The 137,999-nt window shown below is 37.9% G+C and overlaps 5 protein-coding genes across 5 annotated transcripts; 2 read left to right on the top strand and 3 right to left on the bottom strand.

Moving 5' to 3' along the window:
• Positions 1–27,244: 27,244 nt before the first annotated feature.
• Positions 27,245–38,726, top strand: LOC145775198 (histone-lysine N-methyltransferase SETDB1-B-like). Its single transcript, XM_082586441.1, has 24 exons — positions 27,245–27,386; positions 27,712–27,765; positions 27,881–27,985; positions 28,908–29,042; positions 29,462–29,534; positions 29,933–30,105; positions 30,532–30,664; positions 31,065–31,224; positions 31,470–31,551; positions 31,732–31,878; positions 32,341–32,425; positions 32,610–32,663; positions 33,148–33,328; positions 33,694–33,739; positions 33,823–33,953; positions 34,304–34,593; positions 34,946–35,225; positions 35,780–35,946; positions 36,306–36,474; positions 36,854–36,908; positions 37,029–37,071; positions 37,299–37,430; positions 37,602–37,938; positions 38,317–38,726. Exons 2-24 carry the CDS (start codon positions 27,715–27,717, stop codon positions 38,432–38,434), a joined length of 3,147 nt encoding a protein of 1,048 aa, XP_082442567.1. The 5' UTR covers positions 27,245–27,386; positions 27,712–27,714; the 3' UTR covers positions 38,435–38,726.
• Positions 38,727–49,107: 10,381 nt separating this feature from the next.
• LOC145775830 (nuclear pore complex protein Nup205-like) lies at positions 49,108–71,872 on the top strand. The gene is made up of 41 exons (XM_082587208.1): positions 49,108–51,138; positions 51,574–51,733; positions 51,896–52,040; positions 53,294–53,453; positions 54,349–54,580; positions 54,757–54,838; positions 55,285–55,465; positions 55,768–55,866; positions 55,952–56,194; positions 56,786–56,936; positions 57,229–57,377; positions 58,283–58,369; positions 58,726–58,933; positions 59,541–59,652; positions 59,842–60,139; positions 60,533–60,661; positions 60,797–60,918; positions 61,105–61,298; positions 61,682–61,824; positions 62,294–62,466; positions 62,675–62,736; positions 62,886–63,001; positions 63,680–63,871; positions 64,117–64,227; positions 65,286–65,372; positions 65,695–65,841; positions 66,167–66,312; positions 66,395–66,455; positions 66,831–66,957; positions 67,107–67,238; positions 67,637–67,757; positions 68,253–68,464; positions 68,925–69,011; positions 69,204–69,310; positions 69,673–69,807; positions 69,950–70,045; positions 70,193–70,331; positions 70,775–70,920; positions 71,171–71,263; positions 71,388–71,553; positions 71,589–71,872. Exons 1-41 carry the CDS (start codon positions 50,992–50,994, stop codon positions 71,810–71,812), a joined length of 5,922 nt encoding a protein of 1,973 aa, XP_082443334.1. The 5' UTR covers positions 49,108–50,991; the 3' UTR covers positions 71,813–71,872.
• Positions 71,814–81,277, bottom strand: LOC145775831 (arylsulfatase B-like). The gene is made up of 8 exons (XM_082587209.1): positions 80,960–81,277; positions 78,915–79,004; positions 78,466–78,652; positions 77,832–78,028; positions 74,878–75,085; positions 74,228–74,365; positions 73,640–73,924; positions 71,814–72,632 (listed from the first exon to the last, which is right to left on the bottom strand). Exons 1-8 carry the CDS (start codon positions 81,224–81,226, stop codon positions 72,313–72,315), a joined length of 1,692 nt encoding a protein of 563 aa, XP_082443335.1. The 5' UTR covers positions 81,227–81,277; the 3' UTR covers positions 71,814–72,312.
• Positions 81,278–86,367: 5,090 nt separating this feature from the next.
• LOC145775616 (repressor of RNA polymerase III transcription MAF1 homolog) lies at positions 86,368–98,385 on the bottom strand. Its single transcript, XM_082586939.1, has 3 exons — positions 98,251–98,385; positions 91,122–91,808; positions 86,368–89,312 (listed from the first exon to the last, which is right to left on the bottom strand). The coding sequence occupies exons 2-3, from the start codon at positions 91,565–91,567 to the stop codon at positions 89,009–89,011; spliced, it is 750 nt and encodes a 249-aa protein (XP_082443065.1). The 5' UTR covers positions 91,568–91,808; positions 98,251–98,385; the 3' UTR covers positions 86,368–89,008.
• A 12,371-nt stretch (positions 98,386–110,756) lies between these two features.
• LOC145775664 (nuclear receptor subfamily 2 group F member 1-B-like) lies at positions 110,757–131,054 on the bottom strand. Its single transcript, XM_082586997.1, has 6 exons — positions 131,004–131,054; positions 130,809–130,927; positions 129,663–130,118; positions 126,066–126,267; positions 119,515–120,042; positions 110,757–113,353 (listed from the first exon to the last, which is right to left on the bottom strand). Exons 3-6 carry the CDS (start codon positions 130,011–130,013, stop codon positions 113,076–113,078), a joined length of 1,359 nt encoding a protein of 452 aa, XP_082443123.1. The 5' UTR covers positions 130,014–130,118; positions 130,809–130,927; positions 131,004–131,054; the 3' UTR covers positions 110,757–113,075.
• Between the last annotated feature and the right edge of the window lie 6,945 nt (positions 131,055–137,999).

The following is a 137,999-nucleotide window of genomic DNA, read 5'->3' as shown; positions in this document are numbered from 1 at the left end:
CAATTGTGACGTCACAAAGTATGGTAGATACCACTCAAATCCTTTTACGTTTTCTGCTTCACCAGCACGCTCAATATAGCCATTAGATTTAAGATCCTTCATGGTTCATTCATAGCTTGTCACGCCAGTGTCGGAGCCAGGTAAGAGCATTGTTTATGATGTTTTTGAGGTCGTTGTCATCACATGAAGGGCTAAGGGGGCAGTTGGTGAGGATGTGCTTCATCGTCTGATTGTCTAGGCCGCAATCACACGTTGGGTCAGGAGTCATCTTCCATCGGAAAAGATTGCTTTTATTTCAGTAAGGAAATCACGAAGTTCAGGTTGTTTTAAAGCCTTCTTCCTTAAAACAGCAGCTCTATCTGACGCCAACACAAAATTGTTAGGTAAATCAATATCTTCCTTCAACGGTACAGGTATCTCAAATCGACCATCTTTCAACTCAATATTCGGTTCAACAAGTTCTCTAGCCAAAATGTCATTGCGAGACAATTTACAGGTTTCATTTTGCAAGGTCAAATCCTGAATGACTTTGTTCAGGTCTGCTATTTCCATATCACGAGACTCAATTTTACGCTGAAAGCCAGAGATGACATCCGACTCTGAAGACGTCTGCACTCTGCACACATTAGCAACGCTTTCATCTAAGGGTGACTTACCAGCAGAGGTGGGCAGTAGCGCGCTACTTTTGTAGTGGCGCTACTAGCGGAGCTACTTTTTCGGTAAAAGTAGCGGTAGCGGCGCTACTTTTTAGTTGGAGTAGCGGCTGTAGTAGCGGCGCTATTTTTTTCCAAAGTAGCGGTAGCGGGAGAAGCGCTACTTTTTTTCAGTCGCACTCCCGCTACCCGCTAATTTTTAATTTAAAGTGAAAAAAATACTCGTTTTTTTGCCAACACTGGCGTGGTCAAGCAGCTATAATCGGTTTGGTTGCAAAGTTTCGGTCTTTTGGGAATCTCGCTTTCTGGTGTGGAGCTGCGATCAAGGTATGAAATTGATAATGTTCATTTTAATTTTGATAATAGCCGAAGTAAAGTTATATTGTATATTATATGGTTTATAGAATATAGACTATATACATGCAATGAGCATTGCCTTATCAGTCATCAGTCACCTATGCTAAGATGTTCAAAAATAAGGTTTTATCATATTGGTTAAAGTAGGTTAAAACTGTTGACAAATGGTTAGCTAAGATATTTGTTGCTGATAAAATTTTCTTACATGATGGTGGACTGGAGACTGGAGTGTGTTTGTCGGAAGTTGCAACTTCCTGTCTTAATCCACGGTAAGTCTTCACTTACTTTCTAACAAAACACATCCCTGACAAAACGTTTCTTACTTTCAGCCATTCAATTTTCATCAGCCCTGCTTACAACTTAGAAGTTACAACATAGTTTATCTTATTTCTAAACAGTTTATTTTTTTCTAGCTGACGTCAACTTCTTCGGCAAATATCTCCGTGTGATGAAGCCTATCTGCCAGGCTTTAGACATTCTCCAGGGCGAGTCCAAGGCGTATTACGGAGTCTTGCTTCCGACCATTACAATTTTCACGAAGAAGTTGACCGAGATCAGTGATCTTGTGACCTGTGAGGAGTTGAGAGTGATCCTTGAAGTTGAAGGGGTGAAGAAACGATTCAACGAGTGCTTCAACGATATGAAATGCGTTATGGCATCATGTCTACATCCCTCCTTCAAGACTTCGTGGCTACAATATCTGCACTACCTTTCCACGGATGATGCTGACGCACTGCGAGAAAAAGTCAAGACAGATGTAATTCGACTGTTGCGGGAGACATCAAGCCAGGTTAATACCGAGAAGAGTGACACCAACACCAGTCACGACTCCAAGGATGAATTTTTTGGTGTGTTGGCGCCATCCCGTGAAACGTCTGTGCAGAAGGAAACAGCAATTGTGGACGCCTTTTTTTCGAACAGGAGCAAGTCATTGAGCTTTTCGAATACCGAGTTAAACATGTGTTCATTAAATACAACACCCCCATTCCTTCCAGTGCTGCGGTGGAAAGACTTTTTCTGTTGGAAAAGATGTGCTTAAGCCAAAGCGGGCAGGACTTAATGACTCTTGTTTTGAAATGCTCGTGTTTTTGAAAGATGCGTAGTCAACCAGGGCTACTTTGAACACTTTTTGCACTTATTTGCTTGTATTTTTACGCGTTTTTAAGTTAGACAGCTCAGATTTAGCCAAAATTGGAGCTGTGTGTGGACGCTCAAAGAGGTGTAAGCAATTTTTGAACAAGTAAAATTTTGGGGCTTTTCCCGCCAAATTTGTGGGTGTTCAAAGTTAGGGTCGGGGTATCCTAACTTTGAACACTCACTTGTTATGCATATTTTAGGCCATAATTGAGCAGTTTGTTCAATCTTATATGTCACATAGCATTATTTTGAACTAGTTGTTTCATTTAAAAAAAGTTTCATGATGAAACAACTGCTAACAAAGTCAATAACAAGCCCCCCAACCCTCTCCTAGCAAAATTTTCAAATTTCTCCCGGACGACCCATGATATATGATACGGTATTGATGAATATTAAACTGAAGAGGATCATGAAGCAAAACTGCACGTAATCATGCAGCAATAATTACTACTTTTCTTGCAAGGTTTAATAAATTACAAAAAAAAATGGCATTAAATTTAATCACATGAAAAAGCAGTTGTATACAGCGACCAAAACACCAGTCCACTCAATGGTAAATGTACAGCGTGTAAAAAGTGTGAACTGGAATGACAACAAACACAACAGTTCATGCCATGTTGGTCACAGCGGTAAACCATAATCTCTTCGTGGGAAAATTGTAACATAAAGTTCCCGGATCCGTTCGTCTGTATGTAATGACCGAAAAAGAAACACTCCTCGAAACGTCTATTCAAAAAGTGTATTCTTGTAAAATTAGCCCGCGGCTATCGAAAATGGAACGCAACACCGTACGCCTCTAAAACTGTCACTACAGAACAGATTACTTGGATAAAAGACGGAAAATTTGTCCAGCTAGCAAGCACCAAGCAAACAGTTAAACTTGCGACTGACTTCCAACAAACAATTTTACGAATGACTAGAATAATTTGCGATATCTCAAATGCACGTAGACAGTAACTGTGACGCAATAATGAAAGACAATTATGAAGTCATTCAAACAGGTGTTCAAGCGGCTAATGCAATATTTCATCAGGTCTTACGACCGATGGTGCAATATTTGGACATTTTCTAGCAATTTCCATGACGTAAGATGCCAGCTAGGTTAAGTAGACCATAACAGTTTTATATGACGTTTGATTTGGTGAATAATTGTCGGGAACATAGCGGCCCCTAGTTATGACAGTCTGACATGGCATAACTAAAAAAGAATTGACGACAATTGTGAGCCAATGAATAAAAACACACGATACACAAATTGTTTGAATCACTCACTTTTAAGTTAATACGTAAATACAAAGGGCATGCAAAGAATGAACAACAATACGGGATAATACACGACGATACATGAAATTGGTACCATAGGTACATGCTAAAATGACGCTATATACAATGATTGCGATAATAACCGACTGTTCTGGGCTCAGACAAGTGTCGGCCACCGCAGACAAAACCAGGCTCAAACCCTAACACTTAGGTGTTCTTTACGGGGGCGAGGCACGAAATATCCCGCAACACGTAGTCTACTTTCACTTTCCCCGTACTCTCATCATAGTTGCAGATGGCAACTTTAGCTCTACGAACCACAGGCTTCCCTTTCCTAATTTGTGGGACCACCTCATGCACCCTTCCAAGTTGATACTTCCCACGTTTACCAATGTCTTGGAGAGAACCGACCACTACAAGTTGACCAGGCTCCAAATTCTCGGCCATTTTTAACCATTTTTTCTGGCCCTGAAGCCCTGGCAAGTAAAAATCGATCCATTTACTCCAAAACTGCCGAGAAAGTGACAAATTGAACCGATAATCCCTTCTTAGTTGGTCACGATCATGTGGTTGCCCAACAGCACAGTATGGGTCTAAGTATGGGGTCAAAAGTGAGGCAGGGGTGATGACAGTAAAATCCCTAGGGTCGTCACTCAAAGGTACCAAAGGGCGTTCGTTCACGATCCGAACGGCACTGCCTGTGTACGTAAGCAGTTCAATAAAATTGGGCTTACGTATTGAAGAGTCCAAAATGTGAAAAAAGTACTTGGTCATATCGGCCACGAAACCAAATCTACTCAGCCGAAATCTAGCCAAGAGATCTGCCAGAGGGTTTAACAAGTCAGGACCCGAAAACATTACATCATTACCGCAAGTTCCTCGAAATTCAGACTTGCCATCGTAAACAATACGCTTTTTTAATTGTGACGTCACAAAGTATGGTAAATACCATTCAAATCCTTTTACATTTTCTGCTCCACCAGCACGCTCAATATAGCCATTAGATTTAAGATCCTTCATGGTGTCAGTAAGGAAATCACGAAGTTCAGGTTGTTTTAAAGCCTTCTTCCTTAAAGCAGCAGCTCTATCTGACGCCAACACAAAATTGTTAGGTAAATCAATATCTTCCTTCAACGGTACAGGTATCTCAAATCGACCATCTTTCAACTCAATATTCGGTTCAACAAGTTCTCTAGCCAAATTATCATTGCGAGACAATTCACAGGTTTCATTTTGCAAGGTCAAATCCTGAATGACTTTATCCAGGTCTGCTATTTCCATATCACGAGACTCAATTTTACGCTGAAAGCCATAGATGACATCCGACTCTGAAGACGTCTGCACTCTGCACACATTAGCAACGCTTTTATCTAAGGGTGACTTACCACCACAAGCCAACCAATCGAGAGGAGTGAGCAAAGCATGCGGTTCACTACGATTTTCACCAACACGCTCCTCTTTGGCCCACATCAAATAAGCGTTGTCTTTGCCAATCAGTACATCTACAGTACTACAATCATTCAAATGAAACATATTCACGTCATGAAAATGACGGAAACCACTTAAATCCTGCTTGTGCAGTAAAGTTTTAACATCGTCAGCCCAAGCTGGGTTAACCACCGAAGTTATATCACAAAACAGTTCATCTGTCTCTAACGACTGGATGTTGAGTTTAACAAGGTTAGCACAAGTAGGTTTCTGACCAGCCAGAGTGTCCATTTTAAACGACGCTTTATCATACGGTTTAACGCCAAGTTCGCACACCAAATCACTCGAAACAAACGTTAACTGCGAACCAGGATCATGCTGACAATACACCAACTTTGATTTGCCAGTTATTGGATTCAAAACACGAGCAGCAGTAACGCGGTTAAAAGCTGCTTTAACATTTCCAATCTTAACATTACGCACAGGAACTCTGGCACGAGCATCATCTTTCCCAACCGAATCCAGAGAATTACGTGACGTCACATAAAAATCATGCAGAAGAAAAATAGTGTTTCCTATCGTTGTTAGGGACACACTTACGACAGTTGTTTGCATGAACACAATCCCTAACCATATGCTGGCGCAAACAATTCAAGCATTTGCCAGCTTTCACAATGACATCTCTCCGATCTTTAGGTGTCAAGCGCAAAAATTCTTTACAATTAGACAAAAAATGATATTCAACTTGACCACGTGACGAACAATAAAAACATGCCGGTATGTCTCTACGTCTGGCCACACCACCGCGCGGTGCGCCAACAGCAGTCGAGTACTGCAAACTCCCTGAAATCACATTATCATGGGGTTTTACCGACGTCTGCCTAACCGGACATGAAGGCAATTTTCCTTTGCCAGACTTTTTAAAATGCTGCGACTCACCAGAATCGCCCATTAGCATAATGCTAAAATCAGTCGACTTGCGCGTTTCCTCCCGTACTACAAATTGAAACAAACTCTGAAAAGTAGGCTCATCAGTGCCACCATACTGATCACCTAAAAAGTCAAGATAACGCTGCTTAGCGTCAAACGGGAGTCGCTTAGCCAAATCCAAAACAAAACGTTCTTCCAATTTGTCACGCTGACCATAAGCTTGCGCGTAAAGCAGACACTGCGACAATTCATCTTTGAACTCTTTCAGATCACTGGAAGAGGTCGAAGTTAATTTGCTACCATAGCGGTACTTCCTAATTTCCGGTTCGGCGAAAAGACCTCCACGAACTCCAAAACGTTGAGACAAGCGAGCTAACGACATTTCTATCCTGTCTTCCTCTGACAAGCCAGGAGTGTCAGAAACCAAATTAGCAATCGTTTGCGCAGCTGTCCTAACACAAGCTGCTTGTAACAAAGTCAAACGAGTCCCCTTAAAGGGCGAAGCTGCCATTAAGGCCGTAACACGATTTTTAAAGAAGATAAATGGCATATTATTACCATCGTAACCAATCAAGGCCGCCTTAGCGAAAAACGTCCTACTATTTTGGTATTCAAAAAAGCAATCCTGTTGTTGAGAACTCGATTTAGCGGGAGAAGACAAGCTATATCCCTTAAGGGGCTGAGTGGGCTCAGTCACATGCACAGCCCGATCACGATCCTCAAAAACGTTAGAATCAGGAGACGCGTTACGCCTCTCACAATCACCCAAATTACGTGTAGCTGGGCGATCAAAAACTAGCGGCGCAGAAAACTTTGAAGGGGGCAAGACATTACTGCTATCAGCGGCCCCGTGACCTGTACGCTCTGGGGGAAGAGTTCGACTAAAATTCGCGGGCTTTGGTTTTAGATCCTTCGGAAGATCCTTAGCTGCGGCCCCGAGACCTCCTGAAACAGTTTGAAAACGTGTGGATTGTACTGGTCCACTTACAGATTGAACAGGCGTCTGGAAAAGGTTAGGTAAATTAAACTGCGAATGATGTTCACTTCTGGAATGCCTAGAAGATCCCTTCTTAGAGCTACGCCGGGAGCCCACCTCTGATCGATATTCAGTTAAAGCTACCTCCTTACGTTGTTCAGCCCTCAACTGGGCGTCTTTGAGTGCGAACTCAGCAGCTCTCGCTTCGGCCGCCGCTCTCGCGGCAGCCTCAGCTCGTATGGCCTCAGCTCTGGCGGCGGCCTCAGCAGCTCTCGCTTCGGCCTCAGCAGCTCTCGCTTCGGCCTCAGCTCTCGCGGTGGCCTCAGCAGCTCTCGCTTCGGCCTCGGCTTGTATCTGGAGCTCCTCTCGTCTTAGCTGCAGGTTAATTTGTGCAACTATCCGTGACGAGCTCTCAGACATCCCAGTGCTTACATTTGAAGTGCTATCCTCAGGATGTATGTCAGCGTCCAACATATCTGAGAACTCTCTTACTTTTTCTTCGTAGTTCAGGCCCTTAGGGGCAAAAATGAGCATCTTTAGGCTAAACGTGTTACACGTTGTTTTTTTGCATTTTTTTGTAGTTGATAAATCTAACTTCAATTTTAGTGGGTGCCGCAACTGTTTGGGTCACGTGATCACCCCCAAATCGGGGATTCCCCCCAAGTCAATTTTGAGCTCTTTTCACGGCATTTTTATGCAATTAGATACGTTATTTTTTTACATTTGGACTGACTTCCACTACAAAATACACGAGATAAAAATCACACAAAATTATGTTATTAATGACGTCATTGTGACGTCATGTATTAATTTTTTGCTTGTTTTTTTCTTATTGTAGTCGCTTGTTTGTTGTTGGTGTTACTTTTTTGGTTACAATAAGTTACCAATGGTTTTTCAACTGATTTGATTAGTATTGAGTGTCAGTACTAACATATTCAAAATCTTAAGGAATCCAACTTCCGGAAAGTGGTTATTTTCAAGATAGCTTACAAGATGGCCGCCAAACCATTGAACAAAACAGTAAATTGACCATAACTCGATCATCATATGACCAAAACATGTAGTTTTGGTGTCTATATCTAGGTTTTTATACTCTGTGAAGTCAATGAGACTATTCTCAGAATTGTTGAATTATCTGATAGCCTATAAATTCAATATGGCCATCCAAGATGGCCGCCAAACCATTAAAATAACAGTAAATTGACCATAACTCGATCATCCTATGACCAAAACATGTAGTTTTGGTGTCTATATCTAGGTTTTTATACCCTGTAAAGTCAATGAATCCATTCTCAGAATTATTAATTCATCTGATAGCCTATAAATTCAATATGGCAATCCAAGATGGCCGCTAAACCATTAAAATAACATATTAAATTGACCATAACTAGGTCATCATATGACCAAAACATGTAGTTTTGGTGTCTATATTTAGGTTTTTATACCCTGTGAAGTCAATGAGACTATTCTCAGAATTGTTGAATTATCTGATAGCCTATAAATTCAGTATGGCAAACCAAGACGGCCGCCAAACCATTAAAATAACAGTAAATTGACCATAATTAGGTTATCATATGACCAAAACGTGTAGTTTTGGTGTATCTAGGTTTTTATACCTTGTGAAGTCAATGAGACCATTCTCAGAATTGTTAAATTATCTGATAGCCTATAAATTCAATATGGCAAACCAAGATGGCCGCCAAACCATTAAAATAACAGTAAATTGACCATAACTAGGTTATCATATGACCAAAACGTGTAGTTTTGGTGTATCTAGGCCTTTACATGGCCACCTGAAGATGCGGCCTGATTTGTCACATTTTGCAGATTTTGATTAGGCTACAGCTACTGCTAGTGCTTGACTGACATGTTTTGAGATTTTTTTACTTTTTGCGGTTTCATAATGACAAAAAAATTCTTTGTTGCCTTGAGGAAGCAATAGCAAATGAGAAAAAGTAAGTTGGAAAACGTAAAATCAGACTGTTATTGAAAATTAACAGTCTGACTAAAATTTACAAAATCAAATTTTCTTTGTTTTTTAACATGTGAGGATGTTAAAACCTATTGTGTCATCTGGGGAAAAGAATAAAGAAAGCGTAAAAATGTAATTTTTAGAAAAATTTATTTAAACGTTCGCCCAAAGTTAGAAAAACCTGGAAATTTCTGCAAAATGTGACAAATCAGGCCGTATCTTTAGGTGACCATGGTTTTTATACCTTGTGAAGTCAATGAGACCATTCTCAGAATTGTTAAATTATCTGATGGCCTATAAATTCAATATGGCAATCCAAGATGGCTGCCAAAACAATTAAAAATGTACAATAACAATGTATTGTTTATTAATAAACCCGGTAAATTTCTATAGCCTATATATTTGGGTTAACTGAGCAGGCATAAAGAGCTCATACGATGTGGTCATGTAGACTCTTGACATAATCAGCGCAAAAAAAGCAAATGGATCAAGTATTACTAATGCTCATCGCTGTCACTCTCGATGTCATCGTCTGTAATTATGTGATTGCTGTATGGACACATGAACCAGTTTGGCATGGTCCACATCCAGCATGGTATGGTAGCACATATCTCCGGCAACTACAGTGAGGTGAACACGATTCGCAATTGCAGTGATCATTTTCAGTAGGTTGTCCGGGGCAGCTTTCATGTCCGTCATGATTGGAACCATCTGATTATTGTCTACTTTCCATCCCCAGTCTAGAGCATCCATACCATCGTCAGTAGCCTACCCATCCTGACCATAATCTGGTAGTAAACTCTGAGGCAGTGGAATTTGGTAAAGGATGATGTAGGTGGCAAAAGTTCAGGGTGAACAAAGGATTTGGCTGTTTTAATTTTCTTGACCAATGTATTGTATCGCTGTGTTTCTAGGTTACTACTGCCATCGTTGCCAAACATAACGGTCATAGCTTTGTTTCCAAGATCTTTAATGATGTGATCTGTCTGATTTGGGAGAATAAAGCATTTTGCACATTCTTTGATTAATATTGGTTGACTTTTCACTAGTTTCTTGAAAGCGTCTTCTTCCCGATACCAAATATCCTTGACGTTGAATCACAACTGGTGAATGAAGAGAAGCTGTAAGCATAATTATGTCTGGTCCGATGATTGCTTTAAGTTTGTTGATGTCGTGTATCTTGGTTGCGTAAGCCTTTTCGGAGCGGAAGTAGAGGTCTTTAATGTCTGGGTCAGTGTCAGCATAGCGTAGTATCAATATTAAAAGGTCCGTGTCTTCACCAATTAAAGTCGTACTATGTCGATGAGGGCTGTCCATCTGCCGTCTTGACGATGTCAACAGCTGCATCACCTGGAGCGTTCATCACATTGCAGCTTCTATTCCTCAGTTGAGCAGAAATTAATCCTTCCTTGTTGGAAGCTCGAGGCAAGAACTGCTCCTTCTTTCCAATGAACTGGGTGTCTACAGTAAAGTGAACAACCGGGTGGGCGTTCATGCCGCGTCTTTGATGGGTATTGTCTTTGATAGACGGACCACCATATCCATCAAAGACCACCGTTGCTAAGCGACAATGACAAATGGTAAAATCTGCATACGACTGTGCAATAGACCCATAACTGTCTCCAGTTTCCATGGCACTCGATGCAACAAGAACCCTCCATCAAGGACGTAGTGATCGGTTTTCGAGGCAGATTCTTTCACTACTTTATAATCGGTTGACATCACACTGCTGGCATGTTCTGTGATGGCAGTAGCTATTTGAGGCTTATCTTCTGCAAGAAACAGGTTCTGGATGTTACGTGGCTGTCACAAGTAATACTCGTCTTCCTCTCAACTGGTCTGAGTTTTTGGGAAATGACAGCAACACAACTGCGTTATATCAACTGGTTCAACAAGCTGTGATAACTTCAGTCGATCCAAACTTGTTTACGATTGTTGTAACATCGTTAGAACAGCTCTTAACAATCAAACATTGGACATGTCTGAGGTTTCCCCATGTGATCACGAAGAGGCAGACACCCGTATGTTTCTCCATGTGAAACATGGAAAATCTGATGCCATAGTCAAAACAGTAGATACTGATGTGGTAATTATTGAAGTTTCGTGTTTTGACAAGTTAGAAATCTGTAAACTATGGGTTGAATTTGGAGTGGGAGAAAAAAACTCGCTTCACTCCAATCCATGATATTGTTTCATCTTCACCTCAATCTCCGATGATTTGCGCTTCTTTACCTTTGTTTTATGCTATCACAATCTGTGATACTGTCTCATCTTTGGAAAAAAAGGCTTGGGACTGTTGGATGCTTAATCTTACCGCAATGTGTGGCTTATTTAACTCTCTGAATTTCTCAAGCTCACCTAGTTCTATAAATGACATACAAAAGTATGTCATAGCTCTTTATGGCAATGGTCCTACTATCACGGATGTAGACGAATGCCGTTATATGATGTTTACTAATGGTTGCACTATTGAAAAGCTGCCACCAACGTCAGCTGCTCTGATGCAACATACACGCAGAGCGATACATCAAGCTGAAATATGGAAATCAAGCTTCGTAAATGTTCAGCAACTACCTTCTCCTTTAGCTTGGGGTTGGAAACATAATGATGCAAATTAGCTTGTTCCGTTTTGTCAGTCTACTTGTGGCTCTCGATGTTCCTGTAAGAAAAAATTCATAAAATGCACAAGTCTTTGTTCATGCGAGTACGAAACATGCAATTCGACCACAAAATATCCAATCCTCTCTGATTTCGTTTCATCTTCAATCCACATTGACGTTTCATCTCCATTCCACACTGATCATTCAAGAAATGCTTTTGACTTTCTAAACTCTATCTTGTAACTTGAAAAAACTTGTCGTACACGAATTTTTTAACATCAAATTACGTATGGTAGGAATTTAACATCGAAAACCGCTAGTTTTTCGTCTTGAATTAACAGTGTTAAGACTCTGACATTGCATCATCTGGGGTCGTGTATTAATTTGATTTGGAGATCATAATTAGGCCTACATATTATTTTAAAGTGACATGACCAAAAGGAAAATTCACCCCTGGTAGCTGCTCTTCTGGTTATTCCCTTGATGACGTCGTTATTGCGTCATACTGTACTGGAATTATTGTTATTGCTTGCAATTGTAAAATTTTAAGCATTTGCAAAACTTATAATGAGAGTATTTGATCGCTTTTTTCGGAATAAACTTACCTTTGGTTCCTGAATTTGAAGTTGTCTAGTTTTAATAATGTAATGATGACGTCATAAAAGATGCAATCATGACGAAACTACTTTTAGGAATTGTGAAATGGTTTTAGTAACCGGTACTCCAACTAATACCAACAGCAAACGACCAAAATAGGTTAAAAAAGCAAAAAAATATATGTGATGACGTCACAATGACGTCATCAATCAAATTATTTTGTGTTTATTTTGTCTCATTTATTTGTATGCGCTTTTTAAGTTAAAATATACAAAAATCAAATATGTAATTGCACAAAAATGACGTAAAAAGAGCTGAAACGTGATTTCTGGGAAAATCCCCGATTTGGGGGTGATCACGTGACCCAAAAAATTGCGGCACCCACTAAAATCAAAGTTGGGTTGATCAACTGCAAAAATATGCAAAAAAACAACGTGTAACACGTTTAGCCTAAAGATTCCCCTAAGGGCCTGAACTATTCGAAGTTATTTTTTAACGAGTTAAATTCGGGATCTACCCTATCACGAAGTTCTGCCAAGATTGCAGAGTTAAAAATTTTAGTCAAAAGAGCATGGAAATGCCGTAAATCCTTTTCCAAAGTAGAGAACTTAGATCTAAAAATTAACAGTTCCTGCTTATCACTCAAAGAACCCAGGGCTAGAGAAAGTTCCCCAATTTGAGTCAAAACATCCCTTCTAAGATACCGGGCCTCTCGAACTGACTTAGCCTCATCGTTACTGGGTCCCTCCCCAGAATGGCCTGCCCGACCGCAAAGAACATCATCAGGCTTAAACTCAGTCGAGTCTACGGCGGTCGAGTCCCTGTCGCCACCGAGTGTAGACATACGGTATTAAATGTTGGGGCTAAATTTAACAATTAAAAAAAATTAAGTTACACAAACACACAAAATTAAGTTATAAAAAACTTAACTGCAAAGACCGTAAAAATACAAAAAAGAATTTAAATGCACAATACCGTAGTTGTAGGGGTATATAAAGTCCTAAAGTTCCACACAACTTGGATGGATTCGTTCACTTGAATCTTCAAGCACAGATCGATTGTCTTTAATCTTTTTTCTTCAAATGAATGTCAATGTTGTTTTTTCTTCAGAACCAACAAGAAACGCCTTTAATTTTTAACTTGAAGTTCTTCAGTACCAACTGAGAAGAAATGTCTTTAATTTTCTTTTGCTTCTGTAGACTACCAACCAACAAGATCTTCTTTTATTATTTCTTTGCTTCAGTACCAAACACTAGACAGAGCCACGTCTTTTATTATTTATGTGCTTCTAGTGCTTCTTGGCCTACCAGCTAACAACAACGTCTTTTATTTTTTATGGTCACAGCGGTAAACCATAATCTCTTCGTGGGAAAATTGTAACATAAAGTTCCCGGATCCGTTCGTCTGTATGTAATGACCGAAAAAGAAACACTCCTCGAAACGTCTATTCAAAAAATGTATTTCTGTAAAATTAGCCCGCGACTATCGAAAATGGAACGCAACACCGTACGCCTCTAAAACTGTCACTACAGAACAGATTACTTGGATAAAAGACGGAAAATTTGTCCAGCTAGCAAGCACCAAGCAAACAGTTAAACTTGCGACTGACTTCCAACAAACAATTTTACGAATGACTAGAATAATTTGCGATATCTCAAATGCACGTAGACAGTAACTGTGACGCAATAATGAAAGACAATTATGAAGTCATTCAAACAGGTGTTCAAGCGGCTAATGCAATATTTCATCAGGTCTTACGACCGATGGTGCAATATTTGGACATTTTCTAGCAATTTCCATGACGTAAGATGCCAGCTAGGTTAAGTAGACCATAACGGTTTTATATGACGTTTGATTTGGTGAATAATTGTCGGGAACACATGTGCATGGGAAACATGGCGCAAACAAACAGTGGAAGGTGAGCTGGAGCCATTGTTGGTCATATAGGCGAGCCGTCACTGTCAACAAATAAATCCTATCAGCACCAGTTATATGCATGTCAGCAGAATTTATATTCCCCATTCACTTTCAAGATCAGGCACCCTGAAGTAGCCACGCTTATTGATGCTTACAAGCTTACAGCGTTTAACTATTTTGTCCCATTGATAGTCAATTTTGTCGACGCAGTCTGGCCATCGCCAACTTTTACTACATTTTGACAAAGTGGAAACTTTTGCCCCCTCCCCATCTACTTCCGTCACCCTACCAGCCAACACTGTTCAACACTGTTCAAATAGTCGCAAGCCATCATTCTGATGTCAATGAGGGTGAAAGGAAAACCCCACTTTCCAACAAGTTTGATATGCTCCACAAATGCATTCTCTTCATTTTGACTAAAAACTGTAGGATGTCCTGAAGCTCCTGTATGCTTGCTATGCATTTTATGACTCAGAGTACCCAATGGAATATTGTACATTTTACTTGCTTTCCTCATAGACATAGCTTTAGTTTTGACTTTCTCCAAAGCTGTTGCCAATGTTTTATCAGAGTAGGCTTTATATCTCCGTGAGCCTAGAGTTTTCTTGTAAGTATAGACCATGGTTTATGGAGTATGCTTATCAATAATTCAAGTAAATATAGCCAATAAATTAATGTATCTGTATGCTGAACGAAAAATTAATTAAATTCTCATGTAAATGATACTATAGAACCAAAAAACTGGCTAGGCACATCAGAATTGTTCCATGGCATACCTCAATGCAACAACATGTTAGGGCTACTTTGAACATCGCTAAATCACAGTAGTGTAGTCCAAAGAAAATGCGCGGGCTACTTTGAACACTGTTCAAAGTTAGGCAACCTAAACTAAAAAAGTGATGCGATCCAGAACTTTCGTAATTACAAGCGATATGCTCAACACAAATCCAGTTTTCGAATTATCCTCGATATACTAATAATATTGAAATTATTTACTAAAATTACTGGGTCAAAAGCTCTTTTATTTCCCAAGATCGGTATAAAAATTTCCAGCCTACCTAAAACTGTTAGCTGTCTGCAAAAATTACAAATTTCCAAAAAATAGTCTCGAAGCAGTCTTTACTGTCGACAATACCATTATTTTTACATTTTCAGAAAGGACCATTCCTAAAGGTCATTTGATGAAGTTTTCGGTGAAATGCAATTTAAAATGTGCCTTTCACAGGCCTTAATACAATGGGTAGTCGGATTTTTAAATCAGTGTTCAAAGTTAGGCTACCGTTCAAAGTAGCCCTGCTTGACGACAATAAATTTCCCTTAGAATGTGTTTTCTATAACGACGTTAAAATGACAGTGTAAACGAATGATAACATTCGTTTTCAAGGTCATTTTTGCGTCACTAGGGACTTGAAGAGTGTTTCCTAGTGTCATTTTAGACAAAAGTAGCGGAAAAAGTAGCGGAAAAAGTAGCGGTAGCGCGCGCTACTTTGGTCCGAGTAGCGGTAGCGGGTAGCGCGCTACTTTTGTAAATTGGTAGCGGGTAGCGGTAGCGCGCGCTATTTTGGGCGAAGTAGCGGTAGCGGGTAGCGCGCTACTTTAAAAGTAGCGGGTGCCCACCTCTGGATATCAGATGGTGCTTTGTCAATGTCTGTGTCTAATGGCGAAGAGAATATACCAAACAAATAATCATGAGATTTGAAGTCCTTGAAGAGCCAAAAATTAATACCACAATTTTTCAAATTTAGGTTTCTTCTCAGGATGCATTCCATAGTCTCTCAAAGTTGGAAATTGGAAAAGATTTCCTGTCTGTAGGCTATGTGAGCTTTCCAAAGTCGTAATTTGTTCTTAAAGCCTTTTATGTGACCATACATTTTTACGTTCCAAATAATTAAACACAATGGATTAGCGGTGGCCGCTGAGAGATTTCTAAAATTTTTAACAGAAGGTGCGAAATCTATAATAATCCACTCCACAATGAATTGTTCACACGTACTAAACTAAATTGTAAACACGTTTCGCGGGCCGCACGCAATTCAAAATTGGCACATCTTTGCGGGCTGCACAATTTTTCTTCGCGGGCCGCATTTGGCCCGCGGGCCGCACGTTGCACACCCCTGTTTTAGAACAATTCTAATGACCTGAAACGTGACGTCAGAGACTAATGGTCTCTGGCTCTACAATGTTCCTCTACTTCAGTAGTTCAGTTCACATACATAAATAGTCTGGCAACACTGGTTAATTTCATCTCTTTCCCGCCGAATCAGACTACCAAAATAAACGCCATTGCATGTTTTTATTTTCGTAAATATGGTACTTCAACTTATTTAAGTTTCTTGAATTGTGATGTTAACTCCTAAAAGAGGGTCAGACGAATGCATCGAAAAGGTTGCACTATATGCATTGTGCAGCTTTTTCTCGCTATTTTCAAAGTTTGTACCACCAATCAACTCAACGCATTTTATCAGTTTACGTTTTGCATAGGCTATAAGTATAATCTTTGGTTTTGCCATCTATGTTAATAATGTTGCTAACATGAATTTACATATTGTTAAAGTATACTCATGAATTCATGTACTTTATGCTTGATGAACAAGGGAACTATAGTCTCATAGGCTATGTTCGTCTTATGTAGTAGGGCTACCATACCTTATGTCCTCTTTTTTCAAGAAAAATGAATTGTTCTCCGAGGACACTCAGAAATGTTCAAATGTCCTCTTTTTTTGGTATTTTGAGTTTTCTTGCTTAAATTTTCAACAGTAGGCCTATTTTATTGTTGTGCAAATTTTCGGCGATGGCTTATATGTGTTTTCCCAAACAATTTTCTGCACCAATGTAATATTCAAAGATAATTTAAAAAATTAGCGTAGCCTATCTTGTTGATTCGTTGTTGTAAACAATCAGACGTCTACTGAATTGTAACATATCAAACACCATTGTTTCGCGGTTATCGGAAATTTGTGACTTGAAATTTGGAATTTTATACGGTAGTATATAAGGAAATTAGTGACAAAATAAGAAATTTGAGAAATCAAAAAATAAATGAGTGGACTGTGTACTTTGTAGGCCAGGGCTACTCAACTGGCGGACCGCGGTCCGAATCCGGATTTTCTAGGTGTTGATGGTGGACCTTCTAGGTGTTGATGGTGGACCTTGGGCTTCTGGAAGAATAACCTCATTGCCACGTTTCAGAGCCTTTTTAAACAGATTTCTACTAAGAGGAAAACAATTTTCTGTACTTATCTTAGCCATTTTTCTGTACTTAGCTTAGCCATCAAGACCCCTGAACAGTGAACACTTTGTCACAAATTCAAATCGAGATACATTTTACCTAAAAAAATGGTTCGGTAGCCTACTGGCACTGATAGTTTAATGTTCGTGGTTGTGTATGAAATAATTTATTGGTAAAAATCTGAAGTGGTAAAAGGATAGACCCTCGGCCCCAAAGGCTCACACGAAGAAGAAGAAGAAATAATTTATTCACCAGACCGCTAAAAACATTCAACTTGTCGAACCGGACCTTTGTTAACATTAGTTGAGTACCGGTAACCCTAGTGTAGGCTAAATCACGAGGAAATACAATTTTGTAATTTCAAAGCTCATTCTTTCTCACTGAAAAAGTTAAGGCATTGCTACTTGGAGGTGGTGCCACTTTTTGCGGACTTGTTATAATATGAAAGCTTTTTGTTGCCTTGAGGAAGCAGTCAAAAATGAGAAAACTATATTAAAAAACGTTCAAGCAGGCTGTTAAAAAGTCTTTGTAAGCAAGTCCTGTTACCAGTCAGACTGAAATCTTATAGGTTAAATTGTCTTAGTTTTTCCAACTCTTGTGATGTTGAAACTCGTTGTAGTGCTTTTTGCAGGTTCTGTTTTGTTTATATTCGGCTAGCTAGGCTATACGATGGTTAGTCCATGCACAGCTATCAATTGCAAAACTGGCTACCGATCTTATAAGAAAGATCCCACAGTGAGCTTACACTCCTTCCCTCTCAAGAATGCAAAGCTCTTAGAAATTTGGATGAAGAAACTTGCCAGAGAAGACTTTCAGCCGACTAGATTTTCTAAGCTTTGCTCACTACATTTTAAAGCAGACGATTTTATTGTGACTGTTATCAATAAAAAAAACAAGCAAGGAGACAATTGTAAGCAAATTCGTAGGCGTTTGAAACCAAATGCAATACCTTCTGTTTTTAATAATGTTGGTAAAAGTGGGATCAAACATAAAAAAAGTACCAGCACTGCTTTGTAACAATGTTTTTGTTCATTTCATTGTCTATAAAGGATAATGAGTAGATGTTTTGTAAAGTATCACTTTATTCTTTAATGTAATTGTTTAGAATGGGATTTTTTTTATAATTTGATTCGTTGCTAAATTTTGTAAAAATTTTTTTTTAAAGGTCTTAAAACTGTGCATCTTATAAGTTAAAATGCTAGGCTATAAAGGCAAAAAAGTCTCTAGTGATCCAAACATATAATAATAACATATGAGATGTTGCAAAGCAAAATACTTATTCATCTTTCAATTATATACACCAGTAAACAAACTAATAAAGATAATGACTATATTGAAGTTGACAGTTGGTCCAAACATTGACAAATTTTCTGCTTCGAAAACTTATTCCAAAATTAATGAGTTGTTAATGAAATGATTGTAACTTTACCCAGTTGATAAAATACACAATTACAAATAACTTTCATATGTTTTTATTTGAATAAGCTTAACTGAAGATGATTTAGCTGCTAGCTGATCGAAATCGATTTTTAGCTGTTTATGATTAAACTGACTCGTGTGAAAAAAATTGTTTGTATTACGAGACGTGTAACCGAGTCATTCATATCAAGCATTGTTGTGGGTTTGACACCTGTCAGAAAATATTTTCATTTTCCTGAACTTAACACCTGTCAGAAGATATTTTCATTTTCTTGAACTTACACCTGTCAGAAGATATTTTCATTTTCTTAAACTTTCATGCTGTGTTGTTTATTCACCCACCCACCTTATTCTACAAGATAATGTACAATTTCGATATTACGGTATTATTAAGTTTGGATCAGATATTGCTAAGCTATTTCAATAAAATCCTTAAAAAAGAAATTAGTTTAGACCAGTGGTTCCCAACCGGGGAGGAATTCCTCCCTAGGGAGGAATTTCATGAGTTCAGGGGAGGAATTTCAGTTTTTGCCGTTCGTGTGCAAGAGCTACATTTAATAAGTTAATAGCTGTTTATTTGCTAATAAATTTCATACAAATATTACCCTAAAAGTGTTTCCAGAAAGCGCTATAATCCATTATTTTAGTGTAATTTTGCAAAAATTTTCCGGGAGAGCATGCCCCCGGGCCCCCCTAGAATACGCGTGCCTTCGGCACGCTCTAACCTCCCACCAGTTTTATTGCTTCCCTTGCTCAACCGACCAGGGTACGCCACTGCACATGAGGTAGCGATGTCTTTAATCAAACACTTTGTTGTTCTCTTCGATCCATCAAATATTTGGCCCCCCCAAAAAAACATTTCTGGCTACGCCACTGGCCAACACGCCACTAAAAAACCTTCACATACCTTGGGTTCCGCTTGCGCAGAATGAGGATGATCGACACGATGGTTTTGATAAGCCAAACCAAAAACTGGCATATCTGGTAATTTTTATAGACCGCCGGCTGTGCGGTCCCTGATTCCGTTTTTACTTCCGATCGGAATGAGGAAAGAGTCTTAGAACCCTAACATAATGGTGTCTATTACAATCTGGGGGAATTCTAGAGAAACCATTTTAGTTAAAATTCTAGGGTTTCTAAAATTTAAGACTCCCTTTTTTGTTTTTAGTAATATGGGGAGGAATGAATAGTTCCAAAATAGGCAAAGGGAGGAACGCAACAAAAAAGGTTGGGAACCACTGGTTTAGACCATTTTTGTTGCAAAATTAATACGGATGCAACCTAGTTCGTACCCTGAACAGTTTGTACCCTCAGTTCGTACCCTGAAAAGATCAAGAGAAAAAATTAAAAAAGTCGAAGTTGCTGATCGCAGTTTCCGCAAACAAACGGAAATTCTTAGGATCATTACCGGAAATTTTACAATGTTTGCGGAAAATCCAATCAACCCTAACCCAAGCCTTAAAGCAGCCGGCGGCCATGGCCGCTAAGTAGTGCTTGAATGAAAGCCTGTGCTACCTCCTCCGTCGGCCAAGTTTGGCCGCCGGTTACTTCTAGCCAATTATTTAATTTCGCGATAGAATGATCGTGGATTAAATGTCGAAAATATGTAGCATCAAAGAGTGACGCAGAATTAGGTCAGCGCATCATAGTCACTACTGTTGTATTGAATACATCCAGCTGCGATCACCAGCGCTGTAAGTCTTGATTGCAATTCCCGATGTTTATTTTAACAAAGTGTTAATCCGAAGTGCTAATTTACATCGGCTGGCAATATTGTCGTTTTTATATTGATTTAATGTTGTCGGACATTGAATCGTTGTTAAAAAGGAGAACTATGTCAGTTGACATCCCTGTGTAAAACACGTGTCTTCATAGTTGAGAACGCTGTGGGTTAGTGACTTCACAGTTTACACCCTCAATGGTGACATCATAACGGAATAAAGGGTCAGGTTTTGTGAAAGGCGGTAGGCTATGCAGTTGAAACAATTTACTGAGCTGCGAGCAGTTAAAACAATTTAGGGTCGTTAGATGGTCCCGCAATACCGGATTACAATCTCGATAAAGCATTTAATGCGTGGTACAACGATTCTATTGCAGGACGTCGCCCAGACTTCAACAACCGCTAAGTTTCATTTACTTGTGCTATCGTTATTGTATTTTGGCCTCCAAGCACGCAGATTTGGCCGCTGAAAAGGAGCTCTCGGTAGGCCACGATGGCTGCCGAAAAAAACACGAGTTTTAAGGCCTGCTTAACTCTTTTAAAATGTTTGTGGAAACTGCGATCAGTGACTTCGGCAAACTCTTAGGATCATTACTGCAAATTTTAAAATGTTTGCAGAAACTGCGGAAAAATGGTTCTATTTTTTTTCTCTCTATCTTTTCAGTTTGTTTGTTTGAGAAACTCCGATCAGCGACTTCGGCTTTGTTGTATTTTTTTCTCTCAATCTTTTCAGTTTGTTTGTTTGCGGAAACTCCGATCAGCGACTTTGGCTATTTTTAATTTTTTCTTTTCGATCTTTTCCTAACTCTAACCGTTTTAAAATGTTTGCTGAAACTGCGATCAGCGACTTCGGCAAACTCTTAGGATCATTACCGGAAATTTTAAAATGCTTGCGGAAAAACGGAAACTCCGATCATCGACTTCGGCTTTGTTCTATTTTTTTCTCTCGATCCTTTCAGTTTGTTTGTGGAAACTGCGTTTTTCTCTCAATCTTTTCAGGGGGAAAATTTTTAAATGTTTGCGGAAACTGCGATCAGCGACTTAGACTTTTTTAATTTTTTCTTTCGATCTTTTCAGGGTACAAACTGTTCAGGGTACAAACTAGGTTGCACCCATTAATACACAATAATACAGGCTACATAAGTATATATTTTGTAACAACACATTTTGTAAAGTTCTTGGTAAACAACCATCCAAGACTAAGTTTAAAATTTCAACAAATCTTTTCATAGATTTATTGTTTTCATTTTGTTTTACAGGCTGTTGGCCTTTCAAACTTAGTAATAGGTCTGTTGTATATCATGGTTTTTACTTGTGTTGCCTTCAATTGTACAACTGGTTATAAAAAATATAAAAAAGATCCAAATGTGAGTTTGCATAAATTTCCATTCTATGATGAGAAGCTGTTAGAAATTTGGATAAAGAGTCTTGGCAGAGAGAACTTTCAGCCCAATAAGAATTCCAAGCTTTGTTCACTGCATTTTAAAGCAGAAGATTTTGTGGCGACTTTATCAAGAAGAAAAAATGGACAGTCCCTCGAGAGAATTCACAGACGACGCTTGAAACCTAATGCAATACCTTCCATTTTTAACCACTTTACTAAGAGTAGCACTAAACACTAAAAAAGCACTTTGTAACGCAGGTGCTGATTTGTAAATATTGCAAAAATGTCGTATCATAGTCTGATGTAAGTGGCTTAAAAATATTGGATGAGTTACATAAAGCACCGATCACACTAATGTTATTATCTTAGGCAACCCATGATAATTCTGCCACACTTACTTTTTTAACTTTTAAACATTTATCTAAAAAAAAATTTTGCTACATTTTAATTTGTGTTACAATTGGAGTTATATATATATACTTTTGTAACTTACATTGAATCTGAAAGTTAAATATAAAGAATACATATAAATTATTTGTTTAATGAGTGACGATTGGTAAGCATGCAGAATAGAGTGTAAATTAGTGGATGTGTAATTATGTATTAATTATGTAAAGGCAATTACATCGTTTTAACGTCACCAGACGTTGAAATCGTGTACAAAAGGAAGCTTTTGCTGACCAGGTATAGGTTGTACCCAAGAAACATTTACATAAACCATTCGATTTGTTCAAAGAACCCAATTAGCCTAACAGTTCGTGTTTACATTGATTTAATGTCTGAATATTGAATAATATTCAATCGTTGAATTTACAGAAGACGTCGTTGGATTTTTAAAAAATTGCCGAATAGGGAACTCGCCGAATAGTAGCAGACCGTCAAATGCCATGGTCTGCTACTATTTGTAGAACCTGTTATGGAGAAATCTCAATTCGGAGACAGCCTTTTTCAGAAAAAGCCTTGTTCAGAGAATTGTAAAATCTCACTGTGGCATTTGTTTATTCAAAAGAATTAGCTTATAGTAACGATTGATTAAATAAAGATTCAGCGATAGTGGTTAATTAACCGGAATGGCCCGTTTCGGTGAGTCCGATTCGGTGAGTCCGATCCCTTAACGGGGAATTTTTTCAATTTTTTTTTTAATTATTGGGTACCATAGCCTAATTATGATATCATTGCCGTTTTAGGGTTAGGAGTTAAGGTTAGGGGTTAGAAGTTAGGAACTCACCGAATCAGACTCACCGAGTAGTAGCAGACCCTAATTAACAATAGTGGTTTATCAAATGAAGTCTCAGCTAATTCGCTAGAAAACGCGAAAAAAAGTCATAAAAATTTGCGAAAAAAGAACACAAAATAACGTCTACAGCTCCAGGCCCATGTTGGTGTTTATGAAATGCTGATCGACATGATCACTCGTCAGTCGGGATCTCAGCTTCGTGACGGTTAGGCCAGCATTTAAAAACAATCGCTTCGCTGGAGCCGAGGTCGCTGGGATCCCAAACACTTCAAGTTCATTTTCACTGCCACGACATTTCCCTGCAGAGTGCAGAGGTTTCGACTCGAAAGCGACATCGAGTATGTTTGCAAGCGCATAAAGCTAAACGCACGCTCCGTCTACGTAGTAAATTATGTTGTTTTTGGGTGCATTCAACATCTGATGACACTAAATCGACGCAAAATGGTATATTTTTGCTATGTCCCAGGCAGCAAAATCAGTCATTTTTACATTGATTCAACATCTGCAGACATTAAATCAATGTAAAAATGACAGATTTTGTTGTCTGGTGTTGGATTGTAGCATCGCAACTCGTTCTAGTGATTATTTATCGCGAAGCTGTTGCGGTTTGCATTCAAAAAGTGTTTTCCTGCTGCCGATCGCTAGTTCATCTATTGTTTTATGTATCAATACAGCATAAAAAGTTGTCCCCACACAGAATAATGCGTGGGGCCCTGGCCCCCATGCAGGCTCGTAGCCAGCCGGCAGCCAGGGGGGCCTCTCCCCCTGAAAAAAAATTTGCTCCCCCCCCTTGACAAAATCTCAACATTCTCGAGCAACATCTACAATTATAATGATTTTGCCCATTTAAATTTTTTCGGCCCCCCTTAAAAAGTTGCCCCTCCCTTGCTCTGCGGTCTGGCTACGGCCCTGTTCCACGGCTTAGGCACCTATGGATTCGGTAAAAAATGGATAAAACTGCGACAAAGCTCAGCCTACACTTTCTGCTATTGCACAACCTAGCTATCTTCATTCTTGAGAGAAATTTGTGAAATTTGGCATTAAAAATGCCAACCTGGCATCCCTGGTGCAGGACTGGCTGTTGGACCCGCGAGAGCGTGTGATAGTCACGTGATCGACGATGCGCATGCGTCAAAGTCTTTTTTCACCTGCAAAATGCGACAAGACAGATTTCGCGCCACTCGCGTTACTTTCAACCGCGTTCAGCCGAAAGGGCAACTATAATTTCGAATACGTCCGATACATCATCATCATAATCCATCGTCGGTTTGTTCCCCACTAGTGGGGGTGGCCGATTGTTTCCGCGCAGCAATTGTCTTAATCCCTTTTCTCCATTTCACCCTGTCCCTTGCATCTTCCTCCTTCAGTCCGACTTTTTTAAACTCATCCTTCACTTGTTGTTTCCACGTTCTTCTTGGACGACCGCGTTTCCTCTTCCCATCCACCTTTAGATCTAGTGCCTTTCTAAGAAAACTTCCTTCCTTCCTCCTTATCACATGTCCATACCATCTTACTCCATTTGCCCTTGCCAGTTGGTCTATGGTCTCTCTCATCTCTAGCATATCCAACAATTCTTCAGTCCTTTTTTCCCTTCTCGTTTTCACCCCACACATTGCTCTCACCATTGACCTTTCCGTTCTTCTCAGGATTGCCAGTTCACTCTCTCTCAATACCCATGTCTCGCTATCATATAGCATTGCAGGCCGCACACAGCTCCGATATACTTTTCCTTTCATCTGTAGTGAAAATTTTCTGCCATGCAACATTTCCCCACATTCCCTGAACTTTGCCCAGCCCAATCTTGCCCTTGTTGTCACCGCTGCTTCACATCCATTATGACATCCACATCCGATACGAAAAACGAATTTCGAATATCATCTTAATCGAAATCGAAAATCGAAATTGAACACCCCTAGTCTCAGCAAAAATGTCTCAACTAAAGTTGCTAGATATCGCTATAGCCTATACCTGCGTCCTGCAACCTAATTTACATCTACCTCACTGAAACAATAACTTTCTCATTGACATGGGTATGGGAAGGTAAACACAAAAACCGCCTACCCTAATAATCCCTACAAATTCTCTAAATAGACAGAAGCCATCGTTGGATTTAAGCATTCACCGAATGTGTTTTCTCCACAAAAGACTGTCTTTGAATTGGGATTTCTCTGAATCGGGCTCTCCGAAACCGGCCATTCGGCAAATGTCATACTGGTAACTTCTGATAAAAACCCATTGCTGTTCATGACATGACTGGCCTGGATATTGTGTTTGCTATACTGTATGTATAGTGTATATCAGTGGTTCTCAACCGGGGGCCGCGGACCCCAAGGGGTCTGCGAAGCGATTTCAGTGGGTCCGTAAAAGTTTTCGAGTTTACAAAATGATTGATAAATTACAAAAATTGGTTGGTTGTGCTTTGTTTGTGTATTTACCATGATTTTCAAACTGTAGCCTACTTCCCAACGAACTGGTGCGATGTTCTTTAAAAGTTCAAAGGTTTGGTTTCTTAACTAAAAAAATACTTTATAAATGAATTAATTTTTTAATAAGGCTATATTCAACTTAATGCTTTTGAGACAACGGTCTATTGATCAATGATTAACTTAGAAATGCAAACGTTAGTGAGCAGTCTATCACCACTCACAGTTTTGCAATGACAAAGACTAACGAATTAATCTGGATTAGAAATGAAAAAAGGGAGAAATTGTTTGTAACGGTCACAAAATTCTATTGATTTTTGATAAAATTTATAGAAAAACATCAAATCAACATATAGATTAAGCTACTGATTTTTGATGCTGTGTGCCAACATAAAGCTCATAAAATAATTTTGTCAATGTCATCAATCGTCATAAGTGCATCGCGAGTTCAGCAAATTCTTCTAAGTGTGTCGTTTGGAAACTTATGAAACATTTGATTTCATTGTAGGAGAAGTGATATAGCCTACCAAAACTTCAGATAAAATTTTTTTAAAGGTCCGCGACCGCTTTGAAGGTACCAAAAGGGGTCTGCCAAAACAAAAAGGTTGAGAACCACTGGTGTATACTGTATATATTATAGCCTACATCACATGTATTGCTTTGTACAGGTTCATTTTTGTATATACTGCATTACATGGTTAACTAATAATCATGGTTAGTATGAGGTTGATATCCTTTACAACATTTCCAAGTCTTTTTGCAGCGTCATATTCGACGATCACTATTGAAACTATGCCATTCTTGGCTCTATCTATGTCAATCTATAGCCACTGAGAAAAAAATAGAAGCATTTCTGTTGTCTTGAGTTTTACATCATTTTTCAGATGCTAATGCTTAGACCTCATGTCAGCAAACAAATTGCCTTTAACTCCTGTTGGTAGAAATCGTAGGCTATCTGCTTTATCATCAACGAAAGTTCGTTCTGCATTTAAATCTCCTTGCTGTTCTCCAAACCTTGAAGATTTGCCCTCTGGTGGTGAAGCTGTAAGATCTCCTACCACTCCTAAGCCGTTAGCTCGAAAACGGCGGTCAGCACTAGCAAGTTCTTTTGAATCCCCATTAAAGTGCAAGATTGTTAAATCCGAATTGTCATCTAGTGACATTTGCAAACTTGAGGAACACATTAAGTTGCAAGTACGTACTACGTACTGTATTAAACTAAATCACATTTTAACTTGCTGTGTAAAAAGTTACAGATTTTATTTTTTTAATATTTGGTTTGCTTAATTAAAGTTCAAGAATCAAAGATACAGTACATTGACTGGTATGAACGGTGGTCAAAGGCTTTATGGCATTAATCAATGTGATACTGTATACCGTACTGCTAACGGTTCATGGCATTATGACGCTGCTTTAATGATACCAACTTGAATGACTTGTCCTATGCCAGCATAGCCAAATGATGTGAAGCTGTAATAACTTCTTACTCGAATACCATTGCTGTTGTGGCATAATGGGATACATGAATACTCTTAATTTGTTTTGGATTTGTAAAGCTGAAAGTTTTTAAATTACTTTTGTCTTTGAATTTAATTTTTTAGCGTCTTCATAAACATATACCGTATATTACTAAGTTTGGCCAATATGCATGCTGGGCAAGTTGCTGTAACAGGTTCCAATAACAATATTGTTAACGTAATTGTTTCAAAAAAAAATGTTATGTCATTCCTTTTCAAGTATTCAGTACATGAGTACAGTACATTGTATAGTGAATTATATAGTATACACTGCAACAGGTATGTGAAGTGTGCACTTGCAAAGGGTATTTATTTTGATGATGTTAAATAGTATTTAAAATGTATTGCGTTGTGTCTCTATTGCAGTCAAACTCGTTGTGAACAAGCCTGATATTTAAGGTGTTAAAATTTCTTTTTTAAACGTTATTAGGAGGAGGAAATATTGCAGCTCAAAAGTGAAGGTTTAAATGAAGACGATTTGCAAATTTATATTGAAAAATTGCATGAATACAATGAAATAAAGGATACCGCTCAGATTGTGATTGGCCGATTAGCTATTCAACTGCAAACCACAGCTCGAGAGTTGCATTTAAAGTTTGGCTTGACTGCCGAGGATTAACATTGAAAGTAAGTAAATATAATTTTTTTGTTGCCATATTTTAGGTCATCATTTTACTGCTCTTCTAAACATTCGTTGGTCAAGTTAATACAGTACATTAGATTTGAATAAGACACAACTAGAAATGTGATTTTTGCGCCAGTGTGTCTTTCAAAACTTTGAATGCTCGTCAAAGTATGGTACCGTACTATTAAAGGTATTTATGTTTGTCAATTATTAGTTACCGCCGTTTTATGAAGTATTTCAGTATATATTTTATAAAGCTGTGTGATATTGAACTGAGGATTTCTTCAAACTCGAAAACTGGCGTGTTTACAACACTTTATATTTCAGAGAATGGCTGATACTCCTATGATGGATATTCCGGGATCAGATTTGACTAGCATGGTATGGTTCAGTTGACAGTTTGTTTAATTTACACCTGTTTTACCTTTTATTCCAAGGTAAATATCTCTGTGTCTGTTATTTACTTGTGTTGCAATGATTGATGCATTATTTGTAGATTGATACTTTAGTCGCTAAAGAACTGGACAAAACAGACTTAAATATTGTGACCAGATGCTGCAAAGACTTGTCAAAAAAATTTGATGATAACGTCATCCGCAGGGTAAGCTAGATTTTTTGTTGTCTGTAGGCTATAGGGGTCTGCTACTATTCGGTGAGTCCGATTCGGTGAGTTCCTAACCTCTAACCCCTAATCCCAAACCCCTAACCCTAAAACGGCAATGATAATTAGGCTACGGTACCCGATAATTTAAAAAAAATTGAAAAAATTCCCCGTTAAGGGATCGGACTCACCGAAACGGGCCATTCCGGGCTATAGTATATGATCTAGCAAAGTTTTTTAGTGTTTATTCAATATTCGATAAGGAATTCAATATTGGTTCACAAACTACATCTTCACAGGGCAAGATATATTCAATGGGAAATAGATTTTGTATTTTTTAGTCCTCCATGCGGTGCTGGTTCGGCTCTCAGGGTGTGCACTTGAGAAACACATTTCAGGATTGCTTTTCATTCAGCGGCATGTAGTGGATGGATAACTAAGTGTCGCTAAACATTTTAATTCCAGCAACAACATTTCAACAATTGGAAACTTCACTCTGCCAGTATTGGTAACTCCCCCTGCGTCAAAAACCTCTACAAGTATGCAAAACTACCAGGAATAACCTATCAGAGGCTTTGTCAGTTCGACGATAAAGGTTTAAACCCAGCCTACTGTACCTCACACCTATTCAACCACGCTACAATTTCTTGATCCCAAACACAGCTGTTTATTCTTGATTGGTGTCGAACCAACGTGATTGGTGTCAAACCCTTTCAATCTTTTGATAAAATTCTCCCTATGCAATTCTCTGATGTATATCTGTTGATTCTTCCGTGCAAGCTTTTTTGCATGAACTTGAAATAATGATTGATACATCTATATTATTTTGTCGTAATGTTTGAGTAATACTACCGTTGTCCTTTCACCAATTATAGTATCAGCAAATAGTAAGTTTTCTACTAAGCCTTGTTTATTTACAAAGTTGCCAGAAATGCAAGAGATTTTCAAGCAACTTGATGAAGATGTGACGAAAATGGAAATAGAATCTGCTGAGTTTAATGAAGAATTAGCAAAGTTTTCCTTTGATGAAACACCGAATGATTATTCTTCTTTAGAGGTGGTTTTCTTTTCTTATCACTCGGTTTATATGGTTCATTGTTAATTTTTTGTTAATATAATAGTGTTCCATCGAAACTAATCTTACTATTTGGAATAGTTCTTGTAAATACTTCGTATTTGATATGTGTTGCTCTCCAATCTCCATGCTCTGCGCGTACAATTTCAGCACAGCTGTATAGAGGTACAGGTACAGTCGAGTAAACCATCAACTTAAATCTATTCTCTCAACGAAAGACTGAGTGCTTAGCAAGACCAAAACTCAGCACTGCCATTTTTATGAGGTCTTTAGTTTATTTACCTGATTACGTGTAGAACTCGCTTTTACCTGCTTAAAAGTTTGAAGGATTTGCATTTGGTTATGCTTTTGAGTGATTTTTAATTATAAAAACAATCAGTTACGCTATGTTGGGTTTCTAGAAACCTGAAACTTCGATTTTGAAACCTCGACACAGCCAAAGGCAACAGCAGCAACAAGAACAAACTTATGGAGGTGTGGTTCTTTACGTTTTGATCACTTGGTTGTCGACAAATGATTATTTGTCCCTTAAAAACTATTTCCATATGAATATCGATAAATCCTTGTTTTTGCAGGATTTGTAACATCTTTTTCTTATGTTTCTTTAATATCATACAGGTTAGCAATTAGTTATACAATATACAGCGTCACTGCGTCAGCTTATAAAAAAAACTGTGCTGATATGTGCTTGGCAGTTGGCTGATGATTTTGTCAGAACTTTCGGTATAAATTTAGCTAGGTAGTGGTCAAGATGTTATTCAGCAAGAATGTACTGTATGTATGATATTACTTTTCCATCACTTGACTTACTAAATTCACTGTCAAAGCCCGGAAAGTACAATCCTGTTCTTAGTATTATTTATCCCCCATAGCTACGACGGAGTCGCGGAAATTAGAAGAAATGAGGCAATATGTCGGTAACGGTAGAATCCAAGAAGGTGCTCTCCATGTCGGTTTGGCCGTCTTGGGAAAAGGAAAGAAAGAAGAATGGCAAACTGGAGAAATAATTGAAATTCAGAAACATCAGGGCAAATTCAAATACAAGGTGAAAACTGCTCGTATACCAATAATGCATCTCTAATACGAATCTTTTTAGCATATCAACACGTTGATTAAATTTATTTGGTTATGGCAAGCTTACAATCTTTGTTTTTTGGTCCTTGTGATCAGCTCGCATCACGCCAACTGTTACATCACCTTCTTTGATGTATGCATTCCGGCTGTTACTGTGCTTCCCAACCGTTTTTTAGTCACAGACTTCCATCAAGGCTGTGGATCTTTAAACTTTAAAAAAGGAACTCTCAGTCAGTGGAAGTTTAGTAAAATTACCCGTAAATAGACGAATTGCAGCGCCTAAAATTAGAGTTTTTCGATTCTAAAATCAACACATTTACGGACCCCCTAAAAACTTTTCACACTCTCCTTGCTGGGAACCACTCATCTATTGGCTATTGTTGTCATTCGTTTCTAGGTCTTGTTCAACAAGTCAAGACAGAGGAGTTTACTCTACGCTCATCAACTTGCCTGTCTGGAGACTCCTCAACTTTTTCGTCTTGGCCAGATTGGTACCGGCTCCCGAGTTGCTGCCGTTTATAACAAAGAAGGTTAGACAAATTAGTTTACCTAAAACACATGAATTGATTTCGTCAGTTCGATTTTGTGTTAATGTTATCTCCAGGCTTTGGGTGGTTTCATTTTTCGATCCGCCACGCTTGACAGTGTTTTTCAATTATTCCGAGTCGGCAGATCATCTCGCCAGTTCATGGCCAGTCGTGAAACCTCAGTGTTCCAAACTAATAAAAAAGCAATAGCAAATTAAAATTCAGCACGACTGACTAAAATGAATAGTTTTTATCAGCTGCCACGAGTCATGAAATTTAACAAGCCTCAAGAAAGTATGCAACGTAAGCAATTTTGGACCCCTATCTTTTTCAGTACAATCTACAGTACGTACGTTGTAATTTCATTGTATTTCTAATCTTAAGCTTCATTTTCAAATCTCAGGTTTATTTTCTGGTGTGGTTGCGGAAGGGGCCGATCGAAAAACGAACAAAGGTCGTTTCCTTATCTTTTTCGATGATGGTTATGCTTTGTACTGTGCTGTGGAGGAAGTGTTTCTTGTCTATGGAAATATCAAGGACGTTTGGAATGATATCTCATACGAGTACGCAATCGATGCATGCACAATTATTATCACCGGGTTACTCTTTAAACAAATCAATGTATTTTTTTCACAGCTTAATCGTGACACTACGTTTAGAAATGATTTTACACCACAATTACAATCAAAATTAATTTTGATATCTTTCGTTTCTCAACGAATTGCTACTTTTTTACTTCAAATTAGTTATTTGATTAAAAGTTAGTGATTTATAATTCTGAGTATAGAACAGTTTATATTTTCTTCAGGGCTACTTCCAAGTACATAAAGGATTACCTTTCAACTCCAGAACGGCAGATGCTTAGCTTGAAAGAAGGGCAGACTTTGAAGGTAAATTAACAACAGACTATTTCGGATTGCATGCTGTTTTGTCATGTCGAATTTAACTACTTTGGCTTGTCATTGGCTGCGTTTTTTTTTGTCCATCTTGACTTCAAAAGGATGCAAATCTGCTTTGCTTTACGTATCATATAAGAACTCGTGCAGGATAACAAAGTTCACTTCTTTCAGGTCGAATTTAATGGCGAGTGGCATCGAGGCCGCGTTATCCTGGTCGACTGTAGTTTGGTGGAGATTTTGTATTTGTCTGACAACAGCAGAGAGTTGGTGTACCGGGGCTCTATGAGGCTGCAGCCTTTGTTTCAGCAACAACGAACGGTGAGCTTTTTCAAAGTTTTCTTGCTACTAACTTTTGATGTCTGTTTTGGTTCAATGGCATTTTTGAAATGGAATAACATCTGCTGTAAGAGTAAACCAACTGTTGTGCTAATACTTAATAGAGTTAAATAGAATTATCCAGCTTTTAATAACTCGTCAACAAAAAGGCACCAAATGTTTTATAATTATCGATTCGTTCTTCGATTAATGCCATGCGATTTGAGTCCACCATGTTAAAGAGAATGTGTCTTTGTGCCAAGTGAGAAGTGACAAGCTACTTTTAACAACTTAACTAACTTATCGACAGTGCATAGCTTGAAAGAGACGTTTCATCCGAGATAGGATGTTAGTACAGTACCAAGAAAGATGGTATCATTGTTGACAACCTAAAGTATAATATGCAACCTGTTTCTGTTCTACTGTAATCTTGGTTGTACATTTTTTTGCTTCGTTTTCTTGCAGAAGCCGCCTAACAAAATAGCCCGAGCTCATACTGGAGCGAGAAGAAACCTCATAGAAATTGTGGACATAACTGGAGAACCGACAGGTTAATTTAAAATTGGTTGTTTCTTGTTATTCAGACCCATCTTATGCCCGGTTATAAGACAAGTTGATTGATTACATCCATTAAGATTATCTTATGTTACAATGCAGTGTTGCAACACATCATGTGGGGATTTGTTAGTTTGTTTTTCAACCGTTTTGTGTTAGATTTTTTTTTTATCCTGCAGATAATTTGGAATCTTCAAAGGCGTCTGGAACAACCTTCTCCATCAAGATAGACGGTAACCACGCAATCTTTTTACTTTCTTTTTATAACAACCTCTACACAGCTTTCGCTTTTGTCCCACCTACTTTCAGTATAGTTTAGTAAATAGAAAATAGTAATAGTAAATAGAATCAAGCAGCAGTAATAATTTACACCTGTTTAATCCTCGGCAACTAGACATGAGAATCACATAAGGCGTCACATGAGCATATGCCCATGTGGTGGTCCACTTAGTGGTTTTATGTTTGGGTGAATAAATGTCAAAAAATCCATGTTCTCTACAATCATTGGAAATTTTACAGTGATCAGTGAAAAACAAGAGGTTAAAAGCTTTGTTCATTTTCATCAAAGCTTTATTGATTTTACAATACCAACTCACTGCTGATGAGTTCTCCCTTTGATGTGCTATGCACCTGCTCGGGTGACTCTTTTCTCCCAACAGTCTTTCCAAAACGGCGACGTGAGTAACTTTCATGAAAAATTTTGTTGGTCGCTTTCAGACCGGTGGGAAGCTCCGTGGTCTCGCTCGTTGAACGACCAGAAGAGAATGGCGAGCCAAACCACAGCTACACGGATACCAAACTCATTCACTGAGCTATCTGGAGGATTCGACATGGCAAGCCGTATCGCCAACAAGCTCGAAACCAAATCAACTGACAAGTCTGACTCAGGGAATGTCACGTACGCTCAGTTTCTATCCCATTGCGTTTAAGATGTTTCTAATTTACACGAACTTTTATCTCCAGTTTAATTTAATCACTTGTAGCGGAGAAATGCAACAAAAGAATGACACTTTTCTTGGGTAAATAAAAGGTTTATAAAGCAGCTGATTGTTTTTGACAAGTTCTTCGACTGTGAAAATGTGTTATTCTCGTAATCAATTTGTGCGAGCAACAGGGGTTAGAAATGAATCAAATCGCATTTCCCATGAGATTTCAAAGTTATGCTTTATTGTCGTTCACTCTATCTTTTAGTTGCAGTAGTTCGCCAATGTGTTAAAATCATTTTGCTAAGTCTAACACACAATTTCGTATGTCTTTGTTCAGGTCACAATCCATCAAAAGTCGTCAAGACAAGAGATTCCAAAACACGGTTTGTGCTACAAAATTATTGTATTGAAAATTCGATTGGTATGATGTTGAATAGACGTAAAAGCAACGATTCTTTTCGTTTAGATTGACGATGGCATAGAAGTGGATTCTTTCCCGTTGAATTTGCGCATGAAACCACAACGTTTCACCCCCCATCAGTGCTCCTCTCGCTGTGTTGAAGCCTTCTCACAATGGAATTACAAGAAGTTGGCCGGGTAGCTTGCAGGATTGTGTACACAGCCGTGCAAGCTTCATGATTTGTGTTTAAATTTGAAGTGAACTTTCTTCTGCTTACTTTCTGTTCGTCCGTTCAGTCCATGTCTAATCCTTCTTCATGACTCCCATGAAATCCCTCGCAACTTTCTTCTATCTGTTTACATAAACAGAATAAACCAACATACTTTAAATTTAAACCTTGTATTTATGAGACAAACGTTTCAATAAATAATGAGTTTTCTCACCAATTTTTCGTGTTAAGTTCGAATGACAATTTTTGAATATGCTACGTGAAAGATTTTTTCGGTTTATCAGAAGTTGTGTTCCTAAAGATCTTACCTCTGCATAGGGTGAATCCTCTCATCAAGCCTCTGCTATGCGGATGGACCCGGGATCTATGTCGGATCAAGCCTGGTTCCCACAGGACTTCCTTTCACATTTACTACCGTACACCTTGCGGACGCGCGTGCCGGAACAAGAGAGATGTTGGCCGGTACATCCGGGAGTGCCGAGTCACTGTCCTCGACTATGACCACTTCTCCTTCGACCACACTGTGCGCGCCATCATCGGTCACCCGTCGCAAAATATAATGGTCAACAGGCCACGTGATGCCAAGTTCTTCATCCCAGACTACGCAAGTAAGATACTTTGTGTTCTATATAAGCTTCTGCTCGTTTAGGTTTGTCACTTTGGTTTCAACACAACGATTTCTTAACATTTTTTAACCTTAACCTTTGAAGATTTCTTAACCTTTGAAGTAAAAACCTAGTTTACCACAGCCATGATATAAGAATGATAAAAGCAATTTGTATGTTTCTGCTTTTACTTTCGCATTCATTACATGAACGTTGCAACTACTGCTATAAACGATGATATGTTTAGCTAATTGTGTACATTTTGTTAATTTTTTTGTCAAAAGAGTTGGCTGTTTTTAGGTTCAGAGTTATTTTACAGAATTCAAATCACCCTAATTTTCTGCTTCGTCGCCAGGAGGCAAAGAAGACATGGCGATTAGCTGCGTGAACGAGATCTCAATGGAAGAACCCCCTAAAATGCCGTACACGAAGGTGCGGATACAAGGGAGGGGTGTAGAAATCAACACCAACTCACAGTTCATGATTTGCTGCGATTGTCCTGACAACTGCCGGGATCGGTCTAAGTGTCCATGCCAGCAACTGACAGTGCAAGCCACTTCGTGCAGTGGTGGGGCGAAAATTAAGAAAGACGCCGGCTACCAGCACAAACGACTTTACTCGTTCCTTCCAACTGGGTAACGATTTTCGTTCCATATAAATTTCAAGAATACAAGCTTAGACAGACAACCCAGACAACCTTATTAGTCGAGCTACGTTCAACCGGGCACACGCTTAATGGGACCGACTTACAATGTTCTCATATCCATTTTTCTGTGTGTTTGTTTTTTTAAATAAACACCACCCCTTTCATGAGGTCAATTTAACTTGATTTCGATGTGCTTCGATTGAACGTGGTTGCATTTATTTCTATGTTTTTTCGTCGTATCCAGGGTTACACCCGTTGGTTGAAGATTTAGATTAAGTGGACGGGAACGCAAAGAAGCCATTCTTTGTGTCCACCTTCAGGCATGCGTATAAGCGTCTTGTCAAAAACACAGCCGCATGCTCTTGAGCGGTGTCGACCCGACGCTTTTTCGATTGTCATATATCAAAGCTCCATCACTCGACTATGCAACCGATATGTGATTCTTGTAATTAAAACACTGCAGTTACCATCCACAACATTTATGTGGTTCAGGCTGGTAAAGAATCAAACAATGTATGACAGGTACTTGTTGGTTTGTTGCAGGATTTACGAGTGCAACCCTCGCTGCAAATGCAACGTCCAGTGCGAGAACAGGGTGGTGCAGAAAGGCCAACAGTGTCGTCTGCAAATGTTTAAAACACAGAAGAAAGGCTGGGGCATACGTTGCATCGATGACATCGAACGGGGTTCATTTGTGTGCATTTACACAGGTGCATGATACAAAAAAGTATTTACATCCTAGTGTTCAACAATTGATTACATGACTTGGACTTTTACAGTGAATGGCATGTATTTAATGAAGTACTGGACGACCACTGACTGAGCTACTACCCAATATTTTCTGGCAAACAATGCATTAAACTTAAAGATTCCTTTTCAGATTTTTTTCTTTCATTAATGTGATGTAAAAGTATTGAAATTTAACACATAGTTGAAATAATAAATTAGGTGGCTAAAGCAGTAAGATATATTGTGAGTTTAAATATACAGTATTGCGAGAAAAATAACTTTCTACCACAGCTCTGTCAAGTTAAAGTGGCTTTTGTTAAAAGTTGTGTCAATTCCTCAGGAAAGATCCAAACCGAATCCAACGCGAACACTGAAGGTCTGTTGAACGGAGATGAGTACCTGGCCGAGCTTGACCACATAGAGGTAGCAGAGAGCCAGAAAGATGACTACAACTCTGATGCTTCTAGTGGTTTCAACTCTGGGGACGATAGCAGTGATAGCGACTCTGAGTGAGTAACTTGTTCTTGCGTGAAACAGGATAAACCTCATTAACGCAAACCCTACTTTTAACTATCGCGTGCTGATGTGGTTTGAACCAATCATTAAAGTCAAGGGTGGTCTTGAACTCAGTTGTTGAGCCTCGGAGAATGAGAAGATTATCACACTAAGCCGTCGGCATCAACAAGAGTATGGTGGCCCGTTTCTTTCGGCTGCCTTTCCTTCAGCAGTTACGAACACCCTATTTGTTACACCCTGAGTAGAGGCGAGCGGTGTTTATCAACCAGCTTACGCCAGATGTCAAACCAGGTTTGCATTATTGGAAAGTTACCGTATTATCCGCTGCACCATCTCACCACCGAATCAACCATTAATTTGTTTGAATTTCAGCAAATTGAATAGACAGAGAGAAGACAGCACTGACACTGATGAGGACACATCCAACGTGAGTTTTTTGCGGCACATTTTTAAGTATAGTATTGGATTAACATCTTATAACAAGTTTTAAACAACTTTTAAACGAGTTCAGTTAAGTGGTCTCTCAGTAATGTTCTACCTTGTTCAGGAAAACAAAGACCGAACGCTTGGAGCTGTCACAGTGATTGGAGGTAAGAATGTACAATTACACAACGTTAAACTTTTGCTGACGGATAAGTTACTTGAAAGAACTGCGCTTCTTCTAAAAATATTTTTTTCGAAAGTTGGGCTTTGTTAAAGTATGATTTTTGTTCACTGAAATAGAGCTTTAACAATAATGATCATCTTCTGTTTGAAAAATTGCTTCTGTCGCCTTTTATGTGTCATGTTTCGATACTTGTATTGGAAAATTGTTCAGGTCCGACAAAAAAGCTGGGCTACTCAGTGGGCTCCTTCAGTCCTCCTTTGCTGCCAGAGAACTTGCAAAAGAGGCGAGGCAAAGTGATGGTGATGAGGAAAACTTCGGGCGCGCAAGATAAAAGCGATCACGGTGATATATTAGTGGTAGCAGATATTTGACTTCCATGTTGAGAGATGCCGAAGCGATTGTTACCTGCGCACTTCATGGGCACCGGGCTACACAGCCGACGTATGAATATTGTACATGAAATATTAGTTCTATGTAATTGTGAAGCCTAATGGTTATCACTCCTAACTTTAGGATTTGGTCAATCCCGCACTTCTTCTTCGACCCAACGCGATGAGGACACAACCGACACTGACTCTGACATCGAGCCAGTAGTGACTCGACCGCCTACCGCGAGGAAGTCGACAACCTCGCGAACCAGCGAAAAGCGAGCCGATCTTCAAAGCGACCCCGACAACGTCGGCACCCGCAGATTCTTTGGTTCCACCGGGATGTTTATCATCGACGCCAAGCAGACCGGCAACCTGGGCCGATACCTCAACCACTCGTGTACTCCCAACTTGATGGTTCAAAATGTCTTCATCGACACGCATGACTTGCGATTTCCTTGGGTTGCTTTTTTCGCTGGCATGTAAGTAGTGAATATGCATCATTATAAAACGTACTTAACTTTATGACAATTGCGTTCTGAAGTAGCTTAAAAATGATGTTTAAGTTTAATTAATCGTTCATTATTAAAAATGTTGGAATGATTTCTAAAAGTAGAAATTAACTTTGTATTTGGGTCAAGTTATAAATTAGTATTTCCATCTGTTTAACAATCACATTTAAGCTACGTTTGATATGCAGTAGCAAAGCGTACCTGCTGTTACTGGACATTATTAACCAAGAAAACAACATTTGTATTGTGAAATAGCCATAGCCTACTATACCATGATGCTATGTATGGCTTTTCGTACAGAAATAATTGGTAGAAGCGCGATAATGAAAGTTGTTTGTGTTTGAAAAGGAACATACGATCGGGAACTGAGCTGACTTGGGATTACAACTATGAGATTGGTAGCGTTCCAGAGAGAGTAATACATTGCTACTGCGGCTCGACCAAGTGCAGGAAAAGACTGCTTTGATTATTTTGCTTCTGGTGCGCTAACCGCTGCTCAAGGACTGCAATACTGTTGGAACGTTGATTTACCGTATTGATTTTTTACCTTTGCGTTTTCAAGAATTATCACCTTTTCCACACTGAATTCATTCTTTCAAAATGTTTTGTGCTTTTTCATCAAATTTTCGCTTCCTAAGATAAATATTTCGCCGATCGCCGGAAAAAATATGCTTTACGGATTTCTTGTGCCTGTGCCAACATACGATTCATTCATTCATGTTTTTTATTTCCGACCATAAAAGCAATAGCACTTGCCATAGCATCGCAGGGGTATGAAAAAAGGTAAAAACGAGCGTTAAGGCGTGCTCGAGACAAAAGTGATATGTTAAACAAGGATTTTGACACGGTCGCAACACTTAAAGAAATTTAAAAATTGAAGCAAACGTAAAAAAAATAGCAAAAACTGTTTTTGTAGGCTGGACAACGTGATAGACAATTGCTTTCCTGTGTTGTTCGGTCGTGGTGAGTTATCAAGAGTGTTGATGGTCAACGTGAAGGAAAGGACGCAGCTCTTGATGCGTTATGCATCGGCAGCAGTGGCCGAGTGGTTAGCGCGTTGGGCTCGCAGTCGAGAGCCTGCATGTTCGACTCCAGCCACCCGCACTTGCTGTTGCTTCTCTGGGCAAGAAACTTTACGATAATTGCCTCTACCCAGTGATCGATTTCGAGTAATGGGTAGTATCAAAGTTAAGTCATAAGTAAAGTAGACAACCGGAAACAGACATTGCCGTCGGCTGCAGCGCGGGTCAGGTGTAGGCTACGTCGGAAGGCGTACACCGATGCATAGCGCTCAAGTCCGCTTTCCCGCAATGCAGGATAAATATATGAAAAACAAAAATGTTTAGCTCCTCAAAAAGAGCAAGGCATGCAAAGAAAAGATATTCTTTCAGGGGCAAGCCAGTTTAAAACTCACGAGGCCTTGCGAGCTACATAAAATGTAACCATAGGTCTAAATAGGCTGCTGTAGTATCGTGAAACAATGTACTGTATAACTATGCCTTGATTTAACATTTTAAAACAAGGACGTAATTTCGGTAGGCCTACGCCTGGTACATGACAGAAATTTAGGCATAACAAAAAGATCAATAATATCATTCTTATGAAGTAGGCTATTTACTTACCAGTGCAATAACCAGGAAGGCTTATTCATAAATAATTAGTGCGGTAATGGGTAATCCAATTCAGTACCTGTAATGTAACAACCACTGATCAATACCGTAGAAGAAAAGCGACCCAGACAAAACAAATTGCTGTTTTTACATTGATTCAACGTTGAATTAATGTAAGGCAAACCGGGGCGTGTTGTCACAGCAATTTTTTTGTACTTGCACTGACTGCTTCGAGTCTATATTTGTAGCACGTGCTTCCTTAAGAGTCATCTTCATTTTGAGGTTATCAAAGTCAAGAAAAGACAGCAGGTTTAGCTTAAATTAAATTATTATCAAAAATTTGGTCATCGATGTAAATTTCACTAACTTTTCAAAATTGTGTGACGCTTTCGTAAGAGCAGTCTGACCGCAAGTATGAAATCAGATTTATAGCTTATTATGTTGGGAGTATAGCTGACACTTTAGAAGTTAATAGCGTGCCTTTTCTAGCCGCCATTAAAACTTTTGTCTGACTGCGTACGTCGGGGCGAGTTGTCACAGCTGTGATGATGGTCACAGCTTACCAGAAGCAGAAGCAAAATTTGGCATAAACTATCGGACCCTTGGTTGACATGTGAAGGCAAGGAAACAAGACCCAAAGCAGTTGTTGAATTAACTTCAACTTGTTTATAAGTGTAAATTCCACGTAATAAAATTCGATTTTGTAACGCAAACCGGGGCGTGTTGTCACAGGTTTGGGGTTTTTCGATTTGTGCTTTTGCTAGCCTATATACAATGCAAGTGATTTGGTTATATCATTTGTACACTGTCCACTTACACTTCCTTTTGCCACTAGTTAAACTTTTTAATCACAAAAGGATTTCAAGAAAATCAAATTTTTGTAAAAAAAAAAAATTGTGACAACACGCCCCATGCTTTGTGACAACACGCCACGTGCTGGGGCGTGTTGTCACAATTTTTTTTTAACAAAAATTTGATTTTCTTGAAATCCTTTTGTGATTAAAAAGTTTAACTAGTGGCAAAAGGAAGTGTAAGTGGACAGTGTACGCAGTGATGGGCATTATCGGCGATAATTTATCGGCGATAATTATCGGCGATAAATTTTTATCGCTTATCGTTATCGCTTAATTATTTTTTCAGTCATCGTTTATCGTTATCGCCAAAGGCAATATTTGATTATCGCCGATAATTAATCGCCGATAAATTTTATTTCGGATCAACACACAAGTGGAAAGAACATGAAAAGTAATATTTTTACTAGCCACCTAGTTCATGAAACTAAAATTAAAACCAGTTTTTCTTCAGTGCCTGAAGTGTGTGTGCACAAGTCGTTGTCATGGGAGGGGCAACCTCCCTGCAGCGACGGCCCTGACAACACAAAAATTTTTAGAGTTGCAAATTGCAATGCAATGAAATGCATGCAACAAGTCTCTTGTTGTTTTGCTGCAATCGGCAATCGCGAGTGAATTTTACAATTAAAATGTAAGCGCACAGGCTGTACAGATTCCTTTGAAGCATAGCGAAAGAAATTGGCAAGTGGTTTATGAAAGTGTCGCAATACGAGGCCGCTTTTTACATCGGAAACATGGTCTTTCGCGCCACCATCACTGAAACAAGTCATTGCAGAATATGATAGGCTATTGCTTGAAGCGTTTGACATGCAGACCGACATCACACTTTTTGCATCTTGTAGTAGTTTTTGCATGACAATAGGCGCATCGAGTTGCGTGGTAAAATTATGCTAAATACAATATAACCTTTCTCATTTACCTATGCTGCATAGCCGAGTGGTGAGAGCGCTGGAACGGCAATCGAAAGGACAGGACACTATCTTTCGCAGGACACTTAAAGGCATGCCTGAAAGTGGACATAAAGATTGGCTTCCTTGCCTTCCCGTCCACTTAATCTAAATCTTCAACCACCGGGCGTTAGCCTGGATACGACGACAATTTACCTATGTGACATAGCCAACGCTCAATCAAATATTTTTATTCCCACTAATAATACAGTGCCTATATTGTAATTCTTATCTCAACAACTCAGCGTTCTGCCATTGCTTTAATGATGGTGTTCACAAAGAAAACAGAAAAATTTATCTGAAATTATCAGTAAATTACGATAATTATGTTATTGTTCTTGAACAAACACGACTAATTTGACAAGCTTGATGGATTTCACAGTATGCACATTTTTACTACCAATAACGCTTAAGATTACTGATAAATTTTCAAGCATTTTGCGTTTTTTGGAATTTTTTCAATTATTGCTGACTTTGCTGTAAACAGCCCGTAGAAAGCAAAATACAAAGTTTGGAATTTTTTATGGTATTTTCATTTGATTTAATTATTTTGCCTACTGCACGTAAGCGGCAGTGTAACTCAATTGATAAAAGCATCCAACTGGTATCTGAAGGTATAATTATAAGCATGGCGGTTACCTCAGTGGTTTGATTCTGGATCAAGAGGTTGAAGATTCGATACCTACTGCCGCTGTTGCGATTCTATTCATGCATAACTTACAAAAAGTTTTGACCCTTTACAGCACATTATGTTCGATTTTTCGTCATGTTGATGAAAACAGTTCGTGCTGCATGGGGTGAGGCAGCGCTAATCAAGAAAAAAAAATTATCGTTATCGGACATTATCGGCGATAATTTATCGTTTATCGTTATCGCTTAACTTTTTTTTGATTTATCGTTTATCGTTATCGCTTTAGGCATTTTTCGTTTATCGATTATCGTTATCGCTTAACTGAGAAGTGAGTTATCGCGCCCAACACTGAGTGTACGAATGATACAACCACATCACTTGCATTGTACATAGCAAAAGCACAAATTGAAAAACCCCAAACCTGTGACAACACGCCCCGGTTTGCCTTAGAACTATTAGATTTTGCTGTTGAGAAAGTATGCCTGTGGGACGTTGATCCTATCCAACGTCACACAAGAGCTGATGTCCTGTAACCCGGCTCCGCAGTCCACAAACTAGATAGCGACGTAACGTAAATTCTCATCAAACTCTGAAAAAAAATTGGCTGAAGTAGCAAACCATAGCGATCTGCCGATCTATATCATGCAGAGGTCTACAGGAGCCGGAGTTTTAGAGGATATGTATTAATTAGTCGGAGTCGGATCTTTTTTTCCAGCTGATAATTTCGTCCTATATAGCTTAAGTAAGTTATATTTATGCTGTACTGTGGCCTACTTGGAGCAGTTGTTATTTTTTAGCAGATCTACGGTTTCGTTTTTCCAAACAGTAGGCTAACTTTATCAATCAAAAGTATGCCTTTCTTTTTTTAATAAAGGAGTAAAAAAGATGCCTTAATTATTATTTTTAATTTCCAATTAAATTTCTTGGAACAAACACTTGGAACAAATTACCGGAACAGCTAAGAAAACTTCAAACAATTAGTATGTTTTCTAAAAAATTAAAACTGCACTTAATGTCTGAGTATAAGTAACTGATAGCCTATAGTACCATCAAACTGCTTCTACTTATTCTCACCGTATCTCGCTAATTACTGTAGGCTATATTTGCTTTTGTCTTACCAGTATGCTGTGTTGTATGTATATTGTATATGCCATTTTGTATTTTTGCATCATTTCTAGTAGTTCTGTTTTTTTTTTGTTTTTTTTGTATATTGCACTGCTAAATTTCGTATGTGTATTGTTTTTTTATATTGTATATAATATATATCTATCAATCAAATTAATCAATATATCAATCAATCAATATTTGCGTTCAACTTCGACACCGTTCCATTTTAAATAAGCCATGACACCACTCGGGTGTGGCAGACTCGATGACCAGTTCGGTCCTTCTGTCACTCCCATCGTCATCAGAAAACAACCTAGCTCACATTGTAATCTTGTATTGTTTTGTTTTTTCGCATGTGCTGATGATGCAAAATAAAAGAACTTCTTCTTCTTCTATAGTCTGAAATTATGGAGTTTGAAAATGTCTCCAAAATATTTGAAGCAGCAACTTGGAGTCACAGACTCCGGAGTGGAGCAGGTGTACAGAAAACCTGACCCCCCGTTCACCTCTGATGCACAAGCTTTGCCAACGAGCAAACTGGAGGTCAGTGTAATTACCATCTCTAAGCTAAATTTACTTTAGCCTATGTCTCTTTAAAATGATACTCTTGAGAATCTAAATTGCCAAAGTGTGATTACTGATTCTCAAATCACTGCAAAACTCCTAAATTAAAAAAAAATTAAAAATCCTTAACAAGTAGGCTAACAGCGTTTGCAGTTTTTAGATTTCTAGTAGGCCTACAAGTGCCAAAATAGAAACGACTATGACGTGCACGCACTGTCAGGTAGAAGGGAAGATGATGGACAACTCTTCGACCTACCACTGCCCCAGCTGCTCAAATAACTTCAAGGTGATGAAAGCATGCTGTTACCCTACAACTCCATTTTTAGTTCCAGAGACCCAAAAAGGTAACACTTTTGATTGTGGTATGTGCAAGAAGCAAGGCATTGTTTGCTTTTGTAACACTCTAAACACCTTGCCAGAAAAATCGAAAAGTAAGGTTTGCCAAAATATAAAATGCGATAGAATTATTTTGTACTGTAAATGTGAACAATTTCATGTGTATGAATGTGATAAGGAACCTTTTCTGTGTCAATGCGGTTTTCAGTGTTTTCAAAAACAAGATTGATATTAACGATTTATTTACTGTACTTTTATTACAATTTAAATGGCTATGTCAAACTTAAATATTGTCACTTATAATGTAAATGGCCTTGGGGATACGATGAAGCGAAAAATTGTTTTTAATTATTTGAAAAATAAGGCTTGTGACGTTGCTCTCCTTCAAGAAACCCACAGCACGCCGGACGTTGAAAAGCGTTGGCAAATGGAATGGGGGGGTCAAGTGTTGTTCAGTCACGGTACTTCAGCCAGTAGAGGTGTCGCAATTCTACTTTCGAAACGCTTTTCAGACAAATTGGATAGCATTACGGACAAAACTATAGATACAAATGGAAGATACGTTATCTGCAATATCAAATTTGGAGAGTGCAAGCTCACATTATTCAACATTTATGGCCCAAACCTTGACCAACCGCACTTTTACGACAACCTGTTTTCAATTCTTGAAAGCATTGATCACGAAAATTTAATCGTAGGTGGAGATTTCAATCTCGTTTTAAACGAAAATTTGGATAAGCAAGGAGGTGCCCGAAAACATAATAACTTCCGTTCCAGTCAAACACTCCTTCACCACATGGAGCATTTACAACTGCTTGACATATTTCGACTTAAGCACCCAAACAAAAAGCTTTTTACACGAATACAAGCAAATCCCTTCACTGCCTCTAGATTAGACTTTTTCCTGGTATCAAAGAATTTAACCCAACAATGCGAAAGCTGTTCTATTCAACCAAGCGTAAAATCTGACCACAGCGTAGTCAATTTATTATTGAACGTATCTCCAAACCAGCGCGGTAGAGGATATTGGAAATTTAATGGCTCTCTGCTGAGCGATCGCTTGTTTACAACTGAAACAAAAGAGTTCATTCGGGAGTTCATTAGTTACAATGACACACCAGATGTTAATCCCAACACTCTGTGGGACGCCTTAAAATGCGGTCTGCGTGGCCATATCATCAAATACAGTGCTAGTAAATCAAAACAATTAAAGGCAAAGCAAACCGACATTGAAAAACGACTTAAAGACATCAAGCAACGAATCTCTGACACAAGCCCCGACGATGAGTTGTTGAATTCATTGAAGGCTCTGCAGCTTGAGCTTGATAAATTTGCGGAAGCTCGCACCCGCGCAGCGATTGTTCGAAGTCGAGCCAGGTGGGCCGAGGAAGGAGAAAAAAACACTGCGTATTTTCTAAATTTGGAAAGACGACAAGGCGTCAAAAAAACGATAACGTGTCTAAAATCGAATGATTCACACGTGACTAACCCAAAAGAAATTCTTAAAACTCTAAGTTGTTTTTATGAAAATTTATATAAAACACAAAGTACATTTTCTATGACACAAACAATCAAAAAGTTTCTCTCTTCGTTGTCCATACCAACTGTAAACAGAGACAACTTGCTGGTTAATGAAATCACAGAAGATGAATGCTTTTGTGCTATTAAAAAAATGGCAAAGAATAAATCTCCTGGTTTAGACGGTTTTTCTATCGAGTTCTACAAGGTGTTTTGGCCTGAAATAAAGCAAGTGTTTATGAAATCTGTCTGTTTCACAAAACAGCATTCTCAATTAACGCCTACCCAGTCCGAAGGAGTAATAACACTTTTGCTCAAACCAAACAAAGACCCACTATTGCCAGATAGTTACAGACCTATTACCCTCTTGAATGCTGATTACAAAATTCTTAGCAAAGTAATCAATAACAGAGTAAAACGGCATCTAAATGCGCTGGTCGCTCGTGACCAATCAGGCTTCATTCCTGGTCGATATATTGGAGACAATATTCGTTTATTGTTTAACATAATGGATTACGCTGAACACAAACGCATACCCGGAACAATACTCTCAATAGATTTTTATAAGGCATTTGATACCTTAGAATGGGATTTCATATTCGAATGCTTGAAAGCGTTTGGATTTGAAAACGAAGTTATAGAGTGGGTCAAAATCTTTTATAAAAATCCTACATGCGTAATTACCAACAATGGTTTTTTCTCAGAAAAGTTTGATGTTCAGCGAGGCGTGAGACAAGGCGATCCTTTATCGCCGACAATTTTTGCCCTATGCATAGAGATGCTTGCAATAGCGGTGCGATCCAACGACGATATAAAGGGGATTAAAGTGCTAGACAATGAGATAAAAATCTCTTTACTGGCTGATGACACTTTATTGTACACTGATGGCAACGAAGAAACGATAAGTAATGCGTTAACATTGTTTGATAAGTTTGGCTCACTTTCCGGGTGTAAAATAAACCAAACAAAATCTACAGGTTTTCACATTGGTACAAACTTTGGAAATAGCAAGCCTTTAGCTTGCCCGAACCTAATTTGGGCAGAAAACAATTTTACTTACCTTGGCATTATTGTCCCAGTCAGACAGGCATCACCGACAACTATTGGCACTCTAAATTTTGACCCTTGTCTACAGAAAATTTCAACTTTGATAAACATATGGTCTTCGCGAGGCTTAACATTATTGGGGAAAAAAACAATCATTAAAAGTTTGTTGACGTCCACGTTGATGTATAAACTTAACGCTCTTCCTGTTTTGATGCCTAAAAAACTTTTGTCTAACATCAACAGAAAACTTTTCCAATTTCTGTGGGGTTCGTCTTGGGAACGAGTAAGTCGCATGACTCTTTGCTGTGATATACATGAAGGAGGCATAGGAATGCCAGACATACAGTCTTACATCTATGCGTTCCAATCTCGATGGATAAGCAAACTGCTCGATGAAGATTATTCTGCTCCTTGGAAAGTTGTTGAACAAGCTTTGGTATCCCCAACCATGCTCATGTGTCTAGCAACCAGCACCTTTACTTCAATAAACAAAAAAATCAAAAATATTATACCTTTCCAGTCAACCTCTGCTTGCATGAAGTCTCTGCAAATATTATACTGTCACCACAACGCATCACACGCCGAGACTTTGCATCAGCCCCTATGGTTAAATAAGTCAATAAAACTCAATGGGAAACCTCTGTATAATAAAGAATTAGCTGAGGCGCAAATTCTCTTTTTTGGCCAATTGCTAGACCATAACGGACAGTACCAGTCTTATGATGACATATGCTCAGCTTACAACTTGACACCCACCAACGAAACATTTATTAAATTTATCGAACTCATCTCATCATTACCTCCTTCCTGGGATGGAGACAACGGCAATTTAAATCACCCAAACTACACCACCAACATTACCACACTCACATCCAACCTAAACACAATATGCGAGTCAACAAAAACTGCATATCACTTTTACCTTGACAAAGTCAAATTAATTCCTACAAAGCAACAAAACAGATGGCAGCACATTGCTGGAATGAATTGGAACCTGACGCGGTGGGAAAACATTTACAAATCTGTACACTACAGCACGCTAGAGAGCAAACTACGAGCATTCCAAATAAAGTTGAACCTCAGAGCAATTGTGACCAATGACGCGTTGTTTGCGTTTGGTCTGAAGGAGAGCAACCTCTGTACATTTTGCAAAATTGCTACAGAGAATACCTTTCATTTGTTTTCCGAATGTCATGTTGTAAAGAATTATTGGGAAGATGTTTTTTCTTGGATATCAGCAAAACTGAGATATCCTGTTATAGCTAATGACCAGTTGATTCTGTTTGGAACTGTGAATTCTAATTTGTTGAATTGTTTACTTTTATGCGCAAGATATGTTGTTTATCGATGCAAATATGCCGAAGCTAACCCGACGATTTCCCAGTTTATTCAAACGGTGAAAGAAACTCGGCAATCAGAGCGAGTGATCGCCGTAAAGTCTAAGAATTTGAAAAAACACCAATTGAAATGGAACCACATGACATAGATAGTTTGTGAACTAGAACTTGCATGCATCTTGCTGATGTGCTGATGAGTACAATATCTTTGTGTTTGTTATCTGTGTTGTTATTGTTGTGTAATAAAAAAAAAAAAAAAAAAATAAAAAAAAAAAAAAAAAAAAAAAAAGATCGCCGTGATTCAAACCATCCATCTAACCAGAATTCAGAGAAATAGCATTTGGTTTAGACTTCTCGCATCATTTTTTTGCAAAGACATTTTGTGAAGAGCCTCACAAGTTGGTGTTGTAGATTTTTTTGGAGTTAGCTGACTTTAGTCTGGCAAAACATTACATTTTCACTTGGCAAACTTATCTACAGGTTGTTACAAAATGGTATTGCCAGATTGTAAATTTTAAAGACTGTAGGAGGCAAAAACATGCAAATAAATACACGCCATAAATAAGGTCAACAAGGCATAAATAATCACCAAACTAAAATAAACTGACAACAGTTTGTTTAGAAACTCATTGATGTGAGTTAGCAGTTTTGAATTCTGCACGGTATTAAAAGATTTTAACAATAAATAAGTGAAAAAAAAACAACCGAAACTAAAAAATAACTGCTTTGTAGAAATTCCCTCATTAGCTCTGGCAACATTGTTTGGTGTGAGAAGTCAGAACGTCGGCGGGAAGTGAATTTATTGGGTTTGTGAAATTGTGAGATATGATGTGTGATTGGCGAGGTTTTGTTGAACTACATTAACTACAATGGAAATCTTTCAAAAAAAAAAAACTCTTGAGTTAATGTGTTGTTTGTTTAAGTTTTTTTGAAATAGGAAGAGTTTTTGGGTCGGAGTAGCCGACTTCAACATTCGGCTATTTATTGGAAATACTGAATAGAACAGTTTTTGTTTTGTAAGCTACAGTATATATCGCATATTATCGAAATAGCTAACCTACTCTGAATCTACAACTCTGTCATCAGGTTTCTACTACTTTGCAGCAGCTTCATCAAGTTGCTTAGGAACCGACCGTATATATAAATTTATTTTTTAATATATACATAAATATGTTTTTTTGCAGACACACGAATATTCTGAACATAACATGTTAATCCAATTGCTGTTCAAAGCAGCTAAAGGGCATGTAATTAAAAATTACAAAGATTTAGTCCAAAGAAGAAGCTTTCACTGTTTTCCAAATAAAAAAACTCAAAGCTTAAAAGCTGAACATTTTATCAAACCCAAATCCTTGATGTTGAACAGCGCAAGAAATGCACAATCGACCTCAAAATCTGGTGGAAAAGGACTGTTTGTTGTAATTATCCCACTATCACTCTTAGGATTAGCAGTTTGGGCTTTTGTGTTTGGAGGATTCAGTCTAAAGCATGCTCTTAAAGAAGATCCTCTACCTTTAGCTGAAGCAGATGAAATTATATATGTAAGCAAAGTAGAGACTTTGAGTAAACAACGCAGAGAGCGACGAAGAGCTTCTGCAAACCAAGCGAACAATAATAGCCGTGAAGATTTATAATAGACTTTTTATAAACTTATTTGTCATATTAACTTTAAATCAGAACTTTCTGTTGTTTTGAAATACCTGTAGTGTTATTTATTTGTGTAAACAAAATTATGTATTTTACCAAATAATAGCACTAACTAAAATCATTATCACATGTATACTATACAGTATGTATGTGTTAGTTTTTAATTGATTTGGTATTTGTGTGATAGTTGATGTTTTCAAAAAATTGTAATTGACTTCATTATGCTGTTATATCATAAGTAAGAAAGTTTGATTTGAAATCAGTTATATATATATTTCTATCATAATGATCTATAATTCTATATACACAGGCCTTGACATGAAAACTGAAGGCCGATGTAATTTCGATTTTGAAATCTAAGCTAAATTTACCTTATATCTCTTTATTACCATAGCTTTTACTCAAACTATCAACTTATGCTAGTGGTGTTTCTCGGCAGCCGATTTGTTTAGGTTATACCGTTGTGGTTAGCGAATCGCAACTGCTCGCTGTACTAGTGAGTGCTCAGCCTTGTGCTGATAGCCGGGAAGAACGCCCCTTTCATCACTTATGCTAGTGGTTTTGCTACTAACAGATCGGCCTTCACTCAAATTTTAAGCTGCACGTTGTCATGGCCTGTATATAAGTATAAAGATCTCCATGATTTCTATCTTTAATGTATCGTACATGGTATCCCTTTATGTTCATAGCTTACTTTGGAGTTTGCGGTGTGCTGTTTTAACAATAAAATTTATATAGTTGAAGTTTTGAGTTTAGTTAAATTTAACAAATGTTGTCTACCATACACAGTTTGATATGCTTAATTTATTTCAGCTGACCATAAAGCATAGTCTTTAGTCAGTCCATATTTTGAGCAATGTAGATGTACTGTATTTATTCGTGTATAAGTCGCATTCGTGTATAAGTCGCACCCCAAAATTTGGCTCAAATATTGGTACAAAATTTTTTTTAGCAAATTTTATTGAAAAACAACAATCAAAAGTTTAAATCCTTCAAACTCGTTTTGAAGCCTTTGAACTCACATGCGAGAAGTTCGCGTTAAAATTCACATGCATGCTGTGCAGTGAGCATGTTAATGCGATGCTTGCAATCCTCGCACGCAAAATACAAACGCTTAATAGCAGCGCTAACGCGTCATCTGTAGCATTCGTTTGTCAGAAGTTCAGAAGCTTGTGTATAAGTCGCACCCCAACCTTTTTGGGCAAGATTTGGTGCAAAATTTTGCGACTTATACACAGATAAATATGGTACATTTCTATTTTCAAGTTTGACTGTACTGGTTAAGATATTTCTTGGAACTGTAATTTTTAATGTTCATCGTTTTTTCTTTTAGCAGTAAATTTATATCTGTTTGTTTGTTTTTGTATTTTATGTATATACATTTCTAAAACATTTTACGTCATAGCAATAGTAGCTTGTATTGTTGTCATGGACATAGGGACTCGTTGGGAACCTTTTAAAGAACTATGTGACTTCACACAACAGTTTGCTTTGAATAAAATATCCTCTGTGCATACGCTCAAGGCACTTTTGAGAAAGTACAAACCAGACTTTTTGTCTCTGCTTAAAAATCAGGTACGGTAATTATTTTTTTGTCATATCCACTATCCAGGCATATGTCCAATTGTCCATTGTTTGTGTAAACTAAGTGAATGGAAAGACAAGGAATCCAATCTTAATGTCCGTCATCAGGCATGCTTTCAAGTGTCTTGCAAAAGATACTTTTACAATTCACATGCTCTTGAGCGACGTTGAACCGGCGCCCTTTTGTACCTTAATCCAGCACTTTCACCACTCTTCTCTGCAATCAACACTTGGTTGTTTTATTTCTTATAAAGATGATAAAAGTTTTAATCATAAATGCAAAATGTCAGCAAACTACATAATAGAAATTTAATGTCATGATGAATTTCATGTACGGTACTGTATATAAATACTTGCTTATTATCATTGTCATTTTGTATTCTTTGTCATTGTGCCACAACTTCTTAATTGTTTGTTTGTGTATAGCCTCAGAATTCTGATGACAGAGCAACTGTGAAGACTAAGAGTGGTTCAGTTTCACGCTTAGACTCAAAGATTGTCAATGATGATTTCATCGAAGAAGCTTTAATCCTTAGCGATTTATTTCAACTGAATGAAGTTGCTGCTGTTGATCTTTTGATCGCAGGTGAATGATTACAAGTTGAAATATGAAATTATTTTAATGAAAATCATTCAATAAATTTCAATAAATCATCTTCTGTAAATATTGTTAAATCATTGAAGTAGGCTATAGATTTTGTATTTGATCAGCCATTTTTTCTCTTCACAGTCATTTTTATTCTTTTAGGGGAACAACAAAAGCCCAACTATACTGGCCTTAGCAGAGGCTTAGTTGCTGTATTGCTTTATTGGGATGGAAGGCGTAATTTAGTTACAGCATTGCGGACATTAATTCAATGCAGGAAAGGAAAGTCATGGACCCTAGAGTTAAGGTATTTTGCTAACATCGTGCAGTGGTAGTACCACAGTGCAAACTGTTGAAAATATGATGCGTTTGGACGCTGAAAACATCATAATCATTAAAATTTTTGGAACATACCCTTTCCAGCTGGATGCCCTTTGTAACGGCTGACACCAACCACATTTATGGAGGGTGGGCTTAGCCTTTACCAAAAACGGCATTTTCTGCAAGGAAGCAGGAATGTTGCCCATGAGGTGGGACATGTGTAGTGACCACACTGCCTTTCTCAATGAAGTTTATTAGCTCTGCCAAGCATACATCATCACAAACGTAATGCCTTTTTCTATGCGTCGCTTATACTGAGATATTCGAAACTAGAGTGTGATCAAGACCAAACACCAACAACAACATGTTATAAAATTTGCCTGTTGTTTATGTCAGAAACCGTAATCACTTAAACAGTATTTTCTTACCAAACCAAATGATTACCTACATTAAAACGTGGGCAACTGTAAGTGCATTATAATTGCTTTGTAAAAATTAAGTTTAGTTTACATCAATTTCAAGTTTTCATAAACTGCTTTATGCCAAAAATTGAGTCATGGAAATATAGAACAGCGTTTGCTTCATCTTACAAAGTGTGTCGTCATTGTTATGTTTAAGCTTACGGTAATATGTGACAACTTATTTACAAAAGTTTGTAATATAGCATTTGTGGAGCAGGGATGGATCCAGCCTCTTATTTTTGGGGGGGTGCTGCTGAAATCTATTTTCATTCAAGGAGGTCCATCAGTGTGGCACTGTCAAAATGTGTCTCTGCTGTATTTGGCATACTGATAAGCATTCATTTTGTTAATACAGATGTTTTTGTTTAATATTAATAAAGACCTGAAAACGGAGAAAGTGTGCACGAAAAATCAAGTCTTGAAAACAAGCATGAATAAAAAACACTTATGGGATAACAAAATTCAAGAACGTGATGAAATTTTGAGAAATATTCTAAAGTTTAAAAACATGAGCAGTACAAAACACATGATTATTTCCATTGGTACACATTCCATAATCTACACAGCATCAATTCGTTACATGCTGATATAAACTGAAAATTTTGGGGGGATGCGCACCCCCCACAGCCCCCTGGGCCTGGATCCATCCTTGTTGTGGAGTGATTGAAAATCATTGTCATGGTTTGACTTGATGCGATGTAATCAACAATTGCATTGGTAGTTTTAACATTACATCAATCTTGATCTTATTCTTGATTGTGTTTCTGTGCACCTTTAGTGATGATGCTTCTTCTCTTGCTATGTCCTTCACCAATGAGATCTTAGCAAATGGAATGGTGCAACAGATTCTCAAACTTTTGGTTGACATAAAACTAGAAGCTGAAGTCGACAGATTGAGTCGGCAAAGAGGTTTGGGCGGTGCAAAGCACAGGCGTCAGGTCAGTGTTGAAACTTACAAGGCAAACATCCCAGACAACAAAATCCGTCATTTTTATATTGATTCATAGTCGGATGTAATGTCGAATGTAATCATTTTTACATTGATTCAAATGACAGATTTTGCTATCTGGAATGTTATTGAAGGCAAATACCCATTTGTTTAAGAACTTGGATTGGGCTGTTTACCAGAACTCTAATCAATAATCATCCTTTGATTATTTTCGTTTTTCAAATGCAATTTTGTTCTAGAATCTAAAGCACTGGTTTCCAAAGTGGGCGCCAGGTTTCCATAGCGGTTTTAAACTCAAACCGAAGTTCAACATCTCGTAGAAATCGTTCTGGCTGCAGAAGGAATCGGGTCAAAATTTTTATCATTGCCTTTTCCAGCTCATACTTAGTATAGCGTGGCTTCTGTGCCGTGACCGCTCTTCTGCATAACAAAAGAAACCGTCTTGACATAATTAGATGGGGAGACTTAAGATTGTTCTTATCCAAACTGAAACCCAATATCTAATATCAATATCTAAACATAAACCTGATGACATTGCATCAGCATCATCCGTTTTATTTGAGTTGAAATTTAAGTTGTGATAAATGGAAAATAACTTTGGTTTTATTTTATTTTTTGTTGAAGGGGTTTTTGATACTTTTTTTGTTGTCCAGGGAGACGCTATTAAAAATGTGCGAAAAAACACTGATCTAAAGTGTTTGTATTGTTATTAAAATTCATGAAAAGTTCAAGTATCTTTTTTAATTTCTTAATTTTGACTTCCTTGATACACGTTTTGTCGTCTTTTACGTTCGGTGCACGGGAACAATTTAAGTCTGTGTGCTCGGTTTAAATGTTTCACGATGATAGCAATGTATGTCAGTTATTTCGTTACCTGCTTTCAGATTCGTGATTTGATCATCGAAGTTAGGCAATGTCTCGCTGACTGCCTGTTCTACTTTGCGGGACAATCGGCACTTCCTCAAACCGATACCATTCTTATCATTGAGCATTTGCGACAACACACGGAAATTGAAAGTGATGGAAAACTATCTCCAACATCAATGGCTCTTCTATTTGCTTTGCTATATGCCATCAAAGTTCCTGCGGATGGAACGGTTGACCAAGATGAACAATGTTTGTCATGTCATATTTACGCTTTTAAGTTATACAGTTTTTTTAACAAAGTTTTATTGGAAGAAAAATTTATCTACTTGTTCTGGCTGTTTTGTGTTGTTGTTTTTTTTCTAATGGATTCACTGAAAACTGAATATACATTATTTATATATTTTGAATTTTTCAATTTTTTTTAGTGATGGAAGATTTACTCGCTCATCCTTTAGTTGCCGATAAAAATTTTATGTTGTCAATCCAGCAAGCTCTTGTGGACGACAGGTAAATCGTAATTCTGCCGCATTGCTTTTTTTAATTAAAACTGACGAAAAACAATAAATATATTGATCTATTCTTAACTTTAATCGTGATAGCAGATGATAAAGGTTATTGACTTATACCTCAGAAGCCATGCTTTAATTCGGGGACAAACTTATCGTTTTGTGTTATTGATACAGCTTCTTCTGCACTTGAAATAATAGATTGCTAAAATAGGCTTCTTTTTGTTCGCTGTTGATTTTTCTAGCTGTATGAAATCGGATTAGTGCGAAATGTTACGCATGACATTTTGTGACATGCAGTAAGTATTAATCAGCACAATTGCATTTCAGCTTGGATTTCGAAAAAAAAGCAAGCAGAAGAAAGTTCTACAAGATCAGATTAATTCAGAGCAGACAAAAAATCCCTATGCTTATAGGTCTTGGTTTCAGACTGTTTTTTGTATTCAGGAGTCCTTGGAAAGTTCCTTGCATCAGAGCATGTGCTCAGACAGCATGGGCGCTTACTTTTCGTGGCATAGCTCAATCTCCTTTGTCAAGTTCGTTGGATCCAGTTTGCAGCGATCTTTTGGAGCAGGATGAGAATATTCTAGAAGCAGCTTTGTCAGAGGGAGTATTTTTATTTATAAAGGTAACTGCAACGTTAAATAACTAACCTAAAGTAACAGTTTTTAGTTTTGACTTTTGGGATGTTGAAAAACATGATTTAAATGCATGTTTCTTGACTGTCCCGACCACGACCAGTTGCATGTGGGAAGCTTACTTTTTGCATCTTTTCAATACCATATGATACATTTTATGTTGGTTGAATATTATATCACCTTAAAATAGAGGGTAATACAGTATTTACATTAGTTGACCGAACAAAATTTATATTTTGTTGTGATAAGTATTATGTTTTCACACTCGCGCACGTAACTATTTTTTTATTAGGAAAGTATTGTATCAAGCAACGTCTTTCACGCTGAGGAGTTCTACATCAGACGAGTGCATGAAATAATCACAGATCTGATTGTCAATATGCCGTTAAAGGTACGTACAAGTACTCCCTTAGTTGCAGAAACTCTATCTTTCTGACTGCTATTGAAATGTGACTGACATGTTACTTTTATTCCAGATGAAAGAAATGCGAAACCATGGGGATGAAGTTGCTCGTATCATGATGCTCCACTTAGTGGAAGGGGAAGAGCCTCCTCCTGATCTCCGCAGAGACTTTCAACATCTCATGGAGTTGATCACAGCTGTTTACAACAAAGACATCCTCAATCTCCAACTCTCAGCAGATTATTGGTTTCGGACTGACCAGGGCTCCTTGTCGGATGGTTCGTTTGTAGCCACCAGAAGATTACCTCACAGACAGGTATCATCCTGCTATACTTTTTTAAAACACGGCACTTTTATAGTCTGGCGAGTGGCTGTTTGTTTTTGTAAAAAATGCATTTTTTTAGGTGTAATGTAGCTGTAGTTATATACAGCGACACAGTAAAACAACATAAACTAATCAAACTATATGTTTTTAAAACTCAAAAGCGACTTGAAATCACCCAGACCACAAAATTCGTCATTTTTGTTTGTTAAAATCCGTCAACGTCTGTAGACGTTGAATCAATGTAAAAATGACGGATTTTGCCGTCTGGGCACATGTGGGTGGTTTGACGTGCTTGAGCTGTGTGCAGGAGTCAACGCGCACTTTGCTTAGTCAGCAGCCCTAACATTATAGTGGAGAACTGCCGACAGGGGTCAGCAAGGGTCATGACCACTGAGCGATTTTCTCTCACAAAACTAAACATGTTGAATACTGAAACGTCACCTTGTAGTTTACGTCTGAAGGTTTCGCCCTAATGATGAAATAAAGCGACTGGGTGATGAAAATATAACGTTGATATCACGTTAACGGAAAGAAACAGACCATGTTGATATGAAAAAAATTGTTCTTTTCTCATTGTTTCAGATGTCGCTTTCCAAATTCATCCGACAATCTGGCGACATCCTTCCCCCATTGCTCTACATCCCATACCTCCACATGATCGCTGCTTTATCCACAGGGCCTTTGAGCGCAAGAGCGGCGTTTGAGATGCTGAAGGGCAACGGAATGGCTATCAGTAAGTAATAACGAACCATGTTACATTTGTCATTAAAGATCGCTCATACAGTAGTTGAGATTGAAAATATGTCAATGTGAAAGTGTGTTTTCATGCACACTAGTGTGGCATTCATTGTAGTTATCCGTTGTTTTCAGCTTTGTACGAGGCAGACAGTTGTCTGTTTTCCGAATCAACACATCACATTTGCAATTTGTTCTTCATTTTTTATTCTTTCGATGAAATTCCAGGAATAATTTTATTGTATCTTTTTGCAATTTCGGGCTTGGAAGATGATTTCATTCATTGGCAGGTGGTAACGGCGAAACTCTCATCTCGTGGGATCACTTCTTCATGTCCTGCCATCGGTACTTCGACAGTCTGCGACAAGATCGTCATATGTTTGATGTTACTAGCCCGTTTGTGACCCCACAAAGCAGCTTGTCACAGATTGGAGCAAAAGTATGAATTGATTTGTTCCCAGCCAACAGATCATTTCCTTTGCCTACTGTTTTAACGTCTGCCGGCGTTGAGTTGATATAACAAAGGACTGATTTGTTGGCTGGATTAAGATACTGATAAGTTATATAATATATTTACTGGAACTGTAGGCTGTCTTGTTTCGGCGTAAACTGAGACGACCCAACCCAAAACGCTTGTGTATTGTGAATTTTTTCTTCGTTTAGGTCAGGGGTGTCCTAAATCCGGCCAGAGATACGTTTTTGTATGGCCCGCGTCTGTTCTTGCACAATGTGTTATTTTTGGCCTCCAGACACAGAAATCATAATGCAGTTTTTTAAAAATTAATGGAGACTGTATTTTCTCGTAGACAAAATCCGGCGAGAAAAGTTAGAATCATTGTTGCGTCATAAATGCGAACTCAACTATTATTGCCTGGGCAAAGTGGTAATTTACGCTTGTCTGGCCTTCCACTAACCTGGGTATAGAAGTCAAGACGCCAGTTTCATCCTTTATAGTAACACAGCTATGTTTTGCAACGTTTCTGAATGTGTTAATTTCTGACGGAAAAACAGATGACTTATACAGCCTAAAATATTTAAAGCTGCATAATCGCTTGGTTGCATGAAAATGACATTAAATTGTACAATATTAGCATATATGCATCTTTTTTTTACGCAAAATAAGATTGTCAGAGGCTGTTGGCCCGCTGGCACTTACGCATAATCAAATCTGACCCGCCTGGGAAAAAGTTTGGACACCCCTGGTTTAGGTTCATACATTTACAATTTGCCGTATGCTGGTTGGCGTTTATATATTGTGTGTCAGAACTGTCTCGATTAGGTTGCATCAAAGCTTCCCAACGTGCGTGATTTTTTAAGGGAGTCTTTAATTTGTTGTGTTTTCAGCCGCCAGCAAAAACCTGCACCATCACACCACAAGAAGTTGAAGGTCTCCGTGCTGTGATGCAACTTGTTGCTAAGATTGCGTCATGTGTAAGATAATTATATTTTGGCACGTTGCCTTACCTTTGCCTCCACTTTGTTTCTGTCAACTTTACTAAGATTTGAAGTAAAATGCTATCTAAACAAATAGTGCCGATTGTTAAATGTACGAGAAGTTTAGTTTTTATAGTTTCTATTTTCTTAGGACCATTTCTGTTTCTTTTTCACCAACTTGCATATCCTTTGTTTTAGTCATTGCGATAAAATCTAAATGTCTTTCGGAAGTAATCTTTTCAGATGTATATTTCCTTCATGTATGATATATACATTGTTGTTATTTCAATTGAGCATACTCGCAATTGTTTTCTTTGTTGATTATACCTTTAACGATATGCATGGTTGCACAGGACGACATTGCGTGCGTGGGTCTGTACGAGGACAACCAGTGGTGCGTCGGTGGCGTGCTGTTCGGCCTGCTCCAGTGTCCGGTACCGATCGGTTTAAAGGGCGATATCTTGGTCGCTCTATCACAGCTAGGGCGGATCCCTGACATTGCTCTGGGACTTCTACAGGCCGCGGAACGTTCGCAGATCATGCAAACGCAAACAACCTCAGGTGATAATAGAAAGTAGCCAACGCTAAACGGATTCGTAGATTTTTATTGTAAACCTTTTGCCTCACATGTGCGGCTTTGTCAGTACATTTTCCTTTTTCAAATAGCACCAACCAGGACTCCACCTTTGACTAGTTAGGACTTCAAATAATGCATGAAATATAAGTCTATACCGGAAAAAAATACTTTTAGATTGAGTTTCGCTTTTAGCAGCATGATCGTTGCTTACTTCACAGTGTAGATTGTAGACACTAACGATCTGTTTTAGCCTGATGCTGCAAGTTCGCTGTGGTAGTGGAGGTTTGCACTAGCTTTCGGAACACAGTTCCCTATTCCTGACGAAGTCATAGCACTTGACTAGGGAACTGTGTTGCGAAAGCTAGTGCAAATCACTACTACCATAGCGAACTCGCAGCATTAGGCTAAAACAAATCCTTAGTATCTACATTGTGAAATATACTGTAATAACCAGCAATTTAAGCAGGACTTTGCCTTAGGTGAGTTTAAAATCTTTAGGTAATTACGCACCCCATTTTCATCTAAAAAATCATGTTTTTTTTTTCCAAAATACGTTTGTGTTTTGTCAGCTCTGGCTCATTTTTGTTTCAGAAAAACCTGGGGGTCTTGCAATTGAGTTGGAAGAGGTTGAATCAAGAGATGAAGAATATCCCACAACTCAAGGATTTGTGAAGCTGCTTGGAGCCATCGCAAATTTGCAAACGTAATGCCTTGTGCTTTTACTTCTTGTCTCACATTTGTTCAAATACATTTTAATCTCAAACGATTTATGCCACATTTCAAAAAGGCCCACCAAGTTTTCCAATATCAACACGAAACTTCATAAGAAATCGAAAAAAATAAGTTTTTACTTCTCAATTGTCTCAATATTTGTTTGAAAATTATTCTCCAGCGACAGGCTTGGCGATGCATTCCATGCTTATCTTGTCTTTGTGGTTGAATCCGTCTTCACACGGATCATGATGAGAGCTTATGTCAGACCGGAGGAAAAATGGGAGCTCAGCTCTTCCTGTCTTCTTCTCTTCAATCGCATCCTAATTCAGTACCAGCCTCTCCCGGAGCATTTCTATGAACAGAAGACATCTCTCACATCGCAAGACAGCAACTCCTCCTCATTAAGACCTTCAGGGAAGCTCCCGGGATTCTCTTTGCTTCTTTACATTTACAACGAAGGAAACTTTTTTAAAACCGTGAGTTGAAATGCCTTTGTCTTGTGAAAAGCTGTGGACGACAGTTAAAGTTAGTTGATCATTTAGATACACAACATACAAAATGCATACCTTGGCAGTGTGTTAATAATAACAATAATGGTGTTGCAACCACAGTATTCACCTTTTTTGTCGTATTTAGTCTTACGCCCTGTGGTTGAAGATTTACGGTAGATTAATTGGACGGGAAGACAATTAAGCCAATCTTCGTATCTCCCTTTAGGCATGTGTAATTGTGTATATAGGTGTCTTGTCAAAAACACAGCCACATGCTCTTGAGCGGTGTCAAGCTACGCCTTTTCAGTTGCTGTGCCGGGACTGTCACTACTCAGCCACGTAGCCGACTGTCAATGAAATTATTATTATTATTAATAGATTATGCAAACTATTGACGAGTGCGTTCGTTACCTGAGTTCGTACGTGACGAAAGACAAGCTGGAAGAATCGCTTGTGGAAGCTGCAGAACGCTCCATGCAGCTCCTTTTGGTTTCATTGGAGCTCCAGGTATTTACTGAACTTCATTAAAGCTGTCGATTTATTGCTGCTGTTGATCTGGGTTAAAAAAAAGCTTACGACCAGAATTAAAAGACGATTTGGTGTCAATGCAAACCTTTAGCTACTGTTTCCTTTTCAATCAAGGATCCATTTTCCGCATGTCTAAGAGGCAGTGGAAGTTCTCTCCTCATCACTCACGTTGATAAACTCCTCTTCAGCATCAACCCAAGAACGGAGAAGGCTGACTACATCACCACCATTGCAAGGTGGTATCTTTGATAATGGTCTGTTTCCGTCCAAGATAAAGTCACGTTGCTTTAAGTATTTTCCTTTAACTTTACTAACTGGTTAAATCAAGAAACTTCTTTCCCTAAACATGAAGCTCCAAGAACATCGTGCAATGGTTATTGTGGTTATGAGGTCATAGTCAAAGTAAACAATGTGTTTTTCAGCTTTATATCTCACAATGCAACTCATCCTCAATTGAGCCTCCTCTCGATCCGCATCCTCTCGTGGCTGTGCTCCTCCACCAACCATCCTCAACTCGTCACCACCATGATGAACTCTTGCAGCTTAGCAACCAGGCAAAACATCATCCAAGGATTTGTTGAAATCTTGGATTCGGCTTCCTCTGAAGTTGAAGAAGGTAAAGAAATAATTCTTTGGACTTTTTTTTCCGGAAAACCTCCTGATATGACATAAAGAATGTAGGAATTGAGTGTCTTTACTTGTAAGAAAATGTTTTATGCTGAATTTTGGAATGTGAGATCTTGATACCTCACACGGTATGACGAACATTGAATAAGTCGTGGTTGTAAGATGTCACAAAAAAGGATTAATTATAAGTAGGTTGATTTAATGTAGGAAAAGTTCATCACATCTTGAAAAAAGAAAAGCACAGACTCATAACCTAAAATAGAAAAATGGATGATTTGATCGACTGAGGTGCTTTCACCGCACTGTCGGCGTCTTTGGACCGTTATACTTACATGGTTTTCTTTATGTGAATATAATTAATGTGACATGCAGACATGGCTCAGTCGCTGCTGTACGAGAGTCAGTTAGCAATAGTTCGCATGATGATTCAATCCATCGACCAACCGCCGATAAACTTCAGTCATCTGCTGCTGGGCTTCGATTCTAGCAAGCAGCCAAGACATGTCAACATACAGGTACAAACCTTTTCTTTGCAATGTTACTACTTTCAACAAATACCTATTGGCAGGACTTCAAGTTTTAGGTTTTAATTGGTTCACATCACATGAACGTTCTTAGGTTTCAACTTTCGTTTAGTATTTAGAGAATATTCATTTTTCTCGGCTTGGTGTCGGATCAAAAACTTGCTGCTCTCCAGAAGCCCTTCAGTGTAGTCCGAGTTGAAGCTTTTTCTCTGGTGTCATAAACAGAATGGTGTCTGGGACGCTAAGGGAAAGGATTTGACGTTGAAGCAAACAACATTGTTGAAGTTATTGAGAAAACGTTTCAGAGTTGACGCGACGTCAAACGAAATAAGCAGCTGAGAAAATTTTTTCCCAGTGCTAAAAACAATTCGTGAAGGCTGCGAGCTCATTTTCAACCGGGCATTATTGTTATTATCAACTGATTCGTAACAAACTAATCGTAAATGCATATTCACATAAGGATCCTGGCGTGCTGGGGTCATCTCGTTCTTGCTTGCATTCCATTCTGTCGATTCTATCAATCAGCGGTTCCCAGCCTGCTGCGGTGACAAGCAGCCCCAAGTTGGCCGAGTTGTGCTACCAGTTGGTATACAAGCTTGCGTCCAACGCCGAGACAACGGAACCAACACTCAGGTGCCCATTGCTTTTTTAGATTATGCAAAAGCGCTACTGTGTGTTGGATTGTTATGTCAAACACATGAAAATTTTCAACTTTCAGAATAATTATAATGAAAGTTAGTTTATATGGAAAGCTTAATTTGAGCGAGGAATAACATAATTTCCAATTCATTTTTGCAAATTTGCAAGTCATGTTTGCTTATCAACCCCTCCTTATTTGTAGATATCTTCGTTCATCATACGATTTTTTCTACAAGCATTTGCAATGCCTTCCGTTTGATGCACGTAAGAGTCCAAGCTTTGTTGCATTTTTAAACTGGATCGTAGTTTGTTGCCATCGCGTTTGTTTTTATTATCAACTTTTAATCGTTGACTATTCGAATTTAAATCGTCATCGAAAGTCATTGCGTCACTCTGACGTCATCACTTCACAGCTGTCGTCACCAACAGCACCTTGATGCAGCAGTCGTGGCTGTTGAAAACCGCCGCCATTGAATTGCATGTACTTGCCGCTAAACAACAACGAACAAACACCCAAAGACTTATTCAGGTAAAGATTTTTTTAGTTCAAAACAGCTCGTTATTTATAAAACAAGTTTTTGATTATAATAGTGGTTTTCACGTCATAGAATAGGAAGGCTTCACGTGGCGTCATAGTATGACGTGACATTTTAACACGAAATTCATGATATTTTTGATTTTACTGCTATGTCAATATTTTTTGAGTTGTTTTGATACATCACCAGAACATAATTTTACTGTTATTTTCACTGCCGTTTTCCGAACAAAAAGTGAAACTCCATCTGTACTACGTGATGTGACATCAGTGTGGCAATAAAAATATGCGTGGTAACTTGTGCGTGGTGTTCTGTACCAGAAATGCGACATTGAATACACGGTGGTTTCAAGAGTTTCCTACAAGTCAGCAGGTGTGAACACTGTGAACTGAGCAAGTGACAACTGAGCTAGCAACATTTCAAAAATGGCTGAAGTTGGCAAATGATGATACTGAGAAAGTAACTATTGAGTAAACCCAAACTTGGAGTGTCGCAAGTCAGCAAATTCAGTTTGTCAAGCGATGACCAAGCAAGTCCGAACTGAGCAAGTAAATCTCATTTGCTAAGTTGACAGTTGCTGAAATGTACTTGCTGAGTTGTCGCATGCCGAGTGGTCTGGCGACCGATTTCAAACAAATCTAAATTCACCGAACCATTATTACAATGTTCAGGTGCTCTACAGCCAACCAATGTCCTCAAGGTCTGACCAAACATCGTCTGCCATCAACCAATCTGCCACCCTGTCCGACATGACCTTGGGCGAATCGGCCCTTCATTCCACCTCGTTTTTGTCCATGCCCCCCAAGCCAGTATCTGCGATCATCACAATGATCCGAGTGTTTGGTATCGTTGATTTGAACCAAGTAATATATTGCTGCATTCAAAGAAGATGTGTGATTTAAAAAAACAGCGACTTAGTCTATGGGCCTTGCAATTTACATTGAAAGAATGTGATGACTTTAAAATCAAGTATTGCTGTGAAAAATGCGGTTTTAATTTTTGGTGGCCACTTAAACTAAATATCTTTTGCAGTGCTTATTACGTTAAAAAACGTCATTTCCTTGCATCTATTAACCTGTATTTAAAATCAGTTTTGTCTTTTACCCAGGCTTTTCCAGCTCCACTCGTACTGGATCAGTTTGTTCCTTCGGTTGTAGAGGAAGGCATCAAGTCGTGTGAATCGAACAACGAGCATGGAGTTGTGTTCTGTGACATAAAAGTTAGTTATTTCCCAATACATATATTTTTATATCTAAATTCTATTGGAAAACCGAATGCATGGAACACCATACCTTCTTCTTGTAAACAGGGATTCCCAACCTTTTTATGATCTCGTACCACTTGGACGCTCTGTATTGCCAAGCGTACTACTTCTTGCAGAACAACTAATTTGATCGAATCATATTTTATTCAGAACAATAATATTGGCCTAGAATAATACTAAAATAACACTAAAGCACCACAACTAAATTTAATGAGATTTTTGTTTACTATCCACCAATTGGTCGATGCGCGGTGTAAATTTGCCAACAGCGCATCGAAAGTCATTTCTGGACGCACCTATAAGTCGATTTCGATTTTTTGACTTGATGTTCATCATGACTAAAAATCCCTGCTCGCATTCTCACGAGGAAGGGAAAATCAGTAGGCCTACCTGTGGAACAGCATGGAAGCTAGCGTTGAATATGAAGAGGCCATACTGAGCCAGAACTTTCTTGGAGAACATTCCGTGTAACCTTTATTAAACATTTTATTCCGATCTATTTTTAGCTTACAACTAGCATTATTCAACGCTATTTGTAGCTTAAGCTATAAAACAGTAGATGATATCTATGAAGAGCAATCATTTGAGATAATTAACGCCCACTGCCCCGCACCGTTGTACGGTTTTTCAAAGCAACTCTGCTCCTTGTTGATAATTGACCTGACCTGCATTTTGAAGATCGTAATGATGCGAAACAACAGGAATAGCTACGTAACAATACGAATAGGCTTCGGGAAAAAAAATTTTGTAAACAAAACCATATAAATAAAATATAAAGTTGTGAAAAAAACGGAAGTTACCTGCGTACCACCTGACAAACCTTCGCGTACCACTAGTGGTACGCGTACCACAGGTTGGGAACCCCTGTGTAACACAATATAGTCATTAAAATAGTGTCCCAGAAAGAAAAATCAATCGATTTTTACGTTGATTCAGCGTTGGTAGACGATTGATTAGCTGCCTGAGGTAATAGCTCAGTGTAAAGATGCCAACAGCTTCGTATCTTTCACCAGATGCTTCACCGTCTGTTGGAGTCTAGCTTGAGTACCCTCAGTGTGGACGATATCAACCGCAAACGACTGGCCCGTCACGACATGCAGGTATTTCTTTGCAGCTTGGAAGCAGTAGAAGATGGCTTACATTACAAAATTGAGTTATAAAACTGCCGTAAATCACTGTGAACGATGACGCATTTTACCCAACTTTCATCAGGAGGAAAGTAGTTGATGATGTTAAGAAGACATCGCCACTTGACTTTGCAAATGTCAACGCAGTAACGTGGAAGGGTTTCTAACCGTTGGTAACTTTAATCCTCGGTATGCTCTTTGGTTTTAGAGCAGTCCAGATCTGCACCTGATGTACTTTAAATGGTTCTCATTGCTGGTTTTCCTTCTCAATAGTTCTCCTCCCTCATCTGTTTAGAACATCCTCCAAACAGCAGTAGAACGAAACAAGATGAGAGAAAGTCTTCATGGTAAGCTTCACTTCCTTTCCTCCTGGAAACAAGCATTGGAGATCTCCCTCACTTCATGTCCGGACGATATCTTGCCAAAGTCTACTCGACGCCAGGTCAGTAGTTGTCCAGTAATCGACTGCTGCTTCGTTTTCTTCATTGTATTCAGCAAGCTCAAGTGAAAAAAATATTTTTTTCCTGATTTGCCTTAGTGGCTAGTTGCTGAACTGAGCAAGGGCGATCGATGGCCAGCAGCTTTAATAGCCAGCTTGAATTTTTTTTTATATTGATTCAAACTTCGAAGAGTATATATTTCTAGATGTGATGTAGTGACCCAATCAACAAAAGTCGTCATTTTCACCTCAGTTTTTATTGGACGTTGAAGTGCAAACAGGCAACTCTTTCCAGGTGGTAAGATGATTCAGTTTCTTGTCTCTCCAGGTTTTGTTTGCAATCCTCCAGCACATTGTCAAGTCTGTGCTTGAGAATGATGCAGTGCAGGAGCTAACATCTCCCATGGCCGCCCTTGCTTTGACACTGGTGCTGCAAATAAGATCGAGCTTGATCGCTTCTCTATCTGCAAGCAGGTGAGTGAATGTTAAGAAGCTGACAGGCGTTGTTCAAATTCATCAATTGCTTGAAACAACTTTCTTGTTTTTTCGTGTTTAGACTGGATGTGGACGATGAAGGATTACCACAAGACATAATCAACTATCTGACCACCTTTCAGGTTCTTAAATACCTTTGCTTTATTTGAAAAAAAAAGCAAAACCGATAAGATTACGTTTAAACCTATTCCCCCAAAACATGTTGTCACAAATAGACTATGTTCCAATTTTGTTCAACTGTAATTTCTATCTTTATTCGTTGTTTTCACTCTGTTTCCAAGATCATTTGTCTTAAAAAAAAGTTTCAAGCGTTAATTTCAATTTTTTTAGTAAAAATAATTTGTATTAAAAGATTTTGTGACCGATTTTTACACCGACTTTCGTACAACACAACTTTCATTTAGTTCACCCTCGTCGTCGCTGCAAAGCTAAAGGCAGCATAACTTTTAATAATAGCATGTATATTATATACGTCACCAGAGTCTATTTACAAACAGGTGACCATTCGTGGCATTGTAGAGTGGTTGTTGCAATCGGGGACGAACCAAAAAATCCGAATCCATCTTTATGCTTCCTTACTGCACTACTTGCAGCTGTGCCAACAGACCAAACAGAAAAAGTCAAGTAGGTTTTTCGCATTGATTTATTAAAACATTCAACAGTTTATTGTAAGAGAAACTCGTAACTGTTTTAATTACCCTGAACTCTCACCAAATGTAACGATAAAACTATTTCCCTTTTCCGCGTAAGAGCCAACATACTTCTTGTTACAGAATCTTCCAGCTACACTGGCCTCCGTGCCGCCAGTGATGACGTCTATGCCTACGTCACGCGCGAGAACGTTCGCCTATTCAAGGATCACGGAGAGAGCTTTAAAGATTTGCTCTGCAAGGATGCCTTCAACGGTAAGCACATGCTAGCAGTTGCTGTAGCTTACTAAAAAGTACCGATGCAGTAATTAATGTAAAGGTAACGCGCAGTTAGTATTTATTAGTTATTTAAACAATAAATACTATTAATACTACAAAAAGTGCTCAATGCCAAGCAAAAAGCCAAGCAGAGCGAATTAAATCAAATATAGTTACTAATCTCTCAACCCTTGACAGCCTGTTTCACCCTAAAGGTGTTTATTTTTTTATTGAAAGCGTAATTCTGGAAGTTATCTTAGAAGCACGACGTTGATGTATTCGGAGCATATGAATGTGGTGATGTGAAAATGTATTGCCTGTAGCAAACACAGCATACTATTCCTTCTGGTTACTGTCACACTGAAAGTTATTGAACTTTAAATAATGATTGACAGGTCACAGCATCTGTCGTGTGCTTGCATTTGGGTGCCTGGATTCCCTCCTACAGATAGACAACGAGCAGCTCTGGCTGCAGTTCATGATCAAGAATGGATACATCAACCACATAGCAAGCAGGTTGGTATACACTCCATAATGCAACTTATCTGTGCTCTCTGGCGACTAAGCAACGTTGAGTACATCAAGCTACCTTCTTCTGTACGCTGTATTTAATTAAAAAGCTCGGTAGAGGTGTTATGATTTTCACTGGCAAAGTCTAAACTGTTGGCCCGTTAGTCTTTTAGAGAGAGATTGTTTATTTGCTTTTCAACATGACTACTCCAATACGTATTGAGCAAATACATCACATACAGTTACCATTCCCTAAACTTGTTTAATGAGCAAATATATACGCAAGATCACCAACAAACCTTGCGGCTTTTTAATCAAATTGCTTTTTGCATAAGAAGACACGAATTTAAAAATGTTCAATAGACAATTTAAAATAACTTCGACTTTCAGAAAAAAACTTTTTTTTGTGAAGACCCTCGACCCATTTTGGCCTACTGATCTATTTGTCATTACAGTAGTATATTTTTCAACATTAAGTGTACTCCTGATGTTTTCTCGCAGCTTCCTTGATAGTGACGCTTGTCTTCAAAAATACTTGAACCCTTCATCTGGCCCCATTCGCGCTGTTTACATCTACGAGCAAAAGATGGCGTTGTTGTGTTCCATCGTTCATTCGCCAGGTGGCGCAAGGGCGGTCATAGACGGCCAGATCTTGCCAGCATTGTCAAAGTGTGGTTTTCTTGACATGAGACCTAACATGGAGCACGCCGAAGGTACTTGATTGATGAAATATTACCTGTGGAGTGTTTCCGTACCCGCTGGTTCTCAATCTGTAGTCACAGATCACTGGATCTGACCTGCTAATCTGAAAAAATTGTGAAAGTAAAATTTTGCGAGAATATTCTTGAATGTATGAATTTCACTGCATAATTTTTTTTCCTGAAATGAATGCGTTTGTGGAACCCCTTTTAAAGTTTTCATCGACACAAACTATAGTAGTTGGTGGGAAATCATTAATTTATCGCATAGTAATGTTGTTTCACCTAAATTTAAATGAACCAGTGTTGAGTCTGTTCCGGTTTGCTGTGTGTAATACTGCAGCTCGGTGATGATAGTTACTTCTAAATGACTCAACAATCGGTTCAATCTGATGATTGTGCCCAGAAGGAACAGCAGTGAAATCGCTCAACTATTAATATTCTGTCAATGCTTAATATCCGTTTATGATTTTAGAATCGTCAGCGATGAATGGCTTGTCGAGATATCGACAGCTCCTCTTTCCCGTTTTGCACCTGTGTTCTGCACTACTCACTGAACTAGGTAGGTTATGAGTGATTTCAAGACAAAGATTGTTTAAATGCTAAATACCTATCGTCCTGCAGAATACTGTAGCATCTGTGCAGTGATTCAAGATCAGTAAATAATTGTGTATTGCAAAATAGTATATTAGGTAACGTGATACTTCAGTTGCCATTAAGCGACGAATCCCATTGATCTTTCATCTGTATGCAGGTGGACCCTCACATCATGAAGCGTGTGCTCTCGTGCTCGAGTTCATCCTATCCCACCACCAGGCTCTTGTGTCTACGATGTTGATTCTTTCCTCCAACGACCTTCAGGTGTTTCATTTTTAATCGATCAAAGTTATTTGTGCAATGGCTGTATTGATGAAGGTTCAACTATTTTTTCTTTATTTCTGTAAAATAAAAACTAATCTCTTCATACACATACTGCACTATTAATGCGTTCCAGCAATACAAATGCGTCCCTCTTGTTATTTAAGCTGGTTTTGATTGTTTTATTATAAGATTTAGCAGCCTTTGTCCATGGCATGGCATTATGAGCACAACAGTGTTTTACTGACTCGCAACATTTTATAATGAACTCCAAAAGATGTATTTAGTTTCTGGTAAATAACCTTCATAATCAACCTATTTCTGTGCATTTTCAGTGGTTTAGAGCATTTTCTTTCATGTTTCAGACTTTGACGGAGCTGAAGTTGATAACTGGAATTTTAGGTCAGTCTGCGGGGCAAGATTTCGGGGACCCAACCCTTTACCCCAATGTCCCCCAAGCTGTGCTTATTGAGATTCAAGCGCACTTGCTGAGAATCCAAGTATGTTTGTAAACAGTTGCGGTTTTGTGAAATCCGGTTTATTTTCACGTAACCTACCAGAGAGCAAATGACTGATTTTGCTGTCTGAGTGGCAAATAAGTTTCACTTGAAGCGATTCTCATTGCTGTTGTTTTTGTTACAGCGCCAGATGTTGTACCTGCTTCCACAGTTTTTACTATCGGACGAAATGCTTAGCAATATGAAATCTAAGATGACTAACCCAGAATTGTACGATCAGGTAGGCAAGCTCACATTGGTATTCGTTTATTGAATTATTTTTCACTGAAACGTTTTAGCTGACCGTTTTTTTATTTTGATCAGCTATCTCGTTATAAGCTGGTGGTTTACGAAAGTATTTGTGTTCTAATAATCCATGCTGCAACAGACTGTCCTGCTCATGCACGAAATTGCCGCCAATATCCTCACGTACTGCCGAGTCATCATAACTCACTCCAGCGACGGTGACTCAGCACTCTTGTTCTCACCTGAGATTGCAGAACCGTCAAACACGAGCGTGTTTCCAAGTAAGTTTCTGACTTTCTCGAAACTTTAGTGTATTCTGTTCTCTAACTCAACGTGTTTCTCGGAAAAGGTTTTAATAATACATTGGAGTTCGTCACGACAGAAGTCGTCACAGTTTTGACTTGTTTGCATATTTCGTTAGTTCGCCTAATTCATCACTTTTTTCGAATCCCCTCAGGTTAAAAATTAGTCAAATTCCATTTAATAATTAATCATCAACAGTTTTGATTATACTGGCCAGTAGTGAACTAACCCTCATCTCGAGGGTATGGCCTGTCAAAAGCGAAGTCTCTTTTCACGCTCTGCGATCTAGTGGGTTGGAAAAGTTCATATTCAGGGTTGCAAGATCAAAAGAAATAACTTTTCCAAGAAATATCTTAAAAAGTTCGTCTTTTTACTTGGTTTCAATCAAAAAGGATTTATTAGCTGAGTTTTGCATTTCAAGATGATTCCCAAAAGCCATCATTGAGTCTCCTCGTGCAGCTACTCCGTCAGATGTTGGGAAGATTGCTCTCGGAGAGGGATCTCGTCACTCAACTTGAGTACAAGGTGGAAAATATTGATACTCTCAGCTCACAGGATCTTAAAGAGGTTGGTTGACTCACTAATTAAAAGAAGGAGTGGGAAGTTGTTTGAATATTAAGGTGTTTTGGGTGGCTTTTTAAAAGATAAACCGGATGTTTCAATTTATATTCCGACCCCACATCTCTGGTTATATTATGTAACACAGTTAGCCTCGCAATTGATTTAAATTTTAAAGGAGCAGGTTTATTCTGGAGTTTTAATTGATCACCTTTTGTGAAAAGCTGACGAAATGCCGCTTCCCATGTACATTGTTTAGATTCTTGTTCCACACACTGATGTTATCCAACTTTCTGTTCCCCAAGAACAAAGACTAGCATCGCAGAAGTTGAAGGACACAATCGAAACTAAGGTGAGGTGGTACTCATCAAATTCCGTCATGCCTGTGAACTAGCACAATTTGATATTAAGAGCAATTCTATTGGCTGGGTTAAGGTTAAGTGTAGCTTTAAAAACCAGTTTATTCCTGTTTTTAGAGCAAGCTAACCCAGTGCCTTTTGTACGTGCTGGAGAACTGCATGTATCTCCTCTGGCAACACACCGACTACTACTTACTACGTGCCGTCACCATGGAGACGTCCAGAGAGAACATCCTCTATCCTTCTGGTGCTGATGGTCGCTTCAAGTCGAAGATACTGCAAGGTTGGTGCACGCTTGGCTTGTCATCGTAAATGTAGAACATCCCGTTCGTCATTTTTCAAATGTTTCCACAGATCTCTCGAACACTTCGCTGGATGCGAGAAACACCCTACGTCCCAGTGACATCGACAGATTGAAAGCTGAACTGCCTGCCTGCATCACCGACTCTTTCCTGAAGAAGTTGTCCTCTGTCGAGTCCAAGGGATCATTCATTCGGCCGCTGGTCCGACGAATGCAATGCATCAGACTGCAACTTAGCTGAACTGTTTTCATGTTAAAAAATCGCATAATAAATCCACTTTTTTCAAATGGTTGTGTGGTAATAAATATAAGCACTGTATTGCACAATAGCTCTGCAACACAAATATTAGAGCTGTTTTAAACCAGCTTTGATATTACAGATACCGCATCATCATGGGGAGGAGATGGGGTTACAACACACAGGCTTTAAATTTACTAAAAAAACGGTGTTGCTGATTAGTACAGTAAAACATTGCATTCTTTTCCTGCATGTAAAATAAGTGCACATCCACTGCAACAACTTGGATAAAACAACAGATATGAATGGCATGAGATCATACTAAAGCACGTATCTGCAGTAAAAATATGTGACATGACCTTGTGTAGGAAACGGATCGACATATGGATTGTTGAATATCATGACGACAATAACACAATATGCATGCTCCTCTTGGTACCGTATACAAAACATAATTTCAAATATGCACACACAATGGCAGGTTCAGTTCAGCAACATCAGGTCTATCCCCAAGGCCCCCATACACCCCCCCTCAAAGAGGGGTCGCAACGGGGGTCAGGATCAGGGAACTGAACTGGTACAGCTGTTCTATTGTAAGCTGCTATCCGTTCCAACATTTCATCAACGATAAGAGGGTTAACACCGGAAAGGTCATTCCGCTCTTCAGGGTCGTTGACGATGTGGTATAACCGGACACTTGGGACTACTTCGGTGGCTGTTGGCTTAGTGGGACAGTCTGGGTGATGGCCATTTGAAACCAGGCACGACGCATCGAAAGTTGTGTTCGCGTATATTGTCGGCACAGGATCCCAAGTATCGTGCCCTGCGTGAAAAAAACACCCAGTATATTAATGATATGCGTCAGCACATGCAGTGTACACTACAGCACACGTTAGATTTAGAACATAACTGCGAATTCACGGAAATGATATAGTTGCGAAGATTTGTTTGAATATTACGTGAAGACCTTGAATAGTTGTGGAAAAAAATGCGTGATGGGCCAATTGGTAATACGGTCCACCCTTGTTTGGCGTATTTGAAAAGGGCTTGTGGTCACGGTTCTTGTACAACTTGAAAGAAACGCAAAGTTTGATGGAAATTTAGTTTGGGTGAATGCAGCAGCGTGGTGATTGGGTTTTGGTGGGAGTTGTTAGAATTTTTGCTTCAACGCAAATAAGTTACGGTACAGCGTTGAAGCTTGTGCGAGTAGAAAAATGATTGAAAGCTTAAAACATTCACGGAACATCTATGCAGTGTAGCAAGAAGTTTTGAAGTGATTTGATGGGAAGAGAAATTACAAAAAGGTTGTGCTGTTGTATAATACGGGTCACCTGGTTTTGTGTAGTAGCTATGGGCCAGTGGCTCACTACTGGCAGTGACGCTAAATTTATACCAAAGTTTAATAAAAATATAAAGACCAAGACAAGAATGACTCATAACTGTTGTTGTTGTTGTTGTATATTAACTTTTATACTGTGTGATGTGTTCGTTGTTTTGATTGTGTTTTGGTTGCTTGTTTTGATTAAAATCTTTCAATTATTTTTATATATTTAATTATTTATATAACTGAATCAACATTAGACAAGGAACAGTCGACTTTCTTCTAACAGATTTGATGATCCATATTACACAGCAGTTGTGTAATAGTACTGTATCTTAAAATTTTCCCAGTGACGTAAAATTCCTGACACAGCTACAGTCAATAGTTGAATTTTTCTGACTCGCGGTGGTCAAAAGGTAAGCTTTGGTCAATTTTAAAATTAGCATAATTTATCGAAAAAAAGCTTTAACTGTACCATAAACTATTACATATGCTATTATTATCCCTACCTGGGTCACCAGTGAACAGCTTCCAGTTTCCTTTTCGAATCGCTGAATGGCCGTGACGTGTGTCGACTCCATGACGATTCGGATAAGGCTTTAATATCGGGTCACCACCGTAAGCTCGCTTGAACAAGGGATCGATGTTATGCAACAGCTCTTCCCTTGGTGACTTGGTATGGGGCTTGGCTATGGCATCCCATACATTGTAACTGTCTAATGGTTTCGTCCCGTTTGTGTTGCCACCGGCAACAGTGATTAGAGTCGGGAACCAATCAGAAATGTGCATAAGTTCTGATAATCCAAAAAGAAAAGAAGGTTATTAGATTATGTGTCCGAGAGTTTTATGGCACATAAAGAAAACGCAAATAAATGGGGTCGATTGGGTAAATTTATGATGAATCGTTCAAAACAAGTTTTAACGCAACCCAACCGGAGAGACAATTTACCATCACGACCAGATAATTACAAACTGGCAACAGTTGCCTATATAAATCAACGCCAAAGCAACATGTTTGCTCCAGATCACAATATTCCTTTTACTGAAGTCACGAGTTATTGATTTGTCAAAATTATACTTTAATTTCCATCACCAACCTCTGCTGACTCTCGGTGTGTCTTCAATGCCGGCACCATGAGCGATGCCAACTGCTCTCACACCACCTTCCCATAACGTGGCCTTGCGACCTCGCAAAGGCCAGTTGTTGCCGCCATAAAGGGTTTGACCTCCGTTATCTGAAAATGAAGTTGTTTTATCACAACTGATATAAAACGGAGAATGGATAGAAGTATTTTATTTAGATTTATAGTCTGTTCACTCAGTGTTCAGGGACCATATTATGATCACATCTGAAACCAAACACAACGTTTGTTCTTAAACCATATAACACAATATGACAATACTCATACCATAACAGTCACAATGGTAGATCGACGAAAAGAAACAGTCCCAAATGGATGCTGATTGCTGACAGTCACAGAACAGGTGAAGATGTTAACAAATTTGCGCCTGTAGGATATTTCGGACATTGTCTAATGTGAGTGCGGACTGTGGATTAAACATAGTATTCTCTTGCACCACCACCGAAGAACAAAAAACCTTAGAAACTATCACATGACGTAAAATATGCTCCAAAAATGCAAGATAAAGAAGGTGAATGGAAGATGGAAGGACAACGATGAAGAAGTCATTAGGCTTTTTTTTTTATTGCTTTGGAATGGAAACAATAATTTGTCAGTAAATTTACCTGTGGTAAATATGGTAACAGTGTTTTCCCACATCTTTTGCTCTTGCATATCTCTAATAATTGAGCCTACAACATCATCCATTGCAGTTACCATGGCAGAATACAATCGTCTATTGTTGTTCTTGATGTGCGAGTACATGTCTATGTATTTTTGCGGTGCTTCTAATGGGAAGTGAACTGATTGGAATGACATGTACAAAAACAAAGGCTGCAAATAAACATTTGAACTTAAACATACATCAAACGTATATAACTTAGTTAAATTACTTTCTAAAACCTCTACAGCCTGTTTCACCCTAAAAGGGGGTGAGAAGGTCCTGAAAACTATGTAAAAGCAATAAATCGGTATGTAATACCTGAAATAACCTTAATTCAGGCCGCAAAAAAACCTTAACCTTAACCATCTGCAAAAAAGATGAGAATTACAACGGCTACCACTATGAGATGCCACAAAAGTCCCAATTAAGCCGTCCAAAAGAAAATCAACCAGAATTTAATAAATATTATACACTTGTGAGGTCATGGAGAAGCAAAGTGCGATAACCGCAGTAACCTGTAGTTAATCAAACTAAATTCATGTTATTTTGAGGTATTTGAGTTTAAATTTGTTGCGATGACGACATTTATCCACCAGTTCAGAACGCTAGTTCAGAAGGAGGCTACAATCGGCCTTTACTGTAGAATGTTGGCTCTTTTGCTTGGCATTGAGCACTTTTTGTAGTATTCATAGGCGTCGAAATAGGGTGGGCCGGGTGGGCGGTGCCCACCCTGCCGTGAAACGAGAGTGGGCAAGATATGTTTCGCCCACCCTGTTTTTATGACACTTACAAAGTGTTCTTTACAATTATTTCCGTTTTTGTTAAACGCTGAATTATCCAACCAACTGCAGCGCAATTTCTTGTTTTGCGCTATGTCTCTCGCTAGGTATCCGACAGAACAAAGCAATTCCGCAACAACGCTGCGTTGAAAAAAGGCGTTTGGGCACGCTGTAAAACCGCCGAACTCATTTCTCTCTCTCTCTCTTGGGACGTCACACGTTGAAAACCTGTAGGCTATAGAGCAGAAAGCCAAGACAATTAGAATCCGCGTGGCTTAGCTTTTCGTGGTAATCGAAATTGCGCTGACAAGTGTGTCTGTACTTGAAACGCTAAATCGGATGAGCGCATTTACCGTACTCCTCTCTTCTAAAAGAACATGTCGTACGTTTCCTCTATTTACATGTTGAATATTGTCTCGGTTAGAAACAAAAATCAGCATCTGCAAACTATTTTCAGTACTCACTGCATTGTTGTTGCTACGGTAACTGCCACACGCTGGCAATTCCTGGTGAGAGAAAGTTACGTTTGATCTTTTCCCCGAATGGTCTCACGTTCGTTACGTCACAATCAAAGTTCAGTTCCGTGTCAGCGTAAGGGAATATGAATATGACATCATAATGAACATGACAATAAAATAACCGATACAAACTAAAGACGTATTGAAACAATCGCTTTTTACAAATCTTTCCTCACAAACTTGTTGCTGGGTATAAATTGGGGTACCGCGCAATGTTGTCATTTCATTATTGAAAAGTTAAACATGAATAGGCTTACCATAAGTCCCGTTTTAGGTGGGACAGTCCCATTTTTTAACGTCTTGTCCCGGCGTCCCGACCGGTCAGCCAAACGTCCGCTTGGGCGTTCAGCCAGCCAGCATAATACACGAACGTTACTAATTAGCATGTTCTCGTTACTGTTGTTGCTGTGTAGCGTACCAGTAGTTTAGTACATGCTGAAGGTGAATGCGTGATTTTGTTTGTTTCGTTGTTTTTCGATAAAAATGTTATTTGTTATGTCATTGTTAGCGGATAATTGGTACAATTTGTTACGTGTCGCTGGTCAATCACTTCACTTTTGTAGTGGCTGGTAGCCTGGTAGTTAACGTCAATTCCTTTCTATTTTTCGAAATGAAAAGTTCTGACATTTAGACAGAGAATATTCGCATGAACTTTCGATGACGATACGGTCAATGAAGACAGCCGGGATGGCTTTAAATGTAGGCCTATGTAATAATATCGGAAAATTTAAAGTTAAAAAATCACAGCTAAGTGGTCTTGGTCTTTGGAGGCGTCCCGTTTTGAAGTCACAAAAATATGGTAAGCCTAAACATGAAGCAAAGTCAATCATCTATTCACGCATTCTTAAAACCAGCATCCAAAAGGTCTTTGTGAGAAAGACTAACCATTGCGAATTTGCGAACATACACATTCAATGAAATCTGTTTGAAAACTCTCGCCCACCCAGAGCTCCTCTCTTCTGAGAAAAAATCGACGCCTATGGTAGTATTAATAGTATTTATTGTTAGAATTTAAACATATGTGTGTACTTTATCAACAGCAACTTCATCATTACAATATCAACGCACTGCGATTCCCACAAGCAAAATCCGTCATTTTTATGTTGAATCAATAATGTAAAAATGACAGATATTGCTGTCTGTGATACAATGCAACACATCATCGAGTCAACCGCTCCCATTGTATTCGGTGTTTTGCCTAGACACAGCCGCGTGCTCTGAAGCGGTGTCGAACCGACGTCCCTTCGAACGTCACACAGACGTTTTCACCACTCGGCCAAGCAGCTGATATTCAATTTTGCGCTTTGTATATGAATTACCTAGCAATAAGCATCTTCCTCTTGCTGAGGAACATACCGCAAACTACCCAACTCATGAAGTGGAAGGTCTGTGTGTCTTGGATGATGACATTAAATAGTGGCTGCTCTTTATTAGTCTTCCAGTGTAGTCTGGAAACATTGAAAACCTTGGGTGATAAAAGAATAGACCCTCGGCCCCAGAAGCTCACACAAAAGAATGCTTTAGTCAACAGTTTGTACTTTTGTGCCATATTTACAGACTTTGAGAGAGCCAAATCCACTGGTCAATACTGGAATATATCGATAAAACATTGCACTCACCTTGTTTTGGTCATGAGAGGTGATTATTTTGGTTGCACGTTTTTGATACAAATACGTTGAGTAAGTATCGTTGGCATCAAAATCTGGATTCTCGTTGACATGAAAATCTAGGCCAGCAACTGTTTTGGAATGATTTCCCTTTTTAAGAGTAAACTGATTTTCCTTTGTGTAATAATCTTCCTTTCCACAATAATAACCTAAAACAACAAATGGTATACAATTATACATCTTGTTAGTGTCGACCTGTAGCGTAGCAATTTGCAATATATTTTTTGAAAATTTTTGTTGAGGAAAAGAAAAAACGTAATTGTCCTGTCTGTTGCAGAGGAAGTAGTCTTTTTTCCCCCAACAAAATTTTTCAGAAGCTATATTGCAAATTTCTACGTTACCTATAGATTGTACACCTAACTGCATAACCAATAACATTCTGCAAGATAACCTTCAAATATATTGCAGGTAGCATAAAAAAGTTTAGGTTGGTAATTAAGCAAATTTTAATGAGTTGATGCTACACTGCAGACACACTCATAAAACTGAGACAGTCACAAACGAAACTACTCACAACTCTCAATGCATCTTAACACAACAACCTACATTACCTCAGAAGTGAATTCAATTGATGTATTTTTCTCACCATAAAATGAGTCGAAACCACGTTTTGTTGGGAGACATGCTTCTTTATAGAATCCTAAATGCCATTTTCCCACCATGTGGGTTGCATATCCAGCTTCCTTTAATTTTTGTGGTAAAAATACTTCATCAAGAGGTACACAATGGGGTTGGTATGCAAACAATACACTGTGCTGCAAGCCAGTATGAATCTGAAACAGTTGGGCATGATGATAAGTTTGCATCTAAAGTAAGCTTTGCTAAAACCAGAGTTACAGGCCATGAAAACATTGTGTACCTCATAGTGCTCAATGAAAGCACAATCCACTGGCTGATGTGCCTAAATCAAATAACGTGACATTCAGAGCAGCCTCAAATGCAAGAAGTAGGCTATCAAAATAAAACTGTTGTCTTGTGAGAACATTAAAAACAGACTTTACTTTCTGTGCCACAACTTTCAGCTTATTAACTCACCTGATACCTTCCAGTCATCAATTGACTTCTACTTGGTGTGCAAATCGGTTGAACATAGTAATTTTCCAAAACTACACCTTTGGAAGCGAGCTGAAATGGAATCATACGATTAGTTTATGTACTACTTATGTATTTGAAGTGACCATCATGAACTTTCAGGCTTCTAAGTTCCTTTATTTTTCTGGCGACTCAACATGGCAGCCATGGCCTACCACTCAGAGCTTCTTCCTGGTGACCAAATTCTCCCGTCTGGCAGCCAAAATAAAAATTTTGTTAAAATTTCGTGCTTTTAAAAATCTGTTAATTGATATCGTGTTTTTATGTTTACTCAGGTAAGAACAACGCAAACAAGGCCCTAAACCATATTTGCAGTGGTATTTAAATGCACTGCTTTCCAAGTAGATGTAGAGCTAGTCTTCGAGTTTTTATAGGTGGATACTCAGCTTTTTTGCGCAACTTTTATCAGCTATATTTCTCGTCAGCGTGTGAGAGACTTTGCTTTGTTTGTTAAAAAAAGCTTGTGAATGCAAATGAAGAAACAAAGTTTCACGTACACATCAAGTGGAGTAAGAGTAACATTGGCTTGTGGAAGCCGGAGAGCAAACATAGTCTACAAGTGTGGTAGTTTCAGAGGCCATTTAATGACTTCTCGGCAGCCATGACCGCTGGGAGCTTACAGGCCTGACTTTCTTTCCATTTACACTTACAGTAATGGAATACTGTAAACAACACACAACTATATAAAACTTATAAAAACATGTGGTACGGTATGCTACCACCAGAGATGGGCAAGATCACCAGTATTGGTGATCTTGAAGATCAAGATCACCAAGAATAGGTGATCTTGAAGATCAAGATCACCAAACTATGTGATCTTGAAGATCAAGATCGTGATCTTGAAGATCAAGATCACTTTCAAGATCACTTTTTGTGTACTTGAAAAAAAAATGAAGTTTTTGATCAATGATGTTGCAAAAAATAATAACTATAAGCAATCTGGGTAAAGGTATATAGTTGGTATTGCTAACTTTTACTTTTAACTACTCGATCGCTGGCCTAAGAATTGTAATAAGTTAGTGACTGTTGCTATTATAGGCCTATCAATTGTTGACGTAGTTTGCTTAGAATCGCAACGTCACCCCCAAGGCAGAGGTTAATTACAGTAGTTCTGAAAGTCGCAAAATTTGCAATTAGTTTTATACTTTTTATTTATAATAAATAAATAAAAATAAAGTTTAAACCGCATCATTTTTTACCAAATTTTTGTCTGGTTCATGTGGGAGTTTTTATTCGTGTTACTAAGTAGTTTTAACTTTCACTGCATTATGCTATCAAAAAAGTTCAGAGGTTTGCGGTCCGACAAACCGCTCCATACTCAGACCCTAAACAAGTCTTGGTCTGGTTGATTTGCTGCAATAAACCACTTTACATGACCAAAGTCAGCTAGAATCCAGATTTTTTAACACCGCCATTCTATCCTTTTGAAACATCTAAAATTGGGTCAATAAAAGCAAACATTTCTTTAAAATTCACATTAAATCATTTTTTATTATACGTCAACATAAAGTAGGCCTACACGGAAGTTGACTTCTTCATTATGACCAACACAGAAAACTTTTTCAATTTTGAAATGGCAACACTGACCAGATTTGATGGAGACTTTAAATCGTCTTTTGTTGGGCACATATCATATTAACAGTGGCTTAATGTTAGTAGTTGCCACTAACTACTTTGTACAGTACGAGTTCTAAAAAAATGCCTCTTTCTGGTAAGTAAACTTCAATTTTAAAGTGATCTTGATCTTATTGTTCTTCAAGATCACACAAAAAAAAAGTGATCTTAGATCAAGATCACCAAAAAAAAAGTGATCTTCAAGATCAAGATCACGCCCATCTCTGGCTACCACACATAATTTGCCATTGTTCACTATTAATGACGTAAATTAAAAGTTACTTATGGTACATGTGATATAGCCTACAAATGTTTTTCTTTACTGTTCAATACCACAGTAACCACACATTATCAATCTCAACCCCAATGCTTACCTCATCAATGTTTGGAGTCCAGATGTCTGCCCCATGATAACCTACATCATGGTAGCCCAAGTCATCAGCAATAATGAATAAAATGTTAGGCGGGGAAGCAAAACCTTTGCTGACAGCAAACAAAGATATCAGTAGGAGATGCAGAGATACGTTACCAACACACTGAAACATCAAGCTATTTGAATGTGTACTGTAAAGTACCGTATTTTCTGCAAAGTTCATCTCCTTGTAAATATTGTATAGCCTAATTACTGACCTACCGTACATACCCTCACTGCTTCAACAAGATAGTTAACTGTTAACACAGGGAGTACTGTGGGCCGGCTATCTAACCACATTGCGGCCTGGACAGAAAAAACATTTCACAGTTTCTGCAATCTGCACTCTCCATTTGCACTGATAGGATACAGTGAGAGTGAGTTTTTCGTTGGCATGGTCGGAAATAAAAATTTAATTTTGTTGAATTGTTGTCAATTAAAAACAGTGTTGCCAGATTTTTCAAAAGATTTTTACAATGACACTTTGACTATTACACTCCCTTTCTCATTTCAGTGTACCTTCAAAAATCGTTCCCTCCTTCCAGTCAAAAACTTAGCCACGGGGGAAGGATTGAGAGGGAATTAACTCCTCCAAAGTTTTAGCTTATCCCCTCCCCAAAAATTTGTTTAATAATTTCAAGGATATGTTTTTCGTTGTGATGGTCAGAAATACAAACAAACTGAACTGATGTTAACACTGAGAATTATAACGTTTTTAATACCAGTTTATTAACGTTTTAATCATTACAATTCATGTTGAATGACATTTACCTCTCCCAACATTTTCTTTCCAGCTGCGTCATTGCTTTCAATGTCAATTTTCCGTTAAGTATTAGGTGATGTCAAAACTCAAAACAAACAGGTTCTTTACCGTTCTTGGAGATGTTTTTTTTTACCAATTGCAGATAATTTTTACCGTTAAAATCAGTGGAAATTTTTTTCACATGTAACAATAAAAAATTTCTTGCTCATTTCATTCCTACGTTTTAAGACTAAACTTCTTTTCCACCTTTGCTTGTTGAGCTTCGTATTTTTCTCAAATCACAATGTCTGGTCAACCCAACAGCGTCCCTTAGCCTACGTCATCAGGCCCACCACAAGCTAGCCCAGTGGTTCTCAAACTTTTTCAAAAAATTTGTTGAAAGGTCCCCTTGCGATTTTTTCAAAGACTCACGGTCCACGAAAAACTGAAGGCAAATTAGCGCAAAAACCAGGGATATCGAGAGATGGGGATATGAAGGCTTTTATTACGTCTAATAGAAGGGCTTCTATTTATTTTAAATAATCTCTGTTTATGATAAAGTGGCAATTGTCACATATAATAGGCCTAGTAATTTAATAAACTTCGTTATGACAACCTGCATTGCACTATTACAACCGGGTAGGCTATGGATGTTCAATGAATGCTCATAATCACTTGTTAATTCAACTACCCGTATAGCCTACTTGCTTTACACCTAGCCAACTGCAAAGGATTTGTCGAAAAAACAGCTAACTGGTAACTTTTCAACTGTCTTTTCAAACTAGTATTTTTTAAATATGTTCTACATAACAATTGCTAACTGTCTTGTGTAGCTGAGTGTATCAGCTGCACTACAAAACTTTCTGCAATTTTAAAAAGAGCCACATGTTTAACGCGGTACCAACTACCGCCCTTCTAGTGTCATGGGAATCAGCAATCGCCCTGAGCCTTCGTATCCCCTTCTTTAGATATCCCCGGCAAAAACGGTAAATAATAATTTATTTGTTAAATGCAATTAAAAATGCACACGTCAATAAAATGGGTGAACCTGCTTGGGTGTTATCAGTTTCAGTTCTATGTTAGGTTCCGTTTGGTTTAATATGATCTTGATATCATGCATTACATCCAACATGTTTTGAGCTATGTATTCATGTGACATTGACTTCTGTATCTTTGACACCACCAGCAACAAAATGTTTTCCGATAGCTCAGATATTCTCCTTCGCACAGTGTCGTTTGACAGAGACACTTGCTTCAGCTTTTGAGCTTCAGCTTCTCTCAAAACGTTTGATACAATAACTTGGCAACAACGCAAGATTAGTTGTTTTTCGATGGTGTGAGGCGTCTTAGGGATAGCTATTTTTCTTGCAACTTTGTAGGAGGCCATTAACCCTGCAATATTTAAGTATTTTCCTTCCATTGATCACTAGTGCTATCAAATCTTGACCTAATTAAACTATTAGCTTGCCGTTTAAAAAATTGTGCATCTTTGTTTGGATAATTTGGATGATGTGTTACCAAATGCCTTTTCAGCTTGGTAGGTTTTAGAGCAGAACTTGCTAAAACTTTACAGCATACCACGCACTGCGGCTTTTCTTCTCCTCCAGAATGTAGGCTATCACAGTGAAACCAAATTGAACATAGGAATCATTGAATCTTAATTGTTTTCGAGGCTGAGCCATTTTGACTTTTTGTACTCAAATTTAAGTTAAAAATTCAATTAGTAAAGTTAAAAAGTTATTAATTTTTGGCTAATTTGACTAAGGTATTCAATTCAAAACTTAAATTAGTAAAAATAACCAGCCTTAATCAACTTCGCCTAACTCCTTTTTAGTCAAGTATATTTCGTAATTCTGTTCTTGATCTGGCCAGGCTTAAAAAACTGTGTGGAGGGATGCCAAGCCGGTAGCCACTTTAACAAGTAGGGGAGATGTTCCACCAACGTACAGGGTGCGACCAACGGACCACCGTTCTATTTCTTAAAATAAAAGTTGGAAGCACGAAAAATGTTATTGTGGTATCGAGATTAACCTTTTGGGTTTTGGAAATCTTCCTTGCGGGGACCTGTGATTTTTTTTCATATTGTTATGAAGGAAAGTGTGTTTTACAAGGTAGAAAGTAAATTTTGAATATTTTTCTTCTGCAATTTTTTTCACCCATCGGTTTATTTTTTCAAGACTATTTTTTGTTTGCTGATTGCTTATTCATTGATTAATGAAATTGCAATGAGTTAAATGTTTAAATTTTATCCATCATTAAACTAGGCCATAAAATCCAAGAACTATCATGTATCTGACCAACGGACCACCCACCTGTTTGACCAGTGGGTCACTAGCTAATTGAATGTCTTCCTTTATGTATTCAGACTAAAGATGTTAGAAATTAAAACAACTAGCAATAAAACAGGGTTGTTTAGTTCTGAAAATCTTAACAAAGCTGTCGAAGATGTTTTGAAACTAAATATTTTTGTTCGAAACTTGGTGAAAAAATATGATATAGGCTACCACGAACAACGTTGGCTCGTTATGTTAAAGAATGAATCATAGTGAGAAAACTACTGCACCAACACCCGTGGCATCTACAAAACACCTTTCTGATATCTTGAAGTTTTCTGCAACTTTAGAAAAATATGAGATTTAAAAAAAGTAAAATAAACACCAAAAACACTTGAATCTCATATTATGAAATTGAATTGAATATGAAATGAAATTTCATAATAAAAGCATATTTCTAGTGCTTGTTGCGTATGTTGTTGTGTTGTTTGTATGTTGTTCGTATATTAAATAGTCCAACATAAGCACCAGTGCATCAGCTTTTTGCCAAGTAGAAGTGACCCGTTGGTCGAATAGCAGTGGCCCGTTGGTCGTATAGGGGTTTGACCAACGGGGCACTTTTTATTATCATTTGAAAGTTATTTTTCGGCAGTTAGTAGTTGGAAAATTAAAAAGCTTTTTTGGCTGAATATACCAGGGTATGTGACCTACTGTTGTACCAAAAAAGGAGGACGCATGACCTTTGTATGGACAGAAAATAACAAATATGTAAAAAATGACCCGTTGGTGACACATCTCCCCTAGAAATTCTGCCACTGCGAATGACTACAATGCAACCGCCAACCAATCAGAACATGTTTCAAGAGGCTACCGTCCAATTGAGACCTTTCTAGCACTCAGCCAGAGAGTTAATACTTGTTTTGAACTTTATTTGGTAATTACAGAAGAAAAAAGGGCAATAGCAGTGGTGGGAATCCAATCCGCGTCAATGAAATAACTACTTTCTAGCCCTAACCCTAACCCAACCAGCTGACAGAAAATCCATCACTTGATTTGCTTTGTATCATCTTCTTTTCGCTCTTTTTCACGTCATAGAAAACGTAGCTTATGATTGGTTGGCGGTGCATTCTAGTCAATTGCAGTGGCATAATTTTTCCTTGTTAAAGTGGCTACCTGCCAAGCCAGCTTACTAAAATATATCTTTTAACTTTGGTTTGGAAAATGAGTTGCCTGAAAATTTTTACTTTCCACAAATTTTTTTTCTTCGGGATCGTGTTAATTTTTTTGGAAGGTGCTTTGCGGTCCAAGAAAATCGTCTCGCGGACCCCAGTTTGAGAACCACTGAGCTAGCCGAACTTATGCATATAGATCACTTTGGTTAACGTAAATGAATAATAACAGCCCAATGAAAACATGCTACACAAATCCAACTTCACAATTTTTTTTTGTAGTATTCGTGAGGCCAACGAAAGCTCTGAACGAAATGACGCATAAGCGACCACGGAAATCTCAAGTAGCCTACCGTAGCCAAAAAGTTCTCAAAAAATTTCGACCTATTTGCTTTTTTGATCTGAAAAGCGAACACCTCTGCAATCATGTCGAGTAGTCATCTACACTTTCTCACACGCGGTGAAATACCGCCTACTTTTTCTGATAACTTTCCGTGTAGGGCTAGGCTACAATCGAACTGTCAACAGACATATCGTTGGTTGGAGTCAGTTGCTGCAATCGGAATGTTGAAAGCTACTTTGGTTGGGCGAAATTCTGAGAGTGTCGAGAGTTGTTATGTTGTAGAAGATTTTCGTATAAAATGAGAGGAAGAATTTATATTACTAGTTGTGTGAGATCTGCAATACTGTACGGAAGTGAGACACGGTGCTTACGTGAAAACGAATTGGCGATTTTAAGAAGAACTGAGAGAGCGATGGTGAGAGCAATGTGTGGTGTGAAGCTGATGGACAAAAGGAATACCGAAGAACTTATGAACTTGCTTGGGTTGAATGAGAATGTTGATAAGTTGGCGAAAGCGTATGAAGTGAGGTGGTATGGGCATGTTTTGAGAAGGGATGAAGATGATGTTTTAAGAAGAGTTGCAAGTGGGGGATTGTAGAAAACAAGGAAGACCCAAGAAAACGTGGAAAAGGCAAGTTGAGGAGGAAAGCAGCAAGGTGGGCTTGACAAGAGAGGACGCGTTAGACAGATCAATGTGGAGGCAGGGTGTGAAGGCAATTGCGGCACTTGGAGGTGAATCGGCAACCCTCGGTAACGGGACATCACCGGATTATAACTGGACTAACCTACTACACTTCTGGACTTCCATTACTTCACAGCATAAAGTATTGCGCAAACGTTAGCTATGCATAAACTGTATATTGTAAGAAAAACAACGCTCATTAGAAATGGGAATATGGTTAAAGAACATATATACAAAGGCAAAACAATACTGTAAAGTACAATTCCAAGCAAAGAGTGCAGACTAATAATGCTATATACTGTAGTGGTGGTATCTTTGTGTAAAATATCTATGAATTGAAACCAATTCTAATCTTAAAATTGTGGATGATATCAAAACATCAACTTATTGATAGCTTAACGCTTGCATGGAATAGAAATGCACATCGGTTAATGACCTTTCTTTTGTAGATGTATTTTCGAAGAAATTAAACTCAACACGAAGCTTTTCATGCATAGCCAACTTGCCGAGGCAGCAAATCAGTCACTTTTCATATTGATTAAACATCTGCAGAAGTATCTTTTTTTGCCCAGTCCAAACATTCATCAAACAAATATCGAAACATACGAGAGTGAAATTATAATATTAGCGACCTATGGAGGTAGGTTGTCATTATCACATTTCACCAGTTGGAAAACAATGTAAGAAAACTGTCTTTAAAAATCAGAGTTTTAAGAAATGTTAGCTCTGTTTTTTTTTTGCACGGCATTCTGTTACGGCGTGACGGAGTTTTATAAATCTTTCTGAGAATTTTAAACAACATAATGTATGACAAAGTTAGTTAACGCTAACAAGAAACAATGATAATTATTTGTAGGATAGTTTGTTTTAGCATTACCAAGCAAGCAAGGTGTTACACTGCTCACTGCTCATGTACTAAGAGCGAATGATTGGTAATATCGAAACAGTACCGTAGCGACGTCACCATTTGCTTGTATGTGCTCGAAACATAAAGTCGTAATATCCTGTGACGCAAAAGCATAGCACAACAGTTAACTTGGATTTATGTGCGTCACGTGGCTTAGCAGGACACGATAGAATGTGGTTCGAGTAAATATTGAATGGCCAAGCACACAATTTTCACAGCCAATGACTTGACCCTCCAAGCTAAAAGCAAATATCGCCATGACATAAACATTTAACGAAAAAGTAGTGTAAGAACGAAGAAGCTGATACGTATGTGAATTTTTTTTATAGAAATAAGAAAATTTTCTTCAACCGCTGAGCCTAGTTTTGTGTGACACTTAAATTAAATGACGGAGGGAGGCAGCCAAAGGGTCATCCTCTCACAAAGGAGAAATCAGCCAATTTTTATTAAAATAGCACAGTGCAATGAGCAACAAACAAAAGAATTAATTACAAAGAGCCTTTGTTCGGTCAACACACACCATTCTTGACGAGTTTAATGAGAAATGAACTGTTTTATGTACCAGAGGTTAACATATCGCACATTTTAGCGAAAAAAGAATCAAGTGTTTGGCGCAAGAATTGAAGTGTCCTTAATCTGTCTTGGCAGTGATGTGTAAATTCAATGTTTTAAAATTTAAAAATACTTTTAAACGTCTGAGAAAGACTTTCTAAGAGCCTTGTGAAAAAACATACATTTATAAATTGAAACAAACTTTAATTTTAAAAGTTAAAACAAGTAATAATCTTCAACAGCAAATGAAAGCATTAAAAAAAATTGAATCAATATACTGTACAGTGTACATTAGTGTACAGTCAATAGTGATACTTTGGAGACAATATGAAACTTCAAGAGAAGAAGTCTTCATAAAAATGCTTGTTTTCTCAGTAGATAAGGCTTAATCAGTTCAAAAACCATTCTTTGACGTAACAACTTTCAAGAACACGAAAACAATTTTATGATGTTACAACCACTAGGCAGAGATAGAGCTATGCAATGACAGCGCAACAGGAATTCCCATGTAAGCTAATCACTGCGTAGTGTTTTGAAAAATTGTGAATCGCACTTTCGAGTTTGTCGTTTTAACCAAGTAACACAACAATTTCCAAACTTAACAAAGCGTTATAAACAAGTATGTGCGCAGAGTACAACCTGCTAATCTCAACGCCACAACCTCACATCAATACAATTTACTCTTTGCTTCATTGCTGGGTTTGCCTGAATGTGCGCATAGCACGCGCGTGTGTTCAGGATCTGCAACGTGACTTGCTTCAAGATGCTGTCATCAGCACGTTGCCAAGCACTTTGCTGGAAAAGCAAATCAGAAACGGTTGGGAAGGGGATTTTAGTTAAAGTAGTGCTGACACACACATACGAAATGGTAACGAAGAGCTAATAGGGTCTTCTGTGCATGTCTCAAACAACTTCTCTTTTTCGGTGAAAACCTATCCTCATCCACACGAAATGTATCTCGATTAATACGTTTGGCTGGGGAAGCTTAAATGATGTCTAAAAGTGAAGGAACTAAAAAGCGTGGTATTTTTTAAAGTTTGTGGTACGCAACATCAAAGTCAAGTAGGCTACTTCCTGGTGTATAGAAAGACAAAATAAAAATCGCTCTTGACAGCACTATTAAAATATTTTACATAGATTAACAATAAAATCTGTCTGTGCCTGTTTGTATATATCTGCAACGTTTCTACTTTTAAAAATGAGAACATGGTAAAATCAGATTAAGGCACGTTGTCAAGAGAAGAAAATAAAGAACAATAAAAAGAATCCAAATCAAAGTGCTGTAGACATGTACAGAATATATATATACAAATCTGAAACACAGCGATCAAGGTGTTCATAACCTACGGTAAGGCTATTGGTTGCATGGCTGAGTTGTAATCTTCATCATCCCACAGCATGTCCTGCAACTCGTCTTCCACGCCAGCAAAGCGGTAATCTCCACGTGCTCCGAGGGATGCACTCTGCGCTTTGCAAGTGAAGAAAAGGATTCTTTTCTTCTTTAGATTGTAAAAGAAGAAGTTGAAAGACCACAGACACCCGTCATCTCCGTAAGGATCAGAATCAAGATCGGCATTGTAACTGTAGACACTGCAATCTTGCAAAGCTATTTCCTCATCAATAGTAGACCACAAAGAAGAACTTAGTCTGTAATGAAATAGAGTTAGGTTAGGAAATGAAATAAATAAATTGTCAAATACACAACACAATTTTTGGTGGAGTTAACCGAATTCAACAATAACATCTGAGTGAAAACCACAGTACAATAAAGTGATGCTTTTATGCGGGTAGACTTGTAGGCACAGACACGTATTATATATATCAACAACAGCAGAGCTGATGCTACAACACCGTCTCTGTAATGTACAGTAGCTGAGTGCTCTTTAACCTTTCAGTCATCGACTCATCGTAAAATCCCTGATTCACTTTCCCGTTTGTCATATAAACAAAAATTTAGAAATAGCAAATTGCTTGTAAGAAAATCAAATATTTTGTCATTACACATCAAAAAATAATTAAACACTTTAACAAATAGGCTAAACAGTTATTAGTTACAAAGTCAAAAATATCCTCTTGTTTAACCAACTAGCCTACTTGGAGTGTGAATGCGGCAAGATGACCTAAAAATTCAGAATAACGCACCAATATAGTGATTAGTGAAGCAAAAAATCAATTCTGCTAAAATATGAGAAACCCACATGGAACATTTTAAACTCACGGAACCCGACTACATGATCCGCAAAACCCCTGTTGAAGATCACTGATGTATTGTAGATCAGTGCTACTCAAACGCCGGTACGCGTACTGGTGCCGGTACACGAGCACTTGGCTGCTGGTACGCGGTCAGGTAGGAGAAATTGTAAATTGAGTAATTTGTTTTATGTTGATCAGAACGACTAATAATATTTAGGCAACGATAATGTTCAATCTGCTTTCCCAGCTATAGACAATTTGGTGGCCCACTACTACGACGACTTCCAGTTAGGTCACAAAGAAATGTTATTTCGTAATTGTTATCCATTAATTCAATGCAAGGAAAAAATGCTTCACTTTTTGCAACAGCAGATAAAATTGAAGGCATGCAACGAAAGCTGAAAGCATGGAAGATTCGAGTCTCGAATAATTGTTACGACATGTTTCCTAAGTTAGCTACTGTTATTGACGATGCTGGAGACAATTTGGACGTAAAATGTGTTCAAGATACTGCCACAGAACATTTGTCGAATTTGGTGGAACGTATTCAACATTATTTTCCGGAACAAAAAGATCCACGAAGAGGAAATGAATAGATTCGAAACCCATTTGCACCAACTGTAAACGTAGAAGAGTTAAATATAAGTGTCGATTTAAAAGATAAATTAATTATTGGATCTATCTGCTGATGAATCTTTTGAATCAAACTCCTTTGCAAGCTTCTGGGTCAAAATAAAAGCAGAATATCCGAGACTGTGTACCATGGCTATTAAAACACTGCTTCCATTCCCTTCTACATAGCCTATCTATGTGAAGCCGGGAAAACACAGAAACGCGTTGGATATCCATGCTCCTCTTCGAGCAGCATTGTCTTCCATTGAACCGCAATTGGATAAGCTGGTTGCAAATAAGCAAGCGCACACTTCGCATCAAAATTTGAAAGATCATTAATAAAAGTGTTGTTTACTTGTTTTTTTTTTGTGTATTTGTTACAAAAGTAATAATGACTTTTCTCTTGTCTTTTTTTCGCAAATTGACCGGGACGCCAAGTGATGGAAAGTGCTCAGCCGGTACACGGCATAAAAAAGTTTGAGTAGCACTGTTGTAGATGAAGTAACATTTTGGGTGTGTCAACATTTTAACACTACGCGGTTGGCTGGTAGATAAAAAAGGTTGCTCGTTCTCCAATTGACAGCTGGATGAAATAAAATCTCTTACTAAAATGTGAACTAGTACATAAAAAGATTTAAATAATATTGTTACCTGTTGTATGTCTCCCCAAGAACGGCACCCAGACTACTGTTGATGAATTGAGAGACATAAGAAATACTTGGTTCTCGACTGAATTCATCACTTCTAGCATTACTGAAGTCATAATCAGGTCGAAAGGATGCATTTAAAGTTGAGACAAGAAAGTACAAAGTCTTCCTGCTGCATGCATAGTTGAGTGGACTTTCCGTTTCATCTGTACTTGAAACGCTTCGACTGTAGCAAGGAACTGGGCTTACTGAAAGCATTGTTTGAGGTGGGGAAAGCACGGTGAGGTCATTTGGATCCCCCTCATTTGATAAACCTTTGAACAGTCGTTTGTCTTCACCAGCCGGTTTACACGAATAACTTTCAAGTCGACCAATCACTCTACAATCTCCATTCTCAATTGTTAATGCACTACTCAATGCTTCAAGACGACTGTTTTCCAAAAACTTCATTCTCACAGTTAAAAAATTAAAAATGTGTAAGTTCAGAAAATAGACTTTGATCACAGTGAAACTTATATACAATGTCAGTTAATGTTGAATACATCCACTAAACCTTTTCGACTGTAAACAGTTTATGATACTTGAACAGTTAATAAAGGTAAGTTGAAAAAGGCTCATACAAGAAATAACAGGAACAGATTCCACGTAAGCCATTAGCAGAGATGTCGTGCAAGAGTAATATCTGAGTGCGCTGAAAAACATATTGCAACCACTATTACAAATACATGATTTTATGCCACAGTCCGAATGATGCAAACACGAATGACGCCATTCCGAGGCCACAAGGTACAAATAACACAACGCCCAAATGACACAAGAACTGAATGTTGCAAGACACAAATGAGACAAGACTTGGTTACTTCTTACTGAAATTAATTATATATCCTTTTAAACTGTGATAACTGCTTCGAGACTATCCTTTTTTGAATGACTCAAAAGTAGACATTGTTAAAAACGTTTTTTGTAATCGTTTTTTATTTGTGTTTTTTGTTTTTTATACTACAGTATTTCCAATCGTTTCATACATTTTATCGTTTTCATTTAGTATAACAAAGAACTGTAAGAAAACGTGTTGAATTATAGTTGCAGAATAACTTATATATTATAAATTAGTTTAATGCAGTTTTGATGTTATATAAATCAGAAGTGTGGTTGCATGCTTAGCTAGCGGTGCCAATGAACAACCCAACTTTAAGCGTTACCAATGATGACGATGCAAGGACTTTTCAGTACTAGTCTAGTAGTGACCATGTTAACAGTCAACCTAATCTGTTGCTTGTCTTAATTTTTATATTACTTTGTTTCTTTCATTTCATTCCTATTATTTCGTTTATTGCAAATAGCCTGTTATGATGAGTATTGTGGTGTTTTTAAAGTCTAATTGATGAATCTGCAGTCTAGCCGACAGATACACGCATAGGCGCCGACTCCAGGGGGCGGCGCCCCCCATGAATTTAGCTCGGGTGGCTGCCCCCCCCCGCAAATTATTTAAAAAAATTCTAAATCAAATGTTTCTAAGTTCAGATTTGCATTAGTTTGACCTTCATTGTGGATCGATCTCAATTAAAAGATCTACTTGTTGCAACAAGAGTGCTACTCCTAAGATAACAAAAAAAAACAGAAGTACGGTAGCTGATAAACGCCAGCATGGTGCCGTTAAAGCATAGTAATAATGATTGAAAAACGTTTTTCTTGATTTCTTTTGCTTTGTTTTTTCTTGGAAGTGTCAATAACGAGGTACGGTTTGCTGTTTGCTCAGTTTAGTATCTAAGCGTATTAAGAGCTAAAGTTCAAAGTGACCAGCATATAATTCAAAGTAGCCTACAAGCCTCGAAATTCGTTTTTTTGACGGCGGACAAACGTGTCCGGTCTGAGCAACTATCTCGGTGGACAAATTAAGTCTCACGGCTGACACACCAGTTTTAGCCGTCGATCGTCATGCTTAATCACTTTATCTTGATCATAATTCTTCGCTATTTTCAGAACTATAACTATCAATACGTCACAATACTGATTAACTTCCACCGAACGAGGTCGTGTGGCTTATTGCGTCACAATGCTCTGGGCAGGAGTCGGAAAATTTCTACACTAACGCTACTATTTTCTGCTGTGCAAAGTTTCACAGGCTTTTTTCTTTAAGTGTATTTTTGCGTGTCATGTGAGCGAAAGTGAATTTTCCTTGGGTCTTTTCTTTCTTACTGTAATACCAAAACTTAACAAATTTTGTTGCATCTTGCTGTAATAGCCTACTCGTATAATCTAATTTAGTAACCAACCTTGCCGTATCATTATTACTCGGAGATCAAAGCCAGACATTGTGACGTAAACTTGAACTAAATTACGCGTGATTAGTGTAGAGAAGTACCTGTACTCCTATCGATTCTTAGCGAAGAAATCACCTTTGTTACGCTGATTCAATGTTATCAATCGTTGAAGCAATGTAAAAATCGAAAGGTTTCCTCCTTGAATGAAAGTTAAGGGATACAGCATTCACATTTTCTAGATGCGCGCTAGAATGCGCTGGAAATTATATTATCGCAACAATTGTTCGTGCTATGCAATGACGATTTGTATCGCTAGTTCCTGTGTTATTTCTCGGCGGACAAATATGACCGATCTAGATGGTACTTCCCGCGGACATCACATACTGTGACGGCGGACATGTCCGATGTTCGCCGTGAATTTCGAGGCCTGAGCCTACATTATAAAGCTTGGCGATATACAATGGCATATAGACGCAAAAAAACATCAATGCTGACAAACAAACATCAGCATTTTGAATGTAAGCAATCAGTCGGCTAGAAAGTTTGCCCCCGGCGATTTTCAAAACCCGGCGCCTATGGATACACGTTAACTTATCGATAAATAAAAGAGTATATTTTATATACTATAATAAATTGAAAAATTCAAGTCCTTTCAATTTAAATTTAATAAAGTTGAATTTGCCAATTTAATTTGGTACTTCATACTTTTTTCATGATGTTGTCACACACTACTAGTCTACTATGCATCCTTTTGGATCATTGGTGTAGTCAAAAGAAGACTTTAATGAAAAGTTTAGTGACGAAGTTTTATTTTGGCAACTTATTGATGTCGTGATTATTTCGAAACCAATATTTCAAGTGCAAGTGAAACCAAGTGCAAATTTTGTTTCAACACTTAAATTTTAGACAGATTGTTGGTGCAAAAAAACGATTGTTTTTTCTAATTTTCTTAAAAAATAAAAAACAAGTGTAAAAAACGACTTACATTTCTACTCAAAAGTAATGTTGTTTACATGTGGAAATAACAACCATCGTTTTTTAATTTTTTTTACATATATAACATAAAATGAAATAACACAAGTGATGCTTTCCTCATACTTCGAATCTGAAAATCGCGTTTCTTTTCTTGATGTTTTTATTGTTTTGTGTCTCTATCCATCTCTAGGAATTAAGGTCTCCTGTTCTCTGTAGCCTATTGCGAGGGTGCGGAATGGCCCGTTTCGGTGAGTCCGATTCGGTGAGTCCGATTCGGTGAGTCCGATCCCTTAACGGGGGATTTTTTCAATTTTTTTTTTAAATTATCGGGTACCGTAGCCTAATTATCATTGCCGTTTTAGGGTTAGGGGTTAGGAGTTAGGGGTTAGAGGTTAGGAACTCACCGAATCAGACTCACCGAATCGGACTCACCGAATAGTAGCAGACCCGCGAGGGTGGGTGGCTAACAAACATCTATTTTGTTTTATGGCACTTCTCCAATCTCCATGTCACCAGTCCTGAGTGCTAATTGCATTAGCCTTCCCATACTCCCTAGGAACAGCTCTTGAGCTCTCGCATCCCTAAAAGGTGTGAGCACCATGTTTGAGAACCTCTGGCCTAGAGGTTTGCATTAATTACTTCTGTTTAGTCATCTTTGTGCGATAGGCCGCAAGAACCGTAGCCTACTTTCAATAATCAGTTTTCAAAACCCTTTTGCAGGCCTCGAAATTCGTTTTTGTTGACGGCGGACAAACGTGTCCGGTCTGAGCAGCTATCTCGGCGGACAAATTAAGTCTCACGGCGGACACACCAGTTTTAACGTCGATCGTCATGCTTAATCACTTTAGCTTGATATTTCTTTGCCATTTGAGAAGTATAGCTAATAGCTGTACGGTTTAGAAGGCTGTAGATTTCAGCGAAGTCACTCTAAAAGGCTTTTATCAGACCAACGACGTGCGCTTGAAGAGTCAAAGTGCCGTGTAGCTGCTTGATACACCGCATAACTGATTAACTTCCACCGAACGAGGTCGTGTGGCTTCTTGCATCACAATGCTCTGGGCACGAGTCGGAAAACTTCTACACTAACGCTACTATTTTCTGCTGTGCAAAGTATCACTAGACTTTTTTAGGTTTGTTTTTGCGTGTCATGTGAGCGAAAATGAATTTTCCCTGGGCTTTTTCATACTGTAATACCACAACTTAACAAATTTTGTTGCATCTTGCCGTAATAGCCTACTCGCATGTCTAATTTTGTAACCAACCTTTCCTTATCAATATTACTAGGAGATCAAAGCCAAATATTGTGACATAAGACTTGAACTAAGTTACGCGTGATTAGTGTAGAAGTACCGGTACTCCCATTGATTCTTAGCGAAGAATTCATCTTTGTTACGATGATTCAATGTCATCAATCGTTGAAGCAACGTAAAAATCAAAAGTTTTCCTGCTTGAATGGAAGCTAAGGGATACAGTATGGCAGGAGTGTCCAACCCGTGACCCGCGGGCCACATGTGGCCCGCGAGAAGGTTTTGAGTGGCCCGCGTGATATTTTTTGAAATGATATATATCATCAATTCAATGGCCTACGTAATTTATGGCGAACTTACATTTCGAGAAATTGGCATTTATTGTTTGCTTTCTTTGTCAATTGTTCTATAGTCCCTAGTGCAGGGGTGCGCAACTGTTCAAGTTGATTTTATTGCATCACAATGCACATTGTTACGCACCACATTTTCCACATTGTTACGTCCACCTCTTTCCACACAATCGTACTCGTGCTTCAAGAGTCAGTCAATCATTAATATTTCTTGCTTTATGGGAAAAGTTCAAAACTTTCTATTGCTAGAATTTTACAAAAAAATGTTTTTAAATAAAACTATAAGAGAATTTACGGATTGGCAGTTTTCGTGACATCATTATCTGGCAGCACTTGCTTGTGCGAGTAAGTTTTTTCGCGGATGAACCCTGTCAAATTCCCTGAGTGATCACTAATTTGTGACAGCCACATGGAAAAGTCGCTTTGCATTGCTATATCATCCATTTCACTGCATATTGCCAAACTTGTTGGAGAAAAACAGTAGCCTACCAAACTTCACATTGAAACGTCGACGTGTAGTAAAAACTTTGTTGACTTTACTGTATCTTGGTATGTCTAGCCTATTGTTCTTATAATTATTGTAAAAGAGGATAATACACATTTCTAAGATTAAAACTTTGGTGTGAAGGTTTTAATTAAAAATTATAAGACAGCTATTTCCAAGATTACAAATTAACAGTAAATACTCAAGTGCCCCGCGCAATCATTCGAAAACGGCATGTGGCCCTTTGGCCAAAAAGGTTGGACACCCCTGCAGTATGGTATTCACATTTTCTAGATGCGCGCTAGAATGCGCGGGAAATTGTATTCTCGCAACAATTGTTCGTGCTATGCGGTGACAATTAGAATCGTCAGTCTCTGTGTTATTTCTCGGCGGACAAATATGACCGATCTAGAGGGCACTTCCCGCGGACATCACATGCTGTGCCGGCGGACATGTCCGCGGTGTCCGCCGTGAATTTCGAGGCCTGCTTTTGCCAAACCTAATTGGTTGTCTTTGTATAACTGACCTTCTGTGTTGTTCCTGAAGCAAGGAAAATGAGATAACTGCAGAAAGCCAGGTTTATACTGTGAGTTTGCCAGACGTTTCTAATCAGTAAAATTTCTCAGCAACAATGTCCAATAAGATTAAAAGGCAGCCCATGAATTAGTGGCACCTTCGACCTTCGTCTTTATTTTGTTAAGTGCAAAAATATGATTTTGAAATTTTTGCTTGTGTATATAACAAATGAAAAGTGAATTTGTTACCAGTGGCAAATGAAATTACTACCCTATTAAAAAAAACAATTAAATGTTAGTAAGAAATAACAAAATGTTGTGTCATTGATGGGCAACACTAAAAGGCGGAAATGCGAAAATAAGCACGGAAAACTGCCAACAGCTCAAGAGAAGACATTTTGTAAAGTTGAAACAATAGTAAAGTACAAGTAGAAGTTAAACAACGAATTTAATTTATTATGAGGAACAACACTTTCAAATGCGTCACATTAGGTTGGCTTTTGAGTAAGCAAAATACTCAATCAAATAAAAATATATGTACAATTACGAAATCTCATATATTTGCTTTTTGTCATAAAGTATATTCACAAAATTGTCATTTAGGACTGCATTCTTATTTTTTAGAAGCAAAATGCAAATGTTGCAACATTTCATTCTTTCATAATCTGGAGTTATCGCTATGTTAAACAATATGGACGCCAAGATCGTATTTCCGCGTTTTCTACATTGGTGTTAAAGTGCTACTTCTGCGGACAATACGCCATTTCACGCCCGGCTTATTTCCGCGTTTCTGCCCTTTAGTGTTGCCCGTCATTGATGTATAGGAGCACTCAGGACTTGCGTCATTTATGTATTGCGCCACTTGCATCTTGCGACCTAGGGATAGTGTCATTTGGACCGCAACATTAAGTCGTGTACCGCACTATTATAAGTAGGCTACTGTATGTTGTTAAAACATATGATAATAACATATGAGATGTTGCAAACCAGAGTGCTTATTCATCTTTCAATTACATACAGTAAACAAACTAATAAAGATTATTGAAGTTAACAGTTGGTACTATCAACAGTGATATACACACAACAGCAAACAAACAGCTATATGAAAGTCTAATTGAAAGATATGATATTAATATGGTTTGATTAAGTGAAACTGTGACTTTATTAGCAGTAACAATATTCAAGAAATATTTATTTAATATAAGAAAAATATCTTATGGCATTACTTTTTGTTAAGGCATTTTACTCATTTTGGGGTTTAAAATACAAAAATATCTACATACTGCTACTGTACTTACCAAAATTCCAAAACTAAAAATCTTTCAGTGTAGCTTCAGAAAATCTTTCGTCACAGGTAAGTCACAAAACAGTGCACTTACAAAGTTTAAATTACAACAAATGAAATTCAACCTGTCAAAAACTAGTAAACTTCTAGAAACAAGCACTGGGTTGTTTGAATTAGAACACAAAACAGTGAAACTATTTGGAGGCTAAATGACGAAAAAAGCATCGGAAAATACTGCATAAAATTACCTATTCTCGCAAATCCATCTCTGGCAATAATACGGTAAGCCAAATACCATCCCACCTCAGGAAAACAAAACACCAACTACCGTAGCACTAGAGACTAGAGTAGTTAGTTTGTACTCAGAATCGGACAGGCTAGAAAGAGACTAATAAAACTTTTCTGTTTTTTGTGAACCACCCAGCCAACTGTCCACTTGAAGCGGTTGACTGTCTCTTATCATTAGTCTCGTCCTGTTGCTCAACACAACAAACAGTGTACCAGCCTCATTTTTGATTATAAAAATGGACGAGGACGAGGCTAGAAAGTGGACTTAAAAAAAGAGAAAATAGTTTTTTGTTTGTTCTGCTGATCCTTTAGTCTCGAAACAGCAGATTTATTTTTATGCTCAGCTGACTGGCCAAATCATCCAAAGTTTCATGCTGAAGTGAAAGTAAATTAGTTCAGTTCAGTTGTTTTTATTTCTGACCATCATATCAAAACAATACACGTCAGCATAGCAAAGGTCGAGAAAAGGGTAGAAGCGACAAAACGCGAACGTTAAATTACATTTTATTATGTCAACTTGACATTGTTAAGTAAATTCTTTTCGGAGCAAATCGGTCAGCTTTTTATACGTGTTAAAGGGATTTTGACCAAAATTATTTCTTGTTACGACGTCAGATGGATGACGATTTTTAGGATACCGGCAGACGGGTAGTATTATATCGGCTTCGATGATATGGTCTACTCTACCGTCTCTACGCCTACGGTATGTTCTTCAACGTCACACTCGCGTCTCGCAAGAGAAGGAAGACGCCACTTATCATTAGTGGAGCCTACGATTGAGCGAAAAGTCTAACCTTTATGCAAAAATAGAATATGGCACGGTTGCAGCACCCACATCAGAGCCCATATGGTCATAAACATGGGGTGTGAGGAAAACGCCGATTATGGTTAATAGTTTACGACACGAGAGAATAAAAAAAGAAGCTAACATTTAAGAAACTGATCTCTTTATTTTTTAGTTTTTGTTTACCACATTAAATTTTCTTCACCGTTTAAGTTATTCTTTATTAAATCTAAGACCATGTTAAAGTTTGTAATGATCCGAGCAGCTTGCTTTCGCTACCTAGCGGAGGTAAATAACGAAACCAGGCCTGCTCCAAGGTGAAGTTCACCTTGGTGAACAGAAGCTACTGATGCTGAACTGTTCCTGAGTGTGCCTTACTGACCTGAACACCTGCGGTACCAAAACTGAGTTGTGCAATTGCGCTCCATACAATTATGTATATCTCATGCGATGAAATGCAACTTTCAAGAAACTATCTTTCTTGTGACTAAATCCAAAAATTATATCATTGCTTGTAGGTCAGTTGTTTATATGTGGGGTGTCCTCACTAGGAGCCAAGTGTATTTGAAACTACCGAGTAGTTTATTGATTGTTGAATACAATACGGCAGTGTTTGCACTGAGCTGACAATTGTTTGATGTTATTGTATTGAAATTTCTGCTTGCAGAAAAGTTTATAGAGGTGTTTTCTGTAGGTACCGTACGGTACCATACGGTATATACATATTAAATGTTTCATTCATTAGAGTTTATGGCCGGTAGGTGAGGAATTATCTTGGAAATATACAGCGTATCTGTACAGTGTACGTATTTGTAATGTGCAGGTCACTGCAGCAGATGGAGTAGACACCTTTAAGATACCACAATTTCTCTTATAAACCAGCTGACTGCAGTCCTTATGACCCTTCTAGCACTCAGACAATTGATTCTTGCTTTGAAATTTGTTTACTACCGTAATTAACATAAAAAAAAGTAAAGGCAGCGGTGAGAATCGAAGCCACATCATCAAAATTATTCCCTCCTAAACTCTAAGAGACCAAACCATTATGCCAATATACCGAACTGCTTTTTTAATTTATATATATGATATCAGAAAGTTTCCAGAAAGACGCTTACCGGTACTTACAGTATCACATAGTTGCTGCAGCGACCTGCATATTATAAATATGCGTACAGTCTACAGTGGTTCCCAACCTTTTTGTTGTCATGGACCCCTTTAGACAAATTATTAATTCTGCGGACCCCTACCTAAATTTTGCCTGAAACTCAATTAACATACTACTGTATTGACTGCTTGCCAGATGTTTCGTCCCTGAGATCTTTCGTCCCGACGTTTCGGCCCTACAAGACATCGGCTACTTTGGTGGAAAGTGCAAGAGGGAGAGTTTCAAAACACCGCGACCGAAAACAAGTTTTATTCGAAGTTGGCAAGGGCCGAAACATCTTGGGCAGTGGGTTAGGGTTAGAGTCAGGGTTAGATTAGGGTTATGGTTAGTTAACTAACCCTAACCCTAAAATAAATCGTTCTGTCGACCTAACGTCCTGTCGACCAAATGTCTGTCGACCAAACGTCCTGTCGACCAAATGACCGGGTACCTGTCACACGGCCGTAGCCCAAAGGTTGTTAAATTGAAAACTTAAGAGATGTTTCGGCCTCTTGCCGACTTCGAAATAAACTTTTTTTCGCCCACGGAATAAAACTTTTTTCGGTCGCGGTGTTTTGCCACTGTTAATCTCGCACTTTCCACCAAAGTAGCCGATGTCTTGTAGGGCCGAAACGTCGGGACGAAAGATCTCAGGGACGAAACATCTGGCACCCGTATTGACTATTGTAATGATTATGCTACAGTACTCAACTACTGTACCGTACTGTGTCATATTGCATTGCCGCTATGACTCCTGCAGCAAATATCAGGTTAAACAGTTGCTCAAATAAGAAAATGATAGAATTGTTCAAGAAATGTCAGCAGTATTTGAATATTAAGGTGACCCAAAGTGCCATGCCGAAACTTTTTCAACGCAAGCAAATTTAATGAAAGAGCTGTTGTTGCAGTTTATTCTCGCGGGCTTGAGCTTGACACATTTGCATTTAAAGAGAGAAATGAAAGTAAAAAGATTGCTTTTCGTTTGTTTTTATTTCCAAAATTCATCAAGGTAATCACGGACCCCCAAATGCTTTCTCACGGACCCCCAAGGAGTCCGCGAACCCCAGGTTGGGAACCACTGGTCTACACTGTAGATGTAGGCTACTGACCAGTGGTCATACTAGGACGGTAGGACGTAAACGGCCATTGCTTGAAAATCTCATTTTTTAGTTAAATTATAATTTTTTTTTCTCTTTTGCACATACGTAACCAGCAGTGGTGTGGCATGACCATTTTTTTGGGTGTTCACTTTTTCAGTAAATAGTAAAGGTGGTCCCATACTTGATTCAAGTGTTGGGTATGAGAAGATAAGGTTCTCATTGTACTTAGTCTTCGGCACTAAGGAGATAGGGTGGCCAGTTCCTTTCTCTCGGTCGCCTTTCCTATAGCAATTATGCCCACCCAATTTATTACATCTTAGGTAGAGGTGAGCGGTGTTTTCAACAACCAGCTGAAGCCGGGAGTTAAACCATGACAGGTATACTTTACCTATGACAGGCATACTTTTTCAGTAAACTTTCATTAAAAAAAAAATATATATATATATAGTGGAGCTGACTCGGTTGAACAACATCCAAGGTTTTGTTTAAATACAAGTAGTTTAAACTTTGCTGACTAGAATTAAACACTCAAAAAATGGTCACGCTACTCAACTGGCACAGTAGATATGCAAGATAGTTCTCAAACTTATTGATGTCAGGATTGCTGTATTCACTCTTTATGTGAATTTTTTTCTGAACAATCGCTCTGTTTCGCCATCATTCAGTTTATTCCTAAAAAGGATTTTTTGTGATCTGCTGCATCATAAACGGCTTACATGGATTCTTTTTGAATTTTCTTGTTGAATGAATGATAAGGAAATTTTGTTGTGCAATGTACATATTGCTTAAATAGAACTTCATATAATGCTAGAATAGCTTAATAGCAAGTTCAAGTATAAAATATTCATATTTTTTGTTGTATAATAGGCTACTAGGGGCAGTTGAATAGACTCACTTTTCTAATTTTCCTTGCGATATGGACATCTGAAAGGTCACTGTAAAATTCAAAATTGGCAGAACTGCACAAAGTTTTGTTTAGTTTCATGTGAAATCATTCTCATCAAATGATATGCTATATAGGTCACATACGCTGCACCTGGGCATTCGACATATGGCGGTAGACCTCAAGCTGCAGTTACACCAAATTTTGTCATAATACTATGACTCTCCAGTTGTCCACCTTATTGTTGAGTGAGCAATTCCCTGCTTCTACCATCTCTACTTAATACTTTACAGGTAACTTAATGTCTGATAATTATGTTGCGTGTTTTTCGAAAATCCATGTTTGCATCATATCGATATGCATCTCCTGCCATATCTCGTGCAATGTCAGATGAAGGGGGAATTACAGAAGAGGGTGGAAAACTTGCAAAAAAGGCTGCCGCAGATGAAAGCCAGTATGTGAGACAACTGGAAGTGGAGCAGTGGAAAGCCTTGCAAAAACATCATCACGACGAAATTAAGGAACATTTGGAAGACATAAAACGTCATGAGAAAAAAATTAAGGAACATAAAGCACGTTTAGCAGCAATCAAAGGTCCTTCGGCATAACGAATTTTTGTAAAAGTGAATTACTTTAGGTGCTTTTTTATTATTTAATTTTTGTTTTACTCTTTTAGATTCATTTAACTTTGTGCTTCAGTGTTGAAATGTTATATAGTATGATATATAATTATATTTTGGTTGCTGTGAGAGATTGAATTGAAAGTATCAACTATAATGCATAAAAGATTGCTAGTCGGAAATACTTGTACACTGTCATGTATTCACACTTTTCATGATGAAAATGATGTTTTTGGAATGACTAAACTTTGCTGAAAATGTGAAAATGTTATATGGAACGACTATGTATAGAGTTATTTTGTATAAATGCCATATGCCAGTAAAATAAACACGCTTGCAATAATGTGGTGGGTCAATTATGTTTCACTTCATTGAAATAGAGTAGCCTATGCATTGAGCAGATGTTTTAATAGTTTGGGTGTACAGTACACTTCAATGCCCATCTGCATGTTTATTGAAATGGTTAATCCAACTAGGAGATCAAACTGTTGCATCTGACTTTCATTAAATGCGAAAATTTTTTACCCATGACAGGTTGAAATTAGCATCATAAAAGTTGCGATAGGGCGAAAATATCCATGCGGCCAAATGGCAAATTGTAAAGCGTACGTTTCCATAAATCGTTGTTCTGCGTGCTTAAAGTTCCAGCCGGCACTTCGCAATCAAAGTTGACTGTCAGATGTCAAAGTGCTTGCAATGCTTGATGGCCAACAAACAGTTTACCTTCCTGCATCAACGTACACGTTTTGTTTGCAAGTAAAATCGGGCATTTTTTTCACCTTCACCAAAGTTCTAGCACGGCTGTTTTGTCGATTGACTGATCGTCGTCGTCTGAGCTTCTGGGGCCGAGGGTCTATCCTTTTACCACCCCAGATTCACGATGTTCCCGGACTACACTGGAAGGCTGCTAGAGAGCAGCCAGTCTTTAGTTTCATCATCCATGACGCGCAGACCTTCCACTCCGTTAGGTGGCTTGAAGATGGTACAGTCATTGATGATGTGGTCTGCGGTCTGTTCCTCGGCACCACATTCACAGGAGGAGGAAGAAGCCATTCCCCATTGGTGCATGGTTGAGCGGAAAAACCCGACGCCCGTACGGAGACGGTTTGAGGCGCACCCATGCCTGTCTCTGTAGCGTCAGGCCGATGGAGCGTGTGTCGGCGTCGGGGATGAATGAATGGAGTCTGGTGGTGCTTGACCTCCATTCAGAATTCCATTTATGGTCCGCCCAACTAGCCGCAGAGATGTCTTGTTGATCAGAAGCCGAGCGGCTGGCACGAGTGGGTGTCTTGATTTCAGTCGGCGGGGGTGCCCCTTTGGGAAGGCAGAGATCCTGTGGTGGAGAAGATGGTTAGGCTCCAGTGCCCGTCGACCGAGGGACAGAGTGGCTTCTTCGCGACGAAGCTCAGCAGGTTGGATGCCAGCGAGAATGGGGAGATTGTCCAATGGTGTGGGACGCAGGCATCCGGTCACTGTGCGCAGGGCGCTGTTTATGGCAGTGTCGATGTTGTGGCAGTGAGCACTGCGGCACCAGACAGGTGCACAGTACTCTGCAGAAGAGTAGACAAGGGCTAAGGCTGCTATTCGCAAAGTGTCAGCTCTCGCTCCCCAGCTAGAGCCTGCCAGGCGCTTCAGTAGCGCAGCGCGGATGTCAGTTTCTTGCGCAGTGACACCAAATGGTGGCGGTATGTGAGCGATCTGTCATAGTGTCACCCCAAGATACCTTGGCTCGGGGCAGAAGGACAGAGGTTTTCCGTTGTTGTGGACATGTAGCTCACGATCAGCTTCCCGATTGTGTAGGTGGAAAGCTGCCGCCACAGTTTTGGTTTCGCTGAGTTTCAGTCGCCAGTTCTGGAGATAAGCTGAGATGGTTTGCATGTCCTTGCTCAAGATGTCTTCTAGATTTTCCCACGACTTTGTGGAGTGGAGAATTGCCAGATCGTCCGCATAAGCGTATTTTGCGGAGACCGTGGTTGGCAAGTCGTGGGTGTAGATGTTGAAAAGAAGTGGAGCCAGAACCGATCCCTGTGGGACGCCGTTTTTCAGGCGTCTCAGTCTGCTTCGCCGTGGATTGCCGGTGGTGAGGGTGAAGCTTCGATTCCTGACAAGTTCCATAATCATATGGACCATATGTCGGTCAGGAAGCAGGCGAAGCAGCTTGTAAGTAAGGCCGCGATGCCATACAGTATCGTAGGCAGCTGTGAGATCTAGAAAGACAGCGCTGGCCTTCTTTTTTGCCTCAAAGCAGTCCTCGATGTCTTGGGTCAACAGTGTGACCTGATCTACAGTGGATTTTCCGCGCCGAAATCCAGCTTGCTCTTTTGGAAGGAGCGGGTCGATGATTGGGTTCACGCGGGCATAGATCAGTCTTTCGAGGATTTTGAAAGGAACGCAGAGGAGGGATATCGGACGATAACTCCTTGGGTCCTCTGGTGGCTTGTGAGGCTTAGGGATTGCAACTACTAGAGCTCTTCTCCAGATTTTTGGAATTGTGAGGTAGTGCAGGCAGGAAGAGAGGAATCTACGTAACCAGGACTTGAGGGCAGGGCCAGCATGGAGCACAAGCTCAGGGCAGATCTTATCCGGCCCTGGAGACTTGGTTTCACTGGGCGGAGGGCGGTGGTGAACTCCTCTGGAGTGAAATTTCCAGAGATTGTTTCTTCTTGTGGTGTTACCACTCGCCACAGGGCAGACACTTCCTCGGCGACAAGGCGGGATGTCTTGCGGTCCTTTGTCTTGTAGACCCCGTTCTGCACTAGCTGGGAAGCGATGGCATTTGCAGAAACGGGGCACTGGCGAGGGGAGTTTGCTGAGCGCCCATTGAGGTTGTTGATGATGCTCCATGCTTTGTGGCTTGAGTGTGAGAAGTCGATGGTTTGGACGGCTTCATTCCATCGCTCAAGCTTCTTTGCGTCCAGCCACTCAAGTAGTCTGGTGGCGGCGGTGTTAGAAGCAGTGCCCGGGGTGGCGTTTAGGTAGGAGCGATAGAGAGCTTTACACTCAGAGTCCCAGCATGGTGTAGGCTATAGCTGGTTCGATGGCCACGTGGTATTGTGGCCTTTGCCGCAATTATTATAGCATTGCAGAAGTCCTGGTATGCCTCGTCTGCGTTGCATGTTTCAGGTGGTGGTAACTTTGCAGTAGACTCATTGGTCAAAAGGCTGTATTGATTCCAATCGGCTTTTTTGAAGTTCCATAGCTTCACCGGTGAACTCGGGACAGGAGCCACAAGTTTTGGGGCGATGATGAGGGACGGCCGGTGTTGGGACCGCGGGAACTTCTCAAGCACACGTCTGTCTGGAAGAGAGCTGTCGACACTCGCAAAGGCCAAGTCAGGGTTTGTCCCTGTTCCCCAGCGGCCGGAGTGGAAACTGGCTGGTTCCTTTGAATTGAATAGGAGGACAAGATGGTTTGTAGAGGCCCAGTCAGCCAGCAATTCTACGTCAATGCTTGTGTTGTTGTAGCCCCAGTCGATGTGCTGGCAGTTGAAGTCGCCAGCGTAGAGACTGGGGGAGGGGAACGTTGGAAGGGATGATGGCAACATTCGCGAGGGTGGGGGCTTGTAGATGTTGACGATGTTGTAGTCTGAGATACATATGCACACCCACTCAATCTCGGCATCAGTTGGAGAATGGTCGACAAACGTCCACTTCAGGCTCTCATGCACAAACGTGGCGATGCGTGCTTCCTGCTTAAGGTAGACCCGGCTAGCGTGTAGTTGGGAATAGCTAGCCTATCTGCAGAAGTGCAGTGGGTCTCCTGAAGGAGGAGGATGACGAGTGCCCGGTTGGTATGGGCAAGCTGCTCCACAACTTTAATCTTGCTTGTTGTGTAGCCTTCTATGTTGAGCTGCAGAATGGTGGGGCGTCTGAACTTATCAATTGCCCCTTGCAGCTGTGCCGTCCGGGTGGAGGCTCTTTGTTGACAAATTTCGTTTCTCATCTGGTTGAAAGCAGATGATATTCATACAGGATGGGGCACGAGGAGCCATTTGTCGTCCACTCTAATGATCATTTTGTCACAGCAGATTGACTGATCATTTTGTCACAACAGAAAAACACCCCGATTTGACATAACTGAAGACGAGAATATGCAATTATGATAGAAATAACGTAATATACATAGAGGTTTTGGTTATTTTCTTCGCTCATTTTAACAGTCGTATTCGCAGTTATGATTTTTTTTTGGCCATTAGATGAAAATCTTATTTATGTAAACTTTGATCATAATGCAACACTGCATAGTGGCAATGATAAAAATACGACGTTACTTATGAATCCTGTATGCTATTTTCATGCTTTCTATCAGTGGCTTAGCTGACGAGACAAAAACGGCTATTGCCCCGTGACGCAAAGTCGTGGAGTGCCTCCGTGTCCTAAGCCAACACATTGTCGTTGTGGGGAGGCTTGCGAGCACCGAGGAGTTTGTCAAGCAAACATGGTCGTAAAAATCTCATATGATACTTGATTGGACTACAGATGAGCTGTCAGGCCAAGATTGACCCAACCCCAGCAAAAGAGCCATACGAAAGTTGTAAAACATAGGGTTGCAAATGGCGCGAAAATTTGGTAATTGGAATGTTGCAACCGTAAACCTGCGAAGTGTCAAATTAGTTCATGAGAGCACACTTGCTTTTGTGTTGCAATAGCGTACGATAAATTGCAGACAATTAAGTAGGGTACCGTAGCCTACATAAACCGCTTCACCATCAAACTACTCCAACCGTTTAACTGGCAGGCAATGCAATCATTTTAGTGTTAGTAGGCTAGTTCACCAATACGTCGAACTCGAATCATAGGTTTTGTTAATAGAGGATTGATTAACTGTTAACGTATTGTACCGTTCTGCAGTCTTTATTCTCGGACAGAAAAAGCTTCTTTCAGAAATTAATCATGGCTGTTTCGCATTAAACTGACGTTTTCCAACTAACCAGTTCAGTTTTTATTTCTGACCATCACAACGAAAAAACAATATATGACAAACATAGCAGAGGTCTAGAAAAAAGTAGAAGCGACAAAACGCGGATGTTATAACGTGAATGATACCAAAGCAGGACAATCAGTTTAAAATATGGCACGGTCGCAACACCTCAGTCCTCAGCAACCCAAGCAGGTGGTATGGGGTTATTTAGAAAATCAATTGTAGGCTATGTTTGTTTATTTGAAATTTTCATGAAAAATTGAATTGACTCAATACTTGTTTTTGGTTGTATGATAGAGGACAACATAAGTGATTATTTAAGCTGCTTCAAGTTGTCAGGTAGGCTAACTTACCAGTGGTTTTAAATTTCACTTTGAAAGAAAATATTTCCAATTAGCCACAGTCTTTTCTAAATTACTTCATTCATTGGTTGCTTTTGAATGATGAAAAGCTGCTTTTGAAGTGTATCGTGCGCAGCGGACACTCGAGAGTCGAACCAGCGTTGCTCGGTCTTGATATTTGTGTACGAAGTACTTCAGTGTACGAAGTCGAACGCTCAACCAATTGAGCTGTCAGTCGAGATCAAAACGTCTCATGGCGGCAATAGCATCTTTTTCTATTTTGTTGTCTGAAAGCTTGTTGTCGGATAAACCACTTCATCACCACAGGCCTTCCATTTACGGAAATTACGTCACTTCAGTGGTTAAAGTGTGAAGAACAGCATTCAAACGTTTCATTTGAGTAGACGATTAAATTGAAACACATCTATTGGTCAGTGAAATAAAAGAAATATCACATTTGACTGAAAGCAGTGTAAACTCTGCTAAGAAGCTGAGTGCTGAGAAGAAGCTGAAGCTGAAGCTGCTAAGAAGCTGAAGCTACAAGTGCTGAGAAGCGTTTCAGCATTTGTGCAACGCTGTTAAAATCGAATTAAAAAGTGCATAGCTGCAAACAGAACCTTTGAATTTCTGCATGCAGCTCGTAAAATTTTACCGCAAGGTGGCAATATTAAGCAGTGAGTGTGTTTGTGATGTGTTCGACAAGGTTCCAGGTTTCAAATCGTTTGGTGTGTGTTTTTAGCCAACAGTTTTCCTCATTTTAACTTTATGCTTTGTTATTATCAACAATAAAAAGCACCAAATACTTAAGATGTACAAAACAATTATTTTTTGGTCCAACAACACTTATTATTGTGATAAAAGGCGGTTAAAAGTAAACGAAACAAACATTATTCACAAAATATGAATTCAAATAAAACGAAATTGACTTGGGAAATGGTATTGACATGCTTTAAGTCTAGTTCTAGGCGGTAAAATTATCCCGAGCTTTACATCTGGACAAAAGCCCGGGATAATTTTCGGTTTTGTAACCTCCGAGAAAGTAGAAAGAAACACCGGATGTTCTTTTGCTAGTGCGTTTGTACCCAATTTAAAGACCATCCCTGCTTTTAGCGCTAAACTATCTCTCTCCTAGATGATTTTATTAATATTTTCCCACTTGTTTGCGATAGTTATTGTCATTTTTTTAATGGCGTCTTGTTTTGGGTTCCCGGAGGTTTCATTGGCACCCGCCCAAAATATCTTCTCAATGGGCCTGGCCATGGACCAAGAGGCAATTTGTAAGGGATTCCTGTAAGATATTTTTTTCCCGCTGTAGGCCTACCGTATTTTGTTTTTGGTTTATATCGATATTTTCCTGCTCACAAATTGCTGCGGCATACCACCAATCACTTTTCAAACTAACGCCTGTGGCTGTGACACTACGTAGCCTACAGTTGTGCATATCCGCAGCCTACTGTAAAAGGGATGGAGCGTTTGATTGTTTGTCAACATGTAGAAAGTAGGCTAGTTCTCAGTAGGTCAATTAAAACGATGGAAATTACACAATCTGTGGTGTCAACATTTTATTTCGCTGTTGATTCTTGCGCTCATCGGCTGCCGAGAAACATTTTTATTTTTTATCCTAAGTTATGCTAAGGCCTAAACAACTTTCAAAAGCTTAACATATAATTCATGATGTGAAATCTCGCAATGGCACAAAGCCGTTTGAGATAAATGTGCCTTTAAACCTGTTGGTCGGGTAATAAGCGTATGGCGGATTTCAAAAGGTTCAAATATTGAGCTCCGAGGTCATGGATTTTGTCTAATCTCGCCTTTGGAGCGACCTTCCACCTGCTGTTCTATGAAAAATGTCACATTTGGGAATTAAAATCTAAATTGCTTTTCTGATGCTCAATATGAATGACATCATCACAAACAAGTTACTGGCACGTCTCTTAGATTTGGTTTGCACTTGAGAACAAGTTTTGTAATCGCCGAAACTGTGTGCCATTTTTATTTTAGATAGACCTACTCCAGCCATTTTGGAATGTTCTTTCATTCATTTTGATCCACAAAGCTACAGCCAGAAGCCGAAGATTTTGCAAATATTTGGTTTAAGTTTCATACATCGCTGATTGAACTTAGAAAGCAGAACTTGAAGACAAAAGAAGAGAAAAGAAAAAAAAAAAAAACAGAACTCAGAATCGGGAAAGAGTAACAGCTCAAGTGCAAGTTTAATTATGTTAACTTTCGAAAAGCTAAGAGCAAAATAAAGCTTATGGCTCTAGTTCACGTGTGGTTAGTGTTTCTGTTTTTAAAACGTTTTTGTTGTTGCATTCATCATACAAATATCAATTTCCTGTGTAAATGACCTACTTTGGCTAACTCAGGGACTGAGAAACAATGCCAGAATCAAACTGGAATACAATCAACACATGAAGAAGCAAATAAACATTAAAGATTTATTTTATTGCAATTTTTTTCGACTAGTTTTCTCCAAACTGTATACAAACAGAATAAGCATAAAATTTCAACAACACCGTAACATTGTTTGCTGTTTTGCGTCGTTAGCCTACCTCACATTTACAACGCACAGACAAAGACAATGCAAGAACACAGGACACTTCAAAAGTTGGTAAAACAATTCTATTGCTTTGACCTGGGTTGGACTTCAAGATTCAATCAAAAGAAAGTTGCCCATCAGTATCGGTGCAAATTGTATGCTAAATATAAAAGTATGTAGGCTGCTGTATATTTGTTTCCAAGTGGTCACACGTATGCCAAGTTGTGTTTAAATAACATTCACTCAAGCCTGTATTTGCATATAATTACGTGCAAATAATATACACATAATGACACACAATAGGTTAGAAATATAAGCTTTTTACTGGGCAGTGAAACTACAGCATATGAATCTTAGTCCAGGAAAAATCGACCGTACACGTCATAGAGTATATAAAGGTATAAAGTAACATTTTGTATCCATTAGTTGGTATAGACCAATTGCAACAGTCACAAAAGAAAACAACAACAAAAACATTTAAATCAGCTGACAAATTTAACCTATTAGCAAATATAGACTCAGTTAAAAGTTTAAGTAATTTTCATAACGTTTGAGATCTGCAGATTGCATGAGCGTTAAGAAAAAATGTAACTTATTTTACAATGTAGATATTAACGACTTATTTTGGCTAAAATAGGTCGTTAATATGTACATTGTGAAGTAAGCAACAATCGTGCTGCTAAAAACGAAACTCAATCTATTGCAAATCTAACAATCTATGGATGACCAGACCGCATTGCAATAAGATGCTGGGTTCAAAAACACATTTCTTTTAACGAAACATTGTTTTCAAACAACTGAACTTGGTAACAAATCACAATAATAAACTTTAAAAATTAACCAATACATTGAACGGAAAGAATAGCAAAGGGCAGTATATGAGTAAGGAAGGATTGATAAGCTTTTGCAAGTTCTACTGTCATCCTCAAAACTTTAATTTTAAAACACTTTACTTTTGTTGTTTGCATTGCAATACTGTTCTATAAAAGCATTTTATGCGCTGTAGCATTAGTGCTATTTCTTAAATTTGCTTTCGAATAGTTGTCTTTAAAGTTGTAAATTTTTTTGTGGAATAGAATTGTATAGCCACATTACCTTCAAACTCTTTAAATTGCTTACCGTACATCAAGTTCGAAAAAAATATAAATTAACTATTTGTAAGTACAGTCCAACGCTTTTATGTTAGCAACCAAACTTGACCAATATTTTTTGCACTGTTAGATTAGCCTATGTAAACCCATACCATTGATGAAAACAGTTTTAAACTGTGTCTATACAAATCGTTCTCTTCAATATCGCTTTTTGCCACAGCACATAGGCTTAATAAGACATATGAAACTTCAAGAAAACAGATCAAATAAGAAATTCTTTTTTAAACAACAATTTATTGACTTAGCCTACTCGGCAGTTTTTTGCAAGCTCACGCAAGCTTGTTCTGTTTGTACGTGTAAGCTTGTAGCCTACTGCTAGTCAAACTATTAAAATATGACAAACCACTGGCAAAAAAGAAAATACATTTGACTTTTGTAGGTTTATCTAAACACCAAGTAAGCGATAATGTTTGTTAAACAGAGCTTTGGGCACGTGGCTACATCGATATGAAACAACCGTATGGGATTGTTGTTAGGCATGGGATTAAAATTAAAAAAAGATTGAACTGTTGTAGCTTAAAGCTATGTGAAGATATTCCGATTATGTTTATTATTGATTTCCGATTATGTTACTCATAGATTTTCGAGGTTTTGAAGTATTTTCTCATTCAAGGGGTATGTTTTTTTCAGTTCCCACATCGTTGTACTAGGAGTAGAGAGAAAACAGTTCCTAAATCGTTGGTTTCTTTCTACTCCTGGTGTGAAAATTTAAAAGCAAATTAACAGCTTCAAACATTCTAGATGTTACTAAAAAATTTATTTAATCTTTAGTGGGGGGGGGGGGGGGGGAGGTTCAGACACCTCTGTCTTCTACTGTCAACACTCTTCCCAATGATACATTTTGCTGCGGACCAGATCAATCACATTTTACTGATGCTCATAGTAGGACCTTTGATATCTCCTACAGCAACGTTGCATTAAGTTTATGCTGTGAGCAGTGAGTGATTCTTGCGACTCAAGTTGTCAGTCAATCTCGTCTCTTGCAAATCATCTCTTGTAGCGATGCAATAGCACAAAACGACGGTGGCATGAAACACTAAAATACGTCATAACCACGTATGACAGCTATTGCAACGTCATCGAATATGGCCATCCGTACGCGTTCCCAGATAGAAGCATGTCTCTGATAAGAGTTTCAATCGGAGTTTTGCCTACCAGCCGGACGAAGAAAAGCTGCTCTATGGCACTCGCGCTAACAGTCCGAAGAGAGGGAAGTCGAAGGAGGAGCTTGCCAAATCTCAGTGGCTGACTGGGATACTGATGCCGGACGTATTCCTCCAACGCGCATTGTGATTTCTCCTGGATATTCTCGATATGACTCATGTCACTTATACCGTGCGAATCTAAAAAAAAGATTTTTTTAACTGTCTTGTCAGGAAGCGGTTTACATGCAATATGCATGCGGATTGGTTCAGAATTTCATTAACTTTACGTTTCTTTTTTTAGAAACTCAATAGACTTGCGGCAACAAAAACATATGATCATTTGTAAAGCCGTTCATCTGGAAAAGTAACAAAGTAAGTCGTATGCATGTGCAAGGGATTTAAGTGTAATACAATCTTCAAAACATACTGTATTTTTGTAAGCCATATGGAAATTGATTCACAGGCAAAACAACAACCTTTCGTTGATGACAAATGGCATTTGAGCCCACGGATTTTGAGGAGGCAAAGCTTATCAATGCTGATCAGGGATTGTAGTAAATTACATCCCTTTTTATAATGCGTTACATGGAACGAAAACAATCAAGCGAAAGGAAAGTTATGATTTTTTGTTCAACATTTCAAAAGTTAGTGTATGATGAGCAGTTAAGTATTTTTGTTAATTTCAAGTGCCATCTCAGTGGTATTTTGTCCTGTTTTCTTCTAAGTAGGCTATACTCTTGTAAAATCGTGCACATTTTTTGATCTTCAAAAGTTTGTAAATGTATTGGTTATTAATGTATTGTATGCAATCATTATCTGTTAAGCTAACAACTTTCTTTATTAAAGCATACAACGACTCAACGACATACTAAGAGCAAACTAAGCTAGCTGAAGGTTATCGTATCTATTCTGAAAAGGCTTTTGCCATAAGTTGAAAAATTTTAGTACTATTTTGTAACTTTGAAATAAAAGTAAAAAAATATATTTAGCTTTTTACGAAATCATTATTTATTTTTTTGTTTTATAAAAGCATTAAAAACAAATTAGACTATATAACGTTTAGTTTAACTTGTTCAGCGTTGCTAAAGTAATGAAAATAAATTTAACTCATTTTCGAATTTATTGGAATTTTAAATTTATTTTTAAAATTTAACGGTTAAGATTTCAATCACGTCAAGTCTTGGTGATGTACAGTTGTTGCTAAATTTCTTGCGCGAAAACATCGTAAAAAGATTTCCTAACTAATTGCATAACTAATCGATATCAATTTACTTTCATTTCATTTTGTGTTCACAGTTGTCGCAAACACGTAGAAACGACAGCACTCCAATAGTTTCTCGATTTTTTTTCTCAAACTGGATGATGCTTACGTTTGCGTGGGTTAGGCATACGTTTGCGTGGGTTAGGCTACTGAAAGAAAACTGTTTTTTGTGAAATTTTGCAAATTTCAGAAAAATACACATCATGAAACTAGTTTCTTCGACCTATACTGCATTAACTGTGGCAAGTTTTACCACAAATAAAACTAATAACACAGAACTGATTTTCAAACCAATACAGTAGAGCAGCAAACGTATTAAGTTTGTTGGAATGATGTGTTTATAGTTGATCACACTTATCGTACGATAACGCAAAGGTAATGTGAACGGACTTATTTTTTCAAGGTTTTTAAAAAAATTTTTAACTCCAAGGTAGCTTATAAGCCAAATTAACAACCGTCTACTAACAATGGCATTGCATAAACCTTTCATATTGTTCGTTTTGTGAAAATTCACTTCAATTTGAATAAAATATTTTTTTCAGTATTGTAAATATCAATCACTTTGTTTTTAAAATTAAAGTTTTACTGTTTTAAATGGCTTTTATTTTTTTAAGCTTCAATAAATTTAGCTAAAAAACAGCATGCAACAACGACGAGCAATTAACACATAAATATTTCATTTAAAAACGTTTTTTCATAATCACTCATTTTAGATGTACAAGTCGCTTTTTGCCTACCAAGTTACCTGTTTAACTAGCAAAAATTGATTTTTGTGTTATCCGTTTAATCTCTACAAACGTTGAATCAATGCAAGAACGAAATAATGGCTATCAGTTAATTTCTTTAGCAGCTTAATACTTGGACAAAAAACTTAGTTATTGTAAATGAAACATAAATATATTATTCCACATAGCGATGTTTCAAAATAGTTAAATCGTGTTAAAAATGTTAAAAACACGTTTAAGTGTCAAAACAACAGAAAACAATTTCACATATTGTGGCGTCATGTTGCTTTTTAGTTAACATTTTATCTTACCTGGTGTTCAGCTCAGTTGTGTATAATAATGAATACAACATCTGTATTATGTACTGCGTGTGATAAGGTGTGATCAAATGTTAAATTTTTAAAGCTGAAGGGTAGTGAGGATTATATAGGAACGACTGAGTAAGTCACATTTATCATTAATATTGCTCTTGTAGTGAACACGTGCCCACCTACTGTATAACCAGAAACAGAAAATCTTACAATCTCACAAGGCCAGCTTAGAACATGATTAACACCAGCTATGCAATGTCTCTTTTATGAAGTTTACACCTGATTTGCTTGAAAAGTATAGTTAATGTTCTCCGTAAAACCCTTAACAGTCAGTTTCATTCTTGTTAGGATCTTCAGAAGGTTCTTATTGGGGTAGAATATTGCTTAGTTTGCATATGCTGTTTATTCCAAACAATTTTTCAATTGCTTTCCAAACGTGTTTTTTGTTGGTTGGAAAAGCTGACAGAACATAATATGTTTATTATTTTGTTGCGCAGTAAAAAAAGTTGTACAAAAGCAAAAATTTTCAAAAATTTGCAATTTAAAAGTCGTACGTAATCAAGAAAGAATAAGCAGAGTCATTTCTGTTTCAAAATATTGTTTTAAACTTGAGAATGGCCCAACCCACCCGGTATGAGAGGTAATGTATCTAACTGGTAAAGCTTTGATGCAATTGACAAAGTCTTTAAAATGTCATTGTAGTTTTCAAGCGCAGCAGGTAGAAATCAACACAAAAAACTGAGGTGGAAGTAATTTGTTAAAGCCATTAAAGTTAATTCATGCTTATAATTCATAATTACAGAATAATTTATTATTATTATTATTCTGACATAAAAGATAACGAGAAGTAGTGAGTAAAATTTGATTTAACCTGAAATCTTTGGCATGTTATGAAACCAAGTTCACAAACAAACAAAAAATTGAGAAAAACTTCTCTTCTTGTAGAAATGGCGTGTTTTATTGCGTTTAGTTGGGGATTGGGATTGTTTTGGTTCATTCACAAGAAAAACGTTTTAAGGTGGTTAATAAAATATTGAAATTTAATTAGATTCTCTTTCCTTTGTTTTGTGTTAAAAATTTTAATATTTGATAAATAGGTTCCAAGCTGACGTCATCGTGACGGAAAAATATCAATTACTGCAATTGGAAAATGAAAAAGAATAGGTTTTTAAATGCACAAATTTTTATTCAAGATGTAATCTGTGACGCACACCAAACCCGCAAATAAAAAATTCTATTGTTTAAATCGCCACCCCCCCAAAAAAACACTTCGGGCAATTAGCTCAGGATGATGAAAGACAAATTCGAACTTAGCCTATGCGAAATTATTATTGGACGCGTAGCACATCGCTTGATATAAAAAAAATCGACTTGAATCGTGCCGTTTTAAATGACCGCATTAAGGCAATTTTATTCTTTAAAGCCATTTATGGTGAGAATTCACAGCGTGATCGAATGGCTTCTTTTCTTCCCACGATAATAATGCAGAGTTTTGAACAACTCACTTACAGAAGTGCTTTTTGCGGCACAGGCTTGGGTTTAGTCATGTGCCACAACAATCAATGGCACTGATGCTGAGTGATAACCCGAGCTAAAAAAAAAATTGACTTTTTCTTTTCATTTGGTCAAGCCAGCAGTGGCGTCGATTCTAACTTATTTTTCAAAGGAGACCAAACATAAAAAAGGGTTGATTTTTTTTCCAGAATTGTCCGCTTAGGCTATGTTGTATGCTATCGAAGTGTATGTTGTAATCGAAGTTGAAAATCTCGCACTTGCCGCCAAAACGAATCGGCATCGAATAAGTTGTTAAGAGCTTTTTAATTTGGCTTCAAGAGGCACGTTGGGAATGAAACAGTTTTAGCTACTTCACACTTTTAATGTGTATTCAATTCCGCTAAGCAGCTGTCTACGGCATTAGTTTAAAGCTCAAAGTTGGATGCCGACTGCAATACACGATTAAAGCCACACGCTGAGTTTTTCTACACTTTGTCTCTGAGCTTATGACAATTGAATTTCTCATATCTTAGATAGACGATAACACTTTTACAGCGGACTGCTTGAGCACAATAGATACGATACTCCATCAAGGTAAAAAAAGCTCCAAGTTTTGAAACACTTTTCTAAATGGTTCAATTTTACGCTGCTTTTAAGTCACATAGGCCTACACTGCGCCAAGCAAGACAAATCGATAATTTTCCACTTATGCATCAAAGCATGTAACTCGTGCTGAATACACCGTAAAATACATGTTAAATGTAACACCGGGTACAACAACACCAAACAATTACAATTCTAAGGTCGGAGCAGATTAAATTTCTGATTCGTGTATTTTTAACAATTCTGTTAACACTTTTATGCAAACAGTTGTATTTCAAAAAAATAGATTTTTAAAAACCAACTTAAATTTGATACGTTTTTTATGCCTTATAACGTTAGTTTATGTTTTATTCTGCATACCTAAATCTTGCTTTGTTTTTGATTGAAGGTTTTGTTTTCATTATTTTAGAAAAACAAAGCCCAGAATTTTTTTATGTTAAGACATCAGATACAATATCAAAAACCATGTCAACTTACAAGTCACAATTGTGCCTGAGATATGAAACGGGCTGCGATCAGTAGATCTCTCCTATCTGTTGACATTATCTTCAGAATATGAACTTACGACCTCGAAGATCATAAAGTTAGTCAAGGAGTAATATTTTTATCAAGTCTTACTCACTTTGAGTTCGTGTGATTGAATTCAAATGATGTTACCATTGCCATACATGTGTTTTTTTTGTCTAGGACTATACATGAGATTTGTTTTGAAAACCTTTACGCCGAATAAATGTTGTGGAATTTATAGTATTTTTTGAAGCAATATTCCACCTACAGATCGAAATTACTTATTCTCAAAATGGCGGACAACAGGCAACGAAATAGAAATCTTGCTACTCAAAAGCTTATGAAGCACAGATAGCATGATAAAAGATGCGACAAGCAGATTCAGGCATTTGTTTATCGGAAATGCACTAAAGACTGTGATTATGAGATTGCCTAATTTTTATTTGTTTCATGCAATTTTTGACAAAAATAAGCTGATGATGTTTATCGGCAGAGACGGCAGCAGACTAATAGGACGCGTGCAAGTTCATTTGACCTTAAGTGAATTGTATAGCTTTTAATGCACTGTACATCTCTTCACAATTTGTGGGTGGAAAGATTCCAATGAGCTTTCTTAGGTAATAGGTAACTTAAATGTTGCATTATGCACAACCCTACTCACTGTAATCGACTTGTTCCTGTGAGGCTCATGAATAGAGAAAGGCAGCCATTGCATTGAGCGGATATTGGGACTTTTAAGTTGAGACTTATCTGAGAAGCTCGTAACTATTGAGTCACAATGCAGGTAATTATGAGTCACTTTGCAAAGCGCGAAACCCTTGTGTGACATTGTGGTATGACCTCATTATCTATTCTCAAGTCTCCTTGAAAATCTTTATCGAGTCGATCTGTATAAGCCGGGGGCTTGTCAAATTGTCAGCGCAGTTCAATGTTAAAATCACGCAATTTTAAGTCAAGTTGAAGCGACGTAATGATACGTTACGTCCACAGGCGATTATAAAACAAATAAGAACAAATTGTATAAAAACTCATTTGTCGTCTGTAAACAAGAAACAGAGTTTTTTTTTTCAGATTGCTTCAATGTTACCTGACGTCAAAAGGACAATTTTTATTCAACCAGCGCAATATTTTAATACAAATTTGTTCATTCCAACCGAGTTGTGTCTTCACTGATAAACACCAGGTTTGTTAACAGTTGTCTGATTGCCTGAACACTTTGTCTGATTGCCACAAGTCTTCGCATTTCCAATAATTTGGAAGATGTTTTCCACCGCATTTTTTGTACCAATCTTTTACGTTTTGTTTAAAGAAATACTTTTTGATCCATTTAGTTTTTGTTAGTGTAAATTAACCTTTCGTTTTTAGTAATTTGCAAAAACATATGATCATTACAGATTCATTAGATTATTTTTTAAACTAGGTCATTAGGCAACTTGAAAAACGTAAGATTTTACTAACCTGAAGTAAAAAGGACGATGGCTTTGAGACAAGAATACTCTGCAGAGTCCACATGAAGAGACTTCAGCTTTTCAACCTGCTCCTGGAAGATCCGGATGTGATCCATGAATGACATCACGCGGTCGGCTGACATTGAAGTGTGCAAACCTGCCGCTGCTAGAAGAGGAGCAACGTGCAGCGGCATGAGGCTTTGCGCGGCATTCAGCACAAACAGTTCGCTCCAAACCCATTTTAACATTGAGACTTGATCGGTGACTTGAAGTTCAGGAAAGAAAGGAATGTTTCTGGCCCATTCCACTGCGGAAAAGAGAAGGCGGGCGGCGAGCTCACATATATTGTCGATTCCCATGATCTGATTCGGGACCGGGCACTGCATTGCGAACCTGGACGTTGGGTAAGGTTCTGCTCTCAGCAGCATCGAAATGAACCCAGGCATGTAACTTGGACCAAACGTCGACTCGACTCCGTTGGTGATTGCGTACTGTCCCGGATGTGGTTGGGTTGGCTGCATGCGACCTCTTTGAACAGCTGCAAGTAACAGATTGATGTTGTAAAGAAAAAGTATAAAGATGTTGTGAAATATAAACTACAATACTCTTCTTGCTGGTGATAGATCAAAAGTATAGCTTTAACGTATGGAGTATCCAAATTAAAAAGTAATAGGCTACCTGCAAAACAGATTCAAACCTAAATGACTATGTAGCTAACTGCTCTAGGCTGCTGCTGAGCTGAGTCGGAGACTAACAAGTGCAAAATATATTTTCTGTTACATCTACTGACTACTGATATCTGTTACTTTAGCACTTGAGGTTTTAGCTAAATGACTATGACTATTTTATCGTGGTGTGTTCATTAACTATATGACCTATGAGCTTTTTTTTCTATCATGCTCTATTGGGCAAAACGCTTTTTTAGGGTTTCCAGTCTTACAATGGCATGAGTGTTTTACAGCCAAACTTTTGTGTATTAATTTTTATGAGTTTTTTTGCAACCCTCAATCAAAAAAGACATCGTCTTTGTTTCATGTAAAATCTCATGTTTTGAGATTGGCGGCATTTCCAGTTTTTTGCAACTTTTAATTCACAAGCAGCAGTGCACCAGTGCAGAAGAATTTGTGTCATGTTGTCGCATTATCACTTTAACATTTTGGTCTTTTCATTCATGCACTCAGAACTCACACCATATTAAATACTTGTGGGAAATGCTGACCATTCAGTTAAGCTCATTAAAGTTATTATCTGCAAGTTGTCACAAAAAGTACTTGTAGCCTACTTTGATTTGTAGCCATTGCTACAGAGAATCTTCAGCGTTTATCAAAATACATTTTTGCTAATGCGTACAAGGCTGCCATTAAACTTGGTTACGGAATTTGTTTTTGCATATTATATTTCATCACTTTTCATATTCTGTCTGTTCTTATCGTGACTCACCCAATCCTGTTTCAATTTCTAAATCCCTAATGCTGAAGCACAGGACGCCCAAGTCGAGTATTTTGCCAAGTTTTAGCTTCCGGATGCTAAGTTAGTCCCAGTCCAAAATGACACGAGAAAAAAACTGATTCCGGCTTTGTATTTGCACTAAAAGTATCTTACAATCTTTCTGGTTGTTTTATTGTGCATATTCGTGCTATAGATTGGGCTTGCATTAAAAGACAACTGAAACCTGTCATTATTAGATAAAAAACCAAGTTGAAGATTCACTTTAAACTTCCACCTTACTTCGCGTTTTAGGGATGTCCTGAGCTGTCTGCTTTCAAACTTATTGATAAGCTTTCTATTTACTGATCACAGCCTTGCCTCTTCAGGTAAAATTTGATCCAGTTTTTGCAGAACTGTGTAGAATTACCTTCAAAACTATCCATCCCGCACATTGCGCTTTGGCTAAAGTGAAGCAGAAACTAAACGGCTCCGTGCCACAAAATTGCTTGGTGCTGGTGAGCAACCCAATTAACACAAGAAAGCAAATAAACTCCAAGCATCACGTTCTGATGCACAGCGTGAAATTATCTGCACAAAATTCTCAGGAGACGTTGGTTTAATCAGTGTGCTTAAGTTAGAGGCGATTGATTAGGTTTGTGAGTTGTACTACAGTTTGACCTGAGTTGCTCCATAGATAATGAAAAATGATATTTTTACATTCAATCACCCAACTGAGACGTTGCATGCACCTAATGAAACCTTGTAGCCTCTTTTCTACGTGTGCCATTGAAGGTAAAAAATGCTGCCCGTAATTATGCTAGATATGAGAAAATCTCCCATAGTGGCATTTGGAAATCACTGATTCTTGGCCGATAAATATCAATTTCTGACAAAATATAGTATTCTGAAGTGTCGTTCTATAAATAGAAAAACATTTTTTAACAAAGATCCAATCTTGTGTCTGTTCAAAGCATCAACTCTATTTTGAGAGACGTAAATTTACCACGTTTTTGTCGCCTTCAGAATCAACATAGCCTACTATTGTCAAACCATATCAAAAGGAAACACATTTTTTACTGCTTTTGCAGTACCAACTTGCATTAGATAAACTTTTGTGGTAAATGTAAATAAAAGGATGTAACGATTTAAGATTAATATTTGAGTTCAGTGCAGTTGTTTTTATATCTGACCATCACAGCGAAAACAATACACGTCAACATAGCAAAGGTATGGGAAAAAAGTAGAAGCGACAAAACGCGGGAATTTTGCAGATATTTTGCATTTATTGACCAACCTAAGAGAAATGAAATTAATCTCATTAGTCTGCTTACAAGCTCAAAATAGTTTGTCACAAGAAATATGGCAGTAGATCACGTTTTACATAAAAACCCATTATGTTGCACTATTCTAGGGCATTTTATAAAATGCGTGGGTTTTACTGCAAATATGTTTCATTATTATTTGTAGGTTTAGTTCAGAAATAGAAAAACTCAAGCCTAGCAACGCAAATTTTATTTTTTTAGGTCGCTACATCACCAGACATTGAAACGAGGCGAAAACAAGGAAAATTTGTATTTGGTGAAAAGGCCCGCTGCCAATATCAAGTATGCTCAGTTAGCAAGGCTAGGGATATCTAAAGAAGGGGATACGAAGGCTCAGAGCGATTGTTGATTCTCATGACACTAGAAGGGCGGTAGTTGGTACCGCGTTAAACATGCGGTTCTTTCTAGAATTGCAGAAAGTTTTGCAGTGCAGCTGGTACACTCAGCTACACAAGACAGTTAGCAAGTGTTATGTAGAACATATTTAAAGAATACTAGTTTGAAAAGACAGTTGAAAGGTTACCAGTTTAGCTGTTTTTTTGACAAAACCTTTGCAGTTGGCTAGGTGTAAAGCAAGTATACGGGTAGTTGAATTAACAAGTGATTATGAGCATTCATTGAATATCCATACCTGGTTGTGATAGTGCAATGCAGGTTGTCATAACAAAGTTTATTAAATTACTATATGTGCCAATTGTCATTTTACCATAAACAGTGATTATTTAAGATAAATAGAAGCCCTTCTATTGTCAGACGTAATAAAAGCCTTCGTATCCCCATCTCTAGATATCCCTGAGCAAGGCCTGTCCTTTTTATAACTTACTAATTGAATTAGTGTAAAAAGAATTGTTTTGCAATCAGTCAACTGAGTAGATAGTTCAAACGATGTAACAAGGGTAATTAGAAGTTAGATTTAGATAAACAATAATTAAAGCAGAGGTTAACATTTGTATGTATTTCTAAGATTTACAAAAATTATTGCAGCAATAAAAATTGTTTGCTTTTTCTTGCTTTGCTGCGGAACGATAAGACGTAATAAAGTGTTAACTTTTCATCGCACAAAGTCAGAAATAAAATAATTAGACGACGCTTTTGCCAATGCAAGCTTGATGAATTGGTGAAAGATAACCTCAAGCCTTTATTCTTTTAAATCCAAACGCTTTCCGATCCATAGTCGTTCTCAATGAGCCGTGCTGTAATTCGGATGCAACATTTTTCACACCATCGCATCAACAACATTTTGCGGTGTGTGATTTCATCCGTGATGACGTATTGTCTGACGTCACAGCACCATTGACGTAAACGCAAGGCGACGACAGCCATAATTAGTTACGCGTGACCTTGCTTGAGATATATTGACACCAAATTTCAACTTTTCAATCAGGTTTTATAGGGTCAGGCAATATGTGTTGACTTGGCGTAAATCCGATGCTTCTCTTATGTAATATTTACCCAATAACTATAAGAATTTTGTCTGAGATCGAGTCTACAAGTTGTTTGTTAAACTCTGTAAACCTTTCATTGATTTTTTTTGCTGATTTGGTTTTTCGACGTTGATGGAAAGTTAAATTGTTATATTTTGTATTTTTTGACATCGTGAATTAATCAGCTCAGCCCGTGCAGCGAAGTGGAAGATAATAAATTATCGCATGCATTATAGAACATCGTGCGATGAGATAGAAAAGCAAGGACGAGATATCTTTTTTGAATTATATTGCTGCAGATGCTGTGGAAGTAGCACACATCAAGCCAATGAAAACTGTTTCAGCTTGTAACCAAGGGATGAGAGCCCCTGCTCTACAAAAAGGTTTTGATTCGGGCACTTATCGAAAGTACGAAGCTGAGTCTTGGCAGGACATTTAATGACTTGCAAGACTGCGACAAAGAACATCTTTCTTACCTTCCTGTCAACTAAAACAACTCACATATTCGACTCTCAGAAAATCCATATGCCTGGATACTGCAAAAATTCAGCAACCAAAATGGTTGTAAATGTATCAACTACTCCGAAATCATGTGAAATCGTTCACCATAACCGGGTCCTTTTTCTGATTTTAACTTATATAATTATGGCTCTGTCCAGTCCATTGGAAAAATGTTAGTCACCTAATTTTTTATAATAAAAATGAGTTTTTGCATTTCATGAATATCAACGTCTCATTATGATGTCATCATTTCATAAACGCAACTATCAATGAATCAAAGGCAAATGTACTTCAGGTGAATTTTCTACGTGATGAGGATCTGTGTTTAAATAATTATGGCATGCTAAAACTCTTAAAAATACATTAAAGAGCAGTGGTTACATTTGAGATCTGCCATTTGCCACACTTTCTTGCTTTGAAAAGTGAGCAAATTTCTTTTCTCCGCTGTAAACAATGGATATCAAAGTTTGAATACAAACCGATTGCACAGTGCAGTTCATGTCACAGAGGTTTCAATTTCATAATGTTTTTGAAACTAATTTTACAAAAAATTAATATTTAGAAAAAAAAGATGGCTTGATACAAGCTGGAGCAAGACTGGGACTTTTGATCTTGTGACCGAAACTTTTGGATCTTTCTAAATGTAGAAAGTGGTTTGAAAATTGTGCAATATGCTAATAACACTTTCGAACTGAAACGTATTTCTGAATGGAATATGTTGTGATTACGCTGAATGAAAAATTTGACTAAAATAGTTGGGTCGATGACTGAGAGTTTTACTTTTATTTACACCTTGATGATACACGTTTTTGCGCAAAATTTTAATTTTAACTGCTCAGCGATTTCTGCAGAATACAAAAATGCAAAAAATTTTCACTTTTTTAAACTCAGCATTTTTTTAGAATAAAAAAAGCAAAACATTCCACTTTTTTTAACTAAATTCTTCTTCGTTTTATTTTAGAAACTTGCAAAACAGATATTGTTTTTGCCAACTACATAAGGTCTTCCAAAGTCCGAAGATTAACATTAAAACTTGTGTTTCTTTATCTATCTGACGTATTTCTCGCTTAAGGTTGAACTGCGTTCGTTCAACCTATATTTTGGTCAACATAAGTCGGCTCAAGGTTATGAGATGCAACCCTACATGTTATCATCAAGTCTCAACTAATATCGACTTTAAGCCGTCACCTCAAGGGCATGCCATGTCATTTATAAGTTTTAATTGCCACTCCAGTCAGAATCTCTTGCGACAATTTTTGCTTCTTCTTTAAACATTTAAAAAAATTGCTTTCACGCAAAGACAGAAGCTACCTTTTCGAATGGCTCTGGTTTTTAAAAATGTAAAAGGTAAGCCAAGCGAAATGGATGAATATCTTTTCTGCGTTATATCACTTTAAAGTAATTTAAAGTAATCAGTTGCAATTTGTAGATTTTTGGTGCAACCACTCCCTTTTATCTTGCAAAATAAATTTGTTTACAAGCGCTGTGACCACCATGGATATAAATACCGCATATCACTATTTTTTCAATACACGGAAATTGGTAATTTGTGACATGAGTTTATGGGAGTTGTTTTAAAATTAGCAGTTTGGAAGGCGAGGTTATAAGCTTAGTCGATGTAACTCAGAAGTCAGTATGTATTACAACATATATAGCTTATGTTGTTTTTAATGTGTTGCTGGTTGAAATCTTGTTGTCAAAAGATTTCCTTTTTCAAGCATTGGAAAATGTGCGCATACGAAGATATACAGTATTTCTACAAAATTAGTGAAAATATACAAATTCTGAAACAAAAGGAAAACTTATCAAGTGAAAGTCAATTTTTTTGGTTGAATAAATTTTATAATAGAAGATTTTTTTCAGTTAATAAAAGTCAATGTCATTACCTTCGCGTCGCATTCCGATCTTGACACATTTATTTAGCCTGCAATATTGGCATTGATTTCGATGATGTTGGTCGATAGGGCAATTTCTATTTCCCCTGCACGTGTAGGTCAAATTCCTTCGAACGCTTCGTTTAAAGAAACTTTTGCATCCTTCGCATGTGTACTGGCCATAATGCTTTCCACTGGATTTGTCTCCACAAACCTGAAACATTTGACAACAAATCGCTTTTTATGATGATTGGGAAGATTTTTTTCTTAGATCCTTCTTTTTTCATTTTGTTTTTGACACAATAATGAGGCAAGAATCAGAAAATGATAAAAGATATTTGCACTTGAACATGCTCGTTTTTAATATATTGCAAACTTAGCCACTAACCGATCGTTCATTTTAATGGAACTTTACGTATGGTATATCAAACTAAACTAAAAATGAAAATATTTGGCTATCATAGGTTATATTATGTTAAGTTACAACATACAAACACCAAAAAACAAAACAAAAATTCAGTATTTGTATTGGTAATATGAACAAATTAAGACTAGGCAAGTGTAAACTATGCGTTTCTTGGTTAAAACTAGAAAAAAAATATAACGAATGTGTATGTTATATTGTCACAAAATGTCAATGTTAAAACAATCTTCAATGAAATTGAAGCCAAACTTTTTTGTCATGCTTTCTTCATAGTTCGGGCAAGGTCACTGTTGATTTTATGAAACGCAAGTGGCCAGGATTTAAGATTTCTAATTTTAACTTTCAAAGAATCGCAATATCGACATGCTTTAATAGAGCTCTATTTTATTCTGTTTTATGCAATAGTCACCAAATCTTTGCTGTCGAAGAATCATACCTTTGCATTAACTTAATTTGCCGCAATTGCTACAATGTTATTTTGTAGCATCAGCAAACGGCATTCACCCCAGATGAAAATCGATGCATTAAAGGTATAAAATGATAATGCGATACATTGTAATCTTTTAAGATACCAAATAAATCTTTTGTCTCATGTTTATCTCCGCAAATTGGTGATTTGTGAAGATTTTAAGGTAATTCAGCAGAAAAACATATGCTTTTAAATTTGTATAGGCCTATTGTACTACTGTGTGTGGATAATTATTTACAGGAATTGTATTGCCCTTATGATAATTTTATTTTGGTTTCAACAACAAATCTCAGCCCGCCTAATGGAGTGTAAGGTCTGCGGGTCTTGGATGATGAAACCAATGACTGGCTGCTCTCTAGCAACCTTCCAGTGTATTTCCAAAGCATCGCGAATCTGGGTGGTAAAAGGATAGACCCTCGGCCCCCAGATGGTCATACGATGACGACAAGGAGTCTGCTCTTGTTTTAAAAGTTAGTTTGATAATAATTTGTTAATAGCTTTCACCAAAACTGCGTTTTGGTGGTAAATTGATTGCTGAGCGTTTGCAAAAATTTCATTACAACTTATTTAAGATGATAATGATCTGAAATAATACTAACAAAATTAAAGTCAGAAGGCTATTGAGATTTTTACAACTAAACCAACGCCAACAAACAACATTAGTCACTCGTCGATTGGAAAGTTGAACACGGGCGTGCAAAGAGAAGAGTGTTTAATGTTGCAAACAATAGCTCTACTGTTTCCCTTCTCTATATTCGACAAATTGTTTTTACTTTTCTCCCTAATTCACGCGTATAGCAAGACAACCCACATGAAACAAGATGGAACTTGATTGCAGTATTATTAGCCTATGTGGGCTATAATATTCACTGGGGACGATGTTGCATTTTGCTTGAAGGTGAGAAAACTTTTGTTCTTTTTTTTACATTGCCAAATCACAATGGGTAAAGCATCTACATCATAACATGGATTGTTGGGGAAATTCAACCTCTTCTTGAAGTCAATGTTTGTCCATCAACAATTTTTTTATGTCTTAGGACAAAGTAAGCCTCCTTGTTTGGGGACCATCAGTTCAGCATAGGCACTAGCAGTGGTGGATCCAGCAAGTAGGTTTAGTGGAGGAATTTTCAATAAAACACATTGATGTGTAGGTCTACTTCTACATAAATCCGACTTTGCAATTATACCGTAAATAAACTTTTTTTTATTTTTTACTCCGGCGATCGCTCCAATTACCCCCCCCAATGGGTCCGCCACTGGACACTACACGTATATGCTACGGTAAATGTTTGTTTGCCTATAAGGACATATTGCTAAGAAACTTTTCTTGTAACGCTTTAATAAGACCACATTACATCAAAGAGCTGTTTTCTGGATGTAACAATAAGTGCAAGACGCTTTTTCCATTTTCATTCAATTTTTCAAACCAAGTTCAAGAATTCTGTTGAACTTGACTTGAAGAAAATCTTTTTGTCACACCAAATCAATTGTGACAAGATATTGTCATCTGCTTGTGGTGTTAAATTATAACTTAGTTTGACTTCTGCATTGATATTGCCCTAGAAATCGATGGTATATTGATTGCAATATAATGTTAAGACAAAACGTATCGATTCTTTGCAAATATTAACACAAAATACAGCTGAAATATTTCTACGACACTAATCGTAACTTACAGGACTGCGGATCTTTTAAAAATCCCTATTTTTAACAGTTAGTTTTTGCGATGATGTTCTATTTTTATAATTTAAAGAAATCATCCTTTTCCATGTGTTTGTGTTCTGTTTCGGCCAATTTGTTTTACACAGAGCGTTTTTTGTATTTTCTTTTTACGAAGTAACTTATTCGTGAAATTTCCACTTCGAACATGATTAAAGCTGCAGGCTCGTGCAGCCACATCGCGTCGTATCCACGCAAACAATGAAATCCAAAACTAAAATACGTCATGACTCATAGACTACACTCGGTTTTTACTTCTTGTTGCTAGTCTTGATTCTTCAGTGAAATGTAGTACTGCGGGATCTCTACTATAAAGTTTCTTAATTCTAATTTCCTAGTTTGGGTAAAAAAGTTTGGTAGTGATCAGGTCGCAGTAGATGTTAATTTCCATGAACTTAAAATACTGTCTAAAAATAAATTTGCTTTTGCATGTGTTTGTTCTGTTTTTACAGAAGAAGCGTTTAGATTTAGAATAGAAAATGGCGCTTAGCATCGACGTCAGCGCTAATGCTAGGCCTATTCTGGAACGCTGCAAGCTTTTACCTGACCTAAAAGCAGCGCTGCTGTCTTCGTTGTGATGTGGGCGCACCACAAAAGAACAATCCCTTTTTGATAGCTTTTACAACCTCTGACACTTTATCAGTGATAAAAATTCAAATTTCTACGAAAAATGTGGAATAAGAAATGCACTACTTATGTTGTAGGCTATTCTTTATGCTAATGGTTTTCAACCTTTTTGTTCTTGTTTTCATCTGGCCAACTATAAAAAGTAGAAATTGCTATCGTTTTGTCATTTTCAAATCAGAATGCATAAATTCGTGATATCTTTCTTGCTTCAGTAGCGTTGTTATATGGCATATAAAATTTATTTCCCTCTGAGAAGTCATACCTTATAAGGTGTAAACTTGGAAGGCTACATGTGATATTGTATGTACTGATTATGTATTTCGATTATTTAGTTACATAAGTTTTGCAACATGAATTTTGAATCACTTACCACACATTCGATGTGGGGCTTTTCAGTGTTTCCCGTCGTTGCTGGTTGATGAGAATTTCGCTGGCTACTGCAATCTACTAAACTTGTAACGTTACTGCTGTCACTGAGAGATCCATTTCCAGGGGTGGTGGGGGTTTGGGGAGGTCCGGACAAGCTTGGGTCAGATGCTATCGGTTGGACAGGTTGGTGCATTTGAGGCCGTACAGTTTGAGGGGGTTGACTCATCGCTGGGATGTGGGGAGGGGTGGTGACGGGGTCCAAAGGTGTTGATGAAATGGGTGGAAGTCCGTTCACATCGTCTGTGTTGTGATGGGCAGGAGGGCCTTGCCAAGGGCCAGCCACGATTGCCATTGTTGAAGAGTGTTCCGCTATACCGGTGAAACTTTCTCTGATCGGCGGGAAATGAAGCAAATGTCCCCGGCTAAGCAAAGCTACGTTGATCTCAAAGTCGATGAACTGTTGAAAAAATAACAAGTCACTATCTATCATGACGAATTTAACAATTCAGCTTTTATAATATTATATAAAGTTTTAAACGCTACAGGTTTTGTTAATATTTGAAGTAATTTTAGCTGTTTTTTGAAATTATGAAAAATCGGAAGCAGCAGATTCCAATGAACAGTCGGTAATATTATTAATATTTTACTTTTTCGTCAAACACGTAAAAAGATAGCTATTTCAAAATTACTATCTGCACTTTGCTAAAATGCACAATAGGCCTAAGTCTTCAGAATTGGTCCATGTACACCCTGATGTAGCCTACAACAATTTAATTTGTAGTTGTTACATTGGTAATATGTACATTTTGTACATCTTACAAAAGCCTTGGAGGTCATTTGTTTCCCAAAATTAAATGCACTTTAAATGTTTTTCACAGCCTAAAATTATTTTAAAATTTTGTTGGGATAATATCTGAAAAACTTACTGTAGATACCATGAAACAAATATTTTGTTGCGTCTGTTTTTCAAATATTACACTGAAAGTTATATGCGACCATCAACAAATGTTCGAAGAAACACAAGCGTCGTATCACACAGAAACAGCTTTGTTGGTGTCGTTTTGTTAAAGCTTTCTTCCAGAAAATTTTCACACCTTTTCTCACACTAATTGCTTTATTTGTTATTGCTTTAAATTAGATTACTCACCTGTCTAGCATAAAGTTGATTCTTCACTTATGTCTGTATCATTCATTCGTTCAATTTTCATAAAACACTTTTATTACTCCAAAGTGATTTAAAAAATGCACAAGTTCTTATGTAAGCACCTGCAAACAGGTACGCCATGTTTAAAATCACACGCGAGCCTGCAATAATTCACCTTCAAACCAAGCAAACCCTAACCTGATCTGCAATCAAAACAAAACTTCGCGGCTTGTCTCAGCCAAGTTCGCCCACGACCATCGTCATCGCAAGACGAAAAAGTTTTCTTTGGAGAAAAAATAAACTAAAAGCGAAAACCGGAGAAACGAGAGAATCCGAAAAAAAGCCGCTGAAGCAAAGGATTGGCCATCTTTTGGCTGAAGTCTATAGCCGCTTCATGTTGTTTTGAAAACATACACATATCACTATTGGTCATCTGAAAGGCCACCGCTATTTGCTGAGAATGATTTTAGATTTCGTTGTTAATAAATAGATTCCAATAAACTCGATGTTAAGTTGAGACGTTTATCTGTTCATAAACGTACGCCCAAAAAGCGCAGCAGTTTGAAACGAAAACACGTCAAGATGTACTATCGATGGTTCAAATCTCGGCTTGGATAGTTAAATTAAACAATTTATTTAATCCATGTTCGTAGCTACAGCACACGTACGTACGAAGCTGCCAGTGTCGAGCTTTTGCAAAGCCTTTCTCAGTTGAAGGACAAATATTTGTGTTATCAATCTTTCAATCGATCACCGTGTATCAATGCGTGGTTATGTAGAAACCTTAACAGTTTGACAATTGCTTATTTCAATCTATAGGGCAAGTCACACTGTCATGGCTGTTACTTGCACTGAGATTTTAATAAACGATGAAAGTTACAAAATATTACTACTCTTTAGACATAAAGCAAAATAAGGAATAAAAATTAGTTCGATAAAGAACGTTTGAGTTGGGAGTTTTTCTATGGGAGCTCATTAGGCTACGTTTCTGTTGCTCTAAGTCTATTGCATGCGATAGCCTAAAGCTCCAATGTGTTGACTGAAAATTTGCGCATCGTTGACAAGTTGATTTGAAAAAGCCTTTTGCTAAACAGCAAATCAATCGTTTTTCTCTCTGGGATGAAATACGATTTAAAACAATAAAATAATTTTGCATCTTTTGAAAATTCGAATGGTTTTGCAACCTATGACATGAACATGAATGCAACTCATGAAATTTACTGTACCTTATTTTATTTTAAAAATTTAATGAACAGTGAAAATGTATTGGAAACACTGGTAGCATGACCCTTGAAAAAAGTATGCCTTTGAACATGAAAATGTTTGGTAAGACAATTGAATCATTGAACCAATCAGAAGTTACAGCTTTGAGGAACAACGTTCCAACCAATTAGAAAATTACAGGTAAAACGGAGAAAAAATGCAAACATTTCTGGTATTGTGGTCTAGTGGCTTAAGGCTAGGGAGTAAATTTCGAATCGAAACCAATTGACGTGGGTTCGATTCCAACCTCTATCATAACTCTTTTTTCTTCTGTAATTACCAAACAAAGTTCCAAGTAGGATCAACTCTTTGGCTGAATGCTAGAGGGCTGACAATTGGACAGTAGTCACTTAAACATATATTTTGATTGGTTAGCGGTGTCTTGCGGGTAATTGTCATGTTTAAGTGGCTGCCTGAAAAAAGAGTCTAAGCTTATCACGCGTTACTAGCCATCAAATCTCCAAAACTTTTTTATATACGGTACTCAATGTTGTAAAACTTTGCAGACAGATAATTTTCCACTTACTGCCTGTTCTCCCCTTTCGCGATTTTATATATTCAAGCAAGCCTGCGAGTAAGATAATAACTTTTCGTCAACTTTTGCATTGTCGATTTTATATTTCTCAAAGCGTAATTTTTTTGTTTACCTGTCATACAAGCAGGCGGATTGGAATAACTGGTCAGTCCGCTATTGCTGATATTTACGCAAACGCCTGCCCTGACTTGAACTTTCGTGCTTTTACAACAAGAAACTTTTAATGCGATTAAACGATCTTCCCTCCATATTTAATGTCACTGCAATCTGTAAAAGTGGCATAGTAGCCATTCATTTAATAGCCAGTCTCATTTTTGTTATCAAGTATTTTTTATCAGTAGAGTTCTGGTGGAGATTGTTAATATTTTTATTTTAATGAAATTTAAGAAACGGATGGAAAACGTTCTTTAAATATCAACTTTTGAAATTATCTTGCTATTAACAAGTTACAAACGTGGCTATGACTAAGGACGTCAAGAAAATGAATAAATAGAAACAGTCAAAAATAATCTTTCAAATCACTTTTTGTTCGATATCGAATCGACACCCTCTAATTGCCTACGGGACAGTGCGCCTAGCCTGCAAATTCCGCCCTTTACATATTGATTCTACACCTGCAGTTGTTTAAATTTAGTTATAAGCACGGTTTTCGGTGATTCAGAACAAAACTTAAGACGCTTTGAAAAATACATTTATTTTCTTCAAAAAAGAAACAAATTATAAAAATTGCTATAGGCTACGTCCAGACTAATATCAATCTCTTTGCAGTCCCCTCCATTCAACACCGTTTTTGCTTTAATTCATTTTTATGTTGGTGAAAGTTGAAGACATCACTGCCTCTTTTTTTGTACCGACCTTCTGTGGTGTACCGACTTGAAGATGTTAAACTTGATCACGTTGCTCGGCTTCGTATGCCTATGGTTCAACAAGACAAACTCTCTACCGAAGCTCTATCCTTCTGCGGTTAACTTATAAAGCTTTATGCCTTGTGAAGATATTGTTACGAAACTTCAACAGCAAGAGTTATCATCAAACGCAAACACTCCAATGCAGCACTGTTACCATACATTAAGAATACAAGAAATAAAGAGCAGTACCATGCAGAAGAATAATAAATAAACTTAAAATATGACAGGAAAAATCTGAGCGGTATCGCAATATTGATAAACGTACTCGAATCAGTTGTGGCAGATAGAAGACGGTCTTTTCATTTTTTGCTAATTGCAAGCCATGAGAATACACTACAATAGTCTTAAAGCTCTTAATGTTTTCACAATAAGCATTCAAAAGCTTTGAAACTTAAAATAACAACTTAAAAAAGTTATAGCTTAACTGTACTTACTGTACTTACTAAACATTAGAGCAAGCTGTGAGGAATATAAAGCAGTAATTTGTATTGCAATAAGATTTCAATCAGAAAATAAACAATACAATTATGATTAAAAAACAGAAATCAAAAAACTTCAATAACTAATAGTTTCATAAAGCAAACGCTTCGTTTTCCGAGTCAAAAACCAACACACAATTATTTATGCTGGTTTTGAGCTTTTGTTGATAAAATGAAGTAAAATGGCGCTACTGCCAACTCCTAGAAGTTTTCTCGCTTGACTGATGTCAATTTCACAGGGCCTAGCCTAAGCAAACAATATCAGATTATCCTAAAGTTGCCAATGTAATCGTTAAACACTTCAGCCTCACCCTGCAGATATATTTCAAAAATTTAGTTTTTGAAATGTAGTTTTGTGTATAATGGTAGGTAATCAAAATTTGTAGCGCTTTTTGCTAGTTTTTTTGTTAGTTTTTCAAAATTGGTCTATAAAAATGTTGACATAAGTAGAGAATAAAATTCAAAGAAAAATATTGTGATCAATTACATCAACTCACAAAAGTAGCCTCCGTATCTATATGAACTACAGAGTTTACTAATTATAAATCAGAGGTGGGTGGCCAAAGCTTTTCAAGCATGAGCAATAGGCCTACATATCAAACTAGTAGGCCTAATGCTTGGGAGAGGTAAAGCGAGCTAAATTGTGAATATGCAATAAAATACTTCAAATAAAACTGTTTACTTTATCAGACTCTGTACATAAACGACTTTTATTTGTGAGTTGCTCAAAATCTGAGAGGTAAGCTGTTGCAGCAATGCGAACCAGTTCTGTCACTTGGTCGTTAGTTAACTTTTTGTAGATTTATGCTTAGCCTACAATGTAGACGGCATGCATGTGGAAACGTATCCTACTTCAATATACTCTCTGTATGCACCCAATTGGTGGGATATAAATTATTATTACGATAGCTTATATTTGCAAAATTGTAAAAATAATTATTGCTTGAATTTATGTATGTCAGGTAAAGCAGGCTGCAAGTTTATTCAAGAAATTTAAATGCTACAAGTCCTTCTCTTCCAAGATTATGGGTTTAGTTTTATTTAATCAAGTCTCCTTTGTGCACTCAGTGCAGTCGGGGCTATACATTTTTTGTTAAAACAAAAATCTTTCGTCTTAAATGCAACCAGTGAAGCATTAAAAAAAAAAAGAGAATGTTTTCATTTTGATGTAGGTCTACTCAAAAAATCATAAACTTGCTTTATAATAAAGTATTTTTTATCAAACGTCGTACTAGGTGATGACAAATGCTTGTCCTTTTTATGTTTATCTTAAAGCTATTAGCTGTTAACAATCCTGTACAATCATTGAAACATATTCTAATTTCATAAGTGACATAAAAGAAAAAACAAATTAACAACTTTGTCTATCACAACCTCTCATTTTCGCCTTATATCAGCTCTGACTAGTTAATTTCAAACTCTGCTTCTGTCCATGATCAAAAAGTCCGATAAATGTAATCAGCCTATAGTTGAAAACGTTATCAAGAAATCATCAGTTTCATTATGTATAAGGAATCACTTTAGTTTGGCATTAGGAAGCCATAACAAGCACATTTGTCTATCTACAAAATACTGCGGTTGCTTTAGAGTTTCGTTGGTTGTAAGAAGTCTTTTAAATCCATACAAGGTTGAACTTGTAGCTATTGCGACGTAAATAAATTATTCAATGACTAGTCAACTTAGCAGAACATCTGACCAGTTGTTTTAACCGAGTCACGTTGGAATAAAATCGCATTATCCAACATCATTGTACTGTAGCCTGCAATAATTTATATCATGCAACCTAGCAAGTATAGCTTACTTGTTTCTTGAAAACCGATAGCTCAGTTTGTTAGCGCGTGACTTCGTGAACGATGAAGCTACAAAATCAAGCGGCGCTGGTTCGACTTTTGGGGTGTGCGCTTGAGCAACCCATTCTAAGAACTACTCTCCATTCAGCGGCACCTAGTGAATGGAATAATTCCCCCGCGACAACACTTCAACAATCGGAAAACTTCACTCTGTCAATCTCGGTAACTGGCCTGCGTCAAGAGCCTCTACAAGTATGCAAAACTACCAGGAATAGCATATCAAGGCTTTGTCAGTACAAGGATAAAAATTCAAAATCAAACCAAAAACCCAAACTAACTATCCTGTAACGCTTTTTTGGCATATACAAATATTTTTTGGAAAAAATTGCCACAATTCGTCTATGCCTATGGTATTATAGAAAACCTAATTCTTTACCAGCATTGCATTGCACTGCAAGTAACAACGACATAACTACACCATTTCATTGACATGATAAACAAGAAGGCTTCGATTTGAAGGAAAATGCAATCTAAATTTTGAAGACACGTTCAATGAAAAAAGCGACGGTAGATGTAATTGCTGCCTTTTTTTCAAATCATATTGAAAAAAAAAACGTTTCTAAAATCTTGCAAAAAGGTAATTTTCCTGTTGAATTAATACTTTATTTAAAAATGAAGATACCAACTAATAATAACGTTTCTACGTTTGCAAGCTGAAAGAATTCTGTCTCTTATGCAATACACGGTGGAAAAAGACTGTCTCCTCTACTTGACCTCATACAGACCTTTGATGACATAGCCATAACTAATATTAATATCAAGTTATGACAAACACAGAAGATCGAATGTCGCCCCGCCTTCGACCCCCTCATACTTGAAAAGCATTTTTTCTTCTTGTTCAGTGACATTCATTTTACATTTTCATGTTCTTGTATTTCGTGCTAGCTCATCTTTGATGTTTCCAGGCCAGAAAATCAGTCCTTTGCACATAGATTCAACACCTACTGACATTGAATAAATGTAATAAGAGACTGATTTGTTGGCTAGATCAGCACTTCAGCACAACCGTAGCATGACGTTTGATCGACGTCAGTGTGGTCAATGTCCTGAAAAGAATAGGCTCGTGCGAAAACAATAGCTCACGTGGTTTTCGTATTGTTTTACAATAAGCTTGATTTCATGTCTAAAAAGATTTCTTATGGCTCAAATTCTTTCCTATTTCTATACAACTTCAAGACTGCCTGTCAAAACACGTGTTCACTCGGATACATGAACAATGGGATTTGAGCACCTAAGTATTTTTATTTGTTGTCAATAAATCTTTTTGATTTATAAAATAATTTATTGTCTGACTTATAGCGTAATTCTCAAAGGTTTCGATAAAAACAAAAGCAGTTTCTTAAAACAGCCTATAAACTGACAAATTACCGACTGACTGTTATAAGCTATGTGTAAGGTGCTATGAGTGACAAACACGAAGTCTACTTTTTAGGATGAGAAAATTCTACGTTCTCCTTAATTTTTCGGCTATGACTTTACCATAATCTGTCATAACACACACAGTGACATAAATATCACACATTGTTTACCAACTGCACATTTGCCAGTTACTTGATGAAAAAGACAAGTCGCAGACTTGGTCTAAAGACTCTTAACCTGCTGTAGCTATTTGAATCGTATCCCATCTTGGCAAGCACAAATTTTGGCGAATTCATAATTGCAAATTCAAGTTGGTTAATGGTTAATAAATTCTACTTTTATGAAGAAAGTTTTTCGAGTTTGAGCGAGTTTTTTGTCTTCTAGTCAGTTTACATTACGTTGAGTTTCAACAACTTAAAATGATGCAAGTTAATTTATTGGTTCAATATTATGACGGGAAATATTGACATCCAATTGGTAAACAGCATAGACACACATCGGTAGTGTCATCTAACTGGCAACTTTTATGCATCCACACTCTGACACGACCTGAGGTTTTGATATGTTTGATAGGTGATTAAATAAAAAAAATTACGTAAATGTGACATAAAAATTAAATTCGTGTTCATCACTTTAAAATAATCCCAACGATACCTTATATCTCGACTCGGTCCAAAGAAGAAACTGGCAAAGTGAAATCGGTCAGATAAATGATTAAATATTTAAATTTGCCGTTTAGCTTAGATTTTAACAAAAATATAGCAATTCAAAATAATATATTACTATAGAACACAGTCCAT

Source organism: Aplidium turbinatum, chromosome 8, assembly GCF_918807975.1.
Source record: "Aplidium turbinatum chromosome 8, kaAplTurb1.1, whole genome shotgun sequence".
Lineage (NCBI taxonomy): Eukaryota > Metazoa > Chordata > Ascidiacea > Aplousobranchia > Polyclinidae > Aplidium > Aplidium turbinatum.
This window is presented reverse-complemented; position numbering and strand designations above follow the sequence as displayed.

Excerpts from the sequence above, each read along its gene's own strand:
- LOC145775831 (XM_082587209.1), bottom strand. The coding sequence starts at position 81,226 with ATGTACGGTAGGTCAGTAATTAGGCTATACAATATTTACAAGGAGATG. Across the intron at positions 78,653-78,914 it reads TGATGACTGGAAGGTATCAG|ATTCATACTGGCTTGCAGCA; the intron begins GTGAGTTAATAA and ends CAACTGTTTCAG. Across the intron at positions 74,366-74,877 it reads TGTTACCATATTTACCACAG|ATAACGGAGGTCAAACCCTT; the intron begins GTAAATTTACTG and ends CTTCATTTTCAG.
- LOC145775616 (XM_082586939.1), bottom strand. The coding sequence starts at position 91,567 with ATGAAGTTTTTGGAAAACAGTCGTCTTGAAGCATTGAGTAGTGCATTA. Across the intron at positions 89,313-91,121 it reads CTTGGGGAGACATACAACAG|ACTAAGTTCTTCTTTGTGGT; the intron begins GTAACAATATTA and ends ATTTCATTACAG.
- LOC145775198 (XM_082586441.1), top strand. The coding sequence starts at position 27,715 with ATGGCTGATACTCCTATGATGGATATTCCGGGATCAGATTTGACTAGC. Across the intron at positions 32,426-32,609 it reads CATAACTGGAGAACCGACAG|ATAATTTGGAATCTTCAAAG; the intron begins GTTAATTTAAAA and ends TTTATCCTGCAG. Across the intron at positions 33,954-34,303 it reads AATTACAAGAAGTTGGCCGG|GGTGAATCCTCTCATCAAGC; the intron begins GTAGCTTGCAGG and ends ACCTCTGCATAG.
- LOC145775664 (XM_082586997.1), bottom strand. The coding sequence starts at position 130,013 with ATGGCAATCGTGGCTGGCCCTTGGCAAGGCCCTCCTGCCCATCACAAC. Across the intron at positions 126,268-129,662 it reads AGCCCCACATCGAATGTGTG|GTTTGTGGAGACAAATCCAG; the intron begins GTAAGTGATTCA and ends CAAATGTTTCAG. Across the intron at positions 120,043-126,065 it reads GATCGGAATGCGACGCGAAG|CTGTTCAAAGAGGTCGCATG; the intron begins GTAATGACATTG and ends TGTTACTTGCAG.
- LOC145775830 (XM_082587208.1), top strand. The coding sequence starts at position 50,992 with ATGGACATAGGGACTCGTTGGGAACCTTTTAAAGAACTATGTGACTTC. Across the intron at positions 57,378-58,282 it reads TGTCACAGATTGGAGCAAAA|CCGCCAGCAAAAACCTGCAC; the intron begins GTATGAATTGAT and ends TTGTGTTTTCAG. Across the intron at positions 71,264-71,387 it reads AGGACACAATCGAAACTAAG|AGCAAGCTAACCCAGTGCCT; the intron begins GTGAGGTGGTAC and ends TCCTGTTTTTAG.